Source organism: Falco peregrinus, chromosome 18 (genome assembly GCF_023634155.1).
Source record: "Falco peregrinus isolate bFalPer1 chromosome 18, bFalPer1.pri, whole genome shotgun sequence".
NCBI lineage: Eukaryota > Metazoa > Chordata > Aves > Falconiformes > Falconidae > Falco > Falco peregrinus.
The window spans coordinates 443,462-548,436 of NC_073738.1; the positions used below are offsets into that span (position 1 = coordinate 443,462).

Consider the following 104,975-nt stretch of genomic DNA (forward strand, 5'->3'; position numbering starts at 1 on the left):
GAGCAGAGACCGCCCCCCTGCCTGCAGCCCCCTGCCAGGCAGCTGTAGGGAGCGATCAGGTCCCCCCTGAGCCCCCTCCTCTCCGGGCTGAACACCCCCAGCTCCCCCAGCCGCCCCCCATCAGACCGGTGCCCCAGCCCCTTCCCCGGCTCCATCGCCCATCTCTGGACACACCTCAGCACCTCCCTGCTGGCCACACTGCTGCTGGTGCAAGCCAGGATGCTGTTGGCCTTCTTGGCCACCTGGGCACACTGCTGGCTCACGTTCGGCCAGCCACCAGCCAGCACCCCCAGGTCATCCCCAGTTTGCCAGGGCTGCTGATAAAAGATGGGAAGCAGTTCAGTGAGCTCTTTCACCAGCCCGCTTGGTACCCTCTGGTGGGTCCCATCCAGCCCCATGGACTTGTGCGTGCCTACGTGGTGCAGCAGGTCACCCAGCATTTCCCTGGGATTGCGGGGGCTTCATTCTGCTCCCCTGTCCTCCAGCTCAGGGGGCTGAGTACCCCAGGAACAACTGGTCTTACTACTGAGGCAAAGACAACATGAAGTACCTCAGCCTTCGCCACTGTTTTGCTCCACACCCAGCAAAGCGAGCTTGCTCTTGGCATCTTCAACCCAGATTCGGGGAGGCAGCAGGCTTCCCTGAGAAGTGGGTCCAGTCGGCGTGCTGGGCACGCTATTCCCTTTGGAAGGTAGTCTCCCATGGCAATGACTCACCTTTTTTTCTTTAAGGAAGTGGTTTTGACACAAGGCACAGGCCAACTTAACCTCGGTGATGACCCCTTGTCCTTGGTATTGTGGGGTTACACTGGCAGAGCCTCACACCCACTACGCAGGGGCACCCAGGAAGGTGGAGCGGTCACAGAGATGCATCTGCTGCACCCGACAGAGGCTTGCTGCCATGGCCCTCACCCCTTCAACTGCTTAGAGCTGCCCACCTCTAAAAATGACCTACAGCACACCAAGCAATGAAAATATCAAGGTGGCCTCGCCATCACTGAGGGTGCCCGGAAGGGCTCCCCATTCTCTGGCTGGAGCACCATGCACCAGCTTCTAAAGTTCCTTCTTAAGTTGCACCTACTGTTGCCAACAAGGGGAGAGACCAGCAAGTCCCAAGCAGAGCATGTCCCAGCTCTGCCACACCACAGCCATCTCCTGCCTCCCATGGTCAGATGTACCCAGAAGCAGCCATCAGCCATACACATTATTAACAGGAACAGGCTTTGCCACAAAAATTCAAGTCAGGCCTGGGCACTGATAAAGCCTTGTCAGCTGGAGAGTTGGTGCCACAGTAATGGGACAGGAAGGTGACAGCATCCCTCCCTGTGAGCCCAAGAGAAGAGCAGAGAAGAGCCACCAAGTCCCCCAACCACGAGACCACAGGCACTCCGGTTGCTCTACCATCTCATGAGGCAGCAGGATGCCAAATCCTGATATAGAAACCTCCTGCTGTGGTGGCCATCAGCTTCCTAGAGCCTTCAGCAAACTATTCAAAAGCGGATTTGTCATCGCTGGTCTGGCAGCAGCTCTAATTGTTGGTGTCCCTTTCATTCATTCCCATGAGTGCCGCCAGCCAGAGCTCTGATGTGTGTCCACATCACGGTTGTGAGAGTGGGTGGATTTGGTTCTGTTTAATAAAAATAACACTTTCCCCCTCCCTCCTGGTGGCGTTGCCCAGCAGGAGTGGAGGGAGAGGAGGAGTAAAGGTCAGAGCTATGCCTCAGCTGCGTGTTATCGGGTACAGCTGCATCCTGGCAGAGGCCATGGGGCTGGACCACTGCAGCCAGGGCACCTTCGCCAGTCCTCTGGTGGTCAGCACATGCTGGAGAGCAGCCCCCAGCCCAGCTTCAACAGGAGCTGGGTTTTCACAGAGTCACAGGACAGCTGAGGCTAGGAAGAACCTCTGGAGGTCATCTGGTCCATCCCCCTGCTCCCACAGGGGCCACCCAGAGCAAGTTGTCAAGGACCGTGCCTGGACAGTATTTTAATATCCCAAGGATGGAGATCACGCAACCTCCCTGGGCAGCCTGTGCCAATGCTCCATGTTTCCTGAGGTTCTGATGGAATCTCCTGTGGCTCAGTTGGTGCCCATGGCCTCTGGGCACCACCGAGAGCCTGGCTCCATCCCCTCTGCACCCTCCCTTCAGGTGTTTGTGTCTATCTATGAGATCCCCTCTGAGCCCTCTCTTCTCTTGACTGCAGTCCCAGCTCCCTCAGCCTTTTCCCATAGGTGAGGTGCTCCAGTCCCTCCATCACCCTTCGCTGAACCCTCTCCAGTGTGTCCATGTCTTATGCACTGGGGAACCCAGAACATGACACAGTCCCTCAGGTGTGGCTTCACCACTGCTGAGCACAGGGAAGGACCACCTCCCCACACCTGGGCTCTGGTGCAGCCCACTGTGACACTGCTCACCCTTTTGCAGCAAGGGCACGGCCCTGGTTCATGGTCAACCTGGCATCCACCCAGACCCCCAGGCCAAGCTTCGTCCCAGCTGGGCATCCCCCCAGTACGTATTGGTGCCTGGGATTTCCCCTTCCACAGGGGCAGGGCTGTGCACTTCTTGTGGAAGGAGAGGGGCTCCCCAACACTGGTTTCTGCCCAACCCCCCTCCTCGGGGGTAGGTTGGGAGTCAAACAGCAGTTTCTGGGCTCCTTCCAGCCCTGCTGGACCAGAAATGGAGAGACCAGAGTCCCCAGGGCTCCTCCTGCCTGTGGGCTCAGGACATCACACCACCGCCCCGCGATGACGAGGGAACGCTCTTCTGAACCAGGGACACCAAGAACTGCTGCTAGAGCCATTCCCACCAAGTCCCTGGCCCCAGGGCCAGCATCTCCCCTGGAGAAGACAAGGGTGGTGGCCCAGGTTGGTGGAGAACCTGGTGCCAGCCCCCAAAATGCAGACACAGCTTGGGCAGCTCTTGCTCACCCCTCCCAGGAATTTCTGAGGGAAAAAGGAGCAGCACGTGGAGTGCAGAGATCCTCGGTGCTTTATTGGTGCCAGCTCAGGCTCAAGCAGACAGAAGCACTGGTTCCTTGCTGGAGGCAAGCGTGGCTGTCCCCACACCAGCATGGGGACACCGTGGGACCCCAGAGCCCACCCATTGGAGAGGATCCCTGGGGTCTGGGGCTGCCCCGAGCTAGCCAGGTCATCATGTGAGCTTCTGGAGGCGGCTTCATCCCCATCACTCCCTGCCCCTCTCTCCCCACCTATTCTAGGTGGTCCAGGACAGGCTTGGCACAGCCATGCTGACACTCCACCTCCCTTGCGGCTGCAGCACTCCCACCTTCCTCCTCCTCCCCTCGGTCTGTCAGCAGTTCCGAGAAGCTGGGAATTTGTTGGGGCAGAGACCCGGAGGCTTGGTCCTCTGCTTGGCTGCAGCCTGTGTCTGTGAGCAGATGGACAGAGGGAGCAGTGAGGAACTGAACAAGTCCAACCTCCCTCCTCTGCTGGAGGAACCCACTTGGCACCAGTGGGCCAGAGTCCAAAGGGATCAGCGCTGGATCCCAGAGATCCAGATCACACACAGTTCCCAGCCCTGCAGAGTGGGATGTGCCCTTCCAAGGCTGCATCAGAGGTTACCCCTTGGGGATGAGGATATTGAGAACCTCAGGGCACTGAAGCTGGCCCAGAGTGGGGACATATCTGAGCATTCAGTGGCACCAGGGCAGGTTGGAGCAAGGGTTGGGGGAAGATGCCCAGGAGTACAAGTTGGGGATGGCAAAGCAGAGAGAATGGGTTGATGGGGTGTGTTGGGGATGGTGCTTCAGGGGCCATCACCTTCCTCATCCTGAGCCCCAGACTCTTTCCTCTCCGGGCTCTGGGACAGCAGCATCAACCTGTTGAGGGCCAGCAGGGCTTTGCCTGTTTTCTGGAGAGAAGAGAATGAGCACTGAGCCCCATCAGAGCCAACCCCCATCCCCACATTCTCACCATTCCCCCAGGTACCTGCCACTTTCGACGCGTCAGGAACTGCTTGATCCTCTCCTTTGACAATGCCTTCATGCTGTTGGGCTGGGGCTGCTGCAGCCAGGGGTGCAGCAGAGCCTGCACGCTGGAGAGGCGGCAGCTGGGAGCAGATAGGGCAGTCATGGGGGGTCTGCTCCACCATCAGACCCTTGGCTGCTGGCACAGCACCATTAGCATCCCCTCCACCAGCCGCATTCAGTGCTTTCCCCTGCCCATCCCCTTGGCACCCCAAAACCCAGGGCAGCTCAGCACCCCACAGCTACCCCTAGGTCCTACCGGGGGTCCTTCTGCAGCAGCTGGCTAATGAAGTCCTTGGCTTGCTGGGAGATCTCCGAGAAGGTCTCCTCCTCAAAGTCCCACTGGGCAGCTGTGACGTTGCTCAGTGTCTCCATGTCGTTGTCCCCCTGGAAGGGGGACTCCCCACTCAGCCTGGAGAGGTGGCACAAGGACATCAGTGACAGCTCAGCCCCCTCCAGCCCGACCTGCTGTTCCCAGAAGGCCACTCACAGGATGTAGCAGATGACGCCAACACTCCACATGTCCGTGGAGAAGCCCACAGGCTCAAAGGTGACCACTTCTGGAGCCATGAACTCAGGGGTGCCGTGCAACACCTTCACGGGGGTGTCTGGAGCTGCAGAGAAGATGCATGGGGGAGGTGTCCGGCTGGGATCTCGCCGGGGCCCCGGCGGCACACCAGCATGTGCCACGTGGATGAGCCCCTGCTTCCGGGTGGAGCTGCCGCCCCCCCAGGACCCATCACAGGTCTGTGGTCTCCTAGAGCATCTCTGGGAGCTGGGCACCCACAGGAACAGGGGTGTTGGAGGGGGTTTCCACCTCAAAGGCAGGGCTGGGGACACACAGGTTTCCCCAGAGCATCTTATGGTCACCGGGAAGGGCCCCAATCTGGTGCCACAGGGCTGCCTGTCCCAGAGATGCAGGCAGGAGGATGCCAAGCTCCTTGCTGATAGGCCTGGCCAGATCAGGTCCCTGTGCTGGTGACAGTCCCTGCCCTGGTACCCCAACACCCCCATTCTGGCTCACCCAGCTTCCGTGCCAAGCCAAAGTCGATGATCTTGAGCCAGTGGCTGCCAGGGCTGACACAGAGAATGTTCTCCGGTTTGAGGTCGAGGTGGACAACAGCCTGGCCATGCATGAACTGCAGCCCCTCCAGGATCTGCTGCATGTACTGGGCACTGCTGGGCTCTGTGTGCTCGAAGTCATCATCCACGATGCGCTCAAAGAGCTCCCCACCTGCCATGCTGGGGGAGGACGAGGTGCTGGGGTCCCTGCTGGGGTCCATCAGCACCCAGGAGAAGTCCCACTAGGGAGCCCAGACTCAGCATCTGGGAGCATCTCACCACCCATACCTCCAGGGTCTGCAGGTTCCCTATACAGCCTATGCCCCGTGCCAGCATCCCACAGCACAGGGACCCCTCCCCGCCTTCAGTGCTCTCCTTGGCAGAGCCCAGCCCTGTCCCCACCACCCCCAAACTTGACTCTGCCCCCCCCCACTCACTACTCCATCACCATCACCAGCTCGGTGGGGCCCTGGAAGGCAGCAAGGCACTGCACGAGGCACGGGTGGTGCAGCAGGTTCATGAGCTCCACCTCTGCCAAAGCTGCCCGCTTCTCTTTAGCTGTCCGTGTCCGGATATATTTCCCAGCCCGGATTTTGCCAGTGGCTTTTTCCTGTAGCCGGTACACCATCCCAAATTTTCCCCTGGGACAGAGAGAGGATGAAGGGTGGAGAAGCCATCAGCAGCACCCTGCATCCCACCCAGGGCTGTGCAGGGACAGCCCCAGAGCATCCTCAAGCAGCGCGGATGCGGGGCCCCCACTTACTCCCCCAGCTTCTCCAGCTGCATGTACATGTCTGAAACCTTCTCCTGGCTGTTGACGACCACATCGCAGCATTCAAAGGTCTCCTCACCTCCTGGGAGGGATGGAGCAGGGTGGTCCATGCATGGATCCCTCATGCTTCGGGGACCGGCTGCCTGTACCCCCCCCTCCAGTGCTTATTTCTGCCCATCTCCCCACACCCCCCACATATACACTGCATCCAGGTGCACCCACCCTCCCCACCTGGTGCAGATGGGACATGGGGGGGGAACACAGGGACAACAGGGACTGCTGCCACAGAAGCTCCTGGAGCAGCCCAGCACCCTGCAAATCAAGGTTTGGGAGGAAAGGTGCTTTTCGGATCAAAAATCCAAGCAAAATGGGGCCATCAAACAGGATGGGGTGGAGATCAGTGCTGATCTGGGGGCGGGGGGGTCACACCAGCACTGGGGTTCCCCCTGCAAAGCCTGTGCCCCCCCCAGGACAGACCAAGGGCTCAGCCATACCTTCTGCCTGGGACATGGTGGTGCCACCAGCTCCTCACTGGGCACTGGCACAGTCAGGACAGGTGCTGGATGTGGCCCTGAAGCTCCTGGCAGCTCTGTGCTCAGGCAGGGGTGCTGAGACGGGCGATGTCCCAGTGTCTGCTCCAGCTGATCCCCAGAGCCCCGCACCTTCTCCCTGCCATGCGAGACTGCCAGCATCTCTCCACCTCCCCCTGCACTCCCCACCCTGCCCAAGTCCATCGAGGCGGACTCAGACAGACCCAGCAAGGGGCCAAACCCAGTTTTAAAGGGAGGCCCCTTCTCAGAGGGGGACAACCTCCTTCCAGTAGTGCCCTGGACTCAAATCCAATGTTTTTTTCCTCAAGCCCTACCAGGAAATCCCCAGGAAAAGCCAGATTTCTAGGTCAAAGGACCTGCTTCCTTATGCACACACCCTCCCCGCTCCATCCACGTGAATGTTGGGAGGACAGGGCAATGACACCCAAGGGTGCCAGGCAGCAGCACCCAAACCCCAACCCAAGAGCCACAGCACTGACCTGTCACCATCTGGTCCTGTCCCAGGCCACCAGGCGGTCCCTGATCCTTTCTGGTCACTATGGAGCCACAATGGAGCTGGAGGGGGAAGGAAGAGGCAATGCTGGGGGTCAAGGACTGCTGAGACCACATGTGCGGGGCATGTCAGGTCTGACTCTGGGCACAGAGGGGCATCCCTCCCACTCCAGTGCCAGGAAGAGCCGTGGCTCTCCCCTCCCTTTCCTTCCCAGCAGAGTGTTTCCGGACTTCGGGAGATAAACAACAACATCATCACCAAGGCCTTCCCCAAACCCCTCTGTCTGGGACCGCGCAGAGTCATGGGTCAGTAACACAGGGGTCTCAGCCAGAGAAATCCCCAGGGGGATAGCTGCGGAGATCTGATGCACCTCATCACACTGCAGAGAGCTCAGCCTCACGCATCACATCATGCCCCCGCACACATCCAGCCCTCCAAGCCTCTGGGGAGATAAATCCACCGGCAGCCCAGCCCCAACACACCTCCACCTCCTTCCCCACCCAGTGGGTGGGTTCCCAGAGGGGGGCTGAGCACCCACACCTGCTGCCCTAATCCCAGCTCCACCTGCAGCCAATATCCCACCGGAGCTATCACCGTCCCCGAAACCCACTCTGGGCTTTGGGCTTCCCCAGGTGAGCTCAGCTCCATGTTCAGGGAAGCCAGAGTGTTGCAAAACTCCACTGGGGCCCTGAGCCTGGCAGCTCAGAGGGAATATGGGGTTTTCCAGCTTTTATCCCCAAAAGTGGGACTGTGCAGCTGCTCTGGCACCCACACACTGCCATGCAGCAGTTTTCCCTGCTTTAAAACAGGAATAACACCGTGATCTCCTCCCAGAGCTGAGTGCAGACCTGGGAATCTGTGGCGCTGCTGGGGGACCCATCCTCCCTGGGGACCCCCATGTCACAGCATCCCCCCATGGAGGGGGTGTCACCCCCGCTGTTACCTGCTGTCCGAGGCCAGGTCTGGCAGGCGATCTGGGGCCCCGCCAGCACTGACAGATGCGTCACCACCACCACTCCCACACTCAGCACAAAGTCCACGCTGTCGGCAGGGTGTCAGGGACCAGTGTCCCCAGGGCCAGGGCAGTGGCAGAGCCACCGCAATCTTGCTGCTCACTTGTCACCGTGACTTTGCCACCGGCAGGTCAGAGCTGCACGATGGGGATGCTGTGGCCAGGGGGGTCCCCACTAGCACCCCGTGGGTGAGGGATGCTGCCGATGCTCCCTGCTCAGCAATGCCGTCAGCGCACTCAGCTCGACCCTGCTGGGATATCGACTGCCGTGGCTGGGCATGCTGGGGACAGGAGTAGGACACAGGCAATGGCCTGGCTGGGGACAGGCGGCGGGGGGATGAGGGAGCACAGCTGGCCACATCCTACCTGCCTGGCGAAGGGTGATGGAGATCCAGTCGGGCTGATGTCTGGCACCACTGGCCACGGCTCCTGACCCCGCTCAGCTCCGGGCCACTATCTAGGCAGGATGAGGCTGTGTGGGTGACGCTGGGCTGCTCCCAGCACAGGCAGAGGCAGGATACGGCCCAGGCGTGCAAGGGATCCCAGCAGCCACTTGATGTCAGTGTTGGCCTGACAAAAATGAGCAGAAAAAGGCCAAGAGGGGAAAAAAAAAGATTTGGGGTCTGAGGGATCCATGGAGGGGTGGCAACACCAGCCATCCCTGCGAGGATGCACTGAGATTCAGCACTTGGCTGGAGTGTGAGTCCCTTGGGAGCTGCTTCCCATCCCACCCGTCTGGATGCAGAGTTGCATCCATGGGACAACCCCATGATACCAGCCCAGAGTCACCAGGGATGCCACACTGGTGGGCCACCATGCTGGGCACCATCCAGACTTGATTTCTTGCCACCAACAGGCATAGATGTATTTTTTTCCCAGCATTCGATGAGGATAACGAACAGCTCAGAGCAAAGCACAGGTCTGGGACAGCACAACTGTTCCCAGCTCTGCCCCTCCGTCACACAGCACCAGTATTAATCCTACTCCCAGCCTTGAATTCCCATGGGAGCAGAGCCTGGCTCAGCCTCCTCTGAGCCCGGGTAAGGACAGCGTTTAATTTTCAAACTCTAAATCAAAATTCCCCTCAATCTCATCTACTGGAGCATCCCCAGGAGTTTAAGATCAACAGCTGGCAGGATTTTAAGGAGCAAGGTAAATGAGCCAGTCTGGGACGGATGAGTGGATCCATCCATCCATCCATCCTTCAGTATTTTCAAGCCTTCAAAGTGAACTCGTTACTGACAACGCTTCATCTAACGCAGCTGACCCCTGGCTCTTGCTGGCACCTTTGCTTTCGGGTGTGGGAAGGTGGCCTGTCAAAATGTCCAGCAGCACATGACGCACCATGGACATCATCTTCTTGTGCCTTATAATTATTAATTGTATTAATTAATTAAATAATCTTTAGCACTCGCACCCAGGCACCCCTAGGTTCCCACTTGGGTGATCAAGTTGTCCCCGTCTGCCCGGAGGAGTCTCCAGCAAAGCTGAGATGGGATTTCCAGGTGACATCCCCCAACCCAAACCCTCTCCATGGGGTGCCTCATGGACCCCCCTGCCTCACCCCACCCCCCTAGTGCAGCCCCTCAGCCTCTGGGCTGTCAGGCCCCCTCTGTGCAGGGCCCTGGGCAGATGTAGCTGCCTCTGCTGTTTTGTAGCCCCTACAATAAACAGCGTCACTGCGGGGCTCAGCCAGTGGTCCTTGGCACTGGGTGACAGCATGGCTTGGTGGGGGTGGCAGTCACCCTGTGGGGTCCTGGATCTGGGCGTCTGTCCATCCATGATCCCATTGTGCCTGAGGAATGGGCTTGATGACCCCAGGGGGACACTGTCCCTGCTCCCCGTCATCTGGGGATGCAACACTTGGCGTGTGCAGCAGGGCCAGGCGTGTGGGGACATGGGTGATGTGGTGATACAGAGGACATGGGGGACATGGGTGTATGTAGGGCATGGGGACACGGCAGAAGGGCAGAGGAGGGGCACAGGGGAGCTGGGGGCACATGGAGGACATGGAGTGCACGGGGGACCTGGGGGGACATGGAGGGCATGAGGGACACAGGGGACCTGGGGACGCAGGGGGGCACTCAGAGGATGTGAGGAGAACATGGAGGGGACACAGGAGAGGCAGGGGACATCAGGGATGGGGGGAGGACATGGGAACCACAGGGGGTCATGGAGGGCAGTTGGGGGGGATGCAGAAGACACAGGGGACACAGGAGACGGGAGGAACATGTGGGACACCAGGGACAGGGGCACGTGGAAGCCACGGGGACGTGGGAGGGTCCGGGGACACCGGGGGGACAGAGGGCCGGGGAGGGCACACAGGGGACGTGGGGGGGCACACAGGGGACGTGGGTAGAACTCAGGGTACACGGGGACACCGAGGGACTTGGGGACATTGGGGGACACGGGCAGGGGGTGTGCAGCTTGTGGGCGGGGCCGGCTGCGCACGCGCTGGGGGCGGGGCCAGGCAGGGGCGCGCAGGGCCGGCTCTGGGGCCCCGCGGCGCTCGGGCCGGGGCGGGAGCAGGTTTGTACTGGGAGCGCTGGGATGCTGGGAGATGGGTATTGGGAGTGCAGGGAGCGCTGGGATGCTGGGAGATGGGTGCTGGGAGTGCTAAGAGCGCTGGGAGCACTGGCGATGGGTGCTGGGAGTGTTGGGATGCTGGGGTGCTGGAATGCTGGGAGATGGGTGCTGGGAGCACTGGGATGCTGGGAGATGGGTGCTGGGAGCACTGGGATGCTGGGAGCAGGATGCTAGGATTGCTGGAATGCTGGGAGATGGGTGCTGGGATTGCTGGGTGCTGGGAGCACTGGCAGCTGGGGAGATGGGTGCTGGGAGTGCTGGGATGCTGGGAGCCATGTGCTGGGGAGCTGGAGAGCTGGACGCTGGGAGCTGGGATGGTGAGTGGTGGGCGGCAGGTGCTGGGCACTGGGTGGAAGCAGACAGGAACCCCGTGCCGATGCCGAGGGAGGTTTCACATCAGCTTCAGCCTGGAGAGAAACAGAGCAAAGCAAAGCGCACAAGGTGACAGCAGGGTTCCAGGCTGGGCTTTTGGGTGCCCTGGGGACAGTGCTGGGGGACACGAGGGCAGCCCAGGGCTCCCAACAGCAGCGTGGAGGCAGGGCAGGCAGTGTGGTCACAGCGCATCCTGGCCATGCCACCGGCTCCCCAGCTGCAGCACTTGCCCACAGCTCCGTTCACCTGTGCCAGTGCCAGGAGGGGCTCACTGGGGGTGGCTGGCGCTGGACTGGCGGCTGGGCACAGCTGAGTCACCAGGACTAGGCTCCCTTCGCTCCACCCCAGCCACTAAAGGCTTTGCTCAAGCTCAGGCTGGTCCCAACAAGCAGCTCCCTGCCCCATCCAGCCTAGCAGCCACCCTGCTTCATCCGAGGCAGCACCATCCCATGATAACTCCCGCTCTGACTGCAAGTCAGACCCAAAATTGCTCTGGAAGGAGACATATTGCCATGTCACCGGTTTAAATCCAGCCCCACAGCATTTCTTTCCCTGCAAAGCCTGCCCAGAGGCGGGGGGCAAACCCAGCTGGGTCTGCCACCCTGCAGGAGGCCGGTTCTGCAAGATCAGGGTTATAGAAACAACACCCAGTGCCCCCAAAATATTCCTGAGAGGTGCAGAAAGGATCACGACACCCAGGCTTTTGGGTGCCATGAAAAGCGGGAGGACCCATGGGTGGCAGACAGGGTGATGGCTGCCCCCAGACCTGGCTGGTCATGCTCAGCCGGACACACTGGGGTGAGGAGGCTAAAACATCGCTGGAAACGACCCAAATACATGGGGAAAAAAATCAACCCAGAGCTATAAACCACAAAAAACCTCCAGCACCAGCTGCTTGGGGATCAGCCTGTCCCTGTGTGGGGTTGGCTGCTAGATTCTCCAGTTCCTCTGCGCAGCCTTTGAGCCCCAGCACCGCTGGGACCTTGAACCTGTTCCTCCAGTCCAGGGAAAGTGATGCAGCTCAGGGATGGGACTGACGGCGTTTTCATGGAGCAGCCTGGGGAGCAGGATTGCCTCCAGATCCCTACAGCAACCCTACGGGCCAAAAAATGATCACACATGGTGACCTCAGAGAGCTTTGCCATCACTCCTGCCATTAGATACACAGTGTACAGAGTGACCAAGGGGCTGGAGCCGAGCGCTGGCTGACTCAGCACACGTGCATGTGTGGCTCAGCTGTGCCAAGATGGCTACAGGCTGAAAGATAAGTTCAACTCTGCAGGAGGTGTGGGTTATCAACACGCCAGGCTGTTCCCCTGCTCCTGCAAACCCCTTGGTGTCCCTGTCCCCGCCTTGCATGCTGCTTTGGGCAACAGCAGGAGCAGGCAGGGGGGGTCCATGGCATGGACAACTGTGAGCGAGGGGGCTGTTGTTGGGCTCTGACCCTCCAAAGGCACGAAAACCCGGGAAATGGGACATGCAGGGAGACAAACGCCATTGGCACTAGTTGGGGACTGTTGTGTCCTTGAGTTGCTGGTGTTATAGCTACTGAAACTTCACTCCTGACAGAAAAAAAAAACAAAAAGGGTGGTCCTCCAGCTTGTAGGCATGGGCTGGCACGAAGAGTGCATTCAGCCTCTCACTGTGAGCTCAGAGTGTGCCAAGGGGGTGTAAGAAGCAATGACTGTCTGAGGAGCATCCCAGGGAGCATGGCTCTGCCCCATGGAGATCCCAACATCTCCCAGACAGGGAAGGGACAGGGACAAAACCCTCCAGAGGAGGCAAGGAGGTGTGCCAGGGCCCCGCCTACTCCCTGGCACCGTGTCAGCCCTTGCCACTGCCACCACTGCAGACCTAAGCACGCCCAGGCCTCTCGCTGGCTGACAGCCTTGCCTGCACCTCCAGCACAGCCTGACACTGCCTCGCTGGCACCGTGCCTGTCAGGGACAGGAGGGATCCCCAAGGGGCTGGGGGCACCTGGTCCCATGCCAGGGGTGATGCCACAGAGCTCCCTCCCCAGGACGTGTCACCAAAGTCACCAGCTCCCTCACAGCCCTCTGGGTCTCTGTCCTCCACTGCCCCCGCCCCACCCCCCCCCGGATCTACGGCAGGGTCACACTGTGACAGTCAGAGGGAGAGGACAGTCTCCTTCCTCCCCACCCAAATCCCAAGATTTGGCCCATTTTACACCGCCCCATCCCCTTTCCCATTCAGGAACAGCCAGGCCATTTCCAACACCAACCCCCCAGCCAGAAACCATTCAGCACAATTAGCCCCCATTCTCAATAAAATCATAGATATGGCAGGGTGAGTATGTGATTTTGGGGTTTACCAGCCCAGAAAAAAAAACTCTTTTGTCTTTTCGTAACAGAAGAACCTGATTCAAAACGCTTTGAGTGGCTGCACAGACTGATTCCCTGCATCGTTCTTCCCAAAATCACACCAGGACACGGCCTGGGCCCTGCCTGCCCCACACTTTCCTCCAAGAGAGGAAAGTCCAAGGCGCCTGGCTTCATATGGAGAGTCCTTTTTTATTATTTTTTTACCTTTATGCAAAATTTATTGCTTACTTTTGCCTTTTACGCATCCTGATCCCCCAAATACACATTATTCCCTTACATACTTGCAGACTGAAAACCCCATCCGCAGCGCTCACAGCTCCGCCATCGAGGCCGCCTGCGAGGAGCGTTACACGTGCCAGAGGCAAGAATGGAGGCTTTAGAAAAAACTCGAGTGAGCCATTTGTAAAAGCTCATCGACTGTGCTCTTTGGGTCGCTCTTCTCCTTCAGATCCAAGATGGAGCCTGGGCTCCCCCTGGGAGGAGGTGGCAGAGCTGGATCAGGGGAGAGGCACTTCGGGGTGAGAAGAGCCACTTCCCGAGAGCGCTGCGCTCTCGCCGTGCGGCTGGAGGGGCCACGTTCCTCACGGGGAGCGCCGTCTGCTCACTGCCATCGCGGAACGGCCCTGGGGCAGGAGAGAGGCACCAAAGGGTTAAGCGCCAGCCGGCTGAAGCAGGCCGGGCCTAGAGTCGGGCACCCTCCCTCGGAGCCCGGGTCCCCCGCGGCGAGCCGGGCATCTTCCCGCAGCCGCCGCCCCCCGCCCGCCTGGGCGAGGCCTCGGTCCCCAGAGCCCCCGCCGGGTCGCGCAGCGCCTAGGGCCGCATTTCAGCATCTCCGGCCCGGCCCGGAGGCCGACGGGCCCTGACCGCCCAACCGAGGCGCTGCCCCCCGCCGAGGGGCTCGGGGAGCCCGGCGAGGACCCGCAGCGCCCGGTCCCTGCGGCACGCCAAGACGTCAGGGCCGGCCGGGGGCTCAACACCGACCGGAGCCGGCGGGGGGGATCAGTACCGACCGGGTGCCCCTCGGCCCCCGGGCCCGGCCCCAGGGCGGCCCCGGATGAGGCGCTGCCGGGGCGCTGCGCATCAAGGGACAGCGAGTCCGCGGCGGCCTCGTCCGCGCCGCCCCGCCGCCGCACTAGACTACATCTCCCATGAGACCCCGCGGCAGGAGCGCGTCCCTCCTCTTCCTCTACGACTCTCGTTGCTATTGGCTTCGCCAAGCCGTCAAGCAGAGGCAGGGCGGCATCTGATTGGTGGAGGAGCGGCAGGGCTGAGGCGCCGGCTATGGCGGCCGAGCGGGCGGTGGGGGCTCTCTGGCCGCCATTTTGTGTGTGTGGAGGCCGGCTTCGGGCCTCGCTGCCTGCCGCGGAGGCGGGGGTGCGCGGCGCGGCGGGGCTGGGAAGCGACCGGAGAGCGGCGGGGGGACTTTCCGCGGCGCCGAGCCGGGAGCGCGGGGCGGTCCGGCCCGGCCGGGCCTCCCTTTCCCCAGGAGCCGAGCGCGGGGCTCCCCGCCGGCCCTGAGGTGGGGGGCGGCGCCGCGCCCGCCCGGCTGCTCCTCCGACGGGGCTCGGGGGGACGGGGGGGGGGGGGGACGGGCATCCCCTACCCGCAGCGCCTCGTCCGGAGCCGGCAGAGGCTCGGACCGGCGCCGGGGCCTCGCCCGGGGCTGCCGCGGCTCCTCCCGCGGTCCGAGTGCGTGGTGCGGCGGGGGGGAGGCTCGGCCCGCCCGCCTCGGCCTCCGCGGGGTGCACGTCGTGGCTCCACTCACCTGTGATGCTGGGCTGGGGGCGTATTTTTAATTTTTACCAAAACCCGCGTTAAAGCATATTTGGATATTGCTTGGCAGCCGCAACCCGAGCTCCGTGTGCGGCGGGTCTCTGATTGACCCCCGTTAGGAGCAAAGTGGGGAAGAACCGCGTAGTTTTATATTGAAAGTGAAATTCGAGTTAGGGTCAAACATGTTTACTGGAGGGCTGAAAGCTGCTTGTCTGCCGTGCCATCGCGTAATACTCTTTTAATACACTGTGACGAGGAAAAAAAACAATCCCTCAAATTTAATCCTTTGTTTCACACATTTAAGCCAAACCACAGCTAGATTCCTGGAGGGGGTTCTCCCCGGCCAGATCCAGTGGATCGCAGTTAATATGGCCTCCCCTTGCCTGCTGCTGTCTAACCGAGGCAGCAAATACCACTGTGGTGCTTGGAGAGACTTAAAAACAAAAGCGTTTGCGTGTTGCTGGGGCCGAGGGGGTAACTTTTCAAGCTGATAATAAAGTGGAGTGAACCTTGTCTTTGAGTTATAAATGCCGCTCCTCTGGCTGGTGGCAATGAGGGCTGTGGAAATAACTGGGTTTGGGTGTTTTGGGTTTTTTTCCTGTGCAAAGTCAAAAAAGGCCTGGTTTGGTTTGGTTTTTTTTTTTTTAAAAAAAGCACGCTTTTATTTTTATTATTGTTAAGTACTTGGCGCTGGGGAGTTTTGGAGCTGACAGCAGCCTCTGCGCTCGGTTCCCAGATGAGTGGTGAGGTTTGGCGCAGCCGGTGAGTCTGGGTTGAGTTCCTGGTTGTGTTGCAGGCTGGGTTTCTTTAAGCAAGTGACTCTGCCACATTTTCTTCCCTCTGTGAAAGGCAGATAATGCCAGCTCATCCCCTGGTATTAATGTGACTTGGTTTAGATGTAAAACAGTGAGATTTTTGAAGCTTCTGATGTAAGTGCAGATTATGCTGTCAAATGTGCACTCTTCCAGTTAAAAAAACGTATTACTTTACATCTGTGCACTTGGTGTTCTTTTTTTGAAGAAGGTGCTTTGTTGTTATGACGCTGCTGACCATTTTTGACCCCCATGTTGCTTTATTAGGTTCTGAACTCCAAAGCTTCATCGTTTTCTGAACTGCTGCATTTCCAAAGCTGGGTGGTTTATTGTTATGCGTCTCTCAAATGTGCATGACAGCTGAAGATGTAATTTCAAGTTGGTTTTGCCAAACTAATTGGGGTTACGCTTAGTTCAGGCTGCATGCCTTGCACCTACTGGGGTTGTTGGAGGGGTTTTTTTGTAGGGTGGGAGCAGGAAAGGAGCGAACATGAAAGGCCTGACCCTAACAGCCAGGGTTTGGTATGTTGCAGATGAACCAAAACCTGCCAGCTTTTCAGCAACGGCCTCAGCAGCAAGTGCTATAAAACCTCTTCCGTGTGCAGGGCTTACTGTGCCACAGATCCTCCTCCTTTTTTAACAAAATGCCACTTATCTTGCAGGCCAGGATATGGTGAACAGCTGTGTAAGTATATCCTCAGAACGTAAAGGTAACAAAATGAAATGCAGTTAGCGCAAGTTAACTCGCAGGCGGGACAACAGCATTCTTGTCAGCACCACGTCCCTGCTGTATAAAGCCTGGAATGCCAACAGGCCGGGTGGAATGGACTTCAGGGCCGAACTGCTGTGCTGGTGGGTACCGGCAGCCCGCTCTGAAACCTCTCCAGCTGGTGAGGAAAGGATGGCAGGCTGCGCGCTCCCTTCAGAGCTCCCTTCAGCCGGCAGCGTCGAGGGGCAGGATTCAGGTTTCACTTCACACCAAGGGTGCAGCATTAAGGAGCTGTTAAGATGGACTACTTCCTCTTTTTTTATTTTTTTTGCAGCAAGCAGTGTTTTCAGGGAACCGTGCTTGGCCTCTGCCTTGAAGAAGAATGGCTGTAACTGCAGGTGGGATGTTTTAGTCCCCTTTTCTCTTGCATTAGTGCAGTAATTTCTGCCTCTCCCCGGGACAAAAATGGGCCTTTCCCCAGCAAGCGGGAGGAACTGTGAAAGCCCTTTAACCAAGGGGATCTCGATGCCTCACGTTTCCGAGGCCAGTTGCCACAAAGCTGGCGGTGGTGGTGTCCTCCTGCCGCAGCCGGCGGCGTGACAGCAAGCCGTCGAGCTCCAACAGGCAGAGTCCTGCCACCACGGGCTCCGTGCCAAGGCACAGCCCGTTCGGGGAGATCGGAGGGGTGCTGCCATGCCAGCGGCGTTCCTGGGCTTGCCAGAGGAGCCAGAATAAAGGCCAGTTGGCTCAAATAACCTGAGAAAGACCAAAGTGGTGGCAACGAGAGAAAGGATGTGCTTCAAAGGTTTGGCAGGCACGGCTGTCTTGCCCTCCAGGGAGGTATTGCCCTCAACTAGTTAAGACGGCGCGCTGCCTTCTTGTCAGGAGGGACTAATTGCAGCCCTTTGATACCACATCACAGCCAGTGCTGTGATAAAGTGCGCATTTATCTCCGGTGAGCTCCAAGATTTTTATTTGTTCCTCTTGAACAGCTGAGCTGCAGTGAGCTCATCTCCTCCAGACCGGCTCCAAGTCCAGCTCCAGCGCTCACGGGAAGGCTCAGGAGGGCAAGCTCTCCCCTCAGCAGGGCAGGCGAAGCACAGACGAGCTCCCCATCCGTTACTGATCCACTCGGAAGTTTCAAAGGTCCCCGAATGCTGTCAGCTGGTGTCTGCCAGGAGGTTTGGACACGGGAGCTGGAATGAGGCCTTGCGAGGAGACATGCCGTTCTGAAACACCTGAAGCAGGATCAGGGGTAACCTGGTTCGTATGAAGCCTCATTTTCATTAAAACAGAGCACGGAATAAAGTAGGAAAAGTTGGCGGAGTCAAGAACAGGTGGAAGAGTTGATCGTTACAGTGCTTTTAGGGTTTGTTTTGCTTTTCTATTTGTTAAAGCATTTGTTGAGGTAACTCAAAAGATTTATTCCTGGGAGTTGAACATGACAAATTTGGGGTAAGTAGTTGGGAGGGCAAACCCTGTGGTTGCGCTAAACTGGGTAACGGCCATCGTGCCACATTTGACTAATACTACTTATTTGCGTTAAGTTTTTCACATGAACCAGGTGCTAAGAACTACATGTCATGATAGTCATGAAGTGCAGCACCCGCTGCCGGAGTCGGTGCCATCGGCTGCGCGCCTGTGGCTGTCGTGCCCCAGAAGAGAACGCAGGTCACGGCAGCACAGCTGTCTCTAGGGAGTCGCTTTGGGGGGGAAACAAATCGCTGGAAAGATCCGCCTGGGATGAGCGAGGAGGACTCGGGCTTGGGAGCCACTCTTCCCAGGCAGTGAGATCCTGAGCTCGTTGCCTCTCACCGAGCCTTGCCGCCGGTGTGGCTCGGGGCGGCGCGGCGCTGCCTCCCTCCGCAGCCGCACCGGGCGCGGGCTCTGCCGGATGATGTCATGGCAGAGGGGAAGGGAGTGCGGGTGGCTACCGGGCTCTTGCGCAAGTAGCCCTCCAGTAGTTTCCTTTTTTCCTCCCCACTGATGCCAGCCAGTGCCCCGGAGCAGCTCACGGGGTTTTGCCAGGCTCACGTTAACCCGGCACAAGCCTTGAAGCCGAGCCCCTTGGCTGCGGCCACTTGAATCCCCCCAACCACAGCCAGACCCACCTGTGCTGCCTGCAAGCACAGCACAGCAGCACTGGGGACACCTTCGTCTCCTCCTCCCCTACAACTGCCCCCCCCCCCCCCCCCCCCATTTATTTATTTATTTATTAAATAACTGGCTGGTTTTCCCCTGCTGTAGCCTGGGGGGAGCTGCCCTCTGCTCTCCAGGTTCCACTCGTTAATGTACGCTCTCAATCTTGAGCCTGGTGGCCTTCGATGATACCACAAACCAGAGCAGGCTTGGACCGCTCCATTAATTTGCCCTTTAATTTACCTGTTTCCCCCCCCCCCCCAAAAAAAAACCTTACTAGACCACAGAGCTGCCAGGAGCTTCTGCTTCTTTCTCCCTTCCCCTCTCAGGTACGGCAGCGGGGAAGCAAAAGGTTGAGCCATCACGTTTGCCTTCCACCGATCACTCCTAGTCAGCCATTTCAGACACCAAGCGCTGACTACCAAAACTTTTCCCTGAGCTGCTCCAAAACTTTTAAGGTTTTCCCCTCAAAGTATGTTTTTAGGCAGTTTTTGCCCAGATCTCAGTTAACTGACCTGGGTTCCTACTCACCTGGGAGGAAACAAGTGAAGTTCCAGCAGCCTCTGGGCAAACAGCTACACTTGAGCTTACTAATACATTAGCGAGGTATAAGCAGTGTCTATTCCACACAACATATTGAGAGCTGTTACCCTCCTCCAGGTAGTTTTTAACTATTTCAGCTCATTGAGCAGGATTAGACTCAAAGGAGGGGGGAAGGCCCGGGGGGGCGGGGGGAGAGAAAGAGTAACAAAAACGGTTAAGCAGGGGAATTACAGCTAGCTGAAATGTAACAACAGCACAGACCAGTTAAAACATCATGAAAATAATTCAAAATGTATTCCCTGCTGGAATGCCATTCTGAATATTTTCTAGAAATCACACTAAAACCATTACAGTTACAAGTAATTAAATTTATTAGACCTCTGTAATTTTTTTTATAGTCAGTTTTGGCCAATTTACAGCTTTCCTGGGGATTTTTTTTTTTTTAAGACAAAAAAAAAAAAATAAACCAAGTATCACCAATACATCAAACCCCCCCTTGCCCCATCACAGCCACCTAAAAAAGGGGGGGAGGCCCCGGCAGCGCCCAGCCCCGCTCCCCAGCTGCGCTTTATTCCCGTTAAAAAGGGTCCGCGGCGTCTCTGTACAGATGTATAGAATGTTACACCCCACCACTGTAAAAAGCCCCCCCGTGCCCCCCCGCCCCAGTGTCACTCCCCCAGCTGGCAGGGGCCTTTCTCCTGCCCGGGCAGGTCCTTCTCCTTCAACAGCTGCAGGTTCTCGGCTCGCAACCTGTCCACCTCCAGCTCCAGCTGCCGCACCCGGGCCATCTCCGCTGCTTCCCCCCCGTGTTTTTTGCTCTCCATCCTCAGCCGGTTGTTCTCCTCTTCCATGCGGGAGAGGCATTTCTCCAGCTCCAGGTACTCCTTCACCAGCTCCTGCTTGCTCATGTTCTGCAGGCTCTCCACATGGTACCGCTCGTACGTCTCCGAGAAGTCCCGCTGCAGAAACTCGCTGCCGTCCCCCCCCATCCCGTCGCTGCCCCCGTCCTCCTCCGCCGCCTCCTCCAGGAAATCCTCCTCGCTCGTGTCGTCCGACTTTGCGGCCGCCCGACGCGGGTAGAGCCCCGTCTTCAGGTCGGGCTCTTCCTGGTCGTGGTCCTCCATCAGGAACTGCGTGGTGTTGTAGGGGGCCACCGGCTGCCCCTTGGCGAACATCTCGGCGCGCAGCCGGGAAGCGCGGAGGCTCTGCCGCTCGTCGAACTGCTGCTTCTCCTCCCAGCTCAGCTTCGAGTAGGGCTTCCAGCGCCGCTTCTTCTTCGATGGCCGCCGGCGGTGCTTCTTCTTCACCGGCCACTCCTCGGTGCGACCCACCGATGACCGGAACCGCGGGCCCAGGCCGGGACGCGCCGCTCCGCCCGCCACCGGCCGCCCCTCGGCGCCGCCCGCCGCCGCCGCCTCCTCCGCCCCGGGGGGTGGCAGCCGCCCGGTCTCGCCGTCGGCCGCGTCGCCGCGCTTGGGCTCCGGCGGGGGGTCGCCGCGGGGCTCTGGTTCGCACTGGGGCTCCTGCTCCGGTTCTGGCTCAGCGGGCGCCGCGTCGGCCATGGCGCTGGGCTCCGCTCCCTCGGGGCACAGGCGCTACCCTCAGCGCATGGGGCCGCCCCTCCCACCGCTCCTCCTCAGGCCGCCCGGGCCATGACGCGGGGCCGAAGCCCCCGGCGCTTACCGCAGCCGGCCGCGGAGGGGTTAACGCCGCCGGGCCCGCCCCCCCGCGCGCATGGCACGCGCCGCCGCCGCTACCTCCCCCCCCCCCGCCACGCCCCACCCCGCGCTCCCACCCGCCGCTGCCGCCGCCGCCTCCCGACTGCCGCTCCCCGCCCGCGCCCCCGCCTTATGTACCGGCGCGCGTCCAGCCCCGCCCCGCGCACGCGCGCTGCCCGCCCCGCCCCGCCGCACGCCGGGCCCCGCAGCATCCCGCCCCCGCCGCCGCCGCAACGGCTCTCCGAGCGCGGGAGGGGCCGCCCCGCGACCAATCGGAGGGCTCGGGAGGCGGGACCGTCCCTGGACCCGCCGCCTTGCCGCTGCAGGAGGCGGGTCGCGACTGGCCAGGTCGGACGTCACTCGAGCGAGGCGCCGCCAATCCGAGGGGGACGGGGGCGGGGACGGGCCGTACCATGCGTGGAGGGGCGCTCCCATGCGCGGGGCCGCGCGCGCCCCGCGACCTTCAGGGCTGCGCCGAGGGCAGCGCCCCCGCCCCCCCCCCCCGCGGCCAGCCCGTGGGGCGACCCGAAAAGAGTCCCCGCGCCGCGGAGGGGCCTACGGGCTACGGGACCGTGCTGCGTATGCTGCAGCCCCCCGTGCCCGCAATGTCGTCCCCGGCCGCGAGGGCTGCAAAGGACCAGGAGGGGGGGCGGCCCCGGGGGGGCGACGAGGCTGGCGGGCGAGGGGGGCTGGCGGGCGAGGGGGATGGCGGAGGAATCCCGGGGCTGCGCTGGTGCGGCGTCCTCTGCAGCCGCGCGGAGGGAGATGTAAACAAACCTGAACGGAAAGAAGACCCTCCTTAAAGGAGCTGCGTCCCTTTTATCCAGGGGCGGCGGTAGGGTGGCCCAGGGCCTGGTCCGGGGCCTACCCACTCCGCGCCTGGCGGGGGGGGGGAAGGGACGGCCAGCCGTGGGGGCCACGGCCTCGTGGCGGGGCTGTAGGGGAGGACCCACGGTGGGGGCCCATGTGGGGTGGCCACCCGGTGGGACAGACGACCTGGGGACCCCCGGGCAGGGCAGGGGGCTCTGTGGCCGGGGAGCGGGGGTGTGTATGTGTCACCCGCTGTGGCAGCGGCACGGCGCTGGGGGCCCTGCCCTGGCCACCCCCCGCACCAGCTGGGCCCTCTCAGCAATAGGCAGCAGGGGAAGCAGGTGCTGTGGGGCGAGGGAGGGTCCCAGGAGCCCCCCAGCCCAACCCCGGCCCTCTGGCTCGTTTGGGCGGTGGGTGCCCCGGTGGCAGCGCCCCCCCTCGCCGGGTCACCCGGGCCTGGCAGCGCTGGAGGCCTCGGGCTGGCAGCTCCTGCCTGCACTGGGTGCCGGCAGATGCCCATGGCCACCCTCCCCGCGGCGGCACTGCCATCAGCCCCGTGTGGTGGTGGGGACCCCAAGAATGGGGATGGGACCCCGTGTGGGAAAGAGAAGGCTGGGGTCTGGGGACAGCCTCCCCCCCGCAGCAAGGACCTGGCAGCTGCCCTGTCCTGCCAGCTGCCACCATGCCCCTCTGCCCAGTGCCGGGACACCGGCGTGGCCCTGGTGACAGCTGTCCCCTCCCTGCAGCAGCGCAGCTGGGGCTGAACTGAAAAGGCAACTTTAATTCTGGCAGGTTCAGATGTTCAAGCACTGCATGGAACCGGTCCCTGGGGGGGCCGCGGTTGCCGTCCCCTGCCCCCCACCCAGCACTGGGCCCACGGTGGCGGCAGGCAGCCAGTCCCTCGGTGTGTGGTAGCAAGGGGATCCCCAGGGATCCCATCGGGGCAATCCCACGCCCCGCTCCCCGCAGGTGGCTGGTCCCTTCGCCGTGCTGGTGGGGCTGGCGAGACCCTGAGAGTGACAGTGGCAATTGGCGGCACACGGTGGCTCCCCCCCCTCCTCGGGGCTGGGGTCCTGGCCCACAGGAGATCCTGTGGTTGCGCGAGGCGATTCCCTCGTTGATCCTGTGGTGCTTCCCCAGCTCGTGCTAAGCAGAATGGGGAAGGAGCAGTGGTGGCAACCTGGCAGGGCTGTCCTGCGCCCTGTCCCAGGGCCAGCGGCGGCGGCAACAACGAAGTGGTCACCTCTTCCTGCCCTGCCAGTGGCGCAGCAGCCACTGGGTGACGAAGGGCCAGGTGATGAGGAAGAGCAGGGTGCGTGGGGAGACCGTCAGGGGCCACGAGGACATTGCCTGGTGAGGAGACAGACAGAGGTAGCGTGGGGAAGGGGACAAAAGTGTCACCGGTGTGACCACACACTCTCCTAGCCCTCTGCTGAAAGGCAGGCAGCAGCAGGCCACTGTCACAGCCCGGCAGTTCTTGTCACATCTGTCATCCTGTGGAGGTCCTGCATCAACACAGTCGCCCCTGGTGCCTGGACAATGGGGACACGTCCCCAGGGACGTCACCTGCGCCCCAGCTGAGGGACCCTTCCCCAACCTGCCTTGCCTCACCGTGACTCCTGGCCCCGTGGGGCAGCAGGGCCACCACGCAACACTGCCTCCCCCTCCGACTCACCTGTGGAGCAAGCGGCTGGCCAGTGTCAGTCCCAGCTGCGTCCCCCTGTGAAAGAGAGAGTTTGGGGTGCAGGTGGGGCTGGGAACCCCTTTTTCCAGCCCCCATGTCCCCGTGAGAGGGAAGGAGCGGGCAGAAGCGAGCCTGCTCAGGGCTTCTGCAAGGGGTCTGGCCAGGCGCGGACGCCGGGGGCAATGGGAATGACAGAGGCAGCGGCTCTCTGCCTGCACCTCAGCTCCCTGGCTGCACCTCGGGGTGGATCAGAGCAGCACCAGCCTCCGCCCCGCCGGGATGTGTCACCAAACCCCGAGGTCCCTCCACGCCTGGGCTACCCCAGGCTGCCTGTTTGCAGGGCCCAGAGCCAAGCCCCGACAGCCCGGCCTACACGGGCGTGGGCACGGCGGCCCTGCCAGCCAGCATCGGCGCGCAGCAGCTCCCCGCACAGCACGTACCTGCGCGGAGGTGAGTGTCTCCAGCTGGCTCAGGCGCTCCAGCACTTGCCGCATGTCGTCCTGCAGGGCCTGGACAGTGCTGGCCACGCGGGCGTCCAGCTCCGCCAGCAGCCCCTGGGTGAGCTCAGGGCCACTACCAGTGAGCCAGAGACCTGCGGGGCACAAAGACGGGCACCGCTCAGGGGTGGCAGGGCAGGCAGAGCGCGCGTGTGGCAGTGCTGCCCGCTGGGATCAGGCAGGGCAGGCTGAGCCCCGCCTCACGCTCCCCTGGGACCCCCAGGTTGACCCAACAGTGAGCCGTGGATCCCACCAGCTGCCTGCACCGCACCACAGGCTGCCCGCACGCTGCCAGCCCTGCCCATGCTGCCGCTCCTCCTGGCAGAGCCGGGAGCTCCCAGCCCAGCCCGGCAGCCCACGTCCCCCTCCACCAGCTGGCACCAGGCCCGTCCCTGGGGACACAGGCCACCATGCCCCCCCATGGCAGCAGCCGACCTCCAGCCCACCGACGCAGCAGGCACGGCGGTGCATGTGGGTCACCTCGCTTCACCTGGCGAGGGCAGGGTGCCAAAGGCCCGGCAGGATGCCTTGTCTGCGCAGCTGCCTCCCTGCCAGGCCCTCGGGTTTAGCAAAGGCCCCAAACCAGCCCGGCTGCAGCCCGGCAAACACCCGGATAACCTGTGCTGCGAGCGGGAGACGGGCAGGGGCTTGTTGCCAGCCCCCCTGCACCGGCACCCAGCCCAGCCTGGCTTTATCGGTACCTTCCAAGGTCAAGCAGCCTCGGGGGTGTTTGTGGAAACATCAACGGCAGGGAAAGATAAGGGTGAGATGGGTGGGCTGTGCCCAGGTGAGACAGCAGCTGCCACCCCGGGTGAGGGTGACAATGCCACCCAGGGGTGGAACCCCCCCCCCCCAGCTGCACCTGGGGAAAGCCGCAGAGGCTGGCAGGAGGCTCCTTGTCCCCTCTCTGCAGTGGCACAGCTTGGGGCCTGGCTGTCCCCAAACGCCAGCGGCAGCAGGTGGCTACTGCAGGTGCAGGGTGTCCCCACGGCCAGCGCCTCCAGGGACACAGGGCCCAGCTTCACCCTCTCCGCTCCAGGGTGAGCTCCCCCGCAGCACACCCACCTCCAACGGCACTAGGCACAGACACTGGCAGCGGGGGCCACGGGCAAGCGCTGGGCACAGCCGGGTGGGGGTCTGTGCCCCCTGCCACCCACCAGAGGGGAGCCAGTCGAACATCCTCCAAATTTAGGCCATTTAGCACCGTTGTGAGAAACAGGCAACGCAGGGCATGCGTCCTAAAGACACCAAACTGCTCGGGGACCAAGGGGTGAAGAGAGCAGATGCTCGGGACTTCTTGCAGCTACTGAATGACCCCCACCCGGGGTCCTGGAGCCAAACGCTGTCCCCTCTTGTCGCAGCCCTCACCTCTCCACCCCCTGCACAGCCCCCCAGGCGCCTGGCCCTGCTAGCCGGGAGGTGGGGGGGAGCAGCAGGAAGGCGCGCAGGAGCCAAATGCTGCACCCACCTCTCTCAGAGCCAGGGGCTGCGAGGCCAGCGCTGCTCCTCCCCTCTAGTCTTCTGCTTCCCTGCCGCTCTCCCTGCCCAGCGCTGCGAGGCCCTGGGGGCTCAGGCCTGGCCTGGCCACCATTTGGGGAGAGACCCAGCGGCTGCCCAGCCTGTGCAAGGGGAAAGAAGAAGGGCCCTGAGACCCCCGCTCCCCACCCTGGGGGCTGCGGTGGCACGGCAGGTGATGTCAGGGTGGCGGTGGTGTCTCTCCCCCTGCCCCATGGTGGCATTTTTGGTGGTGGAGGGCGCATGGGGCTGAGCGAAGCCAAATCCCTCTGGCAACACCAGTCAGCACTTGGTATCGGAGGCTGCAGAGCCCTAGGACCCCGGAGGGAAGCGAGGTGCCCAGGCTGGAGACGGCGAAAGAGCCCCGGGGAGAAGCCAGGCGGTTTCCTCCCTCCTGCCCGCCAGGTCCACTGAGCCGCACCATAGCAGCGCAAGTGCTGAATGCTGCTGGTGGCAGCTGCGCTGCCCTGGAGCGGGGAGCAGACCACAACTGCCAGGGGTGCAAGCAAGGGCCCCGCACCAGCCCTGCTGGAGGCTACTGGCCTCACTCAGCCTCAGCAGCCCACCAGTGCCCCCTATTAGAGCCACACTGCAGGACTGAGGGCGGCTGTGGGTGGTGCCGGGGCACAGAGGGCTCCTCAGCCTCCCCTCGGCAACAGGGACCTGGCTCCAAGAGGGACACAGAGCACAGAGGGGTGCAGCCAGATGGCCCCGTGGGTTTGGGGAGCCCCACCAGGCTCCCAGGATGGTCCCAAGCAGTGGCATGCAGAGCTGGGGGAGCCAAGGTTATGGAGAGATCGGCCTGTACAGGGCAGACAGGGCAGGGCTAGCAGCAGGCAAAGCCTCTGCCGTGTTGCGGCTGGACCCCAGCGCTTCCCAGCCCTCCATTACCTGCTCAGGCTCCATCTGCTCCAGGGTATCGCAGTACACATCCCCCTCGGAGTCACTGGTCACCTGGCTACCCTCAAGTGCCTCGGTGGCAGAAGCCAGCCCACCTCCTGGAAGGGAAGGACACGGCTCAGCTGCGGGCAGCACCGGTGGGGCAGAGGTGTTTCAGCCGTGTCCGAAGGGCAGCAGAAGCTCAGCGCAGCCACAAGGCAATAGGTCCACAAGCGGGAAAGACGGCAGCATCTGCGTGCACAAGGTGAGGCAGGAGGAGAAGGAAACTGAGGCACAGAGGGGGAAGGAACCAGCTGTTACTACTGCCCAGACTGTGGCCCTGATCCAAGGACCCAATTCCCCCTTCTGTCCACGGTGTCGCAAAGCCCCTCGCGGGCAGGCATGCCCTGACACAGTGCCATTTTATGGGGGGTTGCTCTGCCCACATGTGGGGAGAGGGCTGCCGTGGTGGCCAGCCAAAACCTCGGCATGGTGGGGAGCCCCTCCAGCAGGATCCACGGTCCTGGCTGCTCTGGCAGGGAGCGGGGACTGTTTGCACAACACCAACTGCCACCAGCACGGCAGCACACCCCACTGCACAGGCAGGGACAGTGCCCAGCTCCCTGCGTGCTGCCAGCCCCGGCACACTCGAGGGTGGAGGAAGGGCATGGCCTGGACACAGGCACTTGCTCAGTGACCATATATGCTCCTCTGGGGGAGGGCCAGGATGGCAGCAGGAAGAGCGCCTCCCCAGAGCACCCTACCCAACTCCAGGCACAGCGAGAGGCCTCTCTGGGGTGGGAGAGCCACGTGTGCCCTCAAAGCAGGCACACGGAGTGGGTGGGTGGGGGTACAAGGGGCTCTACAAGCCAGGACCAAGGTGTCAGCCACGGCACAGGCAGGGAGGGCTGGGGCTTGGCACTGGGGCTCCCAGTGCCATGGAAGGGGTGGACTTGGCTTGAGCAGAGGGAGAACATCCCCTCCCAGAACATGGACCTTCCAGGGTGATGTTGTCCCAGTCCACAGGGCAACACCCTCGCTTCTCACTGTGGTTTAGCAGAATCAGGCCCCTTTGCACAGGTAAGAGTAACAGTCAAACCAACACACCCAGGGTTACCCCGGCATCAAGAACAGCACTGAAAGCCAGACCCAGGAAAAGCTCCAGCTCACTGTGACTCAGGCAATGCCTGAAACACCAGCAGGATTGGACCAGAGGTGCCTGAAGCCAACAGCTCTGTGGGCGGATGGAGGCTCAGCCCTACCACCAGCACCTTCTCCACAGGGTCTCTACCAGGTGCTGGCCACACCAGGGAGACCAACCTGGCACGTGCTGCCCATTCTGCTGCTCCCTGGGCAGGGTGTCTTCGGGGCACTCTGCAGCTGGGCTGCTCTCTGGGTTGTCCTGGCTGGGGTCTGCTGCCCGCTCCTGGCTGCCTGCAGGGAGAAGGGGCAGAGGAGAATTAAAGCACTGCAGGTGATCCTGGCAGCACGGGCTCTCTGCAGGCTGGGCTTGGCACTGCTTCACTGCCAGAGTGGCTGGGGGACATGCTGATGCCGGGCAGAGATGGAGAGGGGCTGGCTCTGTTTGACAACGGCCCAGGAATCAACACAAACTCAAACGGTCAGCAGGGTCTGCCCCATGCAGGCTGTCTTGCTGGCCCCCGTCCACCAAGCCTCTGCAGCAGCAGGCAGAGGGATCAGCACTGGCCAACAACTGGGTAAACACCAACGAGTGACGGCCACCGTCCTTGTCCCCTGGCAGGGCACATGGCACACCCTCGGTAACTAACAGAGCCTAATGCAAGAAACATTGGCTGGGGACAGCCTTGTCTAGGCAGCACACGCTGCCATCACCTGCGATGGCTTCCAGCAGGCAGCAGCACCCCAGGGAGGGCCTGGGGCAGCTGCCAGCCCAGGGATCCAGCCCTCCCCACCGCCCCACGGAGTCCGTGGGGTTAAGCCCTGCCACACTTTCAGCAGCCTGGGACTTTGCTCCCTGCTCCTGTCCTGGCAGGGATGTGGCAACGCTGCCCTGCCTGCACATCTCCACCATTTCCAACCCTCCGTCATCATTACAGCAGACCCACGGCTGTGGTACCCCTCAGAGCCCAGCCCAGGTGACTGAACTCCCTGCGGGTTTAACCCGCACCCTGCACTGGAGTCAGTGCCAGGGCCGCTCTGCTCAGGGAGCACCACCGTTCCCAAATCTCTCCTCGGTGTGTGTGCTGTGACCCACAGGGGTGGGTGGGTGCAGGCAGGGTCCCGTCACCACACACGTCACCATGTCAGGACAGGCCTGGCTCCAGCACCGGGCCCCCTGTGCCTGCAGGGCTGGCGAATGGCATCAGGCCCATGCATTAAGGGCTTAATTATTGGTTCCCAGTTGCTTCAGAGTCTTGGTGTACATGTAGAAGACGCTGGTGAAAGCTCTGCTGACTGGAAATCCATTGGGACCCTGAACCATTCACGATTTGGGTTCCAAGTGCCACTTTACAGTGTGTTGACTTCGGAAATACATAAAACCAAATCTGCCCAGAGTGCCACCGTGCAGCACCTCTGTCCCCAAAAACCTCCACAGCTGCCAAGGGCCCCACACCTGCCATGCTCCACTCTCACCTGCCACAGTGTCTAAAATCACCTTTCTCCTTTGGATTATCAGTAACAAAGCTACAACCACACAAAATCTATATGTGGGTTTGAGGACCTTTAACACAAATGACTCAACAGCTTAAGAAGTTCAGCAGTTTACACCAGCGTTTCAGGCACTTTGCGCTCACTTGCTCCACAGACGCTACCAGGTTCAGATATAAGTGACTGTGTCATTTATAAGTGACGCTGATGCAGTACGACACTCCCAAGTGGGAGTTTAGACCCAGCCTTTATGTTCCAGAGAAAAATTAAGTCTATTTGCCTTTTAAAAGCATTATGCATCAAAATGGAGAACAAAAGCGCTGGGGTACCACAGGAAGGAGCAGCCATCCTGAGGCCAAGCCTTACAGGCATGTTTTTGACATCCTTGTTGGAAGCAGGAGGTGACAGTAGCTGTCAAGTGCAGGACAGATGCCTGGGGACAGGCAGGGAGGGAGTCTATTTGTCAGTGCTGTTCCAGCATTAGCAAAGCACTGACAGCTTACGCACTCCCTGTGAATATACCCTGAAAGATCATCTGCTGCTGAGCTAATCTACTGAAGATGCGGCACAGCCAGACCTCCAGATGTGCAGTGTTCGGTTTGCTCTGCAGTAGCCGACACCTTTCTGAACCACCACAACCAGCCCCTCGCTCCGTTGGATGCTTCTCACAAATCAGATACACCGAGGACTGCCTTGCTCCAGGGGTGGGACAGGTTCTCAGATACCTCCCAGCATGAGGAGGTATCTGAGCAGCCACAGGCATGGAAAAGGCTGGGAAGGACTCTTCTCTAGCACAAGGCTGTCCCGGTAATCCCATTTCTCAACCCCAGTTTCTCCACATCCACTCTGCTGCAAAAACTAGCCAGCCTATTCAGATGTTTACATCAGATGATCCAGGCTCCCTGTACACAGCCTGCCCTGACCGTAAGTGGGCCAGCACCAAGACAAAGCACAGCCTCCCTGCAGCAGTGCTCCGTGGGAACCGATCCCCTGCTCTACTGTGTACAGGGATTTGGGCCAAGGGGCATTTGGAAGCCAAATCTCGAGTTCTCACTTCAAAGTTTTGCAGAGAAAGCCCAGACTGAAGAGGCACCTCTATCACTTGAAGAGACACTTGAGTGGTTGTGCTCAAACAAGCAGCTCAGCTGCAGCTGCACCACAGCAGGGGAGTCAGAAGGGACGTGGACACCCCCCTCAGGGAGTAACAGAAGGATGTGCCCTGGGGGAGCGCAGAGCACTGGGGTGATGGCTGTACCGGTGCAGAAGCAAGCAGGGAACAGCACGAGTGATGTGCCAGGAGAGAAGAGGATGGCACAGAGGTGATGCCCCAGGGACAAGCAGGGCTCAGCGACTCTCACTCACCCCCTTTCTTCTTAAAGAAGGTCTCTGGGGGCCGGGGCATGTCATGGATCACCTCATAGAGCGGCTCGAAGTACCTGAACATCTCCTCTGTCATCTCATCCATGGGTACCGTGTCAATGATCTGGGGAGGGACGCAGCTTGGGACGGGCACCACCGAGCACCCCTGAGCACCCCAGCCCAGCTGCTCTCCCTCTCCCCTTTACCTTTTGGGCCACCTTCTTCATCTCAGCCACATAAGCCGCCATTGCCTCCTCCTTGGACATCCTCCCCAGGCTGTGCCAGGCATCCCTGTGGGTGACAGCAGCCGTGAGGTGGGGAGCAGGGGGTGGACTGGACCCGAAGTGGGCCACCCCCCGCGGGGGCCTTACCACTTGTACCGGCCGATGGGGTCCCAAAAGCCGGGCCTTGGGCCTTGGCAGTGCCCCGCCGTCGCCTGCTTGTAGTAGCTATAGAAACGCAGCATTTCCTCATAGGATGGACGGTACGAACCTGCGACGCGACACGGCCTCAGCGGAGCCGGGAGCGGGCTCGGGGCGCTGTGGCCGCGGTACCGGTCCCGTTCCCGGCCCCTACTCACCGCTTCGGGGCAGCCCTTGGATAACCTGAACGGCAGCGCGGAACTGCGCCCCGCAACCCGCCTCCTCCATGGCGGCGCCACCGGCCCCGGCACTGGCACTGGCACTGGCACCGGCCCCGCTGCGTGTCTCTCTCCGTGAGGGGAGAGAGTGGGGGCCAATCAGCGCCAGCCTTCTATCGGCTCCCCCCGCGTCGCGCCCAATCAGCGTGCCGCTTGCGAGGGGGCGGTGTTGCCCCTTTCCCGCCCCCTCGGTCCCGCTGCGCCGCAGCCAATGGTGAGGCGCGGCGTGCGCGCCCCCTGCTGGGTTGCTGTAGAGGGCGCCGCAGGCCGGGGCGCGAGGGACGGTCCCACCGTGACGCCCCCTTGCGGACTACAGGCGGTACTGCAGCGCAGAGGTCCCCCCCCGCGGCTCGATAGGTGTACCGGGACCCTGTGCACCGGGACAGAGAGCCCGTGCGCCGGGATCATGACCCTGTGCACCAGGACCATGACCATGTGCACTGGGACAAGGACCCTGTGCACTGGAACTGTGCACCAGGACCGGGACCCCGCGCACCAGGACCATGACCCTGTGCATTGCGACACTGGGTCAGCAAGCCCGTGCACTGGGACCGTGCACCTGGATGACGAGCGTGTGCACTGGGAGAGTGCACCAGGAGAGTGACCCTGTGCACCAGGACTATGCACCAGGGCCATGCACCGGGAGAGTAACCCTGTGCACCGGGGCAGTGCCAGGACAGTGCACCACACAGTGCAATGGCACAGCACAAAGTGATAGTGCACCAGTGCCCTGTGATAGTGACCCTGTGCACTGGGATAGTGCACAAGAACAGTGCAATGGGGCAGTGCACTGGGTAACGCAGCGAGACAGTGCACCAGTGTACCAGGAGAATGAACCTGTGCTCTGAGCTGTGCTCCAGCACAGTGCAGTGGGGCAGTGCTCCCGTGCACAGGAACAGTGCACTGGCATGGTGCAGTGGGATGGTGCAACAGGACAGTGCTCCGGTGCAATGCACCAACGGTGTTGCAATGCTCCAGGACATTGCACCAGGGCACGGGGTGATGCACAGGGACAGTGCACTGGGACGGCGCATAGGGTCTTGCACTGGCCCACCTGGGCTGTGCAGCAGGAGCACGCAGCCAGGTGCCCTTGACAGTGCAGCAATCCTGTGGGGTGATGCAGTGGGGCAGCAGGGCAGGGCAATGCTCTGGGGCACTAGGAAAATCATCCAGGATACTGGGCCACTCATGGGGACAGTGGAGCTGTACACTGTGACATCAGGACAATGCACTTCAACAATGCACCAGGCATGGGGACAGTGTGCTGGGGCCACATACCAAGGGCTCCAGGGGAATGCACTGGGACACCAGGATATTGCACTGGGAAACTGGGACATTGCACTGGAGCAATGTCACTGAGGCACTGGGCAGGGGCACAGTCCTGTTGCGTGGGGCAGGGGACAGCTGGGTTCTAGCAGAGCAATTGCTTACTGTTAATTATCGAACTATTAATTATGATAGTAAGGAAGGGGCAAAATCTGGAGTCCTGAAGCCCCTGGGGTGAAGCAGCTTCACCCTCTGCTCTGAGGGCTTTTCTTGAAGACAGGGTGCTCTGGGGACATGGGGGACGTAGGGACATGGGTCACCTGGAGGTACAAGGTGCTCTGGGGCTGCAGGATGTTCTGCAGTTCCCTGGGGTCCACCTGGATCTGACCCTTGCCCAGGGCTGGTTGCTGGGAGGGGGATGCAAAGCAGCTCTCAGCAGCCCCGTGCCATGCTCCATCATTGCCCCATGCTCCTGTTTTCCTACAGTTTGGGCAATTTCCCTTAATCCCACCTCTAAATCCCAAATCCAAGTGCCCTGCCCCAAACCTCCTAATTCCTACCCCATGTACCCTGGGGAAATATTTCCTCTATAAATTCAAGATCCAGAAAAAAAAGCAGCAAAGCTTTTTAAACCTCCTGCCATTTCTGAGCTCTGACTCAGGATTTCTGCTCCGGGACAGCGGCGCGGCCTCGCTGGCTCTGACTCACTGCAAAAACCAACCCTGAATCCCGAACAGTGATTCACAGGGACACGTGCTGTGCTATAAGCGGCCAGGAATGTGAGTTGCTGCTTTCCATGGGGCTCCTTCCAAATCGCTCACAGGGGCTAGAAAATAACAACGCCGCGGGAGAGGCAGGATAGCAACCAGGATTTATCTTTGCTGTGGATTTTGCAGCGAGAGGTGTTTATCCCAGTCATTGCACCAGGTCAATGCATCCATTGCTGAATTCCTGGCAATGCAATTCCCATAGGAGGAAGAGCACTTGGAGCCGAGCCCAGTTATGGGGTTGCAAGTGCATTTTTGGGGTGGCTGTGGCTGCTTACCCTAAAGTTTTTCAGCAGAGCAAGATACATTTTGTATAAATAAATTCAACATGTTTTGCACCTCCTGGGGTGGTAAGAGCCTCGACCCAAACAGAACAGGGCACTGCCCTTGGCTGGGCTGTCCCTGGTGAGAAATCCCTGCGTCCTCGTGTTCCCAAAAGATTTGGGGATGGCTGTATCTACCCCAATACAGCCAAGGGGCTGCCCAGATGTGTCCCCAGCTGTCCAGATGTTGTGTGGGTTGCCCAGGTCTTGAACTGCAGCACCTAGATACTGCCCCAGGCTGCCCAGATGTTGCCCTGCATATGCAGGTGTTGCTCCAGGTTAACTAAAGATTGTCTCAGGGGTGCCCGGATTTTGCTCTGGGCATCCAGGTGTTATCCCAGTATAGTCATATACTACCCAAGATGCCGAGATGTTACCCCAGGGTGTCTAGAAGTTGCCCAGGATACACAGATACTATCCCATTCCCCGCCCCCACCCCCACCCCAGATGCCCAGATATTGCCCTAGAATGCCAGATGCTGCCCTGCATGTACAGATGTTGCTCCGGGACAACCAAAGATCACACAGGGTGCACAAATGTCACCTCAAGGTGCCCAGATGTTGCCCTGAATGTCCAGATGTTGTTCCAGGATACTCAGATATTACCCAGGATGCTCAGATGTTGCCTTAGGTGTCCAAATGTTGCCCCAGGATACTCAGGCATCACCCAGGACACTCAGGTGTCACCCAGGGTGCCCAGATGTTGCCCAGGGTGCCCAGACGTTGGCCTAGGCTGCCCTGCCACCACCTCTGGGTGCCCAACTGTCCCACCCGGGGTCTGGGCAGCTGTTGGCAGTGCCACTGCCGCCCTGGCCCTGGGGAAAAACACCACTGGTGGAGGGTGTCCCCTGGGTCCCCACCGGCGGTACCGGGGTGGGACTGGCAGCAGGCAGCTGTGTCCCCCGAGCAAAGCGGGGTACCTTGGGCAGCTCCCCGGTGCAGGCAGACCCCTGGGGGAGGTGGGGACCCGCAGTCTGTTGCGGGGGGCCAGACCGGCCCTTCGGGCTGTACCCGGTGCAGTGCGGGACCCCCGCCCGGTGCCGTACAACCCACCGGCTGCACACCGGGACCTCGTCCCGTTCCCGCTGCAGAACGACCCCCGGTTCAGACCGGCCGGACCCATCCCGGTGCAGACCCGTCCCGGTGCAGACCAGACCCCGGTGCCGACCCATCCCGGTTGCCGACCCATCCCGGATGCCGACCCGTCCCGGTGCCGACCACCACCGGCAGCCACCGCTCGGCCCGGGCCGGCACAAACAGTTAACGGCGGCCGGGCTGAAATGTGGCTCCTCCCGGTACCTCCCCGTGCCCGGCCTCGGTCCCGGCGGGGCCGCCCAGCCCCAGCCCAGCCCCAGCCCAGCCCCAGCCCCGGCCGCCGCCGCCGCTCAGCCCGGCTGCACCGGCTGGGGGCACCGCCGGGACCGGGAGCACCGGGGGTACCGGGGACACCGCCAGGACCGGGGCTACCGGGAGCACCAGGGCTACCGGCCCCGCACCATGATCTGCGGCAGGAGGGCGCGTCCCACCGCCGAGCAGCCCCGCTCCCCCCCGGACGTCTCCGGTGGCCCCCGCCGGCCCGGCAGAGCCTTGAAGAAAATGGGTGAGTCCTGGGGCCGGTCCCGGTGTGGGAGGAACGGGAGGGAACAGGAGGGAACGGGGCACCTGACGGGGCGGGCAGGGGTGGGGACCGGGCAGAAACTCTGCCAGCGGGCGTCCCGGGAGGGATCTCCGTGGCTGGAAGAGTCCCCGAAGTGGATGGGGAGCCCCATGGCAGGATGGGTCCCCATAGCTCGAAGGGGGTCCTCAAGGTAGCCAGGGTCCCCATGCAGGAAAGGGTCCCCGTGATTGTGTGAGGTTCTCACATGAGGAGGGGACCCCATGGCCATGAGGGTCCTCATACCAAGAAGTGTCTCCAAAGTGGATGGGGTCTCTCATGGCAGGGATGGGTCCCCATGGCTGGGAGGGTCCCCAAGGCGGATGGTTTTCCCCACAGCAGGGAAGGGTCCCCGTGGCTGGGAGGGGTCCCCAAGGTAGCCCCGGAATAGCTACGTATTGCCCCAGATGTTGGGGAGCAGTGGGGTCAAGGTTTGGCCACATCACAGGTGACAAGAGCCCTCCTGTTTGGGGGTATTCGTTGCCCCCAAGGCTCAGCTCCAGCTCTCTGGGACCCTCACCCTGCTTCAGTTTCCCCACTCGAGGCTGCTGCCCGCAGCACTGTCGGCCAGGGCTGACCCTGCAGCAGCTTGGTGCGGCACAGGGAGGGGAGGGGGTGCCTGGGGGGAGTCAGGGTGCGCAGCCAGGCCCGGTCCTGTGTGGAAGCAGCAGGCAGAGCAGCGGTTGTGCCGTGGGGGGAGGGCTTTGCTCCCACTGCTGCACTGGCCCCGCGTGTGGCTTTGGGCATGCAACTATATGCCCGGAGCTGTGCTTGCTGTGGCCATGTGTCTGCTGCAGCTCTGTGTGTCCCTGTGTCCATCCGTCCGTGGGTCTGTGCATCCACATGCTTGTGCACTCGTGTATCCATGTGTCTACATGTCTGCGTGTCCTTGCATCAGCACATCCATCTGTCCCTGCATCTGTGTCCGTGCACCCGTGTATCCATACATCCCTGCATCTGTATATCCGTGCATCCCTGCGTCTGTGTTCATATGCCTGTGCACCTGTGCCCCCCCCATGTGCTCGTCTGTCCGAGCATCTGTATGTCCGTCCATCACATGTGCCTAAGTGCCTGTATCCATGCATCTGTGCGTCCATATACTTGTGCATCCATGTGTCCACACATCCAGTTGTGCACCCATGACCTCATATGCCCGCACGTCCGACAATCTATGTGTCCATCCGTGTATCCATGCGTCCATACATCTGTGCATCCATATGCTTGTGTATCCATGCATCTGTGTGTATGTACCTGCCCCCTGAAGGGGTCCTCAACCCTGCACCATGGACAGGATGTGACAGGCAGGAGGGATGGCAGCTCGTGGCTGCATCCCCAAGGCCATGGCTGGCTCGGGATGCCCCTGCTCAGCCCCATACCCACCATTTTCCAGCCCAGGAGCAGCGCCTGCGGCCAGAGCAGGCATACAGGCTCTGGGGCTGTTCTTAAGGAGTGGTTGCCCAAACAAAAGGAGGAAATAACTTCTCTCTGGAGAATAGATGGAAAAGTCCCAGCCCCTCTGTAAGCCCTGGGTAGGCGTGGGTCCGCATGTCCCCTGAGGCCACCCTGTCATCATTCCCAGCCTGACCTCTGCCGCCAGCGCCACCCTGGCACCCCCCACGTGGGATTTGTGCAGCTTTCCTAGGATTTAGCAGCTGGGCTCGGTGGTGTGAGCAGGGCTCTGCCACCACGCTGCTAGGCCCTGTCCCCTAGCCGGCCGCACAGTGTCCCACAGGGGCCCGGTGGCAGTGGCTTGTCCTGTCTGTCCTCACCTGTCTGCCCTGTCCCATCGCATCCCATCCTGTACCATCCCATCCCATATGACACCATCCCATCCCATCCCATCCCAAACTATCTGTCCTGTCCCATCAGTCTCCTCATGTCCCATGCTGCCCTGTCTGCCCTGTCCTATCCTGTGATATCACATCCCATCCTGTCCCATCCTGTCGTGTTTGTCCTGCTCACTCTGTCCCATCCTGTCCTGTCCCATCTTGTCCTGTCATGTCCTGTCTGTGCTGTCCCATCATGTCATATATGCCCCATCTCATCCCCCTCTCCTGTCCATCCCATCCTGTCCTGTTCCACCTCTCCATTCTGTCCCATTCCACGCTGTGCCATTCTGTCCCATCCATCCCATCCCACCCTGTCCTGTCACACCATGTCTGTCCTGTCCCATCTGTCCCATACTGTCCTGTCTGTCCCACGCCATCCCACGCAGCCCACCCCACCCCTTCCCATCCCACCCCATCCCATGGGATGTGTGGAGATGGACACATGCAGGCGTGCACACAGGTATGCACTGAACTCCCTCCACTCCCACCCAGTCCCCACTCAGAGCCTCCAGTACCTCCCAGTGCCCCCCAGTTCCCCTCAGTAGCTGTGCAGGGTGCCCACGGGCTGGTCCCCCCAGGCCTGACGGAGGATGAGGACGTCCAGCGGATGCTGCGGGGATCCATTTTCCGGAAGATCAAGTCCCGGGGGTGCCCCAGGGAGCGGCTCTTCCGCCTGCAGGAGGACGGGGTGACGGTCTGCTTCGAGGGGCGCTTTGGACGCACTCGCTCCCAGCAGAGCTGTGAGTGCTGGCGCTGGGGACCGTCCCGCGGGGGCTCAGGGACCCTGGCCATGTCCTGCACAGCCTCGAGCTGCAGGGAGGGGTTGGGACCTGGGCAGCACCCCAAACCTGCCCATGGGGACCTGGGCATAAGCCAGAGCTCAGACCCCCACCCAGGATGGGGACCCCGACCCTGACTCTCACCTGGGACCCAGACCCCATCCCAGGACCCAGATCCTAACCCAGGACCTAGCCCGCAACCTGGGACCTGGACCCCCACCCTGAGATCCAAACCCCCATGCAGGACCCCCACCCAGGACCCAGACCCAACCCCAGGACCTGGACCCCTACCCAGGACCAAGTCCCCAACCTGGGACCTGGACCCGCATGTGCAACCCTGGGACCCAGACCCCGATCCAGCACCCAGCTCCCAGTCCAGGCGCCTTGCCCACCCACAACCCCCAGCCTCCAGGCCCCCCCTCCAGACCCCAGGCTCCGATCTGGGACCTGCACCCCCAGCCTGGGACCCAGACCCTGACCCACGATGTAGACCCCAGTCCAGAACATGGACTGCTGCCCAGGACCTGGACCCCAGCCCGTTGCACCCAGTGCCTCCCAGTGCCTTCCGGTACTTCCCAGTGCACCCCAGTGCATCCCATTACAGCCCAGTGCACCCCAGGCTGAGCCGCCAGAGCTCACACCCTCCCCCCAACCCCCTTGGGACCAGCACAAGGTCCTGCCCCCATCCTGGCCAGACTCTGTCCCTGCTCCCCAGCGTCACCCGTCTCTTTCCACCCCCTCATCTGGATGAGTGCCCAGAGCTGGCACCGCTGCAAGACAGCTCCACCCCCCACTGGCGTCCCTGTCCCCATCCCCACAGGGGACAGTGGCCACTGCTCCTGTCTCGCCTGGGATTAGCGGGTTAAGCCCGGCTGCAGCATCAACAGAGGCCAAACCCCAAGTCCCTTGAGGTGCCCCTGGGGACACGCGGGGTGTTCATCAGCAGCCAGGATGTTTTGCAGGATGCTCATGGGTGGGGAAACGCTGAGGGACCACCTCCATCCCCGGGGTGGCCCTGTCACCACACCTGTCCCTGCAGTCTCTGTGATGCACATTGAGGGGGTGCGTGAGGGACACCAGTCAGAGGGTCTACGCAAGTACGGTGCCGCCTTCCCCGAGCAGCACTGCTTCACCCTCGTCTTCAAGGGCAAGCGAAAGAACCTTGACCTGGCTGCCCGGGGCGAGGAGGACGCCCGCCACTGGGTGCAAGGGCTCACCAAGCTGATGGGGCAGCTGCAAGCCATGAGTCAACCGGAGAAGCTCGACCAATATCCTTTGTGGGAGGCTTGGGGACAGGTTGGGGACAGCTGTGGGGGTGATGCTGGGTGGTTTCCTTACCCCGGTGTAGCTGGATCCATGGGGTCCTTCAGCGAGCAGACAGGAACAAGGACAACAAGATGTCTTTCCGAGAGGTGAAGAGCATGCTGAGGATGATCAACATTGACATGGATGATGTCTATGCCTACAAGCTCTTCAAGGTACTTGTCCAGTGCTCCATCACCCACTGTCCCCTGCTGCTGTCACTGGGAGGGAATGCTGGCTCCTCCTCTGCCTCCCCAAGTGCAGAGGACTGTCAATCACACCCAAAGCCACCCACCATCATCAAAGGTTGGGTCCATCACCAATGGTTGGGTCCCATCGTGAGCGTGAGCTCATGATGGGGTGGGGTGAGCTGCCCCCACCACTGCTGTGTAGGTCCCCAAGGTATGACGTTTTCCCCCCATGGGGTGCTGTCCCCATGGTCATCTCCCAAGGTCCCTTTTCAAGTGGGGAAGCTGAGGGATGGTGCTCTGCTCTGCTCCATCCCACACTGTAGGGTCAGAGGGCCGTGGGTGGGGGCACAGAGGGGACATGCCTCCCATCCCCCTCGGCACAATCCACCTCTAAGCCCTCAGGCCAGTAGCGGAGCCCCTGCAAACTCATCACACACGCTGCCCACCCCAGGGGACAGGCAGGACGAGATGGGGTGGCCGTACCCCTCCCTCCCCACGGGCAGGGGACGGTCCCTGAGGTTGGGCTGTGGCTCCATCAGGAGTGCGACCGCTCAGGCGATGAGCGGCTGGAGGGCCGGGAGCTGGAGGAGTTTTGCCGACGGCTACTGCAGCGGCCGGAGCTGGAGGAGCTTTTCAGGCGTTACTCGGGCGAGGACTGCATCCTGTCGGCTGAGGAGCTGCAGGATTTCCTACGGGATCAGGGCGAGGATGCCAGCCTGCGCCAGGCCCGTGCTGTCATCCGTGCCTACGAGCTCAATGAGAAGGGTAGGGCTGAGGGCGCTGCCCAAATGGTGGCATGGATGCTGCTGGAGCCAAGGGAGGTCACAGATGGCATAGGGATGGGGGCCTGCTTAGTGGTGTCACCCCCCAAGCTGCTATGGGCTCCTCCAGAGCTTGGATGAATCTCCCCATGTCCCTTACCTGGGGTGGCACCCGGTGTCAGCACTTTTGTTGGTGCCTGGTGGACGTGGCACTGTGGGGACTGGGGATGTGAAGTGGGGGTGGAGAGCAGGTGGACCTCCACATCTCCGGGGTGATACAGTGCCAACCCTAGCACCAATGTGGCACTGCCAGGGGACATCCATGTCCCTCGGGTCCCACCACGGCAGGGTGAACGTGGCACTAGAAGGACAGAGGATGTCAGGGTGGGGACAGGGAACTTCCACATCTCATGGGTGCCACCATGCCAGGTCCAGGGTGAATGTGACACTAGCAGGATGAGTGACATCAGGATGGAGATGGGACACTCAAGGGAACTTACGTGTCCCCTGGGTGCCACAGTGCCAAGTCTGGGGTATACATGGCACTGCTGGGACACAGGGGACACCCAGGTGAGGACAGTCCCTGGTGTGCCACCCTACCAGCGGCATGCCAGCCCTCTGCAACACCCTGCCACTATGTCCTGCAGCCAGGCAGCAGGACCTGATGATGCTGGATGGCTTCATGATGTACCTCCTTTCGGCTGCTGGTGACATCCTCAACCAGGAGCACACCAAGGTGCACCAGGACATGAGCCAGCCCCTGTGCCACTACTTCATCTCCTCCTCCCACAACACCTACCTGACTCGCAACCAGATTGGTGGCACCAGCAGCACCGAAGCCTATGTCAGGTGGGTGCCCCTGGTCAGATGCTCCAAGCCTAGATGATCCCATGGTTCAAGGGTGCCAGGGTGGCACAGGGACTCATCCAGCGATGGTGCGGTAGCAGGGCACTGATGGCAGGATGCCGTTGCGTGGAGCTGGACTGCTGGGAGGGCTCCGATGGGGAACCTGTCGTCTACCATGGACACACACTCACCTCCAAAATCCTCTTCCGTGATGTCATTGAGAGCATCCGCGACTATGCCTTCAAGGTGAACTGGGTGCTGGCAGCCCTGGGATGGGTGCTGGGTGCTGGGTGCTGAGTGCTGAGTGCTGAGTGCAGCCTGTCCCCATCCCCAGCGATCACCCTACCCCGTCATCCTGTCCCTGGAGAACCACTGTGGACTGGAGCAGCAGGCCACCATGGCCCAGCACATGAAGGCCGTCCTGGGGGACATGCTGCTGACACAGCCACTGGAGGGGCAGGACCCCCATGACCTCCCATCCCCAGAGGTAAGGCCACCTGCCCACCCACCATCGTGTCCCCATATCCCCTCCGAGCCCTGAGCTTGGCCCTTCCTCCTGCAGCAGCTGAAGGGGAAGGTCCTGGTGAAGGGCAAGAAGCTGCCAGAGCTGTGGCATGAGCCCCAGGGTGTCACATCCCTTCCACACAAGGAGGAGGAGGAGGAAGAGGAAGAGGAGGAGAAGCTGCAGGAGACAAGCAGACAGCGGGTAAGGGGCTTTCCTAGAGCTATGGTGCTGGGGAACCATGGCATCGTGGTGGCCCCGGAGGACCACGGCATCGTGGCAGTGCCATGGGACCACTGTGTCCCAGCAGTGCTGGGCCCCGGGCAGGTAGGCACTGCCAGCACCCGCTAACGCTGCCCTGCTCTCTCCTCTTCCAGTCGCTGCAGTCACTGCAGGAGATCAAACCTCTGCAGGTGGGTTGTGTGATGGAGCTGGGTGGGCTGACAGGTTGGGTACCATGGGGGTGGCGAGTGGCTGTCACTGGCTGGCAGAGGGGTCTGAGCTTGGGTACTCCTCAGCTGTGCCTCTCTCCTCTCCCGTTGGGCTGGGTGCTCCATTTCTAGGGTCTCCACCATCTTGGGGTCTCCGTTGCCTGGGGAGGGGGTGTTCTCCATTGCCTCAGTTCTCCGTCACCTCAAGGTCTCCATCACTGCAAGTTCTCCATTGTCTTGGGTTGTCCATCACCTTGGGTTCTCCACGGCCTCAGGGTCTCAACCTGCTTGGGTCCTCCATCATCTCAGGGTCCATCACTCTATTGTTTCAGGTTCTCCATCACTTTGGGGGTCTCCATGGCCTTGGGGGTCTCAGCACTCAGCACTAGCAGGGTAGGGGAGTCTGTAGACCCTTAGGCAGGCAGGTGGCCACCAGAGCCAGGGTGGCCCTGACACCACGGTGGCTCCTGCAGGCCAAGGACGCATCACAGGTGGCCCCGGAACTGTCAGCCATGGTGGTATACTGCCAGGCTGTCCCCTTCCCTGGCCTGGCCCATGCCCTGCGCCACCCTCGGCCCTATGAGATGTCCTCCTTCAGCGAGAGGAAGGCTCGGAAGCTTATCAAGGAAGCGGGTGAGGGCAACAGGGTGGGGATGGGGCAGAGGGGCTCCATGCTCCTGACCTCACTGGGATGCAGGATGGGGCTGAGACTGGTGGGCTCTGTCACTGGGGTGGCTCCACGGGTGGTGGTCAGGGGTGTGCTGGCCTCAGCTGGGCTGCTCTGGCCTAGGGGCAGAGGTCAGGGTGAGGGTCACAGGTCCAGGGTCAGGGTCTGCCATAAGGGTCTGGAGCCAGGGCTTGGAATGCGGCATCTGGGTCCAAGGTCAGGTCTGGGGTGTGGGGCTGGGATTAAGGTCAGGGTCAAGGTCTACGGTCCAGGGGGTCAGGGTCTGGGGTCTAAAGTAAAGGTGTGGGGCCAAGGTCAGGGTCCAGGGCCAGGGGTCTGCGCTCCAGGGCTTGTATTGGGATCGGGGTCAGCATTCAGGGTCTGAGGGCTGGGGTCAGGGGTCCAAGGTCAAGGCCCAGGGTCGAGGTCTGAACCTCAGGGTCTGGGTCCACCCAGCCGGGCAGGCTCTTGTCCATGTCCCCAGGCACACAGGTGCCAGCAGGACACCATCACCTCTGGCAGGGCCCCACGCTGGCACCCATGGGTACCGCGGCCCCACTCAGCCACCCCCCTCCAGGCCCGGCGCTGATCCGGTACAACACCCGGCAGCTCAGCCGCATCTACCCGCTGGGGCTGAAGATGAACTCCTCCAACTACAACCCGCAGGAGATGTGGAATGCCGGCTGCCAGCTGGGTGAGACAGACAGACCCTGGGGGGCACCCCATGAAATGGTACCCCCCGTCCGGAGCCGTCGCCCGCCCTGACGCCCCATCCCCCTGTCCCCACAGTAGCCCTCAACTTCCAGACGCCGGGCTACGAGATGGACCTGAATGCCGGGCGCTTCCTGGGCAACGGGCGCTGTGGCTACGTGCTGAAGCCCCCCTGCCTGCGCAGCCCCCCGGGAGAGGGGCCGCACCACCTGGCACTGCATGTCAGGGTGAGGGCACCCCACTCCCCCCCAGCCCTGCACCCGGGTGGGTGCCACCTGTGTCCCTACTGACACCCATGACATCCCCATTCCTGACCAGGCGCCACCAACCCCATGCCCAACCAGGTTCCACCCGTGTCCCTTCTGGGTGCCACCAACCCTGTGTTCAGCCAGGTGCCACCCACATCCCTTCAGGGTGACACCAACCCTGTGTTCAGCCAGGTGCCACCCACATCCCTTCAGGGTGACACCAACCCCATGGCCAGCCAGGTGCCACTGGCATACCCTCTCCTGGGTGCCACCAACCTCTCTTGTGGGGACACTGACCCTGTCCTAACATCTGTTTGGGTACCATCAATGTCCCTACTCTTGGGTGACACTGTTCCCATCCCCATACCTGGCCAACTGCCTTCTCCTGGGAACGTCAACCCTGTTCTTGCACCCACCCATGTGCCACCCAAGTCCCTTCTCCTGGGGCCCACCACCCCGTGGTGCCCTGTGCTGCTGGCCCCAGCACCCTCTGCCCCCAGGTGATCACAGCGCAGCAGCTGCCCAAGCTGAACAGGGAGAAGGGGAGCTCCATCGTGGACCCCTTCGTGCGGGTGGAGATCCACGGCATCCCAGCTGACTGCAGCAAGCAGCAGACCCACCACAAACTCAACAACGGTAAGCACCTGCCAGGCCACCACGGCCCGGCCACCAGTCCACGGGGACACCCCAGGCACCTGGTCCCCAGGGTACTCCAGCACGCCCAGCCCTCAGGAGCACCGCAGGGCCCCCTGATGCCTAGGGGTGCCCCAGGACACCCAGTCCCTGCAGACACCCCAGGACACCCGATCCCTGCGGACACCTCAGGGCACCCAGCGCCAGGGGCACCCAAGGCACCCTGGTCTCCAGGGCTGGCCTGATCCTGGGGGTACCCCAGGGCACCCTGATGCCAGGGGGAGGCAGGCCCCTCAGGTACCCAGCACCCCAGGCACCTGCTGCCCCCTGCACCCCAGCTGCCACCCGCAGTTGAACCGGTGCCCAGGACATCCCAGTCTTCCCAGTACGCCCCGGTCCCCACAGTGCCCTGCCCCCAGCACAGCCCGATTCCCACAGCGGCAGGTTCCCAGCACATCCCAGTCCCTCCCAGTGCTGCTCCATTTCCCCAGTATACCCTACGACAACCCCAGTATGCCCGACCCCCTTTCCCCCAGTATGCTCTACCGTGGTCTCAGCAGGACCCCCATTTCCCAGTATAGCCCAGCCCCACTGCAGCACCCACCCCCATTCCCCGAGTCTGTCCCAGTCCCCACATGCCCCAGCGCAGGATGGCAGCCACGCCAGGGCAGGGGTGAGCACGCTGGTGGGTCAGGCTGGTCCCTGCGTGCGGGGCGGCGAGCGGCCGCGGTGGCAGCGCCCACCCCAGTCGCGGTGCCACAGGCTTCAACCCGCGCTGGGAGGAGACGCTGAGCTTCCAGCTGCGTGCGCCCGAGCTGGCCCTGGTGCGCTTCGTGGTGGAGGACTACGACAGCACCTCCTGCAACGACTTCGTGGGGCAGTTCACCCTGCCCCTGGGCAGCATGCGGGAAGGTGGGTGGATGCCCACCCCGCCACCCCCTGGGGATGGGGACGGTCCCCCCCCAACCCACTCAGCTCCCATCTCTGTCCCCAGGGTATCGTCACATCCATCTGCTCTCCAAGGACGGGGCGTCCCTGTCCCCCGCCACGCTCTTCGTGCACATTCGATGCAAGAGTCTGTGAGATCCCCGTGGTCCCAGCCCCCCACGCAGGGGACAACATGCTCCTCCATGGGCTGGGCACCCTCCTCTGCCACAGACACCCCGCTCCCTGCGTGGGGACAGCTTGGGGACACTGCTCACCTGGCCACAGTGACGGCAGGGCTGGTTGGGGGACTCAAGGGGGCAGGGGACCCCCTCCATGTCCCGTAGTGGCACCCTATCTGCTGGCTCCCTCCTCCCCTCCCTGGCTGTGACCCCAAGGGGACAGAGACACGGGGACAACAAGGAAAGCCCAGCATAGCCCAGGGAGGGTGGGATGGGTGGCAGCAACCCCCAAAATCACCACCCTCAGACATGCCTGACCCCAGCCCGTCCCTGGGCTGCAAGGACAGTACCACCACGAGGTCCCCAAGGGGACCCTGCCACCATGTGCCCACAGCATTGAGCCTCTGCTTGGCTGGGGGCCACGCTCCCAGCCCCCTGCTCCAGCACTGGAGAGTGTCACAGATTTATACCCTGTTGTCAAGCCAGTTGAATAAAGGTTTTATTTTAACAGAACCTGTCCCGGTGTCCCAGTCACCTCACAGGGCCCGTTGCAGGGGGGAGGGGGAGGGGCAGGACAATATGGGCCTGGGGGGGGCGGGGGGGAGGGCAGGGGAAGGGCTGAGCCTACCCCGAAACACAGCACTGCCCCGCAGAGCTGCCAAGCACTCATGGCTGCTGCTCCCATGGGGGCTGGGGAGACTCTGAGCAGCCCTCAAACTGCCACAGGGACAGGGGGAGGGTCCCACTGGACACCCCCCCCACCTGCACCCAGCCCAGGACACCGGCAACAAAGCGGGGACACAGAGGTACTTGCATAGGTGACATGGGACCCCAAGCAAGGGGGATGCAATGGCGCTGCTGGGGGGGACGTGATGAGCTCCTGGGTCCCCCACTGAGGCCCGGCAGGTCCAGGCCAGGGTGGGCAAAAGCCCCTGGGGTCCGTGGCATGCCACGACGGGGACACAGAGGGACAGGGAGGCATGGGAGTGCATAGATGGGGTCTTGGCCTTGGTGTGCAGCTTTGTAAACCTTTGGCTGGGAGGGCAGGAGCATCTCAGAGCATTTTGCAGACATAGTTCACATCACAGCGGAAGGTGGCAGGCTGCCCGTGTGCTTGTTTCCCGAGATATCTTGATAGGATAAAGGTTTCCATGAAAGAAAACATTTCATTTACCTTGGAGGTTCCCATACCATGAGATGATGAGCCTTGTGGAAGAGGCAGCAGGGCGGTTGAGGAGGCTGAAGTCCCGAGGCGACGCAGATGGTGTGTCGCAGGGCAGTCACGTGCATGTGTATCCGTATTTCCATGCTTCCAGAGAAAAACAGCTGAGCAGAGCCCTGAGGCGCAGCAGCAGTGGCAACAGTGACGGAACAGCTCCCTGATGCCCGCAGCCCCAGCATTACAGGGGGTGGCAGAGTGGAATGAGCCCCAGGAGTCTGAGCAGAGCAGGGTGTGCCAGACAAGCTCTGGAGGCAGCAAAGAGCCGAGTCCCCCCGTATCTTTGGGCGCTGCTGCTCCTTGGTGCAGCACTTGCCCTGTTGAGCAAAGGGTTCGAGTCTCCAAGGCTGGGGAGGAGAAGGGACAAGGCATCGCTTGCACAAATAGCCCTTAGAAAGAAATCTCGACATGCTCCCGGCTGACGGTGCCATCCTCCCTCTCTAGGCACCCATGGGAAGGACGGAGTTTAATGGAGGAGGGAGCAAAGTGGGGGGGAAACAGCCGAGCAGGGGACAGAGCGCAAAACACCCTCCAGGCAGGCAGGAGGGCTCGGCAGCCCGGCCACCGTGTCCCGATGGAGCGCCGAGCCATGCGGCACAGCAAGCATCTACCTCAGACGGCCCTGTCGAGAAACATCACTGTCCAGCAACCTGGAGGTGGCCTTCGGCAGAAGAATGCAATTCATGTCAGTTTGGAACAGGAAAAATTTAAAATATATATAATATATACTTTTATTATTCACCCGTTAACTCCATTATATGCCAATCATGAGCTAGTTTCAGCAGTTACATTCCCTTGATCACGTCTTTATGAGGATGCAATTAAACCAAAACAAAGGAGACCGCTGACAACAGCAGGGGAGAGGCAGCTGGCGCTGCAGGATGCAGCTGGTGAATCCAGGCAGCGGGCGGCTCTGCGGCCGGTTCAGTTCCACCTCTCCCAGCGCAGGTTTGGCTCCGGCAGAAAGGATGAGGGCAGCACCTCCGCCGAGCCCGGCTGCTCGGCTCCTCAGCAGCGCTGCGCTCTCCTGGCAAGGGCTCCCTTACTGCAACACCAGTCCGACCTGGGAGAGCCAACAAAGATGGCAGGTCACGTTGTGCCCCAGCAGCAGTGTCCTCTGCCCCTGACCTGGCTCTGGGCACACGCAGCTCGCAAGCCCTCGCTGTGCTGGCTGGGAGAGCTCAGCATCATTCCCGCAGGTTTCCCCACCAGCTCTGGGATATGTGAGAGCAGCAACAGCCCTGGGCTCACGGCCAAATGGGTGCACAGACCCTGCCCAGCTCTGATCTGGGGAGGTGACTGATGTTTGGGCTGTGACAAGCCCAGACAGTTGCAAGGCAGCCTTGACTTACAAGCCAGGGTTACTTCTAAGCTAACAACTACAGATCTGGGAGAAGCTGCTTCCCGAGAGCCTGGTATCAGGACAGGTCCCTCTGACCCAGCGCTGCTGGGTGCTCTCCAGCCACTGCGTGACAGGACACACTGGTGGCTGGTCCCAGGCTGTGACCCGCTGGAGCCAGGGGCAGCCCCACCACAGGGGACAGCCGGAGAGCGGCTCCCAGCACTGGGCTCTCCAACCCACCAGCTCTCCCAGTGAGAAAACGGATTGCTGAAGCCTGGCAACCCCCTGGAGCTTTGTGAAAGACTCAGCAGCTGAGTAAGGCTGATTTAAGGTGCGTGGGCTTCTACCCAGAGACAGACCTGACTTTGCAACATTCTTCAAAGGGAATCAAATCCCTGTTATTGCCGTTGAGGCATTAATTAGCTGTTGCGATGTAGCACAGGCAGGCTGCAGTGCTGTGCAGCCCGGCTGCTTCTGGTTCTCAAGCACCATCGCCTCCAAGGTGGCTATGGACCAGACAGGAGCTGAACCACATCTCCACACAGGGTGGAGATACAGAAGTAACAGGGTGCTGCCTAAAAATGGCCCAGGGGATGCAAGACCGGGGTCCAGAGCTGCAGCACTTGGAGCAGCTGGGTGGGGAGCAAGCTGCTGGCCGTGGGGACAAGGTGACACCCCTGTGATCCTGTGCCTCAGCCCCTCTGCACATGCTACGAGCGACTGTGCGGGCAGAGCTCATCATCGCCACGGGGTCCTACTTAACAGCAACTCAATGGCTCCCAAGCTCATCTCTCCGCTCTAGAGGGGTTGTTGTTCGTCTCGCCCCACTACGACAGACTGACACGCAGGCTGCAGGGCTGCACAGTGACATCCGGGTCCTGTGTGGGCTCCCAGGACACAGCAAACACCTCCCATGTGACTGTCGCAACCACCAGCGTCACTTCTGTCACCCTGCAGCCCCTCTGCTCTCTGTACCTGGTCTCTCTCCAGAGGGAAGAGGCTGTCTGTGTAGGTGTGCATGAGGTTAAGAACTCTGAACTGGCACTAGTCCAGGAGTAAAGCGAGCCTGCGGAGACAAGCGGCGAGTGCTTTTCCCCAGGGACACACTCTGTGCAGGCACTGCAGGGTGAGCACAGAGGAGCTGTCCGTCACTGGATTCACCAATTGCTGTGTGTAACACGGCACCAGACAGCGGCTGGCCTGGGAACGCCAAGGTGTATGTCACGGCAAACTCATCTCCCCGCGGGTTGCGGGGATAAGACCCCTTCCCGTAAACTGGCCAGGCTGGAGGACCCCACCACCCCAAGGCACTGACCTTCTCTGGTGCCATGCTGGGACACTTCCAATTGTACAGGTAATACTGCAGGTTCCCGTCCCCAATCCCAAACTTCAGCTTCTCCAGGAAGGTTTTGTTTTCCATGAGATCCAGTGCATTGAAGACATCGAATCCTTTCTGAACAGGCAAGACATGAAGCCGTCAGCTCCTCCTGCTTACATGCTGGGGAGTTCCTGCCATCTGTGAGCTGCCTGCCCCCTCTCCTGCCCAGCTTTGTACCCCTAGAAGGGACCGAGGGAAGAACTGAGCTGTGGTGTTCCCACCCTCAGTTCAAGTGCTGCGGACACACGGCAACATTGTTTGCTGTGAGAAGTGATCAGATGCCCTGAGCTCAGCTCACCACTAGCTGGATGGTCCAGGCTACCCGTGTCCCTCTCCTGGGTGGCAGGTCCTTGAGGATCTGGGTTTGTACAACCCTGGTACAAGCCCTGTCCCACAGGCAGCCCTCCCACAAACCCAAGAGCACCCGGTGAGCGCTGAGCTGCCCAGTGGTGCTGCCCCGGCCCTGCCATCGCTCACCGACTTGGCGAGTATGAGAGCATCACTCATGAGGTCGATGAGAGGCGTCTTGGTGTGAACGTTGTAGAAGGAGTAAGCTGCCTTCAGGCTCTTGTGAGTTGGGTGGTTCATGATGGTGGAAGGCAGCGTGTAGAAGCTCATAAAGTCCGTCACCTCCCCTGGGGTGCTCTGGAAGCCAAAAGTGACACCACTACACATCAGAACCAGGATAAAGCCCATCCAGAGCCTCAGAGGGGTTTTGCCAGGCTGAGTGATGTGTGGGCTCCCTGCAAGGAGACTTGGGGCAGCCCAGGATGGAGAGGCACCATCCTCCAGCAGGTCAAACCTCCCACCCTGGGAAAGCATCTCACCGCCCAGGGCAGCAAACTCGCCGATTTCTCCCACAGGTTGCCACACACTCTTCCAGTGGAGGCAGAAGCCCAGAAAAACACCTCCTCATCTTGCTCCTGCCCCCTCACCTCTACCACAAAGGTGTCGATGATATTCTCCTGAGGTAAGAACCAGTGCTCCACCTCTTCTCGGCTCATGATGGGCGTCAAGTGGAACTGCTTCAGGTACTCGGTCAACAGCTTGTGCACCGCAGAGATATCTCTGTGCTCCATTGGCCGCAAGCCAGGAGTCTTGGGAGTCTACAGAAAGCAGGACAAATCGTTTGCACTGCTTGCAGCGTGGCTTTTATCGCCCAAGACTCTCCAATAAGCAACATCGAAACACCCTCTGCTTAGATCAGCCCACTTTCAGTCCTACAACCCAGCACTCTCCCCCTCAGCCCTGCTTGTCCAGCGGAAGGATGGATGCCATCGGCCGTGACACCGACGGCAAAGGCCACAGAGAAGCACAGCGGGTCCCAAAGCCCCATGTGCCAGGTCAAGTCCTGCTGGAGGTGGCCTCCTACCCACTAATGACACAAGATCTCTGCTTCTCTCTAGGTCTCTGCTCCCACTGGCACAGGGGATGGGCTGGGAGACATACCCCGTGCACCGCAAGGAACTGCCTGATGCTATTTCCAGTTGGACTTGATTTCTAATCTAGGGTTGGGATTGCACAGCAAAGCCCAGATCAAGCAGCACGGACTGGGACTGCTCCCGGGTCTGGATTTCTGTGTAAAACTCAGTAGGTACAAACCAGCATGCTGCCAGTGCCTTTGCTGCGATAGGAGGTAGGAGACAGAAGCCACATGCTGGCCAGCACTAACGCAGTGCTCTCCAACCGAAACAAATGGCTCCGCCCGACAAAAGGGAGCCAACAGGGTCAGGGAAGGTGGAGGCAATTTCAATACTTTGTTTTTTCTCCAATACCCAGCTGGGGAACTTCCCCAGCAGGACAACTGCAGTGACAGAACCGATCAGTCTGACTGAGGAATGAGGGACTAACCCAATCCAAGGTCACTCCCAGGCTGTTTGGACAGATGAAGGCTGTCATATCTGCGTTCTCCTTTTAGCAAGAGGACGGGATATGACTCACCATGAAACAAAAGCTCATGGGGTCCTCTAGCTGCGAGAATTTGCCCTTAAAATGCAGGTACCCAGGCAAAAATAAACAAATTGCAATGGCCTGAGAGAGTCATTTACTACATGAAACGAACCCCGGCTCTCCAGGCAGAGGACTCCACCTCGGCCAAGATGTTTGTGTCTCCAGTTCCCAGCCTTGCCCCTTGCTCAGCAAGGAGCAATGCACGAGCTCTGCCTCCGCAGCTCAGAGACCCAGCTGGCACCCACCTCGGGCAATCGGTAAAGCTTCGTGGTACGTTGCATAGTCATGTTCCTGCTCAGGTGGGAAAATTTGACCTCGATGAGTTTCCGAGGATTCAGGGACCGGTGCCAATACCTGCAGAAACACACTCACAGTGGGAGACTTGTTCTTACGCAGCAGGACAGCCACATGGGCACGAGGTTCTCGTAGCTGCCATAAGGGCAAGCGAGAACATCAGCCTGCTTGCAAAGAGGCCAGCAGCTCCCGCAGAGAAAAATAAGGGTGGCCTGAAGCACTTGTGCCGCAGAAAATTCTCCTGTCTTGTGATACATGAGCAGCTTAAGCAAAGCTACTGGACTTAATCCTGGAAGGAGGGTGTTGGGGGGGGAGGAACCTGGGCTGAAATTATTCTCCTGTCCTGGGGAATCTCACATACGCCGCACACCACAGAGGGGATCTTGGCAAGGGAAGGTCTGCAGACAGAAATCTCTTTGCAGAACAACTGACACTCACCTGCAAGTCCCCACAGGCTTTGGCAGCACCACTCCCGCAGTGTAAACAGCCTGAAAGATCCCCTCCAGATGAACCCGCCGCGTGATCTCACGGATCAGAACTGGAGCCACCCGTTTGGAGCGCAGCTTTTTGTGGACGCACAGGAAGTTTATCTCTACCATCTTCTTCTCCCTTGGGAAAGAACAATGCAGAGCATGAGACCGACTGTCCTGACCTGGGAGGACCAGTCCAACACCCTGGACAATTTACCCCCAGCCCCTTTCCAAGAGAAAGAGGAGACAAGCCTCGGGGAAGGCCAAGGGCCGGGTTTGGAGAACTCTCCCTTAAGCTGTTATCCAAGGTTTTCCCAGGGAAAATGGCCTCCATCCATCCCTGGAGGATTTCAGTAAGACAGAGCTCTAAGCTGACCTCACTCAGTGAGGAAAAGTCTTCACGGCTACTAACTACAAATGTCCTCGCACAGAACTTCACTGCCCACCCTAAATATCCCCCACCTTCTCCTCCAAGCAGCAAAGCATCTCCAGAGCTGAACAGCACAGGTTTGGCTCTGTTGGCCGAGGAGGACAATGGAACCAGACCTCTCCAGCGCTCCCAGGAAGGCCCATGTGCCATCAAGGCGCAGGATGAGAAATGCAGCTGAGCAGCACTCACGTGTCATAGATGTGGATAGTGGCTGGAATTGCACTGATAAATCCAACCAGTTTCTTGCTGGAGACAACTCTGACTCCACAGTGCCACTGGGGCAACCAGCCTGGAGGACGCAGTGCCCTGGAGAGGAGACACACTTCAGAAGTCATGTCTCATCAAAGTTGTACCTGCTCCTGCCTCTCCGCCCTGCCCTGGGATACCCTGTGTCCTGCTCCAGGCTGCCCAACAGAGCTGTGAGTTAGCAGGCAGGAGGATGAGAGGGTGACAGTAATGTGACAAGGCAGGACTGCTGGGATCCAGGGCGATTCCTGCACTCTGTGGCCAAGGCCAGTTCTCCTCAGTGACACAGGAGGAAATACATGTTCCTCGATTCATAAACACCCTGAGGAAACAGCAGCTCTGCTGCAACAGGTTTCCAAGAGTTATTGCTGGCAACATTACTTGGCAGCCACCTTCATCCTACAGCTCCAGAGCACTGAGAAGTTCCTCAGCTTACCAGGATTTTTACAAACACTTGAGGGATCAAACCAAAGAGAAAAATAACAATCTGGTTTTAGGCTTCCGTATCTTGAAGAAGCTAGAGGCAGGTAGGGCTGGGTGAGGCCTCTCTCACAGTGTACCTGGGGTACCACACGCGCATGGTGACAAATGGGGAAGCGAGATTTCAGAAAGAAGAGAGACGGGATAAGCAAAGGTGGCTGCAGCACTGTCACTGGGATCAGGCTCGCCAGCACCCAACACCCTCTGCTCCGCGGTCACGGTGCCACTCACCACAGCAGGAACTCAGGAGAGTAATCGAACCGGAACATGTTGTCGTCATCCTCCACGTAGTTCTCATTCAGAAGTGTGTACAGCTCTTTCAGCTAAAGCAGGAGATCACACAGGTTAAGAAAGTTATTCAGCCATCACACGCCCCAGCTGCCACGAGACAGAACCTCGAACACTTTTTGTGTGGTCACAGCAGCGGGCACCACATGCAGCTGTGTCCCTGCTGCTGGCACGTCCCTCTGCTCCGGAATGCTGGCTCCAGGCTGCTGAACTGGTGCCGCTGCAGAGCAGGGGAAGCAGCAGGACACAGGTAAGTCCTGCTGTCCCCAGGTCATCTCCCAGGGAGGTGGGTCACAGTCTGGAAGGTTTTCCTAAGGGAAAACTGGCTCCAGGCATCTTTACATCCCCATGAAGAAACCGGGCCAACCTGGCCAACATGGGATGGGTGAGAGGTAACTGCATAGTGGGGGAAGTCGGACCCATCTAACTCCAAGCAGATGGCACGACCACTAAGCTGGAGAGTTGCCTGGTGTTGTGAAGGACATGTTCCCATCCCCAACACCATGTGTGGAGATACCCTCCCAATATACATGTGCCAAGCTGACTGTACTCACCACACCTCTATCCCCAAGGTCTAGGGCATCCCAGGTGAAGCCCTGGGGCAAGGTGTACGGCTCCTGACGGATATTGTCTTTGTCCAGCTCAACAGGACCATGAGTGTTCACCACTTCTCCTGTAAGAGAGAGCAGGAAGCCATGAAGATGTTCTCTACTGTTTGAGGCCAAGTTTCCACAACACCTGAATCTGGTGACCAACGTGCCTCATGTTTCCCACCCCAGGCCTGTGGCACGGGCAGCCAGAGATCAGCATTTCACCCGCCTGTTTTGGGATGTGCTACACGTTTGTCGTGATACAGGGGCAAAGTGTCAAAACTCCTCCCATAGCAACAGCGGAGCCTAATGGATAGCAGAGAAGAGGTGACCAAACTGATCAGAGCTTCAGGATCACGGCCACATCCTCTAGGTCTGCATGTGATGCCTTATCTCTCCCCAGCCCCACAATCCCAGCCTCGGCCAGCACTTTCCCAACCGCTCCACCAGATGGTAGCTCTCTCCCTGCCAGCTCTGGCCCCTGCCTTTGGCAAGCATCAGGGCTCCCTCCCCACTGTGCTTCAAGAAGAGCTGCAGCGAACAAGACAACTTTTGTTGAAAAACCGCTGACTCCTAGAGCCCCTGATTCAGCCAAGAGAGGTTGGTTCAAGCACCGGCTTTCTCGGGGATGTCAACACAGCGGCATCACTTGAGTGCTGCCAAGAGAAGCAAGCCATGCTAATTAGGAATTCGCTTAAAAAGTGATCGAAAAGGTTTCCAGGCAATGGGGAGGTGAAGAAAGCCCAGAGCAAGAACTGCCCTCATCACACCCACCCAGGGCAGCTTCCAGAAATACTCACTCCTAGCCGCCCTCTCTGTTTTGAGCAGGTGTTGAACCACTCTGAAATCCGGTCCCAAAAATCCCACAGCACTTTTGTTACCCGACCCTAAAGAGCCTTGTGTACGTAACGCTGCGTGCCAGAGCGTGCTCCTGAGCAAGGACCACGAGAGACACTGGGACGCAACCACTGGCTGGCAGCCAGAGCACAGCCAGAGATTTGGTGTTCGGAGGAGCAGGCTGTTTTGCTCCTCTCCTTCCCCAGAAGACATCTTCCACCCTTCCTCCAGGGTTTAACCAAGCAGAAATGGTGTTTGCCATGTCCAGGATCCTCTGAGGAAAAGGGCAAATGCAAGATCAGGCTTTGCTGTCTCACATAATCCTATGCCATCTCACTATGATTTTCCCAGCCCAAAGCTGAGACTATCAGTCCCAGCAAACAGACTTTGAGACCAAAGAAAGCCTCAGATTAGCACTGACGTCATGAAAACGGAATCAAACAGTTTGCAGCGAGAGGGGTTGGACACAACCCCATGAAGGAAATTACTGAAGAGCAGACAAGTTGAAACCATGACAAGATCTAGAAACTATGGGCTTGGACTCATTCTCTAGTTCTCCCGAGCTCTGCAGGGATTTTGCTGGGGGATGCAGGGGCAGAGAGACTAAGCAAAGCAATCCTGGGCACCCCAGGAGCACTGCAGGTTTGCTCCAATTAGTTTGAGAATGAGCACCTTCCAGCCATGCAGCTCTGCAGCATTGTGCCCCTCCTCTTCCTTTCAGATCCACTCGGCTGCCAAGAGCTCATGCCACACCAAGAAATGCCTCGTTACCGACAGCAGATCGCTTCTGACGTAGGCTGACAGTGTCAAGAACAAACCAGAGAAAGGGCTGGAGCAAGGACTAGAGCCAGGAAGCATAGCCAGGCTGTTTGCAGGGGGAAGAGGAGACAGAGATGGGATTCCCCATCTTCAGACAAGCACGGCAGCTTTGGGGTGCAGGTGCTCGCCAGGTTTGTGCCTCCCCTCTCCCATGCCAGATGCTGACACGAGCCCAGCAAACCAGCAATGTGGCGGCTTAGCACATGGACCTGCTTCCTGGAGTGGCTCCCATCACTGGCTGGCCATGTCTCCCCCCGAGTTACCTCCCCCACCAAGGACCCCTTGCTGGTTAGCTCCGTGTCCCTAGGGACTCGGTAAGAGGAAGGGTGGTAACACCGCGCATGAAACTTGGGCACAGAGGGCTGGGGACACCCAATTCAAGGGCTAAAGGCTGAGATTAAGGGACGCCCAAATGCAGGAGACATCAGAACAGACGTCCAAAACAGTTCCTCATCCCTCTTGCCCCCACCAGTCACCTGCACAGCTCTCCGGAGGCAGGGCTCACTGCTCAGGCCATGATGCCAAATGGTGGACAAGCATCACTGACGCCTTTGAAGCCCAGACAGGACAGCAGTGAGGGGCTGGCCAGGGACTCACTTGCTCGCCAAAGACCAGCTTCTTCAGGCTTGTTTGAGCAGCCTGGGGACCACAAGGCTTCTCCCACAGAGCACAAACCGGCAAGGGGCTGTACGTACCTAACTTGGGCACCGGCTGCGTGTCCCAGAACTGGTAGCTCCTCTTGGTGGCTTCCTCCATGGTTTTGGCAGGGCCCTGACCTACAGAGAAGAGCTCAATGGCTTTTTGAATCTCCTGGATCCTCTCAGCAGGTAAAGAGTTCACCTGAGGGCATAAAAGGCAGGAAAGACAAAATGAGTAAGCTGAGCCACCAGGTCCGTACTTCAGCTCCTCATTAGGAGGAGCTGATGCCTCAGGACACTGCCAGGAGGTGCAAGTGGGCAGGAGACTCCCTTCCCAGCCTAGATCCTCTTGAAAGCCTCTACAAGATGGACAAACCCTTTTACCAGCCATCTGCCACACACCTCAACCTAGTTTCTAGGCTCTCCTGGGTCAGAGGGGATGGATAAACTGCCTTAAAATGCTTTAAGCTTCAATTAAGAGGGTGCCGTGAGCCCCAAGAGCAAACCCCCCTGCCTCACCTGGGCTAACACCCACGCAGACACCCTGGGTCAACCCACACCCAGCGCTTGGGCTTCCTGTGGTGGCTCTTCTCTCCTATTGCTCCAGCCTCCTCCATTTAAGCTGGATCCATAGCTGCAAACTGCAGCTTCCTGAGTCGTCTCTGGGCACCATGGGCTAGGACAAGGTGGAGAGACTGAGTCAAGATGAAAGAAGCTTTCCTCCTCCTCTGCCAGGCCTTGGCAGGGTGGGCAGCTCTGTGCTGAATTCACAGCCCCAGCTCCTCCTTGATTCCTGGAAAATTTAACTTGAAAAATGCAAAGCCCCAATTGAATGCTTTGCACAATCAGAAAGACAACATATTAGAAATATTTGGATAGGAACTGGGCATCAGACAGAAAGCAACCTCTGTTGATGTGCAGATCTCTGTGTGTCCCCCACCTCAGGACCAGAAGGGATGAGAGGGCTGGGAGGATGCCACCCTGGCAGGGACAAACTCTACCCATCCCAAGCGCCTTCCTGAAGCACTGGCTACTTGACAGGATCAGGCAAAGCCAAGAGGGGTAATACAGACCCTGCTCTGACCTGGCTGCTGCTCTTATGATAATCAAGCAAAAAATCAACAACATCAGATGTCGCCCAAGCAGAACGTGTTCATTGTGCTGGCTGTGGGCAGGAGAGGAAGCTGGCAGGTGGCAGCATGGCGATTCCCTGCCTGCGAGGAGGCAGCTGGTGTCTGGAAAGAATAATGTGGAGGCGCCAGCCTGACCCTTTCACACCAGTGCTGGAACTGGCTGGGATATCCAGCCAAGGACCACATTCGGCCTGGAGCGCTCTGCAAACACCTTCCGCAGCAACGGGAATTCCCACGCACAGAGCCAGGCTGGGAAGCTACTCTAAACCTTAAGTTTTTTGAGCAACCAAGTGCCTAAAAGCAGGACTGGGAGACTCTTTCCTTGTCCTAAGCTACATCGGAGAGGTTCAGGATGGGACTGGCTGTTGTGCGGGGCTGTGACTCCAGGAAGCGGTTGGTCACCTTCACCGGCTGGTCCTGAGCCTGGTCAGGCTGATCTCCTTTCTCTTTCTTCCGTTTAGGTTTCTTTTTCTTCTTTTTGGCTCCGCTGTCATTTGCTGGACTCAAGCCGCTAGAGAACAAAAGAAACATCATTGGAGTCCTGGGGTTTTCTTTTGGAGAACATTTATAGGGTTTCTGAAGCTCTCTGAAGAAAATACAAGCTCCCTGCTCTGAGTCCAAGTCTTGAGGAGGGGGAATACTCAGCGCACAGAGGGTACAGCCATGTGCCCTGGCCCCAGCCCCCTTCCCAGCAGCGAGCTCCGTGCAAGCTCCCAAACAGTGACCAGCATCAACACCTCCCACCCTGCAGATGACCGCATCTTTGCAGTCACATCATCCGGCTCAGCCACACATGCCCAAATCTACCCTGTGAATGGCAGAGATGCCCAGCTTAGGCTTTCTCCTCCTCTCTGAGCCCAAGGATGGATGTGGGAGCAGCGAACTCTGGTCCTGCTCTGAGATGAGGCACCACAGCAGGTCCAGGCACCACAAAGGGGTCAGCGGCCAAGGACACCGTGTCAAAAAGTCACCTCACCTGCAGAGGGGATGATCTAAGGAGACAGGTGGCTGTTATATTGGAAAATTACTATATTGCTACGCTGGAACTGGAAAACTGAGACCAAGAAGCAAATCTCTTTGGGTGCACAGGACGGGAAGCAGCTGTGCCAGGGCACTGGTCCTCCCTCCAGGGATGCGGGGCAGCCCCAGACATCCAGATGATGATCACACCAAAGCAGACACAGGCAGAAAACCCTGCACCAAGCCCAGCCCTGCTGATGGGCGAGGCTGGCAGCGACCCGATGCCAAAAGCAGGAGAGCTGCCTGCTCGTGGCATGGTGTAAGTGATCTCCCCTCTGTGTGAGATACCCTGATGCAGGACAGGTGACTTTACTTCTGCGGAGCTGGGGCACCTCAAGTCAGGAGCTTCCCTGCCAATGGTCCCCACAAGGTTATAGCCTCCGAGACGGTCACGGCTCGGGTGAAAATTCAACCCTAGAGATGGCTGGGAGTGGGACCAAGTGGAGGGATGAGGGGGAAGAGGGAGGGACACCAGGCCAGGGGGACGGCGGGCACATCAGCAGCATCACTCAGCTCTGTCCTGTCCCCACCAGTGCTGCCACATTTGTTCTGCAGTAAAACTGCAGCACATTCCCTCTTCTGTTTTCACTCAGGACAATAACCTGCATCTGGCTCAACGGGGAGACGCCAGAGCAGAGCAAGGAAAGCCATGGAAAATCCCAGGTGGGAGCTGCTCTTTGCATCAAGTGGCACATCCACAGCACCTACAACGGCAAAGCCCACCACCAGCAGCCACCGAAACTGGTATGAGCTCTGTGGGACTGAATCCACCACAGGGACCCCCTGCCAGCGGGATGCTGTGGAACATGTCCCTGCCCTCCTGTGCCCAGGGACCTCGTCCTCTTTCCCCAAATCTCAGCTTGGGGATCCAAGCCAGTATATATTTTACTCTACAATACAGAGGTGTCTCCTTCCTTGCATCCCCAAAATGATTGCCATTTTCACAGCAGGGACAACCGCACAGCTCCGAGCTGCCCACAGGCAGGCAGTGAACCAAACGCACCAGCCAGCCTGGAAATCATCCCTGAGTACCACTTGCTCCCGGACCACCTTAATGTCTTTACCAGACACAAGATAGTGGTGAAGAGGGTGGAGCAGGGAAAGCAAAGAAGAAACGTGCTGGAAAATGTTGGAGCAGCATCCGACTATTTATTTCAGCAAGGCTAGGACAAGGAGAGACCCAGGAGGGGAATAAGGTTTAAAAAAAAAAAAAAAAAAAATATCCCTGGGCTGAGCAGCAAGTGAGTTTTGAAACCAGGGAAAAGTGGACAGTGAAATGTTTTTTTAAGGGGTGAAGCTGGGAGGGCTGGGTGTGGAGATGCCCATGGACAACGAGGCTGCCGATGCTCGCGGTGCAGAAACCTGTCATGATGGGCAGCCATCGCCTTGCAGAGCAGAGACATCTGGTTTGCAGGACAGGGAGCAGCTGAGCTGGGGAAGGCTTTACTCTGGACAAAACCTGAACAGCAGTGGAGACTCTCAAGGCAACATTTGCTGGGGAAAAAAAAGATTCCCATATATTGGCACAATCCCATGTGAAACACTGGGAAACAGCTTACCAACACGGAGAACGAGCAGCTGTGCAGGTCGAGCTGCTCCAGAAAAGGGAGCTGGATGAGAAGCCCCCCTTCTTCTCCAGAAACACATTAAGCACTTGCAGTGGAACAGAGAGAGGAGCAGCTGTGAAGCCGCAGCTCTGTGGGGATCAGCATCCCGCAGCGCTGCTGAGCTGTCCCTGGGGATGACACCTCACCTTTCCTCCCACCGCCGGGAAAGGGTTACCTCCACCCAGGAGGACACAAGCTCTGACATGACAACAAAAGTAATTACAGCAAATCGGTGCTGACACCACTATTAATTTTGGTGACAAATGCATGATTTTTTTTTTTTTTAAACTCCTCCATAGAAGCACAGGCGAGACCTGGGAGATCCCCAACCAGCCATGTTGGCCACACCAAGGTCCTGTGATGAGCCAAACCATCTACTGCAGAGCTGCATCAAGCACATCCAACTGATTTCTTACCAATTTTAACACCACAAACTGACAGCACAAGGCGGGTTGCAAGCACATCTGAGGACAGACGTTGGAAGTCACCCCTTCCGAAGGGGATGGACATTTTTTCCCAGGTCACCTCCATGTCAGGATGCTGCAGGTGCCAGATGCAACAAACAAAATCCTCCCAGCCCCTGTGTATTCAGTCGGCATCGCTTTGCTTCATAAATCAGAGCTGCAGACTACCAGCTTGCCACTAATGAGTTCAGCCCAACCAATATTGCTTCACTCCCGCACTGGGCTCACAGGTAAAAGCACCGAGAACATTTCTCCCTGACTTATGAGCAAAGCTGTCGTGACCTGGAAGAAATTAGGGTGGAATAAGGTGGGACGAGGTTTTGCACCCCCAAGTACTGTGGTACGGGGAAGGGCCCTGCTCCAGCTGGGAGATGAAAACCAACCTGGCAGAGGAGTCACCAGCGTGTAGGAAAATGCTGGAAAACCCAAAGGTCCAACTTGCTACACCTGAGGAAGGAACAATTAAAGGTATTTTCTATTTTAAAGTCCATTTAGGAAAGCAAGTGTCACCTTCTTTACACTCCAGTGTAGCTGCAGCCACTCAGATGCTCCCCAAATTAAAGGCAACATCCCACTGGTGTCCTGGGACAAGCCACCACCATCCAAAATCCTAGTTACCGCAGCTGGTGCGAGTCATGAAGCTGACCGAGCTGAAGCCGGTTTCACCTCCCAGGAAGGGTTAACTGCCAGGCCAGCTCCTGCCCGACAGCCCACATGGCCTTCCCAGCTGCACTTACAGCTTTTTTCCTCCAGTATCTCCTTTCCAGCCAGAGCTGCCCTCAGAGATAAAGCCGGTGAAGAAGGGTGCGTTGGCTGCACTATGCAAAGCACCCTCCATTTACCCATGGGACCACAAGGGTCCATTTTCTGACCTAGGAAAACACTTTTTCCTTCTCCCAGGAAAGGCATCACCGCTGTCATGGCCACTACCTATTGCTGCAGCACCCTGTTCCCTGCAGCACCCTATTCCCTGCTACCAGATGGCACCTTGAGTTTGAGGGAAAGGAGCTGGTGCTAGCCACTGCACAGAAAATAATACCCAGAACCTGAACAATCTTGAAAATAAGACTTTTGGAAGCACCTAAACAAACTGGCTGGGCTTGTTTGAGGCAAGACCCACTCAGACTGACTGTCCTCTGCCAGCTGAGCCCCTCTGGAGGCTGGCAAACAGACACATCCAGTAACAAACTGGTGCTCAGCACCCATTTATCTATCACTTGGATCCGTGCATGCTCCTGCTGTATGCCCAGACCTGAAAGCTTTATTTTTGCAAGGTGAGGGAGGAAAGCACAAGGAAGAACAGCTCTGGCTGTGGCTGGCTCCCTGCCGCTCCCTCAGCCCAGCAGGAACCTCTGGGTTGGTGTGGGGGGATTTTGATGGCAGGGGCAGGGTGTTATTTTCCATAACATACAATGCAACAATCAAAAAGCGCATTTCATTAATTGAAATGCCACGCTTGGGCTCACAGACAGTCTCACAACTAAGGCAGCAAAGGGTACTGAACACTGCAGCTTCTTCCTCAAAAACTAAATTGGAAACACAGGTTTGAACAAGGGTTTGTGTGGTCTGCAGCTCTTCCACCACACAGCCTTGCTTCCTAGTCTGAAAGGTGTCAGATAAGAAAGAGTAGATCCCCACTCCGTATTTAGATGCTAGAAAATCCTTCTGCCAAACCTGGAGCTAAGCAGGTGCGATACTTGGGCTGTAATCTCATTAGGGGCCAGAGCCGGGTGAGAGGCTCTCCGGACAGCAGAGCCCAGGTCCCAAGGCAGAGCATGCCATTACTGTGCTCCGTATCACACCTAAAACTAAATTCTGCACGTTAGAGCATGGCAGTTATCCCAGGAACATCTTCTCGTGGTGTAAATGCAGGCAGGGGTTGCCAAACCTGGCAGGTGCCCCTCCAAGAAAAGCCCCTTTGCCCCCTCTCAATCCCATCCAGCAACAATTCAGTTCATGCCACAGGACCCTCCCTCAAGTCTTCCCACCTGAAACCACTTCCCTGGGTGGTTTTGCCAAAAACAGACCCATTCATGGGGCTGGGACACCTGAATCCTTGGTCTCACTGCTGCTGCTTGCTGCCTGTGAACTGACAAATCCCACCAGGCTGGCACCAGCTCTGGGGAGCAGAGCCCGTGCCCGTGTCTCTGCCTTTTCAGTGTCATTTATCTACAATGGGAATAAACCCCTCACAAACACTGGAGATACGACAGAAGCCCTCTCCGCACAAAGGAAAGCGTGATGAATATGAAAATGGGATTTTTTTTCTTTGGGAAATCAACTTGGATGGCTGCAGCAGAGAGCGGTGCAGTCACTTCCCAGTGCTGATACAAGACCGAGGCGGAGGAAACTCAATTAGTCTTTCCTGTCCTTAAAAGGAAAGGAAGTATTGCTTTCACTAAGTAGTATTTTTTGTGTTTTAAACCTCAGAGCCAAGATCCAGTGACTCTCAACACTTAACTGGGCAGAGGCAGGACTCCAAGCATCGCTCTGCAAACCCTGGCAGCTCAAGGCACTTCCTCTGCCCCATTTTTGGGGACAGCGTTCTGCTGGGGTGAACAGAAACACTTCCACACCCCAGCATAACATGACGCTACCAAATCAACAGAACCCATGTGCATCAAGAAGGAAAACCAACAGCCTTCCTACCACTTGTTTTTTTCTCTCCTAGGTGGATCCCCCCATTAGGTTTTGGAAGAGACAGAGAGCTCCAGCACCTCCCTGGTTTGGACTCCTTATCACTGCACCCATCAGCCATGCTTTTCAGGTTATTCCCGAGCGATTCAAACTCTCTAAGTATATTCATTAGCGGTATTTCCCCAGCTAGCTTGTTGCACTTCGACGCTCGCCCTAGTCAGGGCAGGTAACAGCATTTTAACTCCTCAGTGTTGCAGGAGGTGCAATGCCCATGCTAGGATACGAAGAGGACTCAAGAACACACCTTTTCCTGGCAAAGGGCAGGCTGAGCCACTGGGCTGGGAAGTAATGGTGATTAAGCACCGCGTCTCCCCTCTGCTTGGCTCTGCTTTCCACAAATCTAATCACGTCAGAGGGGAAAAAAAGAAAAATCTCCCCAAGCACGGCTAAACCTATTAAACTGAGACATGGTGCCACACCCGGGAGGCAAATAAAATATAAATGGGCATCTGTGCTGTCATAGAAAAAGCCTCTGTGATATTTCTTGTGTGACCTTTTATTCACTTTGGCTACTGGACAAGCAGGATTGCCTACGGAAAGCTGCTGGCGGAGGGAGAAGAGCTCTTCAAGCCAACAGTCTCTACATCACAGAGCTGGGAAAGCTGCTGCCGGGGCACTGGCTGAGCAGGAGGAGGAGCCTGGTGAGGTTTAGGTGCATGAAGCACGAGGCAAAAAACCTCTGGAAGCACATGATGTGGCATAAGCCACACGTCAACATGCACTGCTACACGCAAAGCTGGCAGGAATGAGGATGCACCTCTCCTGCAACCCACAGGCATGGCAAGGCAGCTCTGTGCCTTATTAATTAAGGCCCTGAGTAACACAGGTACCACGTTAGGTATTTTAGATCCTTCCTACCTAGAAAAGGACCCGCCTCACTGCGTGCGCTTGCTCCCAGCGTAAATGCTGCTGTTTCACCATTGCATACCTCTGGAGGCCACACTCCTCGAACCATGAGACGATGTTGGCTGAGCTGTGCGAACCCCTGGGCTGTGTTCAGGATAACGATGGGATGGGTGTGCAAAAGCCTGGGCTTCTTCCAGGGCTGGGGGCAGCCATGTGAGCCCACAGGCTCTGTGGAGCGCGATAACGCACCCAACCGTGCCACCACCCTGGGTGCCATGGCAGGGCTGGGGATGCCCGCAGAGGGACAGGGCTTGCGCTGGAGGACGGGGGGAATGTGAGGAGACACGCCCTAATGCAAGGACAAAGAGCTGCGAATTGGGCTCATTTCTCCAAAAAAAAGGCACTCACGGCCCCTTTCTGGCTGCCCCGCAGAGACCTCGCAGGATATTACCCATCCACGCCACGGACGGGCCCGACCCTGCTTAGCTTCAGGACACGCTCCCACAACAGGCGTGAATGGGCTCCAGCGGACCCGCCCCCCCCCCGCTAGACTGACGGGCAGATTAACCAATCGCAGCGCGGAATGCTGCCTGGCGGCCAATCAGCGTGCCCGCTGGGCGGGGCACCGCTCACTTCCCGGCCGCTGCCCTCCTCAATGGGCCTGGCCGCCGCCGCGCGGGCGGCCCCGGCCGCCGCTCACCCTCGGTTGGAGCCGTGCTCCGCCTCGTTCTCGCAGTCACTGCAGTGCTCGTGGTCGTTCTCTTCCGCCGGCGGCCGCGAAGGCCTCGCCGGGGGCCGCCTCACTGCTGTCTCACTGTCGTCCGCCATCTTGAAACTGGACCTCGGCGCCTGTCGCACCCCCGCAACAAAGAGCGCCGCGATTGGGCGGCGGACCGCGGGGCATGCCGGGACCGGTAGTCTGCGCGGGCATGCGGGAGCCGGGCTGCGCCGGAGCCGGGACTACAGCTCCGGGCGGCCCGGGGCGGAGCTCCGGGGCCGGAGGGCTCACTCGCAGCGGGGCAGCCGCGCGGAGCCGCCCGCTATAGCGGAGAGCCGCGACCTGTCCCCTGCCGAGGCCGCGGTGTCTGCACCCCCACCCGCTTCCTGCCCGGAGTGGGCGGGCCGAGCCTAATGAGGGCGGCGCCGATTGGCTGCCAGAGGGACGCTGCTTTCCGCCAGCCAGTAGGCGCGCGTGACGCTGCGCCGCGCGTGAAGCCGGACAGAGGGTGAGCGCGCCTTGACGGGACCTGCCGCGGCCCTCGTGCCCCGCGGGCGTCCCGCTCCGTTCCCCGGCCCGATGCGGGCGGCGCCCCGTTCCCCGGTCCGGCCTGGCGCCCCATGCCGCGCCACAGGCCCCGGGCAGGAGCCGCGCCACCGCCTCGGCCTGGGGAGGCGGCGGCGGCGGCGGCCCGGGTCGCCCGGGGAGGCGCCGTTCTGCTGCCAGGGCCCAGCCTGGCGCAGCACAGGGAGATCTGTTCGGTACCAACCAAAAGGCCCGGGCGGTTGCTCACGGTGGTAGTTGTGGTGGCAGCTTTTCCCGCACAAAGATAACGATGTATTTTATGATTTTTTTTTTTTTTCTTTTTAACTGCAGCCGCCTCAAGCCGAGCGCCAGGCCTGCCGATGTGCCAGAGCCCCAGCCGGGGCTGAAGGGGGCAGCAGGAGGAGGGCTGGGGGTAGGGGGGTGCTGGAGGTCGCGCTTCAGCGCAGCGCTCTGCCCCACGGCACAACGGATGGGTGGCTTGAGGCAGGCAACTTGCGCTGTGCTTGGAGAACAGGAGGAGTCGGGACATGAGGGAAATTTGGGCACCTCAGACTTAAAAAGCCGCTTCCTCAGGGCTCTGGGTTGCATCTCCCAGGGCACCATTCCTCACAGTAGGAATAACTTCCTGAGTTTTCCAGGCTGGTTAGCTTCTGTGGCTCCCCTTTCAGCTCACCCCATGTTTGATTTAGTAGACGCAGGCCAAATACACCCAAAAGATGGTGTGTATTGGGGAGAATTGGTTCTGGCTCCTGCCCATAACATCTGCAGGAACAGGCTGGCCTCTCTACCCTTGTGTACAGTTCAAACCCAAGCTCGTTAAATATTTATACCCAGTACCATGTAAGTGTACAGGCCCTTTGACAGTGCAAGTGTTTTCAAACCCTGTTTGGCTGTGGTTTCTAGACTAACCCTTCCAAGTGCTCTTTTACCCCTGCGGTAATTATCGCACCAGCCGCCTGCCTGCAGAGGTATGTAGTGGAGGGACAGAAATAGCAGGGTTTTTTGGAAGCACGTCCTGGCTGAGGCTGGAGGCCAGAGTGTCAGGGTTGCTGCAGTTAAAAACCCTGTGTTTACATGGGCAGGAGAGGGTTATATGTGTATTTTTAAAAACCATGGCAGTGGAGCTGCCACCCCTACAAGGCAGCACACCAAAGGCCTGATTCTCCTTCTGCAGCATTAATTTTTGCAGGCTGTTCCAGAGGATGTTTAACCTGTAGCAATAAATAAACAGCCCCTCTGTCACGAGGGGACGAGGTACTCGCTTGGCAACAGAGCTTAGGATTTACATCAGCCTCTCAAAAAGCACTGATGTTTTTTGTAAGTGCCCTGTCTGATTCCCCTTGAATTCCCCCTTGTTATTGCTTAAGTTAATCCCATCTGTTTGCCTGGTGTCTAGGAAGGGAAAAAAGCATGTGGTGGTGCTGCTGCAGGCTGGCGTTGGCTCTCAGCAGCCATGAAGCAAAGTTGCTTTGCAAGGCTGCTGGCAGATGCTGCTGGCTTGTGCTCTTAACTCTTGGTTCTTCCCTCTGCTGAATTGCTTCCAGCTGCCACAGGACTTATCCTCCCCCTCCTCCTGCCCAGACCATGGGTCTAGTTCTGTTTGTAGGATTGAGTTATGACAACAGTGTCTTTTCTCCTAGCAAAAAGGAAGCAGTGCTGAGTCTTCATCCATCTTCAGCTGTCCCGCAGGCCTGTGTTCCAAGCTGCTGCCCTTTGGTACAAAGCAGTGTGGTCCCTGTTCATGGGGGACAGTGTGGGCAGGAGGTGTCTGGTTCCTGTTTGCACAGAGTCTTTTGAGGGTTGGTAGCCATGGTGTCTGGAGGGAGGTGCGACACCAGAACCAGGTTAGGCAGAGCAGTTGTTACCGAGATTGTTGGGTTTTGGGGTATGTGGCTCACAGGGAGAGGTGACGGCAGCTGAGTCTCCCTTACTATGGGCCAGGGGATGCTGAGGGATGTCTACCAGCAGCCTGTGGCTCCTGGCCAAAGGTGATGGAGCCAATTTCTTCTCAGAGGAATGGGGCAACAGCCGCAAGCTGCGGCTTGGGGAGGTTCAGGCTCCTCATCAGTGAGGGTGGTGTCACCCTGAAAAAGGTGACAGCAAAGTCAGGACCTCTGACCTTGGGGATCTGCAGGGCTTGACTTGGCTTGGGCTAGTGTTGGTCCGGGGGGGCTGGAAAGGTGATGCTGCGGCCTGTTCCCAGCTTGCTGTTGCCTTTTTGGGGGTGCAGATACCACCCTGCTCATGGGACTCCCTGCTCCTGTCCAGAGCTGCCTCTGTCGCTGAGCCTTTTGGTTTTAAAAGAGCTTGAGCGGCATTTAGAGGTTGTAGGGTTTGATTGAGTGGGGAAGAAATCTCAGTGTGGAAAACTCTGAGAGAAGTTGTCTGCTCCGTGTTGGCAAGAGGGTTACTGGTACCCTCCCAGCCTCAAGGCCATCGGCAAGCCCAGACTCCGCTTTTAGTGCCTCGTTTGCAAGCTAACAGACACAAGTTTGCTGGTTTCTTGTGTCTCTTGGGTTGCTGATGACTCTGCTGGCTTCCAGATAGCATGGGGATGCATTTTACTTGCTGTCTTGTGTGCTTTGCATCCCAGTTATATCACAGGTAGCTTATCTCCTTTTATAGCCCGGTTGTAGAGATTAAGCAGGCCTCTCCCTCTCAGTCCTCATGTTTCTTGGTCCAGGCTGTAGTGTTGTCTGAATTCTTCCCCTTTGTCATTCACCCTGGGTCCCCCTCAACAGCTGTGCCAGAAATTTCCTCTGATTTAGGGTGCTGTAGGTGAGACTGTGGCTTGATGGGTGGAGATGCTGAAGGGGAACAAGTTGTGTGGAGCTGCAGGTAAACCAGCTGGAGGAGCTTAGGGCTGGTTCCAGTTGCATGGCCAGAGTTAGCAGTGTCCAGGGGAGCCTCATTTAACTCAATGCTGTTCCTCAGCCTGTAAAACAGGGGTACTCAGCTCAGAGGGGTGCCAAAATTGTGCTAATGTCTCAATGATGCCCTGAGAACATATGAAAATGAGCTTTGAATGAAGTTGCCTGTTTGGGATAAATATTTGATGTGCACAGCGTGAACAAAATGTCCCTGTCCTGGCATGTTTGAAGCTCTTTTCTTTCCATTTCAGAGCACAATGTTCCTGGTCGGACTCTCGGGTGGAATCGCATCTGGGAAGAGCACGGTGGTGGCCGTACTCCGGGAACTAGGCTGTGCTGTGATTGATGCTGATGTTATTGCCAGAGAGGGTGAGTGTTGCATAGTTGATCTTTCTCTCGGAGGCTCCCCTGACAACTGGGGTTGATGCGGTGAAGCGCAGGCAGCAGAGGGTGCTCTGGGTGCGTTAGAGAAGCGCTCCCCTCCCATTCCCCAGTCGCTGGTGCTGCATGGAGCAGCTGTCTGGGAATGGGTGGAGGGGTGGGATTTGAACTAGGATGTATTTCTAATAAAGAAAAAAAATAAGATCATGTCCTAAAATAAACATCTTGGCCTGAGTTTGCTTCTCCTGGAGTGTAATGCTTCCCAGCTTTGAAAGCCAACTCTGGGCAAAATAAATGCCATTCTGTGTAAAGTGGGTTCTCTTGGCTAATCTGATGTCCCTCCTAAATCCCAGGACACCCATCCTGTAATTTGGTTACATTAGTTGGGATCACTAACATGCTTGAAAGAAAATTTCCTTCTGTGCTGGATGTTGCTTGCTTGGTTATAGTGAGAGATCGGCCCACAAATTTACTTGTGCCTTAACACGCTCAGAAAGAAGAGGCTCCGAATATCCCAGATCGGAGGGAATTCAGCCTGTGCTTCTGCACAGTGTGCTTGCCTCTTGCTGCTGTCAAAGTGTGCTGTCCTGGCAACCAAAAAGACCCACAAATCCAGATCTGTTGCCTCAGCAGGACTGGAGCAGACCCCGCTCTCCCTGAGTACCTGTGTGATGTGGGGCAAGATGTTAATCCCTCTGTGCCACTGGGCTAACAAGGAGAGCAGTACTCACTCCGGGAAGGGCAGCTGATTTTGTATGCAGAAGGTTTCAGGTCTGCAGCTGAGCAGTGGTGCAGGAAGCGTCATTTTGAAGTGCCTGCGCTTTTCTATGTGGTGAAGAACTTACTGTGCAGCCACTCAAAGCTGTGATGCTCTTAACATTTTATTGCACTGTAATTCCCCTCAAGGTGCAGAAAATTTGCTGGAGGTGCTAAAAGCCCTCAGAGACGATAGGAAAACACTACAGATTCTCAGCGTCGGTTTTCTACCAATCACTTCATTTTTCTCCAATTCCTTTTTTATGTGTGTTTATTTACTATATGGATTTCACCCATCCTGAAACTGCCTCAATGTGAAATTCAACGGGAGGAAGAAATTGGTCTTAAAGACTTTTATTAAGTTGGCCTGAGGTTACAACCTGTGGCAATGTTCCTGGATTTTGGAGAGAAAATTATTTACAGTCTGTGATTCTCTGTGGTTAGCCTCAGCTTGATCTTAATTATGGTTTTATTACTGCATCCTTTTTGTTGGTGATTTTTTTTGGTGGCTTTAAAATTATACGCTCATGTAATGTCAGAGTCCCTGCAAACTGGGACTTGAGCTCTCAGAAGGTTTCTGTGTTCATTCTCCTGAATTCGGTGACAGAGGTGAAAGACAGTAAAAAAACAAACTGAAAAACCCAACAACCACGAAACACTGTAGTAGCAGCCAGAGCCGACTTGTAGCAGCCAGGCTGTATTCACCTAGTGCTGAAGTTTCCAGCTAAAATAAACCTGATGCCGGTCCGGGTCCCTTTAGGATCTCCCTGCTCGACCCCGTGCCCTGCAGGTGGTGGGGATTGGCTCAACCCTGTTCCTTGGCTGGTAGCCATGAGCGAATCCTCCCGCCCGCCCTGCTGACTTCTAACCCCAAGCAGCAGCACGCACGAGGGAGGGTTGTGGCGCTGAATTAATGTTTGCAGGATGCTTCGATCTCTTGAGTGCCAGCCCTCAAAGGGACCTTGGGCTGAGAGGCTCTTTTGCAGATGCTTTCCTGCAGGACTGATGTCAGGTGTCTGCTGGGCTGCAGCGCTGAGCCATGCCAGTCTCAGTTCAGCGTGTGCTGGCAGGCAGATGTGCTGCCCGCTGAGGAGAATAAGCTCGGTTATTTAATGAACAAAACTCATTTGAGGCCGATTGCTGATGCAAACACTGACTGTGCTGTAGAACTGGCTCTAACCTCCAGCTGTTTTATGTTATCAGTGGTGCAGCCCCACTTCAAGGCCTATCAGCAGATAGTGCATTACTTTGGCCCTGAGATCCTCTTGGAGAATGGAGAGATAAACCGTGAGGCTCTAGGAAACATTATCTTCTCCTGCCCGGAGAAACGGCAGCTGCTGAACTCTATCACCCATCCGGAGATCCAGAAAGAGATGCTGAAGCAGATCTTGAAATACTTTGTGCTAGGTAAGAGGCTGTGTCCCAGCACACTGGGACTCCTGCTCAGGCAGGAGCTGTCCCTGCTTGCTCTGTCTTTGGTTTTAACGTGGGGAGAGGGACAGGGAAGGAGAAAGGGAACCGACACTGAGTGATGGCCTTTGTGCTCTGCCATCGCTGGCCTTTTGTGTCGGCGTTTGGAGGATTCATTCCTGCCTTTCACTGCTGCCCTTCACCACCTTCTTCTATGGTTTAGAGTACATCTGTAGGGCCTGAGAAAAGCATTGTGAGGCCTCTTCTGAGATTACTTGCTGGATAATGTCATACCTTCTGAAACGGCCAAATATTCTTCCCTGCCCCCAGCCTCCTCAGGCTTCAATGAAAGCTGTGGAGCCCTTTTAGTCTCGATAAGGTGAGAAATGGGCTGACAGCTGTGGTTTCCAAAGTCCCGCTTTCCCCCCTGATAAATGTAACAAATACAGCTGTCAAACTTGGTCTAATCAAATGCCAGATAAGATCACCAGCTGTTTTGGCGGTCTCCGTGTAGACAGAAGGATGTCTTAATAGAGTCAGTCTGGTTTTGCGGAACTTATCAAAGCTGAGCCCTGTGACAGCTGAATAGGCCTGTGCTAGGAAACTGCAGGGGCTGTGCTCTGCTGCGGGGTGAGGAGGAGGAGAAAGCGCAAAGGAAGCAACAAGCAGGAAAGCCTGGAGCCAGAGATGGAGTCTTGAACCCAGGGCTGCTGGTTCGGGAGGCGGATGCTGTCCTGCCCTCGGCGAGAGTGCTGTGTATCTTCAGCAGGCTGCTTTGTCCTCATTAGTCAGGTTTTAATGATTTGGGATAGCTGGATGTTGTCTCTAAGGATTGCTGTGTAAGGAAAGCTCTTATCGATCAAACTGTAGGGCAGCAAGTAGTCTCTCTGGGCAGAGATGCTGGTAAAATGGTGGCTTGTTGGATGATGATGTCTTCATCAAGGCTTTTATTGCCACGCAGAGCTTGGTTAGGGGGTTTGGGATGTAAAGATGGGACACCAGGGAAACTGGAAGTGCCTCTGCAGCTGGGGGGCACGCAGGGGAGTGAGGTGCTGACTTACAGCTTTCCCCGACCCTCGCCTGCTCCCCCAGGCTCAGCTGGGCATCTCCCCATGTCCACAAGCTGCCACCTGCCCAGGGAATTGGTGCTTGCAAAGGGCAGAGGCATGTGGAGAACCTGGGGTGGGTGGCAGGGTCCGGGAGGACAGCGACTGGTGGTTACAAGCTCTCATCTGCTGGCCGCTCCATGTGGTGACTGGTTTTAAAGCAAACTGGGCTAGTTTTGGTGAGGTTTCAGGCCCTGGGGGCACCCCCCATATTTCATTGTCACAGCTGTGAGAGGTCTGCAAGAATTTCCTTGCTCTCCTTGGAAAAATGGAATTGTTTAGCCAAAGCTTTTCATAAAGGGAAGAAAACTGAGCTGGGAAACATCGGCTCAAACGACTGCAGCCTGCCGAAGTCCTGGACCAGTGAAAGAGGAAAGCAAATTCTGCTGTGGGCACTGCTCCCCTGGAGAGGCCAGCAATGATGGCGTGACTGCTGCTCTCGCCAGCCAGGCACAGGCGCTTTCATTTGAGCTTCTTGTTTCGGGTCCTCATTATATTTCTGCAGCTTCACCTTTGGTCTGAGATCATCCAGATTAGGGGTTGGTTTGTTGGTTTTTTTTCTCTGGAAACTTGGAATGAAACCATTTCCTCTCCAAGAGGGAGGAAGGCGATCAGGCTCTGCTCTCCTCCCAGCTGTAATCACGGAGCTGTGGAGCTCTCCTGCTTGCTTTGCTGGAGCAGCTCTGGTGTATGTGCAGCGTGAGGGATTTGGGAATCTGAGTAACGCTGTTACCTTTTTTTTTTTGTCATTTCTGCAGGCTACCGCTACGTGATCCTCGACATCCCACTGCTCTTTGAGACCAAAAGGTTGACCAAGTTTATGAAATACACGGTCTTGGTTTATTGGTAAGTGCCACACAAACCGTCAGGACTGGGACACTGCCACCTTTCTTAAAGGCTGGGGGGGACCATGACATCCTTCCCGCTTTGGTGAGGATTTAGCTGCAGCCCTGGTGTGGAGCCTATTGATAACGCTCCCTCTTTTCTGTAGGCTTGAGAAGTGACACCTTCCTTTATCCTGGGGTCGAGGGGCTTCTTGCTGAGGTTTCCCTGTACATTGTACAGGGAAAACTGCTGTCTTTGGGCCTTTCACAACCTGCACTCCACTGGCTGGGGCAGGTTTGGGGGGCTGCCCTGGTATTATGAGCTGTGGGAATGCCAAAAACATGCAGCAGGGTCAGCCTGGGCAACGCTGCGGGGCTGGTGCCGCTGCTCTGAGTGCAGGATGCCTGCACTGGGTCTGAAATGAAGCAGAGCACATCTCTCCCCCCCGGACTTTACCCCAGCTATTCCCTCTCATGCAGAGAAAGGCAGGCAAACCCCCTCTTCCCTCCTGCACCCCCATCTCAGCATCATCCTCCCATCCTGGCAGCGACCCGCCGACGCAGCTATCTCGGCTGATGAAGAGGAATGGGCTGTCCCAGGCGGAGGCAGAAGCTCGCATCGCCTCCCAGCTGCCACTGGACGTGAAGCGCAAATTAGCTAGTCACATCATTGATAACTCTGGGGACCAGGAGAGCACGTGCCGGCAGGTCCTGAGGCTGCATGCTCACTTGGAGGATTCCCTGGATTTCCTCTGGGCATGGCTGGCGGCGGGCACGGTTGTAGCTGGGCTCGGAGGGCTGGTGTACCTCCTCCTCGGGCATTTCATCTCTTAATTCACCTTTTCTTTTTGTCATAGAAGAGGCCTGAATTTCCAGGTTTGAAAAGGGCAGTGAAAGGCCACCTCTTTTAATAAGCTTTGCCAGCTGAATGCAGACATTGGGGTGAGGCGGCTCCTTGCAGACTTCCCAAGGTGAACACAGGGGGGATTTTTTCCGGCACTGTCTTCCCATCTCCTTTCTTCCTGCTCAGGTTCTTACCCATCAGCTGTGCCTGTGGCGTGGGACCTCTCCCTTTGGGTGGCTTCAGCCTGTGGAGGGGATGAGGCCCTTGTTGTCCCCACATGTGTGTGTACGGTGGGACCTCCGTGGATTTAGGCACTTTAATGTCTTCCAGGACAATCTCTTCACTGGGGGAGTAGCTGGGCTCTGGGGTCATGTTTCTGCTGACAGGTGTCCCCAGGTTGATCCCCTCCTAGCTCACAGCCCTGGCTAATCTCAATGTAGACGTGGGTTTTCCCCTTCTTTCACATTGATTTAATGGAAATGTGTTAAACCTGCCTGGTGGGGGACAGACAGCACCTCATTTCACACGGGTTAGGTGTTCAGCTGGCTGCTTGCCCTCCCCCCTGCCCTCTTTATTTCTGTGATCATCACTTGTGGGTCACCCTTGGTTTCGGATGCGAGGGTCTGATATGCCCCTGGAGCAGGCTGAGACCTGGGACCGGCCTCACTGAAACTCATTTACTGCCATTTGAGTTTTCTTTCAGCAGCAGTTTCCTTGTGGGAGGGTATGAAATCTGGGCAAAGCGGGTGCTGGCTCTTCACGTTCACTTTAATAAAGCGCTGAGCAGCAGCCGGCTCCCCGCGGCTCTGCAACCTGTGGGCTGTGAGCGCTGCTCTTTCCTGGCCTGCTCCCAGGTTGTTCCTATGCCGGGGCACGGCTGCGCTCTGTAAAGTTCACCGCACGCAAGCAGAGCTGACGAGCACGCTCGTGCTTTTTCCCTGGTACACATTGCTGAACCCAGGGAGCTTTTTGGAGCATCTGCCTCTGCCATGAGCTTCCTGGGGGAGGGCATGGCTTTGTGTTAGCTCCAGTCACCTCACGGTGTGGGTCTGGCTTCCCAGGATGTGATCCTGGGACTTGCTGGGTTTTTTTGTTGTAAGTGCTTTCCCCCCAGGGCAGCCCTGCCCCCCTGCCACCCCACTGTCCCAGTTTTTTGAGAAAGGTGGGTGTCGCTGGCTCCTGCCTGCGGTCGGTGGTCCCTGGGGTCCCGTGGGATGTTTGAGCTCCCACCTGCCTTCCCACCCTCCTGCCTTCTCACTGGCCCAGCAGGCAGGGATGCTGCAGAGTGGGGTGGCATCTCTGCTTTCCCCGATGCCAGCCTTTGGGCACAGGGACCTTTCCCAGAGTGTCACAGCCCTGTCCAGCCAGTGTGCCCCCATTTTGGCACCGGGCACCCTTCCCACCCCCTCCAGCTCCTCTGAGGAGACCCGGTGGCCCCTGTGCAGCTACAGCAGAGCATCCCCAAGCTGGGGTACCCCAACTTCTCAGGCAGTGCTGGGGGGAGCTGTACGCAATCGATACCTCTGTGCCAGTTCTCTCTCCTGCCTTTTTTTTTTTTTTTTTTTTTTAATGCTCCCTTAATTGCAGTGGTGATGTCGGGAGTCCCTTGCAGCCAGCCATAAATCAGAGCGGGAGAAGGACGGTCTCAGCCCGAGATAAGCTCTGATTGCTGCCCCCCTCCTGGCTCCCCGCCTCGGCGATAAATGGGGCTGCGGAGAGGCCGGGGGGCAGGAGGCAGCGAGACGAGCCCGGTAATCGCATTTGGTGCTTTGCTCCTGCCACGCTGACGTGCGCGGGCACTAACGTGGTTAGCCAGCCGTGGGGGCTGCCGGGGCCGGGGGGGCATGGCCTGGGGGTGCGGGACCGCCGGGGCCGGGGGGGCACACCTTCGCGACCTGCGTGGACCGCGTGTTGGCACCTGCTGGGGAGGGCTCCTGGGCCTGGGGGTGCTCGGCCGCCGAACACCCCCCCGTGGGTGCCGCGTGGTCCCCAGCATCGCCCCCAGACCCTCGGGGACGAGCCAGCGCCCGCCCCCGCCGTTGTCCCCGGCCGGTGGCAGGGGGCTGCGCTCCCCGGGGGGGGGCTGAAGGGCGGCGCAGCCGGCGGGGGGGCACGGCCGGGCTGAGACCCCCCGCGCTCATCGCACAGGCGCTGCCTCCGGGGGCGCAAGCACAGGGATGCTGCCCACCGGCCCCGGGCACCGGCCCCCCTCCCCGGGGGTGGTTCAGGCCGGGCCCGGCCCCGGCCCCGCTCCGCGCAGCAGCCGAACACGTAACAGCTGCGAGCTGCCGGCCGATCGATGGCGCTGCGGCGGCTGGGGGCGTGTGACAGGCGGGGCCGCCCCGCTGCGTCCCCCGCCGCTGCCCCCTCCCGCTGCCCCCTTCCCGCTGCCCCCTTCCCGCTGCCCCCTTCCCGCTGTCCCCTTCCCCGCTGCCCCTTCCCGCTGTCCCCTTCCCGCTGCCCCCTTCCCGCTGCGTCCCCCGCCGCTGCCCCCTCCCGCTGCCCCCTTCCCGCTGTCCCCTTCCCCGCTGCCCCTTCCCGCTGTCCCCTTCCCGCTGCCCCCTTCCCGCTGCGTCCCCCGCCGCTGCCCCCTCCCGCTGCCCCCTTCCCCGCTGCCCCCTTCCCGCTGTCCCCCTCCCGCTGTCCCCCTCCCGCTGTCCCCCTCCCGCTGTCCCCTTCCCCGCTGCCCCCTTCCCGCTGTCCCCTTCCCGCTGCCCCCTTCCCGCTGCGTCCCCCGCCGCTGCCCCCTCCCGCTGTCCCCCTCCCGCTGCCCCCTTCCCCGCTGCCCCCCTCCCGCTGTCCCCCTCCCGCTGTCCCCCTCCCGCTGTCCCCCTCCCGCTGTCCCCCTCCCGCTGCCCCCTTCCCCGCTGCCCCCTTCCCGCTGTCCCCCTCCCGCTGCCCCCTTCCCGCTGTCCCCTTCCCGCTGTCCCCCTCCCGCTGTCCCCCTCCCGCTGTCCCCTTCCCGCTGTCCCCTTCCCCGCTGCCCCCTTCCCGCTGTCCCCCTTCCCGCTGTCCCCTTCCCGCTGTCCCCTTCCCGCTGCCCCCTTCCCGCTGCCCCCTTCCCCGCTGCCCCCTTCCCCGCTGCCCCCTTCCCGCTGCCCCCTTCCCGCTGCCCCCTTCCCGCTGTCCCCTTCCCGCTGTCCCCTTCCCGCTGCCCCCTTCCCCGCTGCCCCTTCCCGCTGTCCCCTTCCCGCTGTCCCCTTCCCGCTGTCCCCTTCCCGCTGCCCCCTTCCCGCTGCCCCCTTCCCCGCTGCCCCTTCCCGCTGCCCCCTTCCCGCTGCCCCCTTCCCGCTGCCCCCTTCCCGCTGCCCCCTCCCGCTGTCCCCCTCCCGCTGCCCCCTTCCCGCTGCCCCCTTCCCGCTGCCCCCTTGCCCCCTTCCCGCTGCCCCCTTCCCGCTGTCCCCCTCCCGCTGTCCCCCTCCCGCTGTCCCCCTCCCGCTGTCCCCTTCCCGCTGCCCCCTTCCCGCTGTCCCCTTCCCGCTGCCCCCTCCCGCTGTCCCCTTCCCCGCTGCCCCCCTCCCGCTGCCCCCCTCCCGCTGTCCCCCTCCCGCTGTCCCCCTCCCGCTGTCCCCTTCCCGCTGTCCCCTTCCCGCTGCCCCCTCCCGCTGTCCCTTCCCGCTGCCCCCTTCCCGCTGCCCCCTCCCGCTGTCCCTTCCCGCTGTCCCCTTCCCGCTGCCCCCTCCCGCTGTCCCCCTCCCGCTGTCCCCCTCCCGCTGTCCCCCTCCCGCTGTCCCCTTCCCGCTGCCCCCTTCCCGCTGCCCCCTTCCCGCTGTCCCCATCCACGCTGTCCCCTTCCCGCTGTCCCCTTCCCGCTGTCCCCATCCACGCTGTCCCCTTCCCGCTGTCCCCTTCCCCGCTGTCCCCTCCCGCTCACCCCTGCCACTGTCCCCCCCCCGCTGTCCCCTCCGATACCCCCCTTTTCTGCTCCCCCGCCGCTGCCCCCCTCCTGCTGCCCCCCCTTCCCTGGAGCACCCCTTCTTCAGAGCACCCCCCAGGAGCACCCCCTCCCCAGCACCCATCACGGGCCACCCACCGGGCGGGGGGGGGGTGCAGATGTCACGGAGCTAGTGGGTCCCACCACGGGGCTGTAGGGACAGGGTGATGTCCCCCAGTGAGCACTGTCCCCAAGCGTGGGCTGGGGGGGGGCCCAATACCCACACGGGAGGGACCCCGCGGGGGACCAGCTGGGGGCCTGAGTATGGTGTCACCGGTGTCACTGCATGGCCTCTGCTGTCACCGGTGTCACCATTCCTGCACCGTCCCTAGGGTGTGGCATGGTGTCGCTGTCACTGCACGGCCCCCCGGGTGTCACGCAGTGTCACCGTGGCTGCACAGTCCCACTCGTGTCACAAACACAGCCCTGCGGTATCGCACAGCATCACTGTTGCTCCCCGGGGTGTCACATGGTGTCGGTGTCACATGGTGTCACTGTCACTGCGGGGCCACTGGGTGTCACACAGTGTCACTGCAGCTCCCGTGGGTTGTCACACGGAGTCACCGTCAGTGCCTGGTGCATGGGATGTCACATAGTGCTATGTCACTGCATCGCCCATGAGGTGTCACCCGGTGTCACCATCACTGCATGGCCTGGGGTGTCACACACCGCCACTGCACAGGATACTCCCCAGTGCCCCCCACTGAACGTCCCGTGGGCTGTCACCCAGTGCCACTGTGCACCCCCCAGCTGTGTCACACCTCATCCCCACCAGTCACGGGGCACCCTGGGGACAGCACAGCAGGTCCCAGCACCGCATGTCCCTGCCACTCCCACCCCCCATGTCCCCCTGGGGAGCCACGTCCCTGAGCCCGTCCCCGCTGCCGGGGGAGCAGCCGCTTCCCGTCAGTCACTCACCAGCCACCCCATCAGCCAGGCTTTAATTAAGGAGCGGTGTTGGCAGCCCTTAATTGCTGCACGGCGGGAGGGCGGCAGGCCCTGCAGTGTCTGTAATGAGAGGCAGTGTGACAGAGACAGGGCTCGGCGGGGGGATGTGCCACCCCCATCTTGTCCCCCCCCCTGCAGCTGGGCTCCCCGCGCTGGGCAAGGGATGGTGCCTGGCACTGAGCTGGGACGTGCTGGCTCGTCCCTGTCCCGGGGCTAACCCAGCTGGCCAGTCGGCCCACCACTGGCCAGCCAACGAGTCCCCTGGGTCAGCTGGCCAGCTGACCAGCCCAGCTAGCCAAACCGCCTGCTGGGCAACGAGCCAGCCAGCCAAGCAGCCAACTAGCCAACCTGCCAGCCAGGCAATCAACCAGGCAAGTGGCTAGCTAGTCAACCAACCAACCAGCTAGCCAACCAACCAACCAGCCAGCCAGCCAGCCCACCACCTAGCCATCTAGCCAGCCAGCCGACTGGATAGCTATCTACCAACAAGCCAACCAGCTAGTTGGCCAAACAGCTAGCCCGCTGCCAGCTAGCCAACCAGCCAACCAACCACCTAGTTGTCCTTCAAGCCAACCAGCCAGCCAAGCAGCTGACCGGTCACCCGCCTGCCAGCCAGCCAAGCAGTCATCTAGCTGGGCAGCTAGCCAGGCAGCCAACTGGCCAACTCTCTAGCCAAGCATGCGACCAGCCAATAAGCCATCCATGCATCCAACCAGCCAGCTAGCCACCTGGCCACCAGCCAGCGATCAGGCAGCCAACCAGGAGCACTGTCTGCCCACATCCAGCCAGGCACTGGGACCTGCCTGGCCCTCACCTCCATCCTGCAGCCCTGTCCCCACATGTCCCTCATCTCCTGGGCTGTGTGTTGAGTGGGGACACCTCAGCGTGTCTGCGCCTGCACTTGTCATCTCCAGGCTGCCCCACTGAGCCCTGACACACTCATCACAGCAGGCGGGGCACTAGGCACCTCCCAGCCCGTGTCTGGCTAGAGGCATCTCTGGCCTCGGGGATTTTGAGTCTGTTTTCTTCCCAGCCTGGCACCAAGAGGTGAGTGTTGGCTCCTGCCAGGATCATCTCTGCCCTGGGATCAGTCTGTGGGGCCTTCCCTTACTTCCATGTTGATCCGTGCTGGTGCCGTGTTTCCTGGGCACCCACAGCCCAGAAAACTCCTCGTTAATTCTTCCTTTTAATTATCTCTGCTTCCCAACAAGGTGGATATGATGTCCTTTCTCAGGGATGGAGGTGGCACAGGTCCGGAGGTTGCATAGCTGGGGTGGCTGGTATCCTCCCTTGAGACCAGGGGACAGCCAGGACAGGAGGTACCAGCCTGGTCCCCCCACACTCCTCCTGGGTGTGGCTGGCTGGGTGAATGGAGGCATGGACGGCAGGGAGGGAGGGAGGGATCTGTGGATGCCTGGACACGTGTGGATGGATATGTGGATGCAAGGACATTGGATGGATGGATGGGTGGATGGGTGGATGGATGGATGGATGGATGGATGGATGGATGGATGGATGGATGGATGGAGGAGGGATGGATGGATGGATGGAGGAGGGATGGATGGATGGAGGAGGGATGGATGGATGGATGGATGAAGGATGGATGGATGGATGGATGGATGGATGGATGGATGGATGGAGGAGGGATGGATGGATGGATGGATGGATGGATGGATGGATGGAGGAGGGATGGATGGATGGAGGAGGGATGGATGGATGGATGGATGGATGGATGGATGGATGGAGGAGGGATGGATGGATGGAGGAGGGAGGGATGGATGGAGGAGGGATGGATGGATGGATGGATGGATGGATGGATGGATGGAGGAGGGATGGATGGATGGATGGAGGATGGATGGATGGATGGAGGAGGGATGGATGGATGGATGGAGGGAGGGATGGATGGAGGAGGGATGGATGGATGGATGGATGGATGGATGGAAGGATGAATGGATGGCAGGCACCAAGGTGGTGGGAACCAGCAGAGGAAGCCCCAGGTGGGTGCTCAGGAGATGTGGCTGCCTTCCCAGCTCTGCCCCAGCCTCTGCAGCCCAGGACCCTGCCACCCCAGGGTGTCCTGCCCACCCCAACCAGGGGGGCAAGGCCCAGCCCTGCCCCTGCTGCCCACAGATGAGTGTCCCCCTCACACAGCCCCTTCTGGGTCCCATCCTGAGGACAGTGTGATTTTGGGGGACAGCACCCAAAATCATTGGGGACAGCTTGCAAATGCCATCTCCCTCCCTGAGCTCCTCAGCATGGGCTGATGTTGGGGCCCTCAGCTGTTCCTGGCTCCAAGTCCTAATTATTGCTGAGCCATCAGTGCCGCCCGCCCAGCCTAACCCCTGGCTGTGGGGATGGGCTTTGGGTGCCACGCAGACAGGGTGCCCGTGTCCCCACCGGCCATGCTTGGTCCGGTGGGCAGCATCTGTGGGGCAGCTGCAGCAGCAGCTCCCCCCCTGCCACAGCACTGGGAGGGGAAACCGAGGCACGGCACAGCGCCAGCCCCGCCAAAGCCCCCATCCTGACCCGGCCGCTCTCACCCTTCCCCAAATCCTCCTTAATAAGCTCCCCAGCGAGTGGTGGGCGGGGGGTGGGGATAAAGCCCTCCCCCCCCAGGCTGAACCCACGCCCCTGGAGCATCGATCAGGGCCCCCCCCTCTTGCCACCGGCATCCCCCCGGTGTTGCCCACCCACCTCCCCACGTCATGCTGCCAAAGCAAACAGCCGTGGGCTCGGCGTGCATCGATTCTGCGGGAGCTGCTGTTTGCTTAACCTTTGCAGAGGAACGGCGGTGGCTGGCGTCGAGCGGAGCTGCTGCCGCAGCCACCACCACAACCACTGCAGCCACCGCTGCCACTGCTGCCACCACCGCCACCACCATCACCACTGCAGCCACTGCAACCACTGCAGCCGCCGCTGCCACCGCAGCCACCGCAGCCACCACAGCCACTGCTGCCACCGCAACCACCGCAGCCATTGCTGCCACCACAACCACCGCAGCCACTGCTGTCACGACTGCCACCACCACCACAGCCACTGCTGCCACTGCTGCCATTGCTGCCACTGCAATAACTGCTGCCACCGCTGTCACTGCTGCCACCACTGCCACTGCTGCCACTGCTGTCACCTCCCAGCTTTGTCCCTTTTCCCACTCCTGCACTCCCGAACGTGGCCCTTCAGAGATTTGCCAATCAGTTGTCCATCCCCAGGTGGATGGAGCCAACCCGGGGGGCTGTGCTGCACCCCTCCCTGTGCAGGGGTTGGGGACAAGGACAGCGAGCACCTCTGGGTCTCCAGCTGGGGTCAGCTGGGGTGTTGTCCCCATGTGTAGGGTGCTGCTGCCCCAGGGTGACGTTGAAGCCATCCCAGCTGCTCTGCAACTGGGCTGTAGGGAGACAGCCTGGGGACCTGGTGGGCTGGGGTCGTGGTCATGCCATGGGGACAGGGTGGCCCATGGTGTGAGGTGGCCTGGGATGGTGGCCATGCCATGGGGACACAATGGCTTGTGGCCATGAGGTGATGTGGGGCTGTGGCCTCACCGCAAGGACACAGTGGCCAGGACCAGGAGTGTCCCCTGACCCTCCAGGTGAGATGAGTGCCCCGATGCAACCAGTGTGCCTGTCCCCCCCATGTCCCTGCTACGGCCACCTCATCCCCACGCAGAGCACCCTGCCCACCCGGGCCACCGCGGCACCATGGCGGCGGGTGACTCACAAAGCCTGTGACCTCGGCGAGGCGTATTTTTAGGTGCTCGTTAAAAAAGAAGCGGGGGGGGGGGGGGGGGGGGGGATGTACACAACAACGATGGAGAAAAGAACCAGGGAAGGAGCTGGTGCCATGGCAGTGACAGCTTGTGGGGGGACATGGGGCTGGCAGCAGCCCCATCCCAAAATACTCTGCTCGCCCAAGCCTTGTTAAGCCCCCAGGAATAATTGCCTCCTTAAAGCCGACTAATTGATTTTTGCATGCTGATTAAAGCAAAGCCTCTGCGGGAGCTGGGGGGGGCACAGGGGAGATCGATGGGCTGCCAAGTGTCCCCTTGGTCCCTCTCCTCTTGGGTTGGGGGCTGGGGGCTGTCCCCTGTGTGTCCCTGGGTTTTGGGGACACTGCATGGGTGCGCCACTGGAGGGGGACGGACCCCCAGGATGGGGTCTGGGGGGAGTGATGACTCCATGGACCCCATAGGTGCCACCAGGGTTAATGCCACCTCGGTGGCATCACCCAGGGCCACCAAGCCACCGTGGCAGGCGGCACTGGGAGCAGTCCCCAGGCTGCTCTATACCCGCGTGTCTGTCCCCCCCCATCCCTGCTGCGTGTGTCCCGCCCCAGAGCCCCGCATCCGCATCCTTCGCTCACCCCCAGCACTGGCGGCGGCTGTCACTTGCCATCGTGTCCCGCTGTCCCCGCCGAGGTTGACAGAGATGGCAGGCGACAGAGCGGGCGCAGCTGCGTGTCCCTGTGTCACGAGCCCATCGGTGCTCAGCCCCCCAGCAATGGCACTTGCGTGTAGCCGTCACCCTTTAGCGTGGCCTGGCTGTCCCAACGGTGGCACCTATGGGTGCCCCGCTGTCACCGTGGCCTTTGCCACTGGTGGTGGCATCCCATCCTGCGACCCCGCAGTTGACCCTGATGGGTGTTTCTGGGTGGGGGGTGCTTGGCCAGGTGGGTGTCCCCTGGGCTGTCCCCACGCGTGGGTTCCGTCAGTGCCCAGCGCTGTGGGAGGAGAAACTAAGGCCGGCGGGCAGGAGGGGCCCTGCTCTGGGACCGTCCCCGTGGCTTTGCCTCCGAGGGGACACGGGTGGCGGGTTCCAGGGCTGTCCCCAACTCCGGGGACGGGGCCACCGGCTGGTCCCGGGCACGGAGGTGACAGAACTCCAGCCCCCGAGGGGACGTGCCCGCCGGGCGCATCGCGTGGGCCCCGTGGGGACAGGGCGCGGCTCCGGGTGAGCACGCGGGGGGAGGGCGGAGGGGGACCCCAGCGGGGGGGGGGCGACCCCACGGCCAAAAGGGAGGTCCGGGGGGGGCTGCAGGGATGGGCGTGGCAGAGGGGCGTGACGGGGGGCGTGCCTCCCCGCTCGGAGACGTGCGTGGGCGGGCACAGGGGAGGGGCTGAGGGCGTGGCCGGGGCGTGGATGGGCGTGGTCAGGGCGGGCGCGGGGCGCACCGGAGCCAGCGGAGCGCAGCGGAGCGGCCGCCGCCGCCGCCACCCCCGAGTCGTCCCCCCCCCGCCGCCGCCCTGCTCCCCCCCCACCGGCACCATTCCCACCCCCGGGCGGCAGCGCGCCCCGGCCGGGCGGCGGCTCAGCCTGGGCCGGAAAACTTTGCTGGCGGCCGCGGCGGGGGTGGTGATGGTGCTGGTGCTGGTGGTGCTCATCCCGGTGCTGGTGAGCTCCGCCGGTACCGATGGCCGGTACGAGATGCTGGGGACCTGCCGGATGGTCTGCGAGCCCTACGGCCCCGCTGCCCCGCCGCAACCAGCCGAACGCGGCCCCATCCCGCCGCCCTCCACCCTGGTGCAGGGTCCCCAAGGCAAACCAGGGCGACCGGGAAAACCAGGACCACCGGGACCGCCGGGAGAACCAGGACCGCCAGGACCGGCGGGGGCGCGGGGTGAAGCGGGACGACCGGGACCCCCGGGATTACCGGGACCAGGGGCTACAGGTGCGGTGAGTGCAGCTACCTATAGCACGGTGCCACGCGTCGCCTTCTACGCCGGCCTCAAGAACCCCCATGAGGGCTACGAGGTCCTCAAGTTCGACGACGTGGTCACCAACCTGGGCAACAGCTACGACGCCAGCTCGGGCAAGTTCACCTGCGCCATCCCCGGCACCTACTTCTTCACCTACCACGTCCTCATGCGCGGCGGCGATGGCACCAGCATGTGGGCCGACCTCTGCAAGAATGGTCAGGTAAGGGCTGGCCATCCCGGCTACCAGCCCCACCATGTGGGACGGGAGCTGTTGCTGCCCCCCAAGCTCCCAGGAAGGGCTCTGGGTGCTTCCTCAGGGTGCCACATCCTTTTCCCGGCCCTAGGAATGCACCCCCAGGGTTCTCCATCCTTCTCCTGGCCCCAGAGATGAACCCTCAGTCACATCCTTCTCCTGGTGCTGATGACAGGCTCCGGGCGCTTCCTTGGCATGCCCCATCCTTTTCCTGGCCCCAGGGATGCATCCCAAGGGTGCCACATCCCTCTCCCAGTGGCAGTGATGTGCTCTGGGTGCGTCCCTGGGGTGCCACATCCTTCTTCTGTCCCCAGGGCTGTACCTCTGGGATGCTCTGTCCCTCTCCTGGTGGCAACGATGAGCTCTGGGTGCAGCCCCGCATTGCCTTGTCCTGCTCCCAGCCCTGGAGATGCATTCTCGGCATGTCCCATCCCACTCCCAGCCCCGGAGATGCACCTCCAGGATGCTCCATCCTTCTCCCAGTGGTGGTGATGGGCCCTGGATGCATCCCCAGGGAGCTCCGTCCTTCTCCCAGTCCCAGAGATGCCCCCTCCCCGGTGCCTCATCCCTCTCCCAGCACTGGGGACATACTCTGCCACCATACCTGTGCTGTCCTGATTTGTCCCCAAGGGTGCCCTCAGTCCTTCCTTGGCTCCAGAGACATGCCTCTAGGGTGCCCTGGGACGTCGCTGAGCCCTGCCATCATCCCTGCTGGGACTCCCCCAGGGGGGGACAGGGCGGGCTCCTTTGCAGGGGACAGTGTCTGCATGGCCTGGAGCGGGGCAGCGCCTGCCCCACTTTTGGGGTGCTGCACCCCCATCCCAGAGCCAGCTTGGCTGCTGCTGTGTCAGGAGAGATGTCCCCACTGCTGGCCAGGCTGTGTGGTGGACACCATAGGGGGGCCACCCTGAGGCTGGCCCTATCCTTGCCCCTCCCCTGGTTCCAGCATCCCCCCCCCCCGACTCCATCCATCTGAAAACCTTCCCGATGCCAAGACACAGTCTCTCCACCCCCGTGACTTGCAGGTGATGCTCAAAACGCTGTCCCTTTCCCACACCATGTGTCCCCCCGAGCCACGACTCAAGGCACAAGATGTGGCCGTGACCCCCAAAATGTCACTTGAGCTTATTCCCTTGGGTGTCACCACAGCCAGCATCCACTCCAGGATTCATCCCACTCCACTCCTGGTTCTCATCATTCTCTCCCAGCATCAAGCCCTGTGGTGCATCCCTGTCCTGAGGATATACAACACTGAATTAACCCAAAACTGAGTTATAAACCCAAAAAATAGCCAGGGGTGGAAGGGGAAGTGGGAGCATTGGCACAGCCACAGTGCTTCACCCCTCGGCTGAAAACTGCCGAGCCAGGAGCGCAGTGGGGGCAGGAGCCTCTCGGCATTTTTTTCTCCATCCAAACAGTTTAAATTTTCTTTTTTTTTTTTTTCTTTTTTTTTTTTTGGCTCCCCCCTACTCCAGCCCAAAATTTTGGGGGTCCTAGCGACGCTTGGCACAGCCAGCTCTTTCTCCTAAGCAGCATCAGTGTAACTCTGAACTGAGCATCCCCAAAAAACCACCTCATCCCCTTTTTTCCTCCCCCAAAATATTTTTGGGTTCCCCCCAAACCTTCCCACCTCCTTCTCCACCCCACCGAGCTCTGACCACCCCCGGCTTGGTGGGGAACTGACACACCCCCCCCCGGGCACTACTGGATGAATTTCCAGAAGCTACGCAGCCCCTCGTCAAGAGGAACCGCGCTCAGTCGGCGCGCGGCGATGCAGCTTAATTAACTGGTAGTTAATTACTAACGAGCTATCAGCACTCCAATATTTATAAAGAAGCGGCTCGGGAGGCAGGGGAGCGTTTTGGCGGGCTGGCACTGGCGGGAGAGTTTAAAAAAGGTACCCCCCCAAATGCCACAAATAATTAAAAATGGGGTTAATTGGGGTTTTGTTGCCAAATATACCTCATCCTTGACAAGGCGGGGGGGGGGGGGCGGGGGGGGCAGGGGGAGTTCCCAGCAGATAAGGGTAGATCCTGGCATCCTCAGAGGGAATTATAACCTGGGGGGGCCCCTCTGACCCCCCACTTTGCTCTGGGCACTGCCAGTTTTGGGCACAGCCCATCACCCCTGCGCTGGGGCTGGAGTTAACGAGAGCCAGGGGAGCCCCAGCGCTGGGAGGGAGCTGCTCCCGGTGATTAATTAGCTTTAATTATTCTTATTTGTATTAGCCTGTAGAGGAGGCAAGCAGGGCAACGGGATGGCGGGAGATGCTGGATGGATGGACAGATGGCGGAGGGGGTTGGAGCCGGGTGGTTTTGGGGTCCCCGTGGTGGGGTGAGGGACGTCCTGGCTGGCTCGTGTAGCTGAAGGGGTGTGCGGCTGTGCTGTGGCTTGTGGGTGGGCACAGCCCCGGGGGGATTCCCGTGGGTGGGGGCTCAGGGACGGTCCCCAAGGGACCCTGTCTGTGGGGACACAGGGACCTGCCCTGGGAGCCCAGGGGGGCACTTGCTGCTGCACCCAGGGGTCCTGGGGGACACCTGCTGCCATGCCCAGAGGGGTCTTTGGGGGGGCAGCTGCTGCTGTGCATGGGGATGCTGGCAGGGCACCCCCCACAATGACCAGGACCCCTGGGGGGCACCTACCACCATGCCCCAGACATCCTGGGGTAGATACCCAGGCCCAGGAGTGCTGGGGGGGGGGGTACCTGCTGCCATGACCAAGGACCCCGGGGGGGGACACCCACCACTGCACTTGGGGGTCCTGAGTGGCACCTGCTGCCATGTCCAGGAGTGCTGGGGGGGCACCTTCCACTGCACTTGGGGGCCCCTGGGGGGGCACCCGCCTGCCACTCCTTGGGGGTCCTGGACTGTGGTGGCTGTGCTGGCCATGGCACATGGGGCACATGGTGTCAGTGACAGTGGCTTGCAGCAGAGCCAACCACTGGGGCTGGGGGCTGGCCCCCACACAATGGTTCCCACCTCCAGGGGCTGCGTCTGGCTGTGGCATGGGGAAACTGAGGCACAAAAAAGGACAAGGGGGGGTGAAGCCATCAGCGGGGGGACATGGTGGCAGAGTCCCCACCTCCTCTGCCACCATGGTGCCAGGGGTGGCTCAGCCTGGCCCCGGCGCTGCCATTTATCTTCCCTGGTTAGCGCGAAGGGCTGGTGGGCGCACGGTGATGGGGTGGCTCCTTGATGAGGGAAGACGGATGGCACCGAGCAGCTCTAGCTGTGGCAGGGGGAAATGATGGCAGCAGAGCTGGTGCCAGGTGGCTTTTCCTGGTTCTCCTTCCCTCTGCTTCTTCCCTCCATCCTCTTCCTTGGCCCAAACTCAGGCAAGGCAGCATCCTCTGGAGACTGGGGTGCCATGACCAGCTGAGATTCACTGTGTTGCCCCCAGGGGACAGGGACCCTCATGGTGGTGGTGTAGGCACAAGGGTGACAGTGCTGGTCATAGCGTGAGGGGTACGGCTGCGTGGGTGAGAACAAGCCCAATGTCACCACCTGCTGGGCCCTCAGTAGGTTCCAGAATTAACAGTGTCTGACCATGCCATCACAGGCTGCTTGTGGGCTCTGGGGTGGTTCTTCCCTGCCTGGCATGGGCCCAATTAAGAGCCCATTCTCATCGGTTGTAATTAGGAGCATCTTTTTCCTGTGCTTCACGTTTGCATTTCACTTGGATTTTACCTGCCGGCTTGTCACTGTCACCCAGCGCCACACAATCTCCCTGCAAGGCAACAGTGTAGATTTGATTACCCAAGTAATTCTGCAGCGGCAGCGGGTTCCAGACACAAAGCTTCTTTTCCAGGCAGTTTTGGCACCTCTGGCGCTGCAGCACCTCCCAGCCTTGTCCTCCCGGCACCCAAGGAAATATTTATCAGGGGGAGCATCCCACCCCGCAGTGGGTTGGGATCTGAGTGAGCAGTGAGGCTTGGTTTTGGGGAGCTTGAGCTCAGCTGGCTCAGCCCTTTGCCACATGCTCATGGTCCTTGTGAAGCTCATGGGAAGATGAGTGGGGACGCACTGGGGTTCATCGGTTGGTGCTGAGCTGGGAGACGGGGTCCTGTGTCTGAGATGTGGCCCTTCATCTGAATTGGGAGCTCAGGTCCCGTGTCTGAGCTGTGGTCCCCATATTTAAATCTGGAGCCAGGGTCACGTGTCAGAGCCGTGGTCCTGCATCCAAACCTGGAGTCGAGGTTCCCTATCAGCGCTGCCGATCCCACATCCTGATATGGAGAAGGGGCCCTGTGTCTGAGCCGTGGTCCCATGTCTGAACCTGAAGCCATGGTCCCACATCTGCGCAGTGGTCCCACACTCAAATTGGGAGGCAGGGTCCCCATGTCTGAGCCATGGTCCTGCATCCGAACCTGGAGTCAGGTTCCCGTGTCTGGGCCGTCATTGTGCACCTGAATCCAGAGATGGAGCCTTGTGTCTGGGCCACAGTCCCATGTCTGAATCCGGAGCCATGGTCCCACGTCGGAGCTGTGGTCCCACACCTGAGCCTGCTGGGTCAGGGAGAGGCTCTGGGTGATGTTCAGAGAAGCCGCCTCCATCAGGGACCTGTTCACCCATGTGTGGGGATCCAGGGCACCCCATGCCACCCTGGAGCTAGCGGGGCAGTCTCCCTGGCTGTGGGTGAGCTGGGACCCTGGGTGTCCTGTGGGATCTGAGGGCTGAGCCGTCTCCTGAGCCAGGTAACATGGGTATCCCCTGCGCAGGTGCGGGCCAGCGCCATCGCGCAGGATGCCGACCAGAACTATGACTACGCCAGCAACAGCGTCATCCTGCACCTGGATGCGGGGGATGAGGTCTTCATCAAGCTGGACGGAGGCAAAGCCCATGGTGGCAACAACAACAAGTACAGCACCTTCTCTGGCTTCATCATCTACTCGGACTAAGCCTGGACCCACAGCATCACCCCACAGCCCTCCAGCCCCATGGCATCTCCCTGCTGCTGTCCAGCCCCCACAGCATCCCCCAATGACTGTCTAGCCCCACGGCATCCCTCTGCCATGATTTGGCCCCATGGCATCCCCCCACTGCTGTCCAGCCCTACAGTTTCCCCCTTGCTACTGTCCAGCCCCATGGCATCCCTCTGCTGTGGTCCAGCCCCACAGCATCTCCCCACGGGTGGTCCAGGCCATCTATGGCGCCCCGCCCCCCCGCCCCCCCCCCCCCCCCTTCCCCATTAGCTCACCCCTCAGCTGCTGATTTCAGGGCTTGGGGGACTGCAGGGAGCTAGGGGCCAGCAAGAAGCTGGGGGACCCCCCCCTGCACTGCCCCCCTGCCCCCCTGTCCCCTGGCTACACACCCCGCTTGGCCCCATGGCACCCTGCTCTCTGCTGCCTCCCCACACTGGGGTGATGCTGGGGGCCGGGGGGTCCCTGCCAGCGTGTATATATGTACAGGACGTGCAGATGTCTGAGCGGGTGCCCCTCTACCCCGTCCCTGTCCAGCCTGTGCTGGGGGCTGCGCTGGGGACGGGGGGAGATGCCTTGTGCCCGACCCTGGGGCAACTCCATGGTAAAGCAGAGCTGTGACCTGTCCCTGTCTGCTGTCTGTGTCCCTGCGTGGGGCAGAGCCCATGCCCCCCGCCCCGGGGTTGGGGTCCTCCCACCCCTCCAAGCGACCCTGCTTGGCTTAGCGATCTGCCCGAGCGGGGAGGTGCTGGGGGCGGCTCCTCTGCTCCCAAGCCCTGGTGTCCCCTCTGCCACCTCCAGTGGGGTTGCTGGGTGTGCCACCATGTCCCTGTCGCCCAAGCCCACCCAAACCCATGGCAGGGTGTTTTGCCAGGGGCACAGTACCCCACAGCAGGGTGGGGGGGCATGGTCAGGCCACGCAGAGCCATGGGGACCCCTCAGGCGCACACGCCTGTCACCGCTGCCTCAGTGCGGGCAGGACATGGCCCAATTAGAGGTGACAGCGAGTGCCCAGAGCCACAGAGCGGCTGTGGTGGGGGTCAGGGGGACGGGAGATGCGGGGGACATGTGGGTGCCCCTGGGGACGGGGGGGGGTGGGTGTCGCCCCGCAGGCCCTAGTGGGTCCCTGGTGCTCATTTCTCAGCACTAATTAATGGGACGAGGCAGTGGCTGGGCAGCTCGTTAGGGCCAGGGCTGTCTGCTCCAAGCTGTGGGGAGAAGCCTGCCGTTAGGAGCGGGTGTGACAGCACCCCGGTCCCCAGCTGACACTGGGGAACACCCTGGGCTCCACAACCCACCCGGGCCCGCGGCTGGGCGACAGCGCTGGGGCTGCCGGTTCTCCCCGCTGCGGGGGACCGGCCCGGCTCGGTGGCCACGGTGGGGATGGGGCAAGGGGGAAAGATGGCGGCCGGGCCAGCGCGCGGGACTGCGGCTCGCGGCGGGGGGGCGTGGGCAGGGCGCGAGGGGCCAGCGCCCGTCCGGCCCGGGGCAGAGGCGCGGCCGTTGGGGGCCGTTGGGGAACGGCTCAGAGCAGCGGTGGCACAGCTGGTGCTGCCGGCCGGCCGGAACGCCGCCGTCTGCAGCGCGCGGGGGGGGGGGGGGGGGAGAAGGAGGAGGGGGGAGAGGAGGGGAGGGGGGGGGGGAGGAGAAGGGGGAGGGGGGGAGCCCCAGGTTGCTCCCAGCCCCGTCCAGCCTGGCCTCGGACACTGTCAAGGATGGGGCAGCCTCAGCGCCCTCACAGTAAATGATTTATTCCTCATGTCCACTCTGAATGTGCCCTCTGACGGTTAAAAGCCATTGCCCCTCACCCTACAGGCCCTGGTAAAAACTTTCTTGGACTTTCTTAGAAGCCCACTTGATACATGTTGGCAGGCTGCAGTAAGGTCTCCCCAGAGCCTTCTCTGGGCCGAACGACCCCAGCTCCCTCGGCCTCTCTCCACAGCAGAGCTGTTCCAGCCCTCAGGTAATTTCTGTGGCCTCCTCTGGAGCCGCCCCAACAGGTCCATGTCTGCCTTGTGCTGGGGACCCCGAGCTGGACGCAGAGCTCTGTGGAGAAAAGGGTTTGTGGAGCAGGGCTGGGGGAGACGTGGCTGGGCTGGAAAAGCAGGCAAGCAAGAACAGTGTGAAGATTAACACAGACGAGTACGAAGTCTTAACCCTTGGGGTGGGATAACCCAGGAGCCCAGCAGAGGCTGGGATCTGTGTGGCTGAGGAGCAGCCTCGCCAGGAGGGACCTGGGGATTCTGACAGATGATGACCCGAACAGGAGTCAGCAGCACACTGTGGCAAGAGCAGGGTGTTTTTAGCTCAGACAGAGAGGTGATCATCCCGCTCAGAGCTGTGTCCAGCTCTGATCCCCGCAAGTCAGGAAGGATGGGGACGGAGCAGAGAAGTTCTGAAGAAGGGCCATGGAGATGATCCGAGGGCTGGAGAGCCTGCCCTAGGAGGAAAGATCCTGGAGAAGACTTGGGAACAACCTCATCGGTTTTTGAGTACTTAAAGGGCAGCTGCAGAGGATGGAGGCGCTTGGTCACAAGGAGAAGACAATGGGCAACAGGTATACATTGCACCAGGAGAGATTTCATCTCAATATGACAGGTGGTTTTTATAGTGAGGACATTCACTGGAACAACCTCCCCAGGGACACAGCAGAGTCCCCATACCTGTAGGTGTTGAAGATGCAACTGGACAGGGTGTGAGATGATCCCATCTGGGCTTCCTTTCCTACAAAAGCTTGGACAGGATGATCTCTCCAGGTCCCTTGCAGCCCAGGCTGTTCTATGGTGCTGGGGGCTGCAATGGTGCTCGGCGCTCCAGGAGACGTGATGTAGAGGATGGTGGTGGGTTGTCGGGGTAGAAAATGAGGCTGGGCAGGTGCTTTCCAGGCATTTTGAGGGACAAGGATCACTTGCTCTCTGCTCTCCTGGGGTGGGAATGATGGGAGGAAGTTGGATGGATCCATAGCACAGAGAGCACTTGATTTTGCCATCCCTTCCCAGCCTGAATCGCTGTGATGGGCAGAGCTTTGGGAGGATGCTGAGTTTCAGAGCGGGACCTGAGGTGAAACTGACTCGTCGTGGGGTGTGAGCATCTCCCAGGCTGGCAGCTCTGTAAAGCCAGGTCTGAAAGCTCTTTGCCTGACGCTGCAGACCCCTGTGCTGTTCACAGGCTGTCATCAGACGATCGACTTAACAAGCACATCACTTCTGCGAGGCAGGCACTGAGCGGGAGACAACTGCTCTCCTGTCTAATCATGTGCCGGGCTGGGCACTGGAGGATGCTATTCCTGGCTCTCCGGTGTGCTCTGCGAGCCGCTGAAGGCTGCCTCTGTCACCGTGCCCACCTGGCAGGCACGTCTCGTGTCTCTATCTGCATAAAATAACTTCAGGATCTTCAAATGAGAGAACTGTGAAGCACTGAGTGCTGCTAATGGGAAGAAGGGCTGAGGCTCTCTGGATTAGTGTGTCCTGCTCTGAGGGTGGTGCTTCAGAGAGGGTATTAGAAGATGCAGGGGGTGGGTGGTGGAATATGAGATGAATTACAAGGTCTGAAAGAAGCAACACCTTTTGAGAGATGGGGGAATGGGGCTGCTCGGCTTGTTAAAGGGCAGGTTCAGGGACGATTTGAGCGTCTAAGCAAGTGATAGTTTGGGGACTCATTCTGTCCCTGCTAAATTAGAGAAGCTGAAACACAGAAAACAATTGCACTGAAGGGTAATGCAGCTAGTGCGGAGGGTAATTAGCTTTGCCTTGTCTCCACAAAGCCTGTGAGTGACCCCCACCACAGGGGTTGCTGCAGGAAGCTCTCCGACAAGGAGAGGACATTATGTCACTCCCGTTAACGATCATTTCAACCATCCATCCACCCTTTCTCCTCACAGCGTTTGCCTATGGCGCAACGGGAGCAGGAAAAACCTACACCATGTTGGGCTCAGAGAAAAGCCCTGGCATCATGTACCTCACCATGGTGGAACTTTACAAAAGGATTGAGGCCAGAAAGGAGGAGAAGATCTGTGAGGTCCTAGTCTCCTACCAGGAGGTACGCGGCAGCTGAGCCCTGTCCCCTCCTGTCTCTGTGTAGGTCGCTGTTGCTAAGATTTGGGGTTGATCCAGACCCTGTAGTGCCACTATCAGGGTACCTGCTGCACTGCCAGTTGTGCCTGGCATCCCCAGGGCAGCCCTAGAGCCCTGGGAAGCAGGCTTGCCCACCCAGTTCGGTAAACTGGTGCTGCTGGTTTCTCCCATCTGGAGTCAGGGAATTCTCTTCCTTGCCATGGTCCCTGTAGCAATGAGAACTTCCCGGCTGAAAGGGCTTTAGAGGAGCGGTGGCACAGGGACTTGCCAGTCAATCCCTCCTGCCAAGCCATCCTCTGCATTTAGAGTGCTGTCAGCTGTTCTCGGTGCCGTGAGGTCCTGGAGGTGATGTTGGAGCCACTGGGTTGTGTGACTCTGGGGGGGGTACAAGGCTCCACTCTCTGTCAGCAGGGAACCAAACCCTCAGCCTTACATTAAGTTCCCTGCTCCAGGTGTACAACGAACAGATCCATGACCTGCTGGAGCCCAAGGGCCCTCTGGCCATCTGGGAGGATCCCAAGAAAGGAGTTGTGGTTCAGGGTCTGTCCTTCCACCAGGTGGGTATAAAAATGGGCACAAAGCCTGGGCAATGCTGCACCTATACCAGTTCTGAAAGTGGATGTGTGTCCTGGGGTCACAGGCATGAGTGTGTGTGTGAAGATACGGGGGTGCCATCTGCACGGCTCCCGGCTGACAGCAAACGTGACCCCATGCTGAAACAAGGCCTGCAGAGCTGCAGGATGCTGTCAGCCCGAGTTGCCATGGCTGCTTGGTGTCGTGTTGTCTTGGTGCCTGTTTACGGGGTGTGCTGATACCAGCCCTCTACCCGTTCTCTCCCAGCCCATGTCGGCAGAGCAGCTCCTGGAGACGTTGGCTGCTGGCAACAAAAAACGGGTACAGCATCCCACCGATGCCAATGCCACCTCCTCCCGCTCACACGCCATCTTCCAGGTGAGGGCTGGCGGTTATGACATTGCTTGGGTTTTGTGCTGAAAAGAGGGCTAGGATGCAAGGCTGTGCCAGGACCAGCATTATGGGGTTCCTGCCCCTGCTGCTGGTGTGCCCCGGGGAAAATCAGAGTGGTTGTGGCCGTGAAAAGTGCTATAGGGCTGGGCAGGCCACTAGCCAATGCTGCAGCAGGACAGCACATAGCGGTCATGCTGATGGCCACATCCCCCGGACAGCCCTGTACTCCCAGCTTGATGTTACATCTCCCAAGGGCTGAAATTTCACTTGGTGCTTTTGACTTTTGCTGACTTAGCATGTGGGAGCCATACCTAAAACCTGACCCAGAGCAAAGGGGGCTGACTTGCGCATCCCCCCAGATGCTGCAGGCAGGCTGTCACCTCTGCTGTGTCTCCCTTGGTACCGTGTCAGGAATTATGCTCCCCTGGGGGCTCTGTAAATTTGCTCCCTGGTTTCTCAGTGCTCTGCTATATAAAACTTCCAGTTGATTTCAATTCCAGCCAGGCCCTTCCCCAAATTAGCAGGGCTGTCACGGCTGCATGGGGAGACAGAGGGCTCTGACTGTAATTTTAGTCTGAACCTGGTGCCTTGCCCGTTGCTGCTTGCAGGGGTGAAGTCCAGGTGTCTGGATGCTTTTCCAGCCGGCTTCCCAGCTGGGCTTGTCAGTGGGTGCTGGATTCCTGCCTGCTGCAAATCCATTAGCTGTGCTGGAAATCTGCCCTTCCCACTGCCAGCTCTGGCTCCTGGCAGGCAAACTGCAGTCTCATGAGGACACAGGACCAGTCACTGGCCTCCAGCATCTCCATGGCACCTCCAGTCCATGCAGGAGTTGCTCCTGGGGGGCTGAGGGTGTTATAGGGAAGGAAGGGAAGTGATTGCTTCTCTTGGGAGATCTTTAGGGACGCAGAAGGGGAAGTTATGGAGTGGTACTGCCAGGTGAGTCTCAGTGGCTCTGTTCCTCCTCACCTGCACCAGCTGTGGGAAATGGGCTTGGCACTGAAAGCCCTGGCTGAATGCCTCCCTGGAGGTGCTGCAAGGCTGTGACTGGGGGCTTGCAGCCCCTGTCTGAGGTTTGCTAGCAAAATCCACAATCTAAGTTGGGACTGGGGCTGCCACTGTGCGTGAGCCCTTCCCAGGTCGCGACAGAGCTCTGAGTTAGCGTGTTGCCCTTCAGGGACCTGGCCAGCTGTACCCTGCTCAGTCACCACATGTAGGAGATGCTGATTATTTTCTGTAGCTCTGTGACTTCCTGCAAGATCCCTTCTGTGGCTTTGCTACTCATGTCATCACTGAGTTTTTTGGCTTGTCTTCTCAGTGTGCCAGGTTCCTGTTGTCTTCCTGCCTGATCTCACAGCCCACATGATCCACTTTGCCATCCTGTTATAAACATCAAAACCTTGCCCCGCTGGTGATGCTGCCTCCAGCCAGCAACCACCCCACATGTCTTGTTGAGCTGCAGCCTCACCAACCTCTGTTCTTGCAGATCTGTGTGAAGCAGTGGGATCGCATTTGCGGCCTCACTCGGGATTTTCAAGTGGCCAGGATGAGCTTGGTCGACCTGGCAGGCTCAGAGCGATCTTCGGTCACCGACACCAAGGGAAAGTGGCTCTGGGAGGGCACCAACATCAACCGCTCACTGCTGGCCCTCATCAATTTCATCAATGCATTGGCTGATGGAAAGGTAATATTGTTCCTCCTGTGGCCTTGCCAGGCTCTGGCTCTCTGGAGTGGGTGAATGTGAGTGCTGTCCTTAAGTGGTGGTCCTGCCAGTGTGGTGGGGACAGCAACCTGGGCTGGGCTCTGAGAGGTGCTATGGGATGAGTGTGGCTGTTCCCTTGTGGCACAGGATTCAGAGCTGAGTGCCCAAGGGACAAAAGCTGAGCAGACCCTTGATCTCCTGGTACAGAGCAAGAAAACCCACATCCCGTACCGGAACAGCAAGCTCACGCGCTTGCTGAAGGACTCCATTGGTGGCAACTGCCGTACCACCACGATCACCGCTGTGAGTCCCTGCGTGCTGGCTTATGAGGACACCTACAACACACTCAAGTATGCCAGCCGGGCCAAGGACATCAAGCAGTCAGTGAGAATCTCATGTTGTGGTGGTGATCTGTGTGTTTGGGAGCTTCTGGGGATGGGTGGGCAGGAGCCTGGTGCGTAGTGGTGTAGGTTAGTGGGTGCCTTCCTTATCCAGCTTGAGTTTTCCAGCCCTGGGGGTGTTGCTCGGGGCAGAAAGCAGCTGATGAAGCTGCAGACAGCGGGTGCCTGGTCTTCTGCTAAAGCCTCTCAGCCCAGAGCCCAAAACGACTTGTGACTGCAGCAGCATGTCCCTGAGCACAGGTCATGTCCACCGTAGCCACCTTGGGGCTCTCTGGGGACCCTGGAGTGTGGAGGAGGCTGAGTAGCTGCCCTGCTCCAATGTCAGGAGAGGGGGTATGTGCTGCCCCAGTGCTGCTTTAACCTCTGCCTCATCCCTGTCTCTGCAGCTGAGGAGCAATGTGCTCAGCATAGACTCCCACATCAGTAAAGACGCCGCGATCTGTAAGCGGCTGCAAGCAGAGGCGAGACGCTGGTGGGAGGGCAGGGCTCTGTCTTTAGCTGTGATTTGCTTGGGGTGCAGGCCTCTGAGTTCCTGGGGGTCATGAAACTATCGGAGCAACAGATGGTTCTTCCTTGCAGGTGGCAGATCTGCAGGCAAAGCTTCGTGCCTATAAGGATGCTGCACGGGAGGCAGAGAACCAAGCACCAGCACCACAGGCTTCCCTCAGCTCAAGCCCAGCAAGGCTGTCCAGGTGAGGCTGGTGGGGAGGAAGGACAGAGCTTGGTGTGACCTCCTGGTGTCCCCTGTGTCAAGGAGCCCACAGGGTTTTCATGGGTTGGTTTATACGGCAGCAGGCCGGCTGGCAACAGCTAGGAGTCACCTGTCCCGTAGAGGAAAAAGGATCCTAGGTCAGGAGTCAGCAGGGCTCATTGGGAGAGCTTTAAACTTGAAGGGGGAAGAGAATAAAACCAAGGTCTTTAGAGATGAGCCTGGGGGCAGTATGCCAGGGCTGGAAGGGAGGTAGCCCAGCTGAGGTGCATCTACACTAATGCCTGAAGTGTGGGCAACAAACAGAAGGAGCTGGAAGCCGTCGTGCAGTAGGAAGACAGCATAGTCACCGTCACAGAAACATGGTGGGATGACTTGCACAACTGGAATGCTGCAGTGAATGGCTACAAACCCTCCGGAAGGGACAGGCAGGGAAGGAGAAGCAGCAGGGTAGTCAGGGAGCGTTTAGACTGCCTAGAGCTGAATGATGGTGACAGTAGGGTGGAGTGTTTATGGGTAAGAATTAGAGGGAGGGCCAACAAGGTGGATATCCCGGTGCGAGTCTGTTATAGACCACCTGACCAGGATGAAACAGCAGATGAAATATTCTATAAGCAGCTGGAATTCTCACAATTGCTAGCCCTTATTCTTGTGGGGGACTTCAGCTTACTAGATGTCCGCTGGAAACATGTGCTTGGGGATATGGTTTAGTGATGGACTTGGCAGTCCTGGGTTAACAGTTGGACTTGATGATCTCAAAGGTCTTTTCCAACCTAAATGACTCTTCTGGCATCTGTAGGCTGGAGGAAGCTGTCCCAAAGACAGGCTTGGCCCTGGATGATCAGAGGGAGAGTGATGGAGAGGAGCAGCAGCTGAAAGCTGGATGGCCTGTTAAGCTGCAGCTGGAATCGGAGGAGAAATCGGAGGAGAAGGGGTGGGCAGCACAGCAGGGCTTGGCGTAATGAACAGGGTCCAGAAGAGGCTGGGGGCACTCAAATAGCCTTGTAGGGTACACTGGGCGTGCTGGGAGAGGGCAAGAGCTCAGCCAGTCTCTGGGGTCCTGGCTCAGCATGTGCTAGGCTGTGGATTGCTAGCGAAACCTCTTAACTTCCCAGACAACAGAGAGTTTGGGGGCTAAACGCAGCTTAAATATGGGCTAATTGTAGTCTCAATAAGTAAGGATTTTTGGCTGATTGCTCCAGGCTCCAGAGGAAATGCTTCCCAGCAGCCCCAGAGCAACCCACCAGACAGATCTCCAGCTGGAACTGAAGAAACCAAGCTGCCTTTTACAGGGGTTGTCTGGCAGCCAGACAGAGATGTGAGTGTCCTCATGCCCTCCCCACATGCTGCTGCTTCTTGTTTGCCTGTGGAGGACGGGTTGTGCACCCCTTTGTTCCACGTAGCCATCCTAGGGATGGTCTAGATGGAGATGGGACCAGGTCTTTGCTTGCAGATGACTGCCTACCCTGTAAAATAAGGCATTTGGCTCCTGGGGATCTAATCCCATGGGATAATCTCTTCTGGAAATGCCAGCAATGAAGGTTTCCAGGCATAACAACTGTGTGAGCCTTAAGTGCGTGGTGTTAGTCTTAAAATTACCTCTATGAAGTCTTTCCTCCTGCCTCTGCTCCCCCAGGTCCTGCCCTGGCAGGGTTCCCATGGCACCATCTGCTGATGTCTCTGCCACAAGCATCTTGGCAGAATGAACCTCTTTAGAAAGGTCTCTTGAGGGAGGCTGGCCTTGATCTGTGCCTGGATCTCTGTCTGCCTCTAGCCAAGCCAATGAGTGTGTGAAGAGCCCAGCAAAAAGTCTGTGGATGCCATTTTGTCCCCTGTATGTTCACCTGTTGGTTACAACTCACAGCTCAGATTCTCCAGTAAGATTTACAGCTTGCGTATCTCACAGCTTCAAATTTTGCCTCTTTCCCTCTGCTAATGGGCTTTGCCCCACACAAGGAGGTGTCTTGGAGGTGATGCTGGTGGTGCTGAGGCTCTGGTGCCACCAGCCCAAGCTCACCTGCTAACTGTTTCTTGGTCTGTCTCGGTCCCAGGCTTGTAGCTGCCATCCTGAGCGTTGCCCGAAAGCAATATTCAGTCTTGAAGGCTGCCAGCCTCCTTGCTCCTGACATGGTCTCTGAATTTGAGGAACTGGAGCACCTGGTCCATCAAGAGGCTGGTGTAAGCCTGGAGCAAGGCACATCTCTGAACAGATCCACAGAAGTCAGCGCAGCCACCTCAGTCCAGAGGGTGCAGCAGGGCTGTAATGGTGAGGATTTGGATTTGAGGCAGTCAGTGCTGTCCCCTCTCCTTTGTCTCAGTGTGCACTGGGGGAGCTGGTGCAGGGGGACAACTCCCAGCCATGGGTACAGGGCAGGGAGATGAGTTTCTCCTGACGTGGCACCCAGTGGGTTATGCCAAGAGCGGCTCCAGCCTCGCTTTGTAGCACGGCCAGCGTCTCCGGCAGCCCGAGGCACGGCAGGGTGCATGAGCAGCTCTTGTCTCCGGGGAGCTCAGCATGTGTGTGCAAGTCAGCTTAAATGTGAGTGATATCTCTACACCAGGAGACCAAAGCAGCAGTTTTGATCCTAATTTTTTTTCTCATCTTGTTTACTCCTCTGGTACGTTTGCCCGAATCAGCCTGGCTGTAGCCTCCCAGCTGGGAGCCTGTGTCTGTCCAGAGCTGAGCTCTTCTTCCTCATCCTCAGTACCAATGCATGAACCTGATAGCAAAGCTGTGGGTTCTGCAGACCCCGTTGTCTGGGAACACACCAGCCATTGCCACAGGGCGCTCGCGTTGGGACCAGCCTGGTGCCTTTAGGCTGACAGGGTGCAGGATTATTTGTGCTAGCTCTTTTCCTCTGGGTTTAACGTGGTTTGATGGAAACACCCGTTGGCAAATGGCTGCTGTAGGGCTTGCTGGGCAGGTCTCTGTGGAGCTGTGATGGGGGTGCAGAGAGGGACGCCCCAGGGTTTGGAGGTGCCTGGGAGCTGCAGACAGGGAGGTGACTTTTTATCTCTGCTCTTCTAGCTGAGATGTCTTTTGCTGTGCCCAGTACCCCTGTGAGGAGTGCCACCCTACAATGCTTGGAGCAGGTTGCTCCACTCTCCCGTCCCACACCAATGGCTCCCAGCCCGACGAAGAAGAGGAGGAGGTCTGAGGTGAACAGTGCTTCCCAAGTGGGAGCTCCCTGCAGCCTCAAAACGCAGACGAAACTCCAGCGGAGATGTGGGAAAGAAGCAGAGACTCCCAGGGTGACACCAAGCCCAGGCACCCTCTGCCTCAAAGCAGCAGCCCAGGCACCCCCTGTCTCCCCTGTGTCATCGTGTTGCACCCCCGGAACCTCCCTGCTGACAGCCACCAAAAGATGTGTGCCCCTGATGGTGTCAGCTGCCCAAAACGGCTGCACCCAGCCTGCCCTGCCTGTCCACAACCTGAATGTGACTTTTGATATTTACGAGGACAGCAGCTCACCTGGCGCAGACAAGCCGGTTGCCTTCAACCCATCTGAGTTCTCTGTTTGGGAGAGCATCCAGAACATTCTAAACAAGCAGAACAGCGTCTTTGTGGCCAAGTAAGTGCTGCCTTTGTTTTGGTGATCCCTTCTCCATGGTCTTGCTGTTTGAGTGAATCCTTTGTGGATCACTGCAGCTCTGCTGGGAAGGGGGACTGGGCAGAAGACACTGCCTGTCCACAGGCTGAGCCAGCGGGCCAAGCTTGTGTGCGGATTGCTTGCAAGATACAAAAAGCATTCCAAGAAAATCTATTCCTCCTTGTCCTTTTCCCTTTGGACATGGGGATGGTTCTGTTCTGGAGCCCTAAGTGCTTGTTGGGAAGCAGGTGGGGCATCGCTTCTCCTCCCAGAGAGGCTGGAGCCAGGGTTGGGACTGCATAGCGTGGAGTTTTTCAGGTTTTCTCTTAACTGCTCATGTTTTGAAGAGGCTCTGGCTTTTACAGAGCTGCATGAGTTTGTGACCATCCAAAACCAGGGATCAGTATGCACTTGATAATGCAGGACACCCTTAGGTCTCGGCATGTCCTCCTATAGCTGTAGGAAATCATTCCTATGGAGGGTAAACTGGGTGAGCAGAGGTACCAGGGACTGGCCTGATGACCTCTGGGAGCAGCAGTACCTGGTGGTTGCCACCTACTGTGTGGATCTCCTGAGGATTCATCCCTGTTTGAATAATTTTCCCCGACAGCACTGGGCAGGCTTCCTGTGACTTGTGTTGGCCTGGTTGCTTCTGAGCCTCATGGGAGCAAGTAGTCAGGATCCAGCCCTGGCAATAACACTCTTTTCCTTGGCTACAGAACCTGCATCCCATTGTCTGTCATCAGGGGTTCCTCCATCCCCAAGCCCTCCTCTGTCTCCAGAGTACCCGCACAGAAGCGAAAGAGAGTGGAGAGGTGAGGCATCCACTAGCACCCTGTGCCCCAGAGCACTCTGTGCTGGCAGCTCCTGCCTGTGCTCCCCTCCGGAGCTCCAGCTCCCATCCCTGCCTGCATTTGCTCCACATCTTCTGTGATATCTTGGGACGATGGGGGGGCTCTGCTCTGAGCCTCGGGGGTTTAAAATGGCCTTTTTCTCTTCCACAGCACTGCTTCCCCCTCCCTGGGTGTGCTCCAGAGCCACATCAGCCAACTTCTGAGCAGCAGCCAGAGATCTCGGCAGCCCTCCCGCATCCCTGGTGAGACCTTTTCCCCTCTGCACCTGGCCAGGAGCCTGGGGAGCTACTCTTTCAGTTGCACAAGGCTGTGGGAGTGATCCCTGCCTCGGGGCAGGCAGCAAAGTGGTGCTGTGCTTGCCTCATTCTAGTTCGGGGGGGTGGGGTGGGGTGTGTGTGTGTGCAGGTTCCTGGGGATCAGGATGTTTGGTGCTGGTGGAAGATGCTGTTGGAGGTTTGCTGCTTCCTGGCTGCAGCCACAACCGCGGGGAAGGGCAGTGGGTGCTCGGAGAGGGGCAGAAAGGAGGAGAGAGCCGGCAGCACTTAGATCTCTGTCAAGAGGGGACCTGGCTTTGCTGCTTTTACTGAGGAGTTGCCTCATCCACTTCTCTTTCCATCCTCAGAACCTCGTTCAAGTGCCATTGCTTGGAAGGGCAGCAAGGAGACCAGTAAAAAGCCTGTGGCTCTTGGCAGCGCCTGCCCTCGTCCCACCCCCCAGCCAATGAAGCTCTTATGCTGATGGCTCCACCATCCCGGATCCTTCCCAAAGTCCAAACCCTGGTGCCAAACTTCTTCCTTTCTCTGAGAGCTCTATCTCCTCCTTCCTGCAGCCCCATAATGATCCCCTCCAGCCTTTCTTCTAGCCCTAGTCATCCCCTGCTGCCTCCTGCCCAGGCTCCTGGTTGTGTCCCCCGCCTCGACGCAGCCCCGTGTGTTTTTGCAGCAGATGGATTATTGCTGTTCCCTCTCAGCCCCTCTCAAATCTGCGCTAGGGTGTCGAGTACTAACAGATGGGTGATGCTAAGAAATAACATGTGCTTTTAATAAATCCCTTCATTTCAAACGAGAGGGGCGAGGGGAGATGTGTTCCTCTTGCTTTGCGCCTCCCCCTCCTATGGGGAGCTGGGGTTGGGTAGTGGCTCCCGTCTGAGCCGGCCTGGAAAAGGCCCTTGCTCCTGGGGGTGGGCTCCATCGTGGCTTTCCCCCCCCATCTCCCATCATCATGGGAGCCCTGTGCATGTGCCTGCCCCCTTTGCTCTGCCTGGATGGGGGTCTGGGCCGCTTGCTTAGTGTCCCGGAGGGCAGGCAAGGGGCCTTGGAGGCTGCCTCCCCTCCTTGCTCCTGCCCCCCCCTTGACATTGATGGGGGAAACTTTCTGTGCTGTTTCTCCCCTGCTAAAACCCTGTTGCTGCTGCCCCTGTCTCCTTGTGCTCCTGGGATCCTCAGTTCAGCTGCCTGTGAGGTCCTGGGGCAGAGAGCTCCAAGCATCCCTACCTGGGGACCACAGCTGTGCCCTGACCCCCCCTGGCCCCCTTTCCTGCCATGCCAGGGCACATCTGGGCGCTGACACACCTGGCTGCCTGCACCAGCTCCTGGTAGCCATCCCTAGAGGTGACCAAGTGTGGCAGTAGCAGGATAAGGATTGTGGACCCAGCTCTGAGCATGCTGCTGTCCCATAGGGACTGGGGTCATTGGCTCCTTCTGTCCTACTTTCCTGCCTGGCCTTTGCCTTCTCAGAGGCTGGAAGCTTCTAATTAAAACTTCCAGCCTGCTCCCAGTTCGTTTGTCTCATTAAGAGGGGGGAGAGCCCAGCTCTGCCTCCTCGCAGCCGCTGGGAGTGACAGCTTTCCATGCTTTGATCCTGGCTGCGTAGGAGCTGGGAGAAAAATCTCTGGGGAGCGGTGTGGGGGCTTGCCGAGGCCCCTGAGGCCCCTGCACTCCTGCTGTGTCTCCCTGCCCTATGAGGCCTGTGCACCCCCAGGGGACTTTAGAAAGCCTGTAGGGATGGAGGTTCCCCTGCCACCGTGGGCTGTCATGGGTCCCCAGGGAGGTCACTGTGCTGGCAGGCTGGGGCTGCCAGGCAGCACATATGGGGTATGTAGGTGCCCCAAACCCGGCGTTTCTGTGAGCAAAACCCCTGCCCCTCACTGGTGACACCGGCCCAGGACAGCTGGAAGGACACGGGGCTGGCTGGAGACAAGGAGCTTTTGGCGATTGGAAGAGGATGTGGCAGCAAGAGGTTGTCCCCAAGCACTGCCTCAGTGCTAGCAGTGCCATCGGTATGACTCCCCAGAGCGGCTCTGGGTCCCCACAGAGCGCACCCATGGGCGGCATAGCTGTTGCCACAACCCTCCCTGTTGGTGGCTCAGCGATGGTGGCCACGGTGCGGGTCCTGGCTGCCTGTCCCTGTCCCGGAGCGGGCAGGGAGCCTTTCCCGGCCATAGGCTGCCACCTAGCTGGCGGCTGGTGAGACCTGTCCCCATCCACGGGCCTGCAGCATCCCCAGGGACCCCTGTCCCCCAGCTTCCCCCCACCTGCCTCTCAGGGCACGCAGCCAGGTGCCACCGTGTGCCCCCTGTGCCCCTGGCCCCCCAAAACACCACTGTCCCTATGTGTAGGCTGTCCCCAAGGCCTGCCCATGCCCCCTTTTTGGCCATGACACTGTGGCTCGGGGCGGGGGGACGACGACAGGGCTGGTGGTGGCCCTGTGCCCATCACCGCTGCCCCTGGATCCGTCCCCTCTGCTTCCCGGCAGCGCCGTGCCCTGGCACAAAGGCTCCCCACGGCTGTGCCGGACCGCGCCGGCTCCAGCCCCGCACAAAGCCCCTTTCAGCTGCCCAGGGAAAGCCCCTGGCACCCAGCCTCCACCCAGGAGAGGGTCTCAACCCTCGCCCACCTCCCCACCATGAGCCATCGAGGAGGGCAAAAGACTCCTCAGGCTCGGTGCATGCGTGAGCAGTGACATGGCCACACACATGCGGCTGTGGCAGAATCAGACCCCACCTGGATCTGGGAAGGGGACCTGGTGTCCTGAGTCCCAGCCAGGCTCCAGCAGGAGCCTTTTACAGACCCGCTGGTGTGGAAAGGATTTTGGAGGCTTCAGCCACTTAATTAGCAGCCTGCCTTAATTAGCAGCCCGCCTGTGCTGCCAGAACGCCTGCAAAGTGTCTCGGCCCACTGGGGAGATGGGGCTTTGGTGGCTGGTGCTGAGCAGCTTGTAGCGGGGCTTGTCCTGGGGGGGACGTGACACGGGGAACGTGGGCGTGTGCACACACGTGTGTGTGCGCGTATGTGGCCGTGCCTGTGTAGGCATAGCAGGATGGCCGTGCATGTCGTGTCTACATGGAAGGGTAGACAGGTGTGTGCAGCTCCGCGTGTGTGCACACAAGTTCAGGGAAAGCAGTGTGCGTGTGCGTACGTGCACACGTGTATACATGTGTATGTACAAGGGTAGGCATGCGTGTGTGCATTGCATGTGGTGCGTGTGTGTGCAGACAGGCATGGAGGGACAGGCGTGCATGTGTGTGTGTGGACATGGGCAGCCTGTGTGCGCACATGTGTGTGCGCATGCATACGAGTGGATGTGCACACCCATGTGCGTGGCTGCCTCCTCACGGATGCGTGCATAGGACGGTGGGGTCCCTGCATGTGCGGGGATCCATACCAGCAGCATACACAGGGGTGAGTGCCCATGTAAGCATGTGTGTGCGTGTTCACAGGCATGTCAGGGTGTGTGCATATACGTGCAGGTGTGTGTGTCAGGGGGGTGGCCGTGCACACGTACACCTGAGCCTGTGCACTGTCTTTCTTCCCTGAGCACCCTGAGAGGCTGCTGGGGCCAG

At 59.5% G+C, this 104,975-nt stretch overlaps 8 protein-coding genes across 18 annotated transcripts; 4 read left to right on the forward strand and 4 right to left on the reverse strand.

Moving 5' to 3' along the window:
- Nucleotides 1–2,968: 2,968 nt before the first annotated feature.
- Nucleotides 2,969–8,285, reverse strand: LOC101910574 (myosin light chain kinase, smooth muscle-like). Of its 4 annotated transcripts, XM_027783124.2 has the most exons (11): nt 7,805–8,276; nt 6,848–6,923; nt 6,312–6,486; nt 5,809–5,899; nt 5,483–5,686; nt 5,008–5,225; nt 4,474–4,597; nt 4,243–4,395; nt 3,946–4,066; nt 3,778–3,868; nt 2,969–3,385 (listed from the first exon to the last, which is right to left on the reverse strand). In XM_027783124.2, exons 3-11 carry the CDS (start codon nt 6,325–6,327, stop codon nt 3,207–3,209), a joined length of 1,197 nt encoding a protein of 398 aa, XP_027638925.1. In that variant the 5' UTR covers nt 6,328–6,486; nt 6,848–6,923; nt 7,805–8,276; the 3' UTR covers nt 2,969–3,206. The 4 variants fall into 4 exon arrangements, with proteins under 4 accessions (XP_027638925.1, XP_027638924.1, XP_055646021.1 ...); XM_027783123.2 differs by having other exon boundaries at nt 5,575–5,686; nt 6,312–6,923; nt 7,805–8,285; XM_055790046.1 differs by lacking the exon at nt 7,805–8,276 and having other exon boundaries at nt 6,312–6,425; nt 6,848–7,025.
- An 11,217-nt stretch (nt 8,286–19,502) lies between these two features.
- On the reverse strand, nt 19,503–20,932 carry HEXIM1 (HEXIM P-TEFb complex subunit 1). The gene has a single exon (XM_013297176.3). It carries the CDS (start codon nt 20,709–20,711, stop codon nt 19,818–19,820), a length of 894 nt encoding a protein of 297 aa, XP_013152630.3. The 5' UTR covers nt 20,712–20,932; the 3' UTR covers nt 19,503–19,817.
- A 1,506-nt stretch (nt 20,933–22,438) lies between these two features.
- Nucleotides 22,439–30,944, reverse strand: ACBD4 (acyl-CoA binding domain containing 4). 3 transcript variants are annotated; one of them, XM_027783089.2, is made up of 10 exons: nt 30,823–30,944; nt 30,614–30,734; nt 30,449–30,533; nt 30,246–30,366; nt 27,573–27,686; nt 26,265–26,371; nt 25,327–25,477; nt 23,802–23,953; nt 23,353–23,397; nt 22,439–23,027 (listed from the first exon to the last, which is right to left on the reverse strand). In XM_027783089.2, exons 1-10 carry the CDS (start codon nt 30,890–30,892, stop codon nt 22,917–22,919), a joined length of 1,077 nt encoding a protein of 358 aa, XP_027638890.1. In that variant the 5' UTR covers nt 30,893–30,944; the 3' UTR covers nt 22,439–22,916. The 3 variants fall into 3 exon arrangements, with proteins under 3 accessions (XP_027638890.1, XP_027638891.1, XP_027638892.1); XM_027783090.2 differs by lacking the exon at nt 27,573–27,686; XM_027783091.2 differs by lacking the exons at nt 25,327–25,477; nt 26,265–26,371.
- A 3,656-nt stretch (nt 30,945–34,600) lies between these two features.
- PLCD3 (phospholipase C delta 3) lies at nt 34,601–46,703 on the forward strand. Its single transcript, XM_055789861.1, has 16 exons — nt 34,601–34,837; nt 37,299–37,460; nt 38,539–38,767; nt 38,848–38,977; nt 39,532–39,757; nt 40,401–40,602; nt 40,701–40,845; nt 40,934–41,086; nt 41,162–41,305; nt 41,479–41,514; nt 42,006–42,165; nt 42,777–42,893; nt 42,989–43,137; nt 43,659–43,794; nt 44,554–44,703; nt 44,786–46,703. The coding sequence occupies exons 1-16, from the start codon at nt 34,735–34,737 to the stop codon at nt 44,872–44,874; spliced, it is 2,331 nt and encodes a 776-aa protein (XP_055645836.1). The 5' UTR covers nt 34,601–34,734; the 3' UTR covers nt 44,875–46,703.
- A 130-nt stretch (nt 46,704–46,833) lies between these two features.
- On the reverse strand, nt 46,834–64,524 carry NMT1 (N-myristoyltransferase 1). Of its 2 annotated transcripts, XM_005234898.4 has the most exons (12): nt 64,346–64,524; nt 57,414–57,522; nt 55,936–56,080; nt 53,549–53,667; nt 52,938–53,029; nt 52,170–52,286; nt 51,519–51,689; nt 51,032–51,140; nt 49,772–49,942; nt 49,314–49,481; nt 48,774–48,911; nt 46,834–47,179 (listed from the first exon to the last, which is right to left on the reverse strand). In XM_005234898.4, the coding sequence occupies exons 1-12, from the start codon at nt 64,471–64,473 to the stop codon at nt 47,159–47,161; spliced, it is 1,488 nt and encodes a 495-aa protein (XP_005234955.2). In that variant the 5' UTR covers nt 64,474–64,524; the 3' UTR covers nt 46,834–47,158. The 2 variants fall into 2 exon arrangements, with proteins under 2 accessions (XP_005234955.2, XP_055645832.1); XM_055789857.1 differs by lacking the exon at nt 52,170–52,286.
- Nucleotides 64,525–64,734: 210 nt separating this feature from the next.
- Nucleotides 64,735–73,916, forward strand: DCAKD (dephospho-CoA kinase domain containing). Of its 5 annotated transcripts, none has more exons than XM_055789859.1 (5): nt 64,735–64,871; nt 68,031–68,148; nt 70,120–70,323; nt 72,191–72,278; nt 72,805–73,916. In XM_055789859.1, exons 2-5 carry the CDS (start codon nt 68,037–68,039, stop codon nt 73,088–73,090), a joined length of 690 nt encoding a protein of 229 aa, XP_055645834.1. In that variant the 5' UTR covers nt 64,735–64,871; nt 68,031–68,036; the 3' UTR covers nt 73,091–73,916. The 5 variants fall into 5 exon arrangements, with proteins under 5 accessions (XP_055645834.1, XP_055645833.1, XP_055645835.1 ...); XM_055789858.1 differs by lacking the exon at nt 64,735–64,871 and adding an exon at nt 64,878–65,124; XM_055789860.1 differs by lacking the exon at nt 64,735–64,871 and adding an exon at nt 64,878–65,124 and having other exon boundaries at nt 72,783–73,144.
- A 9,193-nt stretch (nt 73,917–83,109) lies between these two features.
- Nucleotides 83,110–89,468, forward strand: C1QL1 (complement C1q like 1). Its single transcript, XM_005234900.3, has 2 exons — nt 83,110–83,891; nt 88,642–89,468. Exons 1-2 carry the CDS (start codon nt 83,115–83,117, stop codon nt 88,819–88,821), a joined length of 957 nt encoding a protein of 318 aa, XP_005234957.2. The 5' UTR covers nt 83,110–83,114; the 3' UTR covers nt 88,822–89,468.
- Nucleotides 89,469–92,667: 3,199 nt separating this feature from the next.
- On the forward strand, nt 92,668–101,872 carry KIF18B (kinesin family member 18B). Its single transcript, XM_027783120.2, has 15 exons — nt 92,668–92,880; nt 93,368–93,472; nt 93,756–93,866; nt 95,365–95,562; nt 95,788–95,964; nt 96,368–96,442; nt 96,561–96,624; nt 96,714–96,756; nt 97,490–97,605; nt 97,891–98,008; nt 98,742–98,956; nt 99,719–100,262; nt 101,000–101,095; nt 101,285–101,376; nt 101,757–101,872. Exons 1-15 carry the CDS (start codon nt 92,668–92,670, stop codon nt 101,870–101,872), a joined length of 2,283 nt encoding a protein of 760 aa, XP_027638921.2.
- The last annotated feature ends 3,103 nt before the right edge of the window (nt 101,873–104,975 follow it).

Excerpts from the sequence above, each read along its gene's own strand:
- DCAKD (XM_055789858.1), top strand. The coding sequence starts at position 64,984 with ATGCCGCGCCACAGGCCCCGGGCAGGAGCCGCGCCACCGCCTCGGCCT. Across the intron at positions 65,125-68,030 it reads AGCACAGGGAGATCTGTTCG|AGCACAATGTTCCTGGTCGG; the intron begins GTACCAACCAAA and ends TTTCCATTTCAG. Across the intron at positions 70,324-72,190 it reads CTTGAAATACTTTGTGCTAG|GCTACCGCTACGTGATCCTC; the intron begins GTAAGAGGCTGT and ends TCATTTCTGCAG.
- KIF18B (XM_027783120.2), top strand. The coding sequence starts at position 92,668 with ATGTCACTCCCGTTAACGATCATTTCAACCATCCATCCACCCTTTCTC. Across the intron at positions 93,473-93,755 it reads AGGGTCTGTCCTTCCACCAG|CCCATGTCGGCAGAGCAGCT; the intron begins GTGGGTATAAAA and ends GTTCTCTCCCAG. Across the intron at positions 101,377-101,756 it reads GCAGCCCTCCCGCATCCCTG|AACCTCGTTCAAGTGCCATT; the intron begins GTGAGACCTTTT and ends TTCCATCCTCAG.
- HEXIM1 (XM_013297176.3), bottom strand. The coding sequence starts at position 20,711 with ATGGCCGACGCGGCGCCCGCTGAGCCAGAACCGGAGCAGGAGCCCCAG.
- C1QL1 (XM_005234900.3), top strand. The coding sequence starts at position 83,115 with ATGGGCGTGGTCAGGGCGGGCGCGGGGCGCACCGGAGCCAGCGGAGCG. Across the intron at positions 83,892-88,641 it reads ACCTCTGCAAGAATGGTCAG|GTGCGGGCCAGCGCCATCGC; the intron begins GTAAGGGCTGGC and ends TCCCCTGCGCAG.
- LOC101910574 (XM_027783123.2), bottom strand. The coding sequence starts at position 6,551 with ATGGACTTGGGCAGGGTGGGGAGTGCAGGGGGAGGTGGAGAGATGCTG. Across the intron at positions 5,900-6,311 it reads CACCATGTCCCAGGCAGAAG|GAGGTGAGGAGACCTTTGAA; the intron begins GTATGGCTGAGC and ends CATCCCTCCCAG. Across the intron at positions 4,067-4,242 it reads CTGCTGCAGAAGGACCCCCG|CTGCCGCCTCTCCAGCGTGC; the intron begins GTAGGACCTAGG and ends ATCTGCTCCCAG.
- ACBD4 (XM_027783089.2), bottom strand. The coding sequence starts at position 30,892 with ATGGAGGAGGCGGGTTGCGGGGCGCAGTTCCGCGCTGCCGTTCAGGTT. Across the intron at positions 30,534-30,613 it reads CCCATCGGCCGGTACAAGTG|GGATGCCTGGCACAGCCTGG; the intron begins GTAAGGCCCCCG and ends TGTCACCCACAG. Across the intron at positions 23,028-23,352 it reads GCCAGCCGCTTGCTCCACAG|GCAATGTCCTCGTGGCCCCT; the intron begins GTGAGTCGGAGG and ends TCTCCTCACCAG.
- NMT1 (XM_005234898.4), bottom strand. The coding sequence starts at position 64,473 with ATGGCGGACGACAGTGAGACAGCAGTGAGGCGGCCCCCGGCGAGGCCT. Across the intron at positions 51,690-52,169 it reads ACTATCCACATCTATGACAC|GGAGAAGAAGATGGTAGAGA; the intron begins GTGAGTGCTGCT and ends TTCTTTCCCAAG. Across the intron at positions 51,141-51,518 it reads AAGCCTGTGGGGACTTGCAG|GTATTGGCACCGGTCCCTGA; the intron begins GTGAGTGTCAGT and ends GTGTTTCTGCAG.
- PLCD3 (XM_055789861.1), top strand. The coding sequence starts at position 34,735 with ATGATCTGCGGCAGGAGGGCGCGTCCCACCGCCGAGCAGCCCCGCTCC. Across the intron at positions 38,768-38,847 it reads CAACCGGAGAAGCTCGACCA|CTGGATCCATGGGGTCCTTC; the intron begins ATATCCTTTGTG and ends ACCCCGGTGTAG. Across the intron at positions 44,704-44,785 it reads CCTGGGCAGCATGCGGGAAG|GGTATCGTCACATCCATCTG; the intron begins GTGGGTGGATGC and ends CTCTGTCCCCAG.